Source organism: Harmonia axyridis, chromosome 5 (assembly GCF_914767665.1).
Source record: "Harmonia axyridis chromosome 5, icHarAxyr1.1, whole genome shotgun sequence".
Classification (NCBI taxonomy): Eukaryota; Metazoa; Arthropoda; class Insecta; order Coleoptera; family Coccinellidae; genus Harmonia; species Harmonia axyridis.
The window spans coordinates 9,220,218-9,342,113 of NC_059505.1; the positions used below are offsets into that span (position 1 = coordinate 9,220,218).

The following is a 121,896-nucleotide window of genomic DNA, read 5'->3' on the forward strand; positions in this document are numbered from 1 at the left end:
TAGTTATATATATTTAACCTTAGAATTTCATTATAAGATGTCTCCATTCAGAGATTTTATCTAGAACATAACTTCATAATTCTGAGGCCCTCCTATTATGAATCACTGAAATATTTCTCTGACTAAAAAATATTCCATCCAATACTGGCGATTTATACAGCTTAAATGTTTTTATCGACCATTTCAGTCATTATTTCGTAAATATTTTGTTAGGAATATCCTAATTCTTCTTGCGGCAGCTTTTGGTGTAGTTTATTACTACATATTTCAGTACTATTTATGAGTTCACTATGAAGTTTTCCGAATTTACTGGGGACATACATAGTACACTACTGAAGCTGTACAATTCAAAATCAAAGTGATCATCTTCATAAACTTAAAGTTACTGCTACTTTCATTAGCAATTTTCACGTTCAGGATCTCTTCTCTTGTTCTCGTGAAAGTGGATATCTACATTTTAAGGAAACAAGGCTTTACCTAAGAGATATTTATATAAGCACTCAACCCTTGCATTACTGTTCGCGCTTGCATAACTGCCAATGTTTTTTCACTTTAATGAGGATGTCCTCTATAGAGAAGAGCTGCTAGAGTTCCAGGATTATCTTCGGTTAGTCCTTGGGTACTAATTCATCTTGATTGCCTTCTCTGATATAAAAGCCGCTTTATAGCCAGTGGTTTACACAGGTTTTGCAGCTATACCAATGCTTTGAGTTTCCTTTTTTTCTAATCCATAAATGGTCTTACGAGAATGTAAGGTCAGAACGATACACCTCAGCAAATGCCTTCAAGCGGAGGAAGGAAGTTAGGATCGAAACCAGTGAAGACCCTTATCTAGCAATGTACTTCTCGGCTCGTTTTGGCAAAAAGGTCTCGAGGTGAACTAGAGATCTCACTTGTCTTCTTTATCCTGTGTACAATCCCTTAACCACACTCTTCAGCTGGGACAGGTGAAATTAGTCCGCGTATTTGATGGAGCCCAGTTGAGTTTTGCGCAAAACGAACTACTATTTCTGTAGAAAGAGATTAAATTGAATGAATAACACTTTTTCGAATGAATTGTATTCACATCGACATTTTCGAGAGAATCTTCAGCAAAAAGACGAAATTCAATCATTTTTTGACCAGAATTTAGCAAAAAATAAGATTATATAACGCAGTCATCTGCTGCCATGTTGACAAACGAATGTCAAGCGTTCAAAATGAATTTTTGGTGAAGAAACTCTGTTCGCTTCTTCACCGTCATGGTGTCAATGATCATTCAAAATCACTAGTATCGTCCAATTCTTCAGAAATGGAAGCCAATAATGAATTCAGCGTCAGGAAGAATCAAATCTTCGAAGAATATCTCAGATTAAAAGAAATACAGATGGCTAATACTTCGCTCGATTCTGAAGGTAGTTGTAACTGAATTAAATACAGTTGGTATATTCATTTTAACATTGTTGGTGATCATAATTGACAAAAATAATAATATACAATATTCGTGTTTAATTTTTTTCAGAACCACCTCATAGTTTCGCACCAACCAAAAAGACAACTGTTGAGGAGAAGAAGTCTTCGTCAACGGTTTACTTAGAAGCCACTTCCTCAGATAAACTAAGTTCAGACCTCGGACTCACCATGGTATTCGTCAATATTGTTATATTTTTAGTCTCGCTTCTTTTCTGTTCGATCGCCAAGTTTGTTGCAACCATCATCTGCAAGTACTTGAGGAAGTGAGTATAGGAAATCTTCCATTAGGTTACCAACAATAATAAATATCGTTTCCCTAGATCTGAAGTACAATCACCAATTCTTGAGAAATCTGCACCTGTTGAAACATGTCCCATTGGAGATGTCATCAAAGATCCAATTCCATTTGAAGAAATCCCATGTGGTGATAGAATATTGAGAACAACTACCGGTTCAAATACAGAATTAAGAGAAAGCGCAGATCAAATTTGCCAAACTATATTTCATAGTGCTGTTCCTCTCAAATATGACCAAGCGTTGAGAGCAGAATGTTCAAGATTAAGGGAGGAACTTTTGACAGTTCAATCGAATTCCATCAAAGAACACGCGTTGCTCTCTAGAAAATTGGACGCTATGGCCAAGGAGAAGAGGGACTTGAACAAACGATTGAACGTGATCTTGAAAGAAAACAACGTTGCCAAGGTAGAGATCAATGGGCTGCTAGAAGACAAGAAAATCCTGCAGAAGCGTTTGGATAGTGCTACCAAAGAGGCTAGGCTGAATACAAAAACCAAGAAGGTGGCACTTGCCAAACTGGAGGAAATATCTGCATCTGTAGAGGATCTTAAGAGGCAGCTGGAACAGGTGAGTACATTTAAAATTTTTCTCATTTGTGTCGAATGCAGTCCTCTTCACATAACTTCAGTTATTTTACAAGTGTTTTCAACATGTTGTTATCTTTTTGCTGTGAGTAAAAAGGAGATAAGTTGCGAAAATCAGTTCAGTGATTCACCGCGATAGCTTATTGGATGTATATGAAAAACTAATTATGAATTTGTGCTGAAAATTTGCATATTGGGGTTTGAGACAATGATCTTTCTCCCTATAATATTTTCAAATCTCTACAACTTTCGATTATACCAGAAACAGACTACTACTTCCCTATTTCAAATGTGCCAAAGTCACAGACTACTCCACACAGAAATTGCGGTTTTTCCTCATAACTCTTGAGTATTCATTTTAGGTATAGGGTTTGTGTAAACCACCCCCCCTCTTTTCATACGTAGAATAGAATCAGATAATAAAAATTATAGGTTCTAATTTGAAAATCTTGGGTTTTGATGAATTTGAGTTGTCCAAATTCATGATCTTCTTATAAACACCCTGTATATTTTTGGTCAAAACCGAAAACATTTTTATAATACTATGGATTTGCAGAATCTAAAATGAAAAATGTTTTTTCGAAGAAATTTTTTTCTGCAGAAATATTCAAGAAAATGAGTCTCCATCGACAACATTTTTTTCGTAAAAATCCCATTAACTCATGAACCTTTAAGTTTTATCCCCAAGGTATGAAATTGTCATAAAAAAGCTATCTAATGATCCAATTATATACTGGGTGTGTCATTTGAAATAAGGAAGTAGGAGTCTGTTTCCGGAAGTTGTAGAGATATTTTATTTTATTTATTTATTTTATTTATTTATTCATACATGTACAGTGTGTAAAAATAATTAATAACTGTCATAAATAAGTGAATGTTGTACATGATAAATAGTTGTCGTCAAATAATACACGACTTGTCAGAAAAGTAAAATACAAATATGAAGGCAAAAGCCAATATCGACAATGGACTAAAAAGGTGAGTATCACATAATAAATACATCACAGATAAAATAAACATTTAAAACTCTTCGAGTTTATAAATAGTCTTTCTCAGTAGTAGTTTTTTTACATTTTTACTGAATTTCAGGTCATTCAAACTCTTCAGATTTTCAGGCAACCTATTATATAATTTCAGTGCGATGTGATTTGCTCCCTGCTGCGCTTTCGCTATTCTGTTGAAAGGAGAGAGAAATATCATCATCTCAAACCCCAACATGCGAATTTTCAGCATAAAATTATGTTTAGTTTATCATAAACGTCTAATAGGCTATGGAGTCAAACATTTACTGCTTCGGACCGTTTTGATAGAAAGTGTTGAATCCATAAAATTTTCTCCTGGTGGGAATTTCAACTTCTAGATCTTTTTTTTTTCTTCAGAGGGGTATCAGTCATACTCAGGGGGTATAAGCCCCTGGGCACCCCTCTAGATTTAACACTGTACAAAGTACAACCTATCGAATAATGAACCAAACATTGTAAAAACAAAATGTCATTGATATAAGTTATTCCTTAAAACAATGAAAAAAATTCATCAATATAATAAAAGACTTTCCATTGTATAAATGTTTCTGTTTATCCGTTGAAAAATTACATTTTTGTACTCTATGTGCACTTTTGGTTTATCTTGAAATTAACTTCAAGAGCTTTCCAATTAAAAAAAAAATTCTCATTCAACAACAGAACCATATGAAGTGTTGCAATTTCATTTTAAATCAAGGTATCGCAATAAATAAAAAGAGGAAATGTTCAGAAAAGATAAGACAACATCTGAATATTCCTAAATAATTTCTTGTGTCAACGAATCACCCAACAGGGTGTTCTGAATAAAACTGTACTTTTATTGTTTTTGTTCATCCCTGTATATGAAAAAAAGGAAGTAAATGTAGATGACATCCAAACAGTTATATTCCTGCGAAATCAAGCTCCAATTCAAAAAAATAATTGCTTAAACCGGCCTAAGTGTTCAAGAGAAAATGTACCGTAATATTCTTTTAGATTTTGATGAATAATCATTTCAGGTCACAAGAGACAAAGAGATCCTTCAAGGTAAGCTTCATGTGCTGAGAAATGAATACGAGAAGTTACAAGAACGGTTGAGGACAATGCAGATCAGGGAAGCGAGCAGAATGAACGAAGTAAGAGCGACAAATATAGAAATAGAAAAAGCTGAAAAAGACGAAAATGTAGCTGAATCAACAAACGTAAAACTGAACGACGAACAGTTGACTGGTGATAACAGCCAATCGAGTCTCAATCGTCTGATGAGTAAAGTAAGTCGTGATCAAGTTTTTTTGGCAGAGCTTCCGTTAACTTCGTTCAACTTCGTCCCAACAGGAATCAGTTTTTCTGCCTTACGTGATCTCTCAGACTGAAATCGACATGAAGAATATCCAAATGAAGATTCTCCAATTGGAAAAGAGCATGAAGGGTTTCGATTCGAAAACGAACATGCTTGAGGAGATTTCCAGGTTCGAGAATGATACGGAACTTGACCTTGGATCGGTAAATAAATATTCTGAAATTGTATTGGGTAGGCAGGGTCTTCACTTGATGGAAATTCATATTGAAATTGAATACAGTGTTATTCTATTTCCACTTTTTATTTATATCAATAAATAGCAATTCTGTCGCTACACTGCTACACAATAGCTTCTTCAGATTTTATATTTTGAATTTCAATTAATGTTATCCAGTTATTCAAACTGTGAAATCTGAGGAACTGCCATGTAGCGCAACAATTATTATTCATGTAATTGAAGAGTGAAAATAGAATTGTAGCATTTCACGTATGCCTACTTATACGTTTCGTCCCTGGCACATACACCGGACTCATCAGTGTGACTTTGGTATATTTGTGTGTGCCGTGTCACAGACGCTTGGGAAATTTATTATTATCGGGAGCCGCCGGGACTCGAACCCGGCACCTCGTCGCATCTCGGTGAGTGAGTCTACATCCTAACCTATAGGCCACCGAGTGCTGTGTTTATTGTTGCTATGTGGAGCTTTATGAGAAGCCGCCACAGAATAAATGATATTTAATTCCATTTATGAAATTATGTCTCTTTACCGAATATGTCAATGAAATTTTGAGGATTTTCTTATTTTCCCATATCCAAATACAAGATGTACTAAGGAATAGGTATACAGAGTAACCAGTTCTAAAAGATCCACTGAAATAACTAGTCAGTAAAAGCCTGGGTCAAAAAATGTTTCAAATGAAAATTTCTTAGTCTCAGGGGAACATCGAATGCAGAAATTCAATGTCAAGTAAATTTTTTTGTAGGAGAATTACATTTTCCTTTGACGTATCTCATTCTTCGTATGAAACTAGGAACATCTTGTCTCTTTCGTTTTGTCAAAAAAAATAATCGTTGTTGAAATATGAAATGTTTTATGCTTAGAATGGATGTGATGAAAATCTTTTACACAAAAACTAGCATATTTGAAGAAGTGAGTATTCATTGAGACTCAATAAAAAATCAAAAATCTATTTCTAATGAAAAGAAACGAATAAAGTTAATAAAAATAATAGATAAATTTGACATGATTAAATTATTAAAAAATTCCTCATGATTAGCAATGCACAGTTCTATCCTCTGTTCGAAAGCTTCAGACGGTTGATAGAAGCATCAAATGAGAGGAAAAAAATAAGGAGAAATGAATGTTCCAAAAAAAAAAATAAGAAAATTTTCTCAAATTACGTGAAATCTAAAATTCACAATTATGTTTCAACGCATATTTTTGCAGTGATAACAATTTCAAAATTAGGCTTCCTTTGAGATTTTTTTATAGCAGTGTCAACTTATGTGTGCAGTTGGAAAAAAAACAGAAAATAAATTAGTTTTTATTCTTGAATATATTCATACGAAATATAAGAACAAATGATTCTATGCCTTTAAATTTGCCTTTCTCTTAAAATTCTTCTTCTTTTTCAGCCTTTGTTCATCCACTCCTGGACTTAGGTCTCCTTCAAATGTCTCAATTCCTCTCGAATATACTAAAGCAAAATTCAATTTCAGTCCCTCAACAAATCTTCCGATGAGGCCGAAAAACTAGATGATAGATTGAGTTCAGTACTCGCAAAAATGAAAGCAACAAGAGATGATCTCAGCAATAAGAAAACGTATGATGAAATAAAGGTGAAATTATTAGAAATATATTTACCCGCATATTTTCTAGAGATAGTAAAATTATACTAACAGACAAACAAACTGCAACACCCAGAAGGAGATGTTCAAATTTTACTTTTTTTTTGGTAAAATATGGATAGTATAGCAAGGAGTAAATGGAGAAAAAAAACGAAGCGTTTACAATTTTAATAATGTATTTGTCCACCACAATTATCAATAATATACACTCCCCAACACGTCTCGGCACTGATGCAATAAGATGGTCTATTTCTTCTAGAGGGATGCTATCCCAAACTACATGTAATTCATGTCTCAGAGCCGCCAAAGTCTGTTGGGGATGTGGTAAATTTCCAAACCTTCTATCCCTGATGTCCCAAACATGCTCTTTGGGCGAAAGATCGAGGGATCTGGGCGGTCATGGCAAAATATTCACATGGGTCGCTACGAAAAGTTTGAACTAATTCCGTCTACATTCTGTCGATCATTATCTTGCTGAATTATTGGATTCTCGAGCCGGTAAAGGTAAAGGAGAACATATGGCTCCACTATTTCTTGAATGTAACGCAGCGCTGTCATGTTACCTCGAATAAAGACTAAATGTGACCTACTTGCATTTGCAATAGCGCCCCTTACCATAACGCCTACTGTCCGGTGTACATGACGCTCAACATCAAACTTAGGTTCACGTCTTTCTCCCCGACATCATCTAACCCTTCTTCGGCATCATGTGCACTCAAGGAGAATCAAGATTCATCAGAAAATACGACCTGATGCCATTCCACATTCCAATATTGACATTCTCTGCATCACTGTAATCGTTGCCGGCGATGCTCAACCGTCAGAGGTAACACAAGATGGGGTCGATAATGCTGCAGTCCAAAAGACCAAAGATCGAGTTGTCACAAATCGATCTCTAATGGTCATTAGTCTCAGACGTCGATCTTGAACTTCATTTGTGCCCTTTTGACGTCTGGTGAATAATTTTAACCCATCAACATTTTACATGGGGCATTACATACAAAAACCTTCACAATTTTTTTCTCCAAATTCAATCATTTACTCCTTGTTATGCTATCTATGTTTTACCGAAAAAAAAAATCAAAATTAAAACACTTCTGACTGGGTATTGCAGTTTTTATAATCTATAAGGTCATTCAACAAAAGCTTCGTCCTGGTAGCATGCCTAACACATTTTACGTATAAATTAATTTTCAGGTTGAAACGTTGCGAAGTGCTTTGAAACAGAAAATTAAAATTCTGGAGACTATGAAAGAGAGAGGCGACGAATCTTCAAGAACGGGATGCATGTCAGAAGCTACCACTATCGGCGATGATGAGTTCGAGATGTCTTCAGAAGAAGCTTCATCGCCTAGATTTCTCAGCAACTCGCAGGCATTCCAGAAGTTCCTGAAGCATATCGGTGCTGAAACAACAATGATCAATATCGGTGATAGTAACTTGAATACAGAGTATAAAATGGAAAATTAGTGTACAAAAATAAATATATAAAGGCGATTGAAACTTAAGTTTTGAGGTAGAATAGATAATAATAATAATATTTCTCTATTTCAGTATCGTAATGAGTTCATTACAGTTCTAAAAATAGTGCTGTAATGAACTCATTACAGCATCGTTTTCAGTTATATTTTTCGTTTTGTGGTTGTCTATAGCGACTCATCCAATCCTATCAAACTTCAACTTGCTTTAGAATATACTATTACTGATCCTGTGAGACATTATATGTATAAAATAAGTCAATGTATGTAAATACATTCAATTATTCAATTTATTTCCAACCCACTAAAAATGTGTGAAGAAGATGATATTTAGATATAATCTTTTTTTAAGGGTCGCTGGACACTTGGGTCGTTGCGGCTCGGTCGCAGGTACTTTTCGTCGGTCTCGGGAACATGTGAAAATCTTTAATCTTCTCGTTGTCGGTGCAAGTGTTGCACATATGTCCTCGTAGACTGGTCTGAACTCTGAACTCAATTGAATTATTCGCCCTGAAATGCCGAGTTTTATGGGCATTCAGGCCGTTTTCCATTCGACCGTTAGCAAAACCTTTCTACTGGTACCTTAGGGGTATGGTTTCGCTATTCTAAGTTTTTACACTTAGTTCTTCCGTTCTCGGATTTAGAATATTTTCGAGGGAATCCTAGATTAGATTCCCTACAATAATATATTGCCTATTTAATATGGGGTGTTTTTTTCGAGGTATATAACTTTAAGTTGGCATTACTGTTCAAGATGGCGACCGATTTAACAGCTGTCAAGTGATTTATTCTCAGTTTGGTTTGGCAATTCATCATGAATAGACTCACGCCTGAACAACGCTTGCAAATAGTGCAATTTTATTCAGAAAATAATGGTTTTGTGCTGAATACGTATCGCGCACTACGTACATTAGTTGAATGGCTACGTCAACAAACAAAACTGCCGCATTTGGAGTGAAGCTTATCCTCAAGTGTATGTCGAAACACCGTTACATCCAGAAAAACTGACTGTTTGGTGCGCTTTATGGGCTGGTGAAATCATTGGTCCGTACTTCTTCAAAAACGATGATGGCCAGAACGTTACATTCAATGGTGATCGGTATAGAGCCATGATTACTAACTTTTTCATTCCTGAATTGAACAACCATGATGTCTAGGAGCTGTGGTTCCAACAAGACGGCTCAACATGTCACACAGCTCGTGCCACAATCGATTTATTGAAAGATACGTTTGGTGATCATCTAATTTCACGTTTTGGACCTGTGAATTGGCTTCCAACATCTTGTGATTTAACACCGCCAGACTACTTTCTGTGGGGCTATGTAAAGTCATTGGTCTATGCGGATAAGCCACAAACCCTTGACCATTTGGAAGACAACATTCGCCGTGTTATTGCCGATATACGGCCACAAATGTTGTAAAAAGTCATCGAAAATTGGGCGTCCAGATTGGACTACATCCGAGCCATCTGTGGTGGTCATATGCCAAAGATCATATTTAAACTGTAATGTCACAAGATTATCTTGCGGATAAATAAAATTCATGTCAATCGAATAATCCATCGTTGTTTTATTGCAATTTAAAGTTCTATAGCTCTAAAAAAAACACCCTTTAGTATGGCCATATTTCCATGGAAACAACAGCGACAACTTCCATTTATTTCCGTAGGTAGCGTTATATAATGAAATGGTCATTTTCACAGAAACGACACCAGAATTTGAAGTGAACGCCATAGGAAACATTGCGGAAATCATAAGCAATACCGGCAATCGCTTCAAGAAGGCTAGTCCCCTTAAAAATCAGTTTCATCCTAAACTTTTTTAAGAGTTAGTGGGCTCGCCACATTCACTCATTTTATAGCCATTCTATTTGGTGTGACACATCACAGGGTACATACTCCTATGAAGTATAAAACGTACAAAAATAATAATCATATTGTCTGAGACCCAACTCAGTTTTCGATCGACCCAGATCTGATCAAAAAGAACGGAAATCGGATGAAAGTGCAATTCAGTGCAAGTTCCAATACAGGTAGCATCGTATCGAATATCAACCCCTTGCCCCAATTACCTGTTCGTTTTTACTAGAGGGTTGTCCTACTTAAATCGAAGATATTGGCGTCATCCGAAATCCACAATGCACTAGGGCTTATCTTTCGGAGCGAATCAATAAATTCCGGCGAAAATCTCAATGTGAATGAGGACTGGTTAAATGGGCGGCCGGTTCTTTGAGTTTGGGTCACACGAGCTCTCCTATTCTTCTCAGGTGGTTGAAATCTGAATAGTCTACGTATAATCGATGATAAATAAAGGGTATTGGGGTGGAAAATGTGAAAGGTTTTAACGAATGACAAGATTTTCTGAGAGATTGAAAAGGCGAACGAATGTATAACGGTCGACGAGTAGGATCGTTGAGATATTTCGTAGGATGTAAAGAACCAATCGAATTGAGTGAAATTTTTGGTTTTTATGTTCGATATATTGAACAAAATTTCGGAAGGGTTCAAATATTTTTTCATCGAATAAAATATGATCATCATTAATATTATTATTATTATACAAAAATGCATGTGCTTTTTTATAAACTAAATTGCATAGAAAGAATCAGGTACCTTGAATGTATGAAAAATGGTTACCGGTTAATTTTAAACGTTAGTGTTAGTTATTGTAGACGTCCTTAATGAAAAATTATGATCAGAAGACTGTGGTCAACGCTGGTTCCCAAGTTATAGGGTGTTCAAAGTGGACATAGCGATTAAAGCTACAAATGATAACATATTCGTTGCTTTTAATATTAAAATAAAATATAAACATTCATAATAACATAACATAACATTCATTCATCTTTATAAATTCCCGAACGTGTACCTACACCAAGAAAATGATGATTTGAATAATAAATGAAAAGGGATAGATGGTGAAATTGCATTTTGATTTTATCTTTAAGTGAATTCAATTTTGATTCAAAATAACTATACAAAGTTGTCATTGAATAACTTCACAGTATTTTCCAAAGTTCATTTGTAGTTTTCGAACCAATAAACTTATTATTATTATAACTTCTGAAATAAATTGAATAGTTTTTTTCGCTAATTTGCAGCTGAAACGGCTATTCCTCAATGGTCGCTAAGGTGTTTTAATTATTAGGGATACTTATAGTCTTTACTCATGAGTTACATGACTAGGCCTAGGCGGAAAACGTTTCTGCTTAGTTTTTTGCTAATACAATTGTCATCAACATAAAGGTCTTTCACGGTGTTTCATGGGGTGGCATCTTGAACATTTTCCAGCAAAGCTTGCAAGGGTACCCTTGCAAGCTTTGCTGTAAATGAACTGTACTGTACAGTACAGTTCATTTACAGCAAAAATCTTCAACTGGATCTTCGATCTTCGACCTGTACCTCAAATAGTGAAATAATAAATGAATAATAAAAATAAAACATTGTATGAGCAAAACAGATAAGCAGATACCTACATTTTCCGACTAATGAATAAAGTCGATAAATACTCCTAAAAATTAATAATGATAGCTTCATTTCACTGAATATACAATGAAAAATAGCCCTATAGCTGCAAAGTAACGAAAAAACTATACAAATATGTTCCCTTGTCTAAAATATCAGGTACATTTGTAGTAATGAAAAAACTATAACTCTAAATACGAGTATGTTCCGTAGTTTAAAATATTAGGTACATTTGTAGCTTTTATTGCTATAACTTGGGATGTGTTTTGATTAGCTTTTCTCATTAAGAGCATAAAACTCTACAAAAAACAATAGTAACATATTTGAAATTAACCGGTTATCATTTTTCATACATTCAGGTGCCTGGTTTGCACATAATTAATAATCTGAATGGACTTACTTAAAACGATAGAATCAAGAAGTGACATGAAGAATAAGTATGCAATAAAAATCGTAATGAAGATTATCACCATTCTACTGCGACCTTATGCCCTCAGTCATCAGTGCTATTTATTTCCTTGAAACTTGTATTTTTAACTTGTAATTTGTAATATACCAAGTTAGAATTATGCTTCCACATTAGTATAAAGGATTTGGCAGTAAGAGGTTTCATTTTGATCTTCAAAAAAAAAACAAATATCTTTTATGATACATCAATAAATGTTTATATCATTGTAAAGAGAAAGGTATGCCATTAATGATGGAAAAAGATATCAGCTGAATGGCTGCCACGGCTACGGTTGCAACACCATGTTCTTTTCATGACTAATTGGCACATTTGCGGGTGTATGTCCTCGATAACTTCACGAAATTCATCTTTAAGGCCTTGAATCGATATGCATATCGATGGAGCCTTGGAATAGAACTTATCTTTCGCGTGACCTCGAAGAAAAAAGTCTAAAGATGTTTAATCACAGGACTTCAGTGAACAATTGTGATAACCTCTTTGGAAAATAAACGCTCAAGAAACTTTCCTTAGAAAATTGAGATTGTTTGGTTGCTTGTTTGGCACGTAGCGCTGTCAAGTTGAAAATAAACGTAGTTCACAATATCAATAATCATAGCTCGGTAGCGCAATACATTAATCGTAACAGTTACACCAGCTTCATTTTCGAATAAGTAAGATCCAATCACAACACCATCCCAAAAACCACACCAAATAGTGACACATTGAAGATGGAAGGATTTTGAACAATCATTCTAAAATCCGGATCTATTTGATGCATTTCAAGGACCCAAACAGCGAAGATACGACGTTTCTAGTGATCGACCAGATTTAGTTCTTGTGTTAATTGAACTGTAAAAGCCTTAAGACCTGAATCTTTATGCAAAATACGGTGTAATGTCGTTTCTAGAATTTCCAAGATCGATGAATCGACAAACCTGGGCTTTCGTCAACACTACGGGCTACAGCAGCAAAAATCTCAGTTGTTCTTGAGCGAAGCACATATTTTCAATTCTTCAAATGACTAATTTGTCCCAAAAGCTCAAATTTTTCCAACAGTTTCATCCCTGTCGATAGAGAAAATGCTCCAATGATCCAAAAGTGCTTTAGATTTGCGAAATGTGACTGCAAAGTTTTCACCATTTTTTTTTTAGATAATTTTAACAATTTCAATTCGTTATCGAAGCGTGTATCGTTCCATTTTCAGTAATGACATATAGTTTTTACTTGTCAAATGTCAAGAGATGACAGCTTCAAAGATGACAGCTGCCCCGAAAACGGGCTATTCAAAATGAAACTTTTCATTAGAAAACCCTTTACAAGTCCGATTCGAAGTGAACTCGTGTCAAAGCACTTTCCATTCCCAGTCCAGTAGTCTACCCTTCGAAGAAACAGAATACTACGTACGTACAGTAGGGCCACCCTTAACTACCAATATTTTTACGATCAACTCGGTGCACAAAAAATGAATGCCCTTTCGAAGGAACAATAGATCTGCAAGGTACGGCCACCTGACGTCGAAGAATGCCTGACTTCATGAATCGAATTCTATTTGTTGTAGTAATAGACCTCGTAGTAAATTGTAAGTCCATCTTGCTTTCTCAGGGTGCTTGAGGGGTGGGCCGGGGTTGGAATGGTCATGAATGGGCACTCAAAGATGAAAAGGCCAAGCGAGAGCGTAAGGAGAGTACCGATCTTTGTCTCCGATTTTCGGGGTCTTCAAACGTGATTCTGTGCCAGGCAGGAAGTGGCTTATTATTGACTGTTTGAAATACTTCAAGTTATTCTTGGTCAACAATGACATTGAGAGTACTCAGAAGATGGTCGATATCCATCATTTCGGGAAATTTGAATGGGTGTACAGAAAAAGCGTGTAGGAAGGCTTCGGGTTCGAGTGGAGGTAAAGATTCCAAGTGGTACTCGAGTTGTTTTTAGTACCGACATATTTGTTTGGAGTAAGTCGTATCGAGTACACACTTGAAGATTCTTGTGAAATTTCATTTTCGCCTTTTAATGGGGCAAACAATGCAAATCTTATACAAGTTTTGCTATTTTCTTTTATCTCACATTATATGAAAAAAAAATTTTAGATATATATCAACACTCAATTCAAAGAAGGGTCTTGTTGCACCAAACTATTTTCAACTTGCAAGTTGCAAAGCAGTTTAGTGCAACAGGCTATAGCATTGCCCACTGATATTGTTGAGCAAGAGCATTATTTTTTCTTTGATAATTGACAAATAGCAAAGTGAAAAGTTGCAAAGCATTTTAGTGAAATATGCATTGGCCAATGCATATAATTGTGCAAGAGCATTATTTTGCACTTTGAAAATTCGAAAAATACCAAAGTGATTAGTGAAAAGATGCAAAGCATTTTAATGAAATAGGCTCAAGCATTAGTCAATGCATATATTGTTGTGCAAGATCATCATTGTGCACTTTGAAAATTCGACAAATACCAAAGTGAAAAGATGCAAAGCATTTTAGAGAAATTGGCTCAAAAAATGCATATATTGTTGTATAAGAGCATTAGTTTCCACTTTGAGAATTCGACAAATAGCAAAGAGAAAAGTTGCAAAGCATTTTAGTGATATATGCATTGGCCAATGCATATAATTTGCAAGAGCATTATGTTGCATTTTGAAAATTCGACCAAAGTGATAAGTGGAAAAATGCAAAGCATTTTAGAGAAATAGGCTCAAGCATTGCCTATTGTTGTTCAAGAGCATTATATTGCGCTTCAAAAATTCGACAAATACCAAAGTGAAAAATTGTGAAGCATTTCAGTGAAATAGGCTCAAGTTTTGCATATGGTTGTGCAAGATCATTAGTTTTCACTTTGAAAATTCGACAAATACCAAAGTGAAAAGTTGCGAAGCATTTAAGTGAAATAGTCGGAAGCGTTAGTCAATGTATTTTGTTGTGCAATAGCATTATTTTGCAATTTAGTTACGTGCTAAGGTTTCTGATGTAATTTCTTCTGCATTTTCAAAAATTAAACCAGGTATTCGGGCTCAAACTTTGAAGGAAAAAATATTCTGTTCAGTACCGTCTTGTTATTACCAATTTCTTATTCCAATGTATAATTTGTAACGTATGACTCTTTTGAGTATTCGTTCCCCGAACAGAAAGCTCTATCATTTCGTGACGATGTTTCGACTCAAATAATATAATAATAACAGAAATATGTTATGAGGTAATACAATACAGTGTTGTGCCCTGTTATAGACAGTGTTTCTTAATTTGAGTTATGCCACATCCAACAGAAAAAAATAGTATTGGTCGACCTGCATTTTGACATTTCAGGCGAGGTAAGTTCGATTGAATTTCATGCTTGACTCAATCGCCACAAATAAAGCTTACTGTTCATAACTTAGAGGAAAGAAAATCTTTTCTTTCCTCTGAGGTTCATAATCACGATATCCGACTATAAGATGATCCAAGAAATGCAACTATTAGTTGGATTATTTCCCACCATGATTTATTTGAAATAATAAACCAATAGTGACCATGAACAGGAAGCTTAAGCCTGAAGGTAGTACCTTCAGGCTCATATCTTCAAATTATGAGCATTTTATGCTCTCAACTTCACTTTAGGCTCGAAAATGTCCTAGTGTGATACGGGGGTTATCATTTATTTCACAATGTTCTTCGCAAAAGTGCAATGCTCCTTTTGGTACACAACTATCAGTTGAATGGCTAATTTCCATAAATCGTCCAGTTAATCCTACTTTTAACATCATTTACCTTAAAGATGACGGAATCACGGTACAATGATCTCCTTGATAAACAAGTGCGCCAAAGAAATTACCACACCAAGTGAAGTGGAAAGAAGCACGACTGGGTGGCTTGTTGCACTTCCAAGCGCCCATCTGGAAATATATTGGATTGGACAACACGTTCATTGCTTCAATTATTCAAGCTTCGATTATACTGGGTGTTAGGTGATTCGACGTCATCCTTTGAAGGGACATACTAGAGATCACTTGCAACGAATTAAGTGCAGTCAATTTAGATTCTTGAGTGAAAGGTTTACTGAGCTATGGCGATTTTTTGAATCTTCAAAAAACTTATGAGTTTTTTTGGAAAACAATTTATTGTGTAAAAACTATTATACTATGATAAATCAATTCAAGCTTTTTTGAGAGATGAGCAATGAGGGTTTACTTGAGACTTTAGAAATGAGAATGGTCACCTAAAATACCTCCTTAGAAATAATTGGTGTCCAGTGATCACAACCCTTCTGTTATTTTGAGCATATTCTTTGAATCAATTTTGTATTACTCGAAAAAACTTCATGGAATACAAATGACGTCCATCAATTCCTCATTACATTAGCTCTCTAAAAAGGTATAAAACTCAGGGGCGGCATTTCAAGATTGCTCAACAAATATCCTGTGTGGTAATTCCAAATATCAAAAATTTTACATTAAAAACCACCAAAGGTGCTTTATTACTCATTATACTCATGAATATCTCAGATGAGGCGTCATATCCCTAATACCACATTTTTACGTGTTATTGGCGCTAAAACTTATATACTCAGCAGGCTTGTCGGCGTTTTCTTGAATAAACTTTGCCGACTTTTATTCCGTTTCTGGGTCTGCTTCTTAACGTTTCAGGTTTCAGGAAAAATTGTTATTTTCAATTCTCCTACCAGAATATTTATTCTTCAGAGAAATGCAAGATATTGGTAAAACGACTCCATTTCACCATTCCCATCTTGTCATTCTAAATAAATATAGGAAGTGTTATCATTTCATACCTCAATCGATTTTTATATTTTCTATTCGTTTAATGGGTATGGGAATTGAGTATTATTATATTCTTACTTTTTCAATTAACCTTTGGATTTTAAGTTTTCAAATCGAGTAAATTGAAGTGAGCTCTATAGTTTTTATTTTTCAACCATTTTTCCGGCACTCAGTACCTTAGAATATTCTTAAAATAGATGGCATTTAAAATCAGATTTGTGGATATACCTAAGATATACCACAAATAATTTTTCTTATCGAGTTCTTCATTCTTGAAATGGGACTCCTTATATATGAAAATGTTTAATTTGTTTTCATTCATTTGGAGACTAAATTCATTTTGTATCTATTGTATACTTGTAAGTAATATACAGGGTTAGTCAAGAATGCGTATACCGACCTTTCTGGGGGTGATAGTACATTGAAAAATAAGTATTGTTTGATGAATAAACTTATGGCCCAAAATGCTTATGAAGGAAGATATATCCTTCCAAAGTTGATAAAATAAAAAAAATTATTCCGCATAACCTCTAAACGCTGAATGCCACCAGATTGAAATTTCCTGCATACCTAAATGTATGTTGTTAAAACACATTTTTTTTTTTATTACACTTCTACATTTTTGAAATTGTTATAAAGGGTGTTATTAGCAAAATTAGTACAACGAAAGAAGTTGTCTCAAAAGAATCTTGACTCACCCTCTGAAAATACCCTTTATATCAAAATCAGAAATGTAGATGTATAATAAAAAATTTATTTCAACAAAGTACATTTATGCACGGAATTTCAATCTGGTGGCTTTCACCGTTTAGAAATCATGCGGGGAAATTTGTTAATTTTATTGACTTTGGAAGTATATATCTTCGTTAATATGCATTTTGAGCGATAAGTTTATTCATCAAGCTATATTTATTTTTCAATGTACTATCACCCTCAGAAAGCTCGGTGCACATTTTTGATCCACCCTATTTAGTGTCCAATTTCAAAAATATTAACAAAAAAAAATGAACATCTATCTATCTTTTAAATCTTTTTAAAATGGTAATTAATTTCAATGATCTGTTATGAGCATCATATAAACTATATTTGAGGCAGCCATTTTTCAGAAACGTCCTTGAATTCGAAAACGAAACAAAATATTTACGATCTAATTTCTGATATCTTATTATCTAAAAAAAATATCAAGGGTCTTTGAAGATTAGTTCTCAAAATACTCTCAGTGATCATCGAATTTGTAACACCCTGTACACCTTGGTCGGCAAAGGCTATTTGAATATTCAAGAAACCACAAAGGACCTTCCTTCATTCTCTTTCTCAAACAGGAGTCCATGTAAAAGTACCAATTTCCTGTACGTACTCATTCATTTTCTTCAAGCGGCCGCTATAAAATATCAAATGGACATCATTAGGGGCATATCATGTAACAATAATCTACCTTTTAACCATTGTCAATTTGTGTTTAAGCGCCTTTTATGCCGCCCTTCCGGTCAACGTAGTAACCTATTCTATCAGATTTCGTTGATTTCCATTCATTATTTTTACTACTACCACTTCGGAGAAAATAACGAGAAGCTAAAGAAGGACGTGACAGATCGAAAAAGTGCGATGGGACGTGACATCATCGAGTATAATGGTCACTTTACTCTTGAGGGGTTCGCTGAGGTGTTGAAACGTAGTTCCGTTATGATGAGATACGAATCTTTACGGTAGCAAGTCCTCATCTCGGTAATATTGATCGATATTGGAATTATCGTATTGAACGAACGCTGCAAAAAGGTGTCCGTGAAGATAGTACACATTTTCGAAAATGAAGATATTTTTGCATTCGTTAGTAACTCTTAACTAAAATTTGTAACACAAAAATTTTAGTTTGTACCTCAAGGATACTCGTAAAAAAATATCGCATTCCTCTGGGGGTGCTAACTTCACGACTTTTTTCGATTTATTCAATTTTTCTCGAAAAAAAAATCAGTTTTAAAGTTCATCGTTGGTAACTATTTGTAACAAAAAAAAATTCGTTTGTAAACTGAACTATAATGAAAAAATACCACTCTTAAAATATGGAGTTAGCTTAGCAACCACTTTTTCAAAAATTTCATATTTTTATGTTTCTTCCGAAAGTTCTTTGTAAGTAACTATTTTAACACAAAAATTTCCGTTTGTAACCTAAACTATTCTGCGCAAAAAAATTGACGCACATTCTGAAAATCTCAATTTCAATGAAAGTTAACTCTACATTGACTTTATAACTTATTTCTTATGTTCTCTCGGAAAGGTTTTGAACGAAACAAGACACATTAAATGGAAGAAAAATTCAGGATTCCACCGAATCTTATGTGAAAGAAGAGAAATAAACAATTTTCAAAATACTGGAATCTGGAATGCTGATAAGTGATTTAATACTTGATATTTCCACCCCTTGCGTTAATTACAGCTCGGCAACGACGGTTCATACTCAAAATGAGTGATCTTAAAATGTTCTAATCTAATCCTTCCCAGATTTCTCTGAGTTGGATTCCTAAGTCATTAAGAGTAGCTGGATGATTTTCTGAACTTCTCAGCCTTCTATTGAGGTTGTCCCTACCTGCTCAATCGGATTGAGATCTGGACTTCTTGCTGGCCATTCCATTCGAGAGACTTCAACATCTTCAAGGTACTCCTGAACGATGCGCGCACGATGGGGTCTGGCATTATCGTCCATAAAAATGAAATTTTCACCAATGTATGGGGCAAATGGCACTACATGCTCTTCAAGAATGTTTCTTATATACCTATCAGCATTCATAGCTCCATTATCAACGACCACTAGGTCTGTGCGAACAGTCAAAGATATTCCACCCCATACCATAATAATCGATCCTCCCCCGAAATCAGTAGTATTCAGGAAATTGCACTGAGCATATCTTTCATGTGGACGTCTGTATACAAGGGAACGTCGATCACAATGGTAGAGGCAGAATCTAGACTCATCTGTGAAGAGAACTCTTTCCCAATCAGCCTCTTCCCAATGTATATGCTTTCTCGCAAAATCCAAACGCGCCCTTCGATGGGCTGGGGTAAGAGCTGGGCCTCTTGCCGCGACACGAGGCCTTAAATTATATTCTCTGAGGCGATTTCTTATTGTCTGAGTGCTAATTTGCACCCCATGAGTTTGCTCAAGCTGATTTTGAAGGAGGCGAGCGATTGCAAACCGTTGTCTCAACGAAGAAACTCTCAAGTAACGTTCTTGAATGGCAGTTGTTACCCGTGGTCTACCCTGTCCTGGTCTTCAGACATTCAAACCTGTCTCCCTGAATCGCTGCAACATTCTGAACACACTTGTATGGGAAACTCCTAACCTTTCTGCAATTCTTGTGTATGTCCACCCTTCTTCTCGCAAAACTACCGCTTGGGCACATTCCTCTTGGGTCAAATTGCGTGTTTCGCGTTGCATAGCGATCGAGTGTAGAAAATAAAACGAAAGAAAACCTATTGATCACTAGAATTGATCGAGAACAACTGATTTCAGAATGGAGCCAATACATTCAAAATCTGATAATCTCATCTTTTTTTATTCCTGCTGGGAAAAAACATCTGTATTGAAGAAAAACGTTGAAAGTGTATAACATATGCATGCATAATTCTGATAAAAATAATTATCATTGAGAACACCTTCAGTTGTAGAATAAATTTGAGATTTCCATAATGTGCGTTAATTTTTTTACGCAGTGTATAAAAAAAAATAGGACCCCTATTCTGCGTAGTTAGCGCCTACTCTTTCGAAAAAGAATTTTTGTTGCATTTGTTAGTAACTATTCGTAACTTTTGAAAGAAACACACACAACTAAAAACAATTTTGAACTAATATATAATCAGGGCCGGCGCGAGCAATTTTGGCGCCCGAAGCAAAGAATTTTTTGGCGCCCCTGCTAAAAAAGTTTCAATAAACACACTCCCTCCCCCCCAACAAAAAACATCACCTGTTTCGACGATAATTCGCCAATTTTTATTTCATTAGCGATTTTGCTAATCGTTTCTTTCTAAAGTCGTTTCCACTGGGATTCTTTTTTTTTTCGGACATTTTCACCTACAATAAATTCCTGGATTTCTTCGACGCCAATGAACAATGCGCAAGTAATATATCTGATTCTCACATTCACAATCGATCATATACGATCGATGAAAGATTACCTATCACACCACAAGATACAAAGGGCGGTAAGGCATGCAAAGCTTCGAAAACTAAATAGGATTGAAACATATGTTCCGCTGAAAACATTTAGCATTTATCAGTCACTAGTTTCGAATTCAGAATCGTAGGAATTTTCCATAAATGTTGAATGTGTAAACAACTTCCACGTACTTCGAAGTGTTGTTTTTCGTCTTTGTGAAATACATTCCATACCTCATTCAATTAGGGTAATAGGCAATGTTGGGTTGCCATGTGTTATTTATTGAACAGGCGGCTTAGTAAAGACGGTTTGGAGATTTTTATTGCACGGAATGTTGATGAACGCAGCAAAGCGGACCAACCTCTTGTTGTTTTTAACAATCAAGAGTATATTTTTCAGAAATATGAAAGGCCGGCCACAAACTGGACTAAATTGCCGCCCATCGAAAACAGGCACCTGAAACAGTCGCTTCACTGTTTCACCCCTAACGCCGGCCCCGTAGATAATAATAATAAATAATGATTTTTTTGGTTGGATGTTACAAACCTGTCCTCTAATATACCTACACCGAAGGTTGTTGAATTGATAGAACATGAAATAGAACATTTTTTCACTACGAGTGAACAAATAGAATTTGTGAACTTGCTGAGGATATGTCTCCAACAAAACTTTTTCAAATACAATAATATAACCTAAGAACAACCCTTTGGACTTTTGATGAGTGGCCCTCTAGCTCTAGCTCATTTCCGAATAAGTGAGGTCCAATCACACTACCAGCCCAAAAACCCCAATAAATACTGACCCTTTGAGGATGGAAAGGCTTTTCAACAATCATTCTTGGATTTTCCGAGTCTGACAATTCTGCAAATCAAAGTAACATCCGAGATGAAAATGAGATTTGAAGATGATTTTTCATTGAAAATCCGGGATGCATTTCATGGGCCCAATCTTGTTCTCGAGCGACGGTTTCGATTCTTTACATCACTAACTTGTCTCAACAGCTCAAATTTTTCCATCAATTCTACTTGTGCCAGTAGAGATGCATCAAGCCGAGTAGCTTGTCCTTTTAAACTACTTGACTTGAAAATCAAGCTCGTGAAAAATTACATACTTCAGCTTGACTTGATTTTAGATATTTTGCTTACCTTGATATCAAGCTACTTGATATTACTTGAGCTTATATGCACGCGTCGCACGGCATATATTTCTGCAATCTCGTGTGCGCTTAGACTAAATAAGGGGATTCCTCGAGCGCCGAGAGACTGAAGCATTCGCCAGTGTGACCTTATCAGTAGTTTTCTCACATTTCTATGAAATCTATTGGTAAATTTTGGTAGTTTCAGAAATATCTTCCCAAACTTGGCCAAAATGGCCAAGGATTTTTATCAACACCAGCATCTTCAGCACCTGTTGAAAGACAATTTTTCGGAGCTGCTCTTACAGTTACAAAAACCCGCAATAGGTTAGGCGACAAATCTATGAGATGCCTCATGTGTCTTAGATCCTGGATGGAAAATTATGAAATCAAACAAAGCCTGGAGGTTTCTCAATATTAAGAAACTTTATTTTTTATTTTTTTTTGTTTTTTCATCAATATTTTGTTATGATTTATATTTATTTAATTTATGTTTCTATCTCAAAAAAGTTGATATTTTCGGTTCTTTTATACAATAAGTTTAATAAATAGAAGTGTTTGCTAGGTTCTTTCTCATTTCATCATTTTCTGATTGATGTAACACTACACAATAAAACTGCTAAAAATCAAGGAGCTTGATATAATTCAAGTACTTGATGAATAAATACTTAATTTGACTTGAAATTGAAAAACTACTACTTGACTTGAAATCAAGTCAAGCTCAAGCCAAGTAGCTTGAAAATCAAGCCAAGCCTTGAATTCCTACTATACAGCGAAGAAAAGAATTTCGACAATTATTCAAATTGTCAATTGCTTCAAGAAACGTAGTTCCGAAAAATTTTCCAAACCTCCACAGTGCAACGATGGTCACTTAGCATATTTTGACAAGTTCGACCCATTTCAATTTCCTTGGTGACCAGAAAGGTGTAAAAATCTGTCACCCTTTCACACCTTAGGGTGGAGATTATAGGGCTCCCGTTGAGAAATGATACCTCTAATCTTCCGCTGGGAAGATATCCCAAGCATTCAGAAGGGATGAACACCGGAATGTCACTACGTAGCTCTTTTTGTCGGTTGGTGTGATTTCTGTGGACGCATCGCACCTGATTTGTCGGAATTTTTTTGTGATATTTATATTCGCTTCAGTTCACCCCTGTAGGCGTGGATTAAAATTCGGTATTGCGAATTGTTAGAGGGAGATTTAACTATTTGAGGTTCGGATGGTCTCTTCGTTGCTTTTGTGAAAAAAGCTCCTTCAGAAATAATACATTTGCGCCATTCTCGAAAAACGTGTTTTTGGTATACAGGGTGTCCCGTAAAGACCACGTCAAACCGAGGGAGAATGTAGATCAAAAGATAACCCACCTGCTATGACAAAATTCCCATTATAAAAGTCTTTCCTGTACCCATCCTTGGTACAGGAAGACTCGTCGCTGCTAATGATCTTATTAAAAAAATCTGGATCTGCATGATGTTTTCGCAAAATTTGCCGGCAAAATTGAATTTCGTTGAGGTGAATAATTATGCGAGTAATATTTGCGCACGTAAACAATTGCCATTGTTCACTAAATAATGCAATATCGAAGATTTCTTAACAGAATTGACAAACTTGATTTTGTCAGGAACTTACCCATTTGGATAAAAACAGCCATATCTTTTTTCTTTGAATAACAAATGACTTGTGTGATACCTCTTTGAAATCACTATAAAATAGACAATTTATTGGTGTAATGTGCAGCAGTAGCTCGGTACATTTTTTTTCCACTACGATGGGCTAAACTTCATGAACAAAATAATCTACTACCAAAATTTCCAATAAAAATATTTCTCATAGCCCCCCTTTAAAATGTTCGGAAGATGTTTTCAATGTAAACGTTAAAATCATTCTTCAGCAATATTTTACTGAAAAAATTAACCAAAAAGTTGTAAAATTGTACCAACCGTAAGGACAAAACTATTAAAAGGGGCAAAAATTCATTAAATTTTCAAAAAAAAAAAAGACTTTTATAATAGGAATTTTGTCATAGCAGGTGGGTTATCCTTTGATCCACATTCTGCCTCGGTTTGACGTGGTCTTTACGGGACACCCTGTATATTCATGTTTATCAATGAAATGAAGATCATCCAGCTGGGAATTTCTTCATCAATTTTCAAAAAGGAAAATATAAAAAACAAGTAGGTAATCGGAATCAACAAAATAGGAAAGGAAACCGAACACTTTATAAGAGGAAAGCCTGTCAACTTGGCTGAATTTTTGATATATTATAGTCCAAGTCATTTCGAACGAAAAGTTCAATAGGCAAACGTTTTTCTTTAGGCTAGTTTTGACGCTAGAGGCCCCTTAAAACTCTCATTTGTTCTCCATTGTTGAAAAAAATAAAGCGTTATCCTGGAGAATCATCACTATTCTGAGTAATCGAGATGTGAAAAGTCATAAATATGAGATACAATTAAAAGCATTGTTCTTTTTGTGTGTTCCAGCTACTTTTCCTACAAATTTCTACAATTTTTCAAGTTAATTTGTCGAAAATGGTTACGAATCACCTTAGCGATCTATAAAATCGAAAAATGTTGAATGAATGAATTCTATTCTACACTTTTTTACATCACACTCGAAAAAATATACAGAGTGTTCCTTTCAAGAGGAAGCGAAAGTTATATTCGAAATGTATCGTACTGAAAAATCCATACATTTGCAGATTCATACCGTGAAAATCCCTGACGTTACAATAATAGATAAAAAAGAAAATCTTTTCAAGGACGTTTTATAGATACATTTTTCATCCTTTCTTATACCGAGAAATGAAGAGAAAGAATAGAATATGAACATAATAAATATGTATCATTATATGATTTGAAAAATAGGCCATAATATGAAAGAAATACGATACCTCACTAGGTTCCTGAAAAATTTGTTGAGTTTTTACCAGAAATTAGCTTTTTTTTTGATAAATAAAGTTCATTTCCACGAATGTCTGTTTTTTGAAAGGTTTTTCCAATTATTTGACTTTTTGAAACAGAATTTAATACAAACTATTTTCAGGATATTTGTAAAAATTGCAAATCAGACTTGAGATAAAGAAAAATGACGCAGTGTTAAAATAAACAGTTGATGAAAGCTCAAACTCTGCTTTAGTACAGTAAAGGAAATCGATTATTCTTCAAAAATGGTACTCTCAGTCGAAAGCTCAACAGACCATCATTCTCCAGAAAACAAGTTGAAACACAAAAGAAATCAAAAGAGAAATTTGTTGTTTTGATAATTAAAATATACGTAGTGGCATAAACGCCACTGAAAATGTGCGAAACATGAAAAAATATTAGAAAAAATTACTTATTTTCTCGAAATATCTGTAGCCATTTAGGACTCATTGCAAAAAAACCCTAACTTCAATACCCCAGTGATATGGTTAATGCCCTAAGCAGTTGATGCCGAAAATTCATTAAAAAATAGGACTGACATCTGCAGGAGATTTGTTATTATCAGTTTGTTAATTCTAATATGGGAAACCCTAAAGAGATCCGGTTAAAGATATGGCACGGGTTGTTCAGACAAAGAAAGCAATTATACATTTTATAAAAAGATTAATTCAAAGTAGATAATTTCTGATATAGGTAATAATTAAATATATCAGTCATTTAGTTTGGCAATAAGGTACATAATTATTTAGACATATGTTGAACTTGTTCCCGGAAATTTGGAGTAATATCTAACATTCCTTCCACATTGCATTATAGGGCTCCCTATTTTCTCAATATTTACACTTAACTTGGGTATAATTCTAGATAATAAGTTAAGTTGGAGGTCTCATATAGAATATCTATCAAAAAAGATCTCCAATGGTAGGAGCTGTGAAAAGATGTACTTATCAATTAGACAACTCATCAAGAGAATTACTTTATAGAAGTTTTATAGAATCTCAACTGAGATATTTAATTCCCTGTTGGGAAAATGCTCCAAGATATTTATTAGAGAAAATTCAGAGAGTACAGAACAAGTTTATCTACAATTTGGACTTCTTTACACCAACGGCTCAACTGTATTCTGGAACAGACGAAATTGGTTTACCAAATGAAGATTAATTCATTGAGAACACAAGTCACTTTATGCATAGTTGATGAAAAGCATGTACTCCTCTAACTTTTTAATATCTTTTCTGTAGAAATAGTCGTCCCTCTTTCGAAATTTGCTTCAATCTTGGTAATCACTTCTTCATTAGAGCCAAATTTAAAGTAAGCATACCGCTTTTTAAGCGTTTTTGAACACTGAGCAGTGACGTGTCATTAATTTAGATTCTAGATCAGAAGATAAATTGTTATTTCAATGGTAATTGAAAATATTGAATACAATTTATACCTAATAAATTATTTCTTCCCATTTCATAAAAAAATTATCCCATTTGTGAAAATTCCGAGAATTGACAATATAACAATACAACAAGAATATAAAGTAATTCTTTTTCACATACGTGAGAAATTCGAGCCGTAGGCAATTGATTTATGATCATTTTTTATTAGCTACCTTATATTCGAAAAAAATTTTCAGGGTTGTGTTCGAAAGTAGCCTTGAAATTCATAAAAAAAGTTTATAATCAAAAATAATAAATTATGTGAAATATGTTTCATAAACAAGTGGGGAATAGAAATAATATCCTAATCTTACATTCAAAACCCACACGCGTTTTCAATGAGTGCATAAAAAAATACCCACAGACAATATCCTTGATTCTTAGGTGAAATTCCACCCCTCACAAAAAGCAAAAAAAATCGTTATGCTCAGCCAATACCTGATGTATTAGAGCGCGTCAATCCCATACATGTCTAGTCTTCGTTTTCAGTTTGAAGAAGACCAACGAACATATCTTGAATGCACAGGAAGTAGGTGGATCCTCCTGGTAATACGAGATGAAAACAAGTGAATGTTCTACTTACATTTTTTTTCTTGGGTTTAAGTTCCCAGAGGTTTGTAGGAAGGTACTGGATGTAGGTCGATTTTTTGTTATTGAAACGAAGGGAGTGCATTTTCCCACAAGTCAGTTTTAAGCGCGCTTGTTCAAATTCGTATTCATTTAATTTTTTTACGAAATTTCGCATTGAGCGAATTCAATTGTTCAATTAAATTGCAGTAGCATGCAATGAAAACAGAGAATCAATATCATTTAACACTTCTTTCTGAGGAATGTTTTTGAGAAACAGTTTTATTTTCACAATCTCATAGAAATTTCACAATACTAGCTGGCTTTCAAAATATAAGGACTCCTGCTATATCTCTAGTTGAGGAAAAAATAGGAATGAACTTTTTTTATAAAATTATCTTGCAGTACTCAATAATAATATTTTCAGTTGTACAGGGTGTTTCCAAATTAGAAGTGAAATTTGGAAGACGTGTTAGTATGACTCATTTGCTGTCGTTTGAGACATATTTAGTGACAATCAAAAATCAACAGTTTACGAGATATTTGAGTTGTTGTGATTTTTGATTTGGCACTTTACTTCATTTATCGTCAATTTTATCTACGTTGACCAAATTTGATTTCAATTTCGAATTATTTTCGTGGCCAGCAAGAAGTCCTGATCTACCACCGTTAAAATAGACGAAGTAGCAAGAAGATTGACGGTAAATTTCAGGCGGACAGTAACAACTGAAGATATAAGAAACGGACTCGTGCTTGTATAAGGAATGGTGGAGATCATTTCGAACATAATTTATGAATACGTTTCGACTGTAATTTTGAGTTTAATTGCAATAAAAATATTTAATTTATTATTTTCCTTTCTTTGCTTCTTTCCCCTTTCAAATGAAACAAAACTAGTGCCTTTATTCTAACGATAACTTTTTTAGGAAATGAAGAAGGAGTTTGGCAAGTTTTTAAAATAATTTTGTCATACATAAATGGTGGAATTCGGAAGTTGCAGGCAAATTTATATTAGGAATTTACTATAATTTACTTCGTGAACCAACTTCCAAATTTAAAATTATAGATACTAATTGTTATTCAACCTTTAATACAGAATAGTTTTGCTTTTTTCTTAATTATCATATTCTTTTCTGATGATAATAATCCAAAATTGAAATCAAACTTAGTCAACGTAGAAAAAATTGACAAAAATTAAATAAGGTGAAAAATTATTTAAAAATCGCAAGAACTCAAATATCTCGACAACTATTGATTTTCGTTTATTAGTAAATATCTCAATCGACAGCAAAGGAGTGATACTATAACATCTCCTTCAAGGTTCACGTCTAATTTGGAGATACCCATATGTATTAGGATGAATAGTTTTTCCAGAGCCGTTTTTAACTTTGTTTTTCCAATAAAAAACCTGTTTCTTTTCACTTTTTCTCCAACATTGATCATTCAAAACATTCAAAATTTCAAAATTATGGCGAGTACTAATGGAATTTATTTTTGGAAGAAAATTAACCATGTATTACTCTCTCGAAAAGTAAATTTGAAATGTTCCAGTCAAATACAGGGAATACAAATCAAATTTTATAAATGAAAATTCATAGAATTTTCCTGTGGAGTAAATCGTTGAGGACGAGATTGTTAACGAACATTCATGCCTTATCTTTTTTCAAATATATCTTCTAGATATTTATTTATTGCGATATTTTAATTTTGAGAGAAAAAACAGCACTTCATTTGACTTTACTTGAAATAAATTGAAGTTCAAGTCAAGTAGTGGTTTTTCAATGTCAATTATTTGTTCATCGAGTACTTGACTTGAAATTGAAAAACTACTACTTGACTTGAACTTGAGGTGATCTCAAGTCAAGCCCAAGTCAAGCAGCTTGAATATGAAGTCAAGTAACTTGAATATCAAGTCAAGTCGTGAATAGGTACCATTGTTGATCGAGAAATAATGTTTAAAATCCCAAAGCAATTGATACACTTAACCAAAAGTTTATTACATAAATTACATAATAAAAACTAAAGTGTTAATTGTATTAATGATCCAGTTATCATTTATCAACCGATGAACAGAGACATTAATACAATGAGAAGGCGCTTATCATAGTGATGAATTATTTTCATTGAATCAAAGAATAACTACTATCAAATAAATGTTTATCATGAAATATTCGGTTCATTCTTCGATCCGTTTCACTTTGCATAAATGTATTACTGTTCATTAAAATTGACCGAAGTAGTTAATTTACAAATTTATACATTTAATAAACAAAGTTCTTCTATCCAATGAATATTTCATCGAAGCAATAAACACTAAACATCAATTTCAAAATCGTTGCATTGATGAACAGGTGTTCATAATATCAATGAATATGGGTATAAGTTGAAGAACAAAAATTCATTATATTGATGAAAAAGTACATTGTATCGATGAAATCAAGTTGATGCCATTCTTTGAAACAATGAACAAATTTTTTTCAGTATACAGAAACTATTCAAAATGCAATAATTTCTCCCAAAATTAAAGTAGTCAGAAAGAAAAAGAAAAGTTCAGAAAAAATGAGGCAATATCTAAGTGTTCGTACAAACATTCTCGCCTGTCAACGATTCACTCCTAAGGATGTTCTGAATAAAAAACCTAATTTTCATTATTTTTGTTCACCCCTGTATATAACAAAAATCAAAGTAGCTGAGGAGGGCATTTGAGATGTTCCCGAGCAATCAAACTACAATTAAAAAAAGGTAAAATATGCCAAAGTGTTCAAGGAAATGAACTACAAACTTTATTGAGATTTTATCCGTCCCCCTAATATTGCCGGTGTGTATATAATGAAAATATCAAAAATCATAAAGCTATCAAACTTTTTCCTTTAAATTTCCATTCCATTCCATTTCATATAAAAGTTCCATGATAGCTTGTACTGTATGGTTTCAATGGACTGAAAGCGAATTGTAAAATCCCAATATAAACCAATTTTGACTTCATCTCATACCTTCAAAGGTCCTTTATCCTCATATTTCTATTATCCGCGACAATAGAAGATCTGTCTCACGTTCAATATATATATACAAGAATCTAACTTCACCATTTTTTCCACTCCACCTCCACTTATCAAGAATGAGCGACCCTTAAAGGAGACTATTAATTTTTCTAAAGGACCATATTTTAAAGCAATTTGACCATATTAAAGGCAATTGGTTCGAAATCCGAAAGGGCCCAGTTTTGAAGGAAACATCTGGCCAAAACCATATATCACTTGGCCTAAACGACGAAAAATCTTTTACTAATTGTTCATGGCCAAACCAGACCTTTTGTCCATTCATGGGACCGTCTTTTTGAACCCATCCACCGTCTTCAATGAGCTGTGCTGCTTCCCTTTTTGTCATTTGTTCACGCAACCGTAAACTATATGACTCCGCATGCTAGAAGAAACGCGTGGTAAGGGGACAGTGTCGACTCGTGATTTTAGTTTATTATTCGCAAATGATAAACTCGCCGCAGAAAATTAGGTTTTCATTTAAAACACCTTTCGCACAGAATTTATTTTGGGAGACGCATATTTTGTACGCTGTGATATTTTTTGTGTTGTATCTAAAATCTAAGGTATCTAAAATGATGTGTCCACTAATTATATTTCATTTTAACTCGGGATTGCTGGTACTTCCATTTTCCATGGAAACGACAACGGAAAACTTTATTTCCATATGAAGCGCTATATACAGGATGTTCCACCATTGACACGACGCTGGTTGAGCCCTAAAATTTAAAAAAATTTTCAGACAAAGTATGGAATGGAACATCCTTTTTTTTTATTGCATTTTCAGATTGTATAGAATAAATTAATCCAAGTTTGTGCGAAGTGTCATATGCTCAAAACTTACTGTTTTTGAGATATTTAGATTATTCGTGAATTCCTTTGGAATATCCGAATAACTTCAAAATGAATCAATTTATTTGAAGATTTTGAAAGTCAATACTAGAAGACCGGAGATAAGAATTGACTTCTTGATAATCATTGGGAACTCACTCAACTGATGGGTGTTCAAAATGAGACAATTCATTGATTGCTTCAATTTTCCCTGATTTTTGCTGGGTTAGTTAGAAAAATATAAAAAACCTTTCTGTTACTCCGTCAAGAAACATTTTTCTTAAATTTTGTCTCAATTTTAGTGATCGATATATGGTGGTGAATTATTGACCACTAATTCTGGGACACCCATATATAAATCCTACTAATTATACAGTTATACAATTATTCTTGTTGAATGGTATTCTGGTTGATATGAATTCCAGACGTTATACATAGTAGTAGATAACTAAGTTTAAAGTTTCGGAAAAATACTACTAATATTACCTCCTGGACATATCAGAGATTACTATACATATATCATAATAATTGTTTTCACTACTTTTAATGTATGAGCAGAAATTTATATCATTTTCGATAAAAGCCACAGTTGATATTTGGTGAAATTTCTGTCAAAGTTTTCTTATTTCTAGCCCAATTTTCAAATTTTTTTCAGTAAACTGTGGATAAAATTATCGATTTCAACTTGCATATTCACTCTTTTGTTAAATGCTGGCTTATTAGTCACTATACAGGGGTAATCAGAAGTTTGTTGTTAAACCGTGGAAAATTTCGTGGTCAAATATTTTCAAATTACCAATTTTTATCAATTCCTTCTCAACATTTTGTTTTTTAGTTTATGGCTTCGAGTAAAATAGTTAATTTTCAAAGGACAAATCAACAACAATCAACAGTTCACCCAACTTAAAAAAATGAGGAAATTTTTGCAATTTTGCTCATTGTGCCATAATGTCAGTGCAAAAGCTCAGTTCATGAGTCTACAAATCAGAAGGCAACAATATGTTGTTTAATTATTATGATACCTAATCAATCAGTTCAAAATGATTAATTTGGAAGAAAGGAAAAGACAAAAAGACCCAATGAACTATCGACCCATAAGCCTATTATCGGCAATTAGTAGAGTGATGATAGAGAAATTAATTCACAGTAGATTAACAGATTTCGTAGAAGAAAAGAAAATTATTCCAGATTACCAGTCTGGGTTTCGCAAAGATCATTCAGCGATCCACCAACTGGTACGATTAACTGAAAATATTAAGGAGCAAATAAACTTCACAACAGAAATTGATGCAATATTCTTGGACATAGAGAGGGCATTTGATAAAATGTGGCATCAAGTTTCTGATATACAAATTGATGAAATAAAAAAACTAGAAAATTTAGAGTGAATATTGATAGTACCAGGTCGATGAATAGAGAAATTGAAGTCGGAGTTCCCCAAGGATCGGCGATAGGACCGCTACTGTTCAAGATAGCCCAGTTTGCAGATGACACCGCTATCTACTATCGAAGTAGAAATCGGAATTACTAGTCAGTTACAGATAGATTTGGATAAACTGATGGAATACTTCAAGAAAAGGAGATTCAAAGTGAATACGACGAAAACAGTTGCAATATACTTTGGAGGAACAACAGTAAAGAAAGAGAAAGCAGGAAACGTCAAAATAAAAAATCAGACGACAGAATAGAAAAAAGAGAAGCAAAATACCTAGTAACTCTAGAAGAAAGAATGAATTTCAGCAAACAGAAGAAATAAGGAAAGAGGCAAGGCAATTGCACGGGAGACTGTACTCGCTGCTCAACTCAAAAAGTAAACTTTCCTCAGAAAACAGGGCTAATACCAAGCATTACGTATGCAGGAGAAACCTGGTATACTACGGAAGACAATAAGAGTTGCAACAGTTGCAAAGTACACTTAATACAGTAATCAGAACAGCGGTTAGCTGTAGCACCTCATGGCATATAAACAATCAACAAATCAAAGGAGAATTGAAAATTGAAACAATTGAAGAAATTGTTAACAAACAAAGAAAGAGTACAAAAGAGACGCTGAAAGGTAATAAGAAAGACAGATAAGATAATACATCTTTGAAAGAACCATAAAGGAGAAAAAAGTAACATGCAGAGAGGAGAAAAGTCTCTCAATTAGAAAACAGTTCAAAATTGGAGAAATTATAGTAGAGGCGTAGGAAATGGAATTTCAGTGCTTATACAAAAAAAAAAACCTGTGTTAGTTCAAAATGTATTTATTCCAACAAGTAAAAAATCAAACTTCAAAATAAATTAATTCAACTGTAACGTAAGTAACCTGAAGAAACGTTCTTTTTTTAAATTCAGATTAATATTTTGTATTACCCTCTCTAGCTCTTATTACTGCCAAATACGAAGGATCATACTATCGACTAGGCATTTTGAAGAAAATTTCGTTTCTTGAAATAAACCGTTTATGACAAGTTCATTTCTCTCTTAAATATACATAAAGCCATATACCGAAAAACAAAATATTGAGAAGGAATGGTTCTTAATGAAAATTGGTCATTAGAAAAAATTTTACCACTAAATTATTCGACAGGATGGTTCAAAATTAGGGTTTAACAGCAAACTTCTGATTAACCCTGTATAGTGACTAATAAGCCAGCATATAACAAAAGAGTTCATATGCAAGTTGAAATTGATAATATTATCTACCGTTCACTGAAAAAAAAAATGAAAATTGAGCTAAAAATAACTAAGAGACATTAAAATTTACCAAAGGTCAACTTTTTGCGGGAATGAGTCCTGGTGCAAAATTTAAGCTCTTATACCCTACTCTCCTCCAGTTCCTACGTCTCTGGATAATCCGTGTCATAACAATTCAAAACCTCTTGCTGATCCACAAGAAAAGAACAACAGGTATTGACGAAGTGGTAGTAGTGGAGGGGTAGATGGTCTTAAGAGCACGTTTTATACACAAATACTGACATTTTAGTTTGTAAGCGCGACCGGATCAGTAGTCGATAAAGTCCACCGGTGTTCGATTGATTTTGGTGATATCGATAATAGTTCCCAAAAATTGGTTTTTGAAAATGAAGAGTGTGATCACGCATACTACTGCCATTATTTCGGAGAGCAGAAAGGTAGGTTAAAAAAAATTTTCATTGATCGCAATTGAATCTGAAATATCGAAAAAGAAATTTGATTTACTTTAATTTTTTTGGTGATATAAAGGAGTAGAATCAATCGAAAATCTGGCACTAAGAGTAAAATCAATTTTGAACTTCTAGGTCTGAATTATTACTTTAGAAAAAATACAAAATAATCATCTCAAGAATGAATTTTTTTAATTCACCAACGAATTTCACTATACAGGGTGTTCCTACATATAAACGAAAATCTACAGATTTCTCGAATAATTTGAAAAAAACGTCTCATGAACATGGGTCCCCAAGTGCTTTGTTTTTGCGATACTTGCAGAGAATTAAGATTTGATTTTTTCTCAAGTTTTTTTTTCTCATAGCACCTTCCCTTCACAAGATATTTGACTTAAATTTGACATAGATATTCTAATTTATATTTTTCATTATGCGATATGCTAATTTACAGGGTGATATTTTTTCAGTCCCGCTTACTTTCGCCAGAACTTATTTCGGTGGACTACTGGTCGTTTCTTCTAGTTTTATCGTTTTCTCTACTAACTTCGAGAAAAAATTCCAAACAATTCTTTCGAAATTCACAGAAAAATTGAATTATAATAGTAATTCAGTTAGCAATCTGTGATGAATAAATTAGTTATTAGTTTTGGCGCTTATTTCCCTGATTTGTAGGAATGTTTCAGAAATATTTCATAAACTCTTATTAACACAACAAAGTAGAACTACGGTATCTCTCATTTTTATTTGTATCTCCAATTTAGGAACACCATGTAAAGAGTAAACATAGCACTAGCGCAAAAAGAATACACATTGAGAATTAAAAATGTTTCACTGAAAAAATATGATCAAACAATATAAAGAACAATATTATTTATAGTTGAAAATATTATAAAATTTTATTTTTTTTCCAGATAAGAAAACCCCTAATGGAAAAAAAGAGACGGGCAAGAATCAACGATAGTCTAGAAACGCTCAAACAGATTCTCCTCGACTCAAAAACGCTGCTCAAAGAAGGATCCTGCAAAAAGGGCGCCAGCAGAACAGCAAAACTGGAAAAGGCAGACATTCTCGAAATGACAGTGAGGTATCTGCAGCACCTCCATCAGAAAGTAAACTCAATCGAGGATCAGAATCAGAACAAACCAAAACATCAGGAATTCGTAGTACGAAGATCAGCAGATAGTTCTAGTGAAAATATAAAGTTGGGTTTAACGCTAATTCCAAAACAACTGAATACAGGAGAATTAGTGCTGGTTGTACCTTCGTCGAATCTAAAAGAAATGAGAACAAACGATACAATCAGTGAGGGTTATGCAATGAAAGTTGAAGATAAAGTCTGGAGACCTTGGTGATAGTCCAAATCATGATATGATTGTGACAAACTGGCTGTGATTTTGTACAAAGTGTAAATATGTTGTTAATAAATTGAATTTTTATGTTTTATTTCTCAATGGAATATTACTTCAGATATTACTATGCTAAACCTGGGTTTTTTTATAAATTCCGAATAATATACCGTATTCCTACGAAGAGAAAATGAGAAGGACTCGACCTTTTTTTATACTAAAAAACCTTCGAAACTTCTTCAATGGTTATATCATATTTGAATATCAAATCTAAGTCTACTATTCATTTATTTATTCATCCTCCTAATAAATACCTACAAATTGCAAATAACGAACTAGGTATCGACGTTTTTCGTCTATAAAACTCTGCAAATTTTGCACTATGGTTAATTTTTGACTCTTTTAATGTAAAATGTGAAGTATCCCAATATACGCTCTATTACGGCTAAGCATATTTTTCAAATTTTCGACACAGTATCATTAGGCCTCCTTCTGCAATTGTTTGGAAGTACCAAAAAATTTTAAATGACCAAACATATGTTTTTTCGTATGGAAAACCCACCCTGTTTTTTATTGAACTTTCAAATTGAACTTTTGAGATATTTCAATTTTCCATGAATTGAAGGGTCTTTAGAAAAACCTAATAACTTCGAAATGAATGGATTCATTTGAATGAGATTTTGAAAGTTAATACTAAAGGGTGTTTTTTTTAGAGCTATAGAACTTTAAATTGCAATAAAACAACGATGGATTATTCGATTGACATGAATTTTATTCATCCGCAAAATAATCTTGTGGCATTACATTTTAAATATGATTTCTGGCATATGACCGCCACGGCTGGCTCAGATGTAGTCCAATCTGGACGTCCAAATTTCGATGACTTTTTGCAACATTTGTGGCCGTATATCGGCAATAACACGGCGAATGTTGTCTTCCAAATGGTCAAGGGTTTGTGGCTTATCCGCATAGACCAATGACTTCACATAGCCCCACAGAAAGTAGTCTAGCGGTGTTAAATCACAAGATCTTGAAGGCCAATTCACAGGTCCAAAACGTGAAATTAGGCGGTCACCAAACGTGTCTTTCAATAAATCGATTGTGGCACGAGCTGTGTGACATGTTGCGCCATCTTGTTGGAACCACAGCTGCTGGACATCATGGTTGTTCAATTCAGGAATGAAAAAGTTAGTAATCATGGCTCTATACCGATCACCATTGACTGTAACGTTCTGGCCATCATCGTTTTTGAAGAAGTACGGACCAATGATTCCACCAGTCCATAAAGCGCACCAAACAGTCAGTTTTTCTGGATGTAACAGTGTTTCGACATACACTTGAGGATTACCTTCATTCCAAATGCGGCAGTTTTGTTTGTTGACGTAGCCATTCAACCAGAAGTGCGCTTCATCGCTAATAGACGTAGTGCGCGATACGTATTCCGCACAGAACCATTGTTTTCGAAATAAATTTGCACTATTTGCGAGCTTTGTTCAGGCGTGAGTCTATTCATGATGAATTGCCAAACCAAACTGAGAATAAATCACTTGACAGCTGTTAAATCGGTCGCCATCTTGAACAGAAATGCCAACTTAAAGTTATATACCTCGAAAAAAAACACCCTATACGCTATACATAGGGTATGTTATTTATTATGAAGTCGTTGTTGTCGGTTATCTTATCTGGAGAAGAGGTTCTTTTCCGTATCCACATTCCAGAGATTATTTTACATAGTTACAGGTACAAACTATATTTCAACATAGTCAATAGTAGATACCTAGTAATTTTTTTTTCGATATTTCGCTTCAATTCTTTAAGGTTCTAGTGAAATGTTCAGCATAAAGCTTGAAATTGTTATTTTACATCTACAGGCAAATTTTGGTATGATTTTTTTTTCTCGGGAAAATTGTTCCGAAAAATAGATAGATCACATTGTCAATTTATGTTGTCAGTTATATCACAAACCAGGAAGTTCAGATTGGTTTTTGGAATAGGTACTGCGGGATTTCGTCATTTTGAATTTTACTGGTGTTAAAATTATAAACTCAAGTTTATCGAACCAGTTCCTGGAAACAGATTCAAAAGTTTACAAGGAATAATTGAAAATTCGGTACTGTAAACAAAGGGCTACCAAATTTTAATTAATTTGAACAATACTAAAACCTTCTACTTCTCATTTTTCCCATGGGAAACACACGTAGGTAAACCGCAAAAACTGCCAATAAAAAAAGCAAAGCATCTCACAATTAAAGAAGCGGGCGATTCAATCAACCCCTATTCAATCAGGGGATGATGTTAAATGTACCCTCGAATGTACCCCCATTCCTTCAAAATAAGAACCCGCTCAATGCGCAAGTGAAGAACTGATCAGATCCCACTTCGCCAATTGAGTTCTGACGTCACCGCAGCAGTATCTCCAAACGAAAGCAGCAGGAGAGTTTACCAGACAGGAAAAGCATCTACGTTTCCGATTTTCGTGCAGAAGAGCACGTGCCGTGGGTTATTGTGAGTGAGCTGGTTATTGACAAATGACGTTTTAATGACATAGAAGTACGCTAATTGACAACCGATTTAGAATTTGTGATAATTCGGAAAGTTATAGAGGTAAATAATATGAATTCGACTGTTTTTTATATTATTTTTCCTAAAATGGCCTTTTCCTGCTGTTCTCATCATTCTTTGGGAAGGAAACGTCCTTCTTAAAAGTAGCCGGTTCATAAAAATACGTTCGCGCATTATTTTCCACCACTTGTTACTGATATAGTAGGTATTGTGCACTTTTACGCAACAGGCTAGACATATGCGATTGAACGTAACTTTTTGTATATTTTATATATTCGTCAAAAGTGCAAAAATTATTATCAGTGTATGAATATCTCAGGGATCTATTTTAGGAACAATGCTTTTTTTATTTATATCAATTTATTGTTGATGTTTACACAAGACACTCACTAATCTTACACATATATGATGAAGCGATTGAGCTTTCAAGAATATTCCCTTATTTGCTTGAATCTGTGATAATTCAAAAATGGGCCAAAACTGGAAAATTTTATGAATAAATATTGTGAAATATTATTATATTTATATTATTTTTCGTATATCATCAATTTTCCTGCAGTTTTCACCATTCTTTGCTTTTTTAAAATTATCCAGTTCATGAATCTACGTTAGCGTATTATTCTCCACCACTTGTTACTGAAATAGTACAGTAATGTGCACTTTTACGCAACAGGCAAGACATATGCGATTGAACGTAACTTTTTGTTTATTTATATATTCGTCAAAAGTGCAAAAATTATTATCAGTGTATGAATATCTCAGAGATCTAATTTAGCAACAATGCTAATTTTATTTATATCAGTTAATTGTTGATGTTTACACAAGACCCCCACTAATCTTGCACATATATGATGAAGTGATTGAGCTTTCAAGAATATCTCCTTATTTCGAGTTCACAAAAGGGTCAGTATTACGCTTGAATCTGTGATAATTCAAAAATGCGCCAAAACTGAAAAATTTCAGAAATAAATATTGTGAAATTTGATTATTATATTCATATTATTTTTCGTATATCATCAATTTTCCTGCAGTTGTCACCATTCTTTGGGAAAGAAACAGCTTTTTCAAAATTAGCCAGTTCACGAAAATACGTTAGCGTATTATTCTCCGCCACTTGTTACTTTAATAGTATTGTGCACTTTTACGCAACAGGTATATGTCGCAAGACATATGCGATTGAACGTAACTTTCTGTAAATTTTTGATATTCGTCAAAAGTGAAAAAAATTGTTCTCAGTGCAAGAATATCACAGGGATCTATTTTAGGAACAATACTCTTTTATTTATATCAATTATTTGTTGATATTTAAACAAGACACTCACTAATATTACATAATTAATTAATTAATTAATGATAATTCAAAAATGCGCCAAAACTTAAAATTTCAGAGGAAAATACCTAATGTGAAATCGGAGCTTTTTATAATATGTATTTGTGGTATATCATCAATTTTCCTGTTGTTTTCTTATTTTTTTCGGGAAAGGATTACACTTCTTAAAATTCTTCATAAACCTTATGATGAAAAGATACGTTAGCGTATTATTCTCCACCAAGTGTTACTGAAATAGAATTATGTACTTTCACGCAACATTGTTGGTAGTCCTAGATAAGACATACAATCGAACGTAAATTCCTGCAACGTTTATTGATATTAGTCAAAAGTGGAAGAATTGTTATTAGTATAGGAGTATCACGGGGATCTGTTTTGGGAATAATACTATTTTTGTTTATATCAATTATTTGTTGCTGTTTTGAACAAAACACTTCCTAATCTTACACGTATGATGAAAGATGAAACGATTAAGCTTTCAAGAATATGGAATATCTACCTACTTATTTCGAGTTCCCAGCAGATTCAGTATTATGTTTGATTTTGCGATAATTCAAAAATGCGCCAAAACTAGAGGTAAATTGACAAATAGATAATATGAAATCGCCCCTTTTCATATTATTTTTCGTGAATGATCAATTTTCCTGTTGTTTTCATCAATTTTGGGGAAAAATAATACTTCTCAAAATTAGCTATTTCACAAACCTAGTGATAGTGTAAGCATATTATTTTCTACTAATTGTTACTGAAATAGTATTGTGCATTTTTACGCAACACCTGTGTTTTTGCCAACACTATGGGCTACACTCGGGGTTACATCTACAATATTCTCAATTGTTCTTGAGTGGCGCATTCTTTTCTAAACTTGTAGAAACAGATCAAATTTTTCCACCTGTTTCACAACCGCTGAGCGAGAAGGAGTTTAGCGAACTGTGACTGCAAAATTTTCACTATTTTTATTGTGAGTTTTAACAATTTCAAAGTTTTTGAAGCAGGTATCGATCCATTTTTAGTACTATTTCTTGTCAAATGTCAAAAGATGACAGCTGCCCAGAAACATCTCATTGGAAAACCCTGAATTTAAAACTTAATCAATATTGACTTTCTGAAGAGAGAGCGAGAGCTTACAGAAAAATTATTCCTGGTTTTCAGTTCCAATAATTGAATGAACTCAGTGAAATTCAATCAATCAATAATAAAAGACATAATAATTCAAAAAAATCTCTCATAAAATATTATTGCATCCTATAAACATGCAAGATGCGACTATTTTAAGACTATTTTATTCTATAACCATTACAGAAAAACCATATTTTTCCTGGAATAGTAAAAATTTCTAGAAAAAAACGTGTCTTCAAAATTATTACTTTTATCTGGGATACAAGAATCCAAGTATAGTTTAAGTATGGGTATGCAGAAGACTTGAATGAAATATTTCAATGGATCTTCATCAAAATTGCAACAGCTACTAATAAACATTTGATGGATAAAGACAGCAATTAGGTACACCAAAAACTGAATGTCAATTAGTTGATAATCAAATTCGGCAATAATTTCAACGTCTATACTTGCCTTTCTTGGTGAATTACATGAATTCTTGCATTCATTCATTAAACACTCTATATATAAACTCAATTAAATTATAGAATATTAACATACAGTCATTCTCCCGTTCAAATAATAACACACTTCATACCATTGGTGACGAGGTCAAGCTATTACTCATTCAAATCATACCTAGGTACTTGCAACTAGAGTCTAGAAGTATCCTATTCCTATTGAAAACTACCAAGTATGGCTTCTGTATAATAAGCCGGAAGCGATTACATGTTCCCGTGAAATATGGCTAAAAATAAAATTGTCATTAAATGTCATCTACAAATTTTTTAAGTGTTGAGTTTTAGTGTTTAAACGATGCTTCGTTCACCTACGAAATGTGGTTATTTTGAATTTGGTAATTATAAATGATATAAACTCTGTCATTTTTCCGAATTCTTATCGTAATCAATAATATTTCAATGAATATGAAAAAGCTCTTGATGATTCCGATTTGAAAATGTTATAAAGTAAGTATGCAATTTTCGAAAGATGAATACAGGGTGTTAGTGAATATGTGCGACGAACTTCAGGGGATGATTCTACATGAAAAAATAATGACATGTTGTCTAATTACTTCAGTTCGAAAATTCTTTGTATTCCGAGATAAGGGGTATTGAAGTTTATTTAGTGTTATTAATTTTTTGAAAGAAAAAATTTGTATTCCGAGATAAGGGGTGTTGAAATTTATTTAGTGCTATTAATTTTTTGAAAGAAAAAATGGTAAGCCACTGGAATATTTCAAAATAAAAATATTTTTTGAATTTCTCATTCAATTTGTAACAAAAAAATATCCTATGTATTTTTTCGTATGGAGCGCTGTTTTTATGCAAAAATTAAAATACCTCAATTTTATCAATAACTATCTAATAATTTGTGAAAAAATTACACGCGTTAAGATGTTTCATTTTTTTGTATAAAACGGCTTATACAAAAAAAATCATATGTAATAGATTTTTTTGTCTTGAACGAGGAATTCAAAAATGTTTTTTATTTTGAAATATTCCAGCGGAGCCGGCGTACCATTTTTTTTTTCAAAATATCTCGGAATACGATGCATTTTCGAACTAAAGTTATATGGCAACATGTCATTATTTTTTCATGTAGAATCACATTCTGAAGTTTGTCGCACATATACAGTTAAGAAATCACACTTCAAATTAATTTTTGTTGATCAGTTTATTCTTTGAGTACAAGAATGTAATGTCTGAATTTCAATAGCATGAAACACCCATTGTTGACATAAATTCTCATTTAAAGGTCAAGTTCGCCGATAACGATAATAATAGTAGTTTATTCGGGTTATTCGAACATTTTGAAGAATTCACTCGAATAATACCTCATTTTCTCTTGAACTATAGTTCAAGAGAAATAGAAAATGAGAGAATTCAACGAAGAATCGAACCCACTTCTAAACAAGTTAGCATATAACTTAATAAAAGTAGTTTTCTAGCCCCAACTCGAAAAGTAAAAAGTAGAACCTTTCAGCAAAAATTGAGTTATGGCTTCAATTCAATTTAATCGTCACTCTCGACACAAGCCATCACATTTCAGAATTACAAAAGAACAAGCTAAATTTTATTGCGGAAAACTTCAAGACAAATGTTGCCCAAAATTGAATAGCTCACTTTAAGTTGTAGGGTTGGAAGATCATAACATAAGGAAGTTGATATAGAAGATGATCGTTGAAAATTCTTTTGTTGTAATTCTTTTTGATTCACCTTTAAAAAATGTTAAAACTCAGAAATTTCAACCATCTTTGAGATTCAACAAATTTTTTATTGTCTCAATGGTCAGATCAGATCAAAATTTTTTGTGCATCAGTAAGGAACACTACTCATCGGCATTGTGATAATTAATTTTTCTCTTTTCACATCGACGAATTATGTCTTGCAGAATCTTGGAAAATGCAATAAACCTCATAACTTGAAAATTACGCAAAATTTTATATTTGCAACTAAAGAAGGTGTATGCTGTTCTATACAAAAACGTAGGTAAAGTAACCATCAGTAGCTTACTACTTATCATTTCCTATGAAAAGGAAAAAAAATGAACCGATTTTGATAATTTTTACTGTGTTGTGTACAGAACATAAATAACTTTCAAACTAACCAACACTCGATATCTTTTCCCTATTCAAAAAATGTTGGGGGTTGATGCCTTCATGGGGATGGTTTTTTTCAGATCAACTAATGATGGAAGTTCGCGCCCCTCAAAACAGAAATTCGCATGTTTTTTTTTTAATTTCGAAAATTCTTCGTTTCTGAGTTCTGAGGGGGGGAGGGTGTCAAATTTTCGTTGGGACACCCTATATGTTTTTCGTCACCTATTTTTTATTGAAAGAGAAAATAATAAACAAAAGTTCAAAGTTTACATTGTTTTCAGTTGATTATTTGCAATAAAAAAAAAGTTATTAATAAAAGCATTTGGAATCGTTCGAAGAAAAACATACCTATATTTTAACCTCGATTTCAAGCCATCCTGGAATTTTTACCATTTACGGTTTGTAATGTAAAGAATAAAAAAAAAGAAATGAAAAAAATGGTCCTTAATACAACACAATTATAAAATATGAAATATGTATATTACTAGATTGATACCAAATACAATATTTTTACCGCAAAATTCTAGCACCAATAGTTTTGGAAGCTATCAATTCTTGAAATTTCATTGGGATCTTAATTTTTCTTCCTCAATATTATCATCATGTTTTTCCTTCACAAGTCGAGATTGTTTAGAAAGAGGAAATAATAAACCATAGTAAAAATGTTGCATGTTTCCCTGGAAATTCGATTTGTTTTTTTTATCATTTCGATTTCATCAAACAAAAATTGACCCTCGAATTGACCTAAAAGTTCGCATTCTTCATGCATCAAATGAATTTATTGAGAACTTCGTTTAATCAACAAATAACAATTGAACAATAATATCTCATCAATCGAAATGGGAAAGATCAAAAATATTTTTTTCGGACCAACTAGTGCACCACTTCAAAAACCTACCGGAACTTTCACATTTCGCTCCTTCCACAACTGATTTCAAGTTCCAATTATATAGAGATCAAACGAAAGTTTAATCTTGAACACTTCGTTCTAGGTGATGTCTGATAGCAGGTTGTCCTGCGCTGGTGTAACTGTGCATCTTACGAAGGTTGACCATACCTATGTTGTTTGTTGACTTCACTGTTTTAGTGAAATAAGTGGATTAATGAATGTTCCAACGAAAGTGGCGTTTTGGATACTACTAAGGAATATATGAGAACACGGTAAGGTTATTTCTTCGAAGCACGTTAATCTATGTATGTATATAGCTATCATTATTCGGTATTATCTGAGAAGCCAAAAATATATCTCGTTGAAATTGCAATATGCGCAAATACATAACAATTATTATGAAATAATCATTCTTGTTATTTCACACAAGATGATAGAATGGCAATGTACTACTGTTCATTCAATTATTGTTCCTTATTAAGTTTTATTAGCTACAGCATAATACATATTTCAAAATATTTTTCAAATCAATAATTATTTCCAGGTAGAAACTTTAACTCTTCGTTGCATATAAAAATGCATAGGTAATGTTGTTAGGTACGCATAACCTTCAAGTTCATTATATCCAAAAATATATTATATTTTAGAATTGTTCGAAGAAAAAACATAATTGTAATTCCTAAAATTTCGAAATTAACATTATCCACTTGTTTTTCCTCAAAAGATCCTAAAAGTTCATTAATGAAATTCATTTCACTAGAACAGACTGTTTCACATGGAAATCTAAACTATTACTTTCACCAATGTGACAATAACATGCAAGCTGAATGTTATACCTTTATACGATTGGTCTAGGTAAAGATATAATAATGAACCTTTGCATGTCTGTTTTTTTTCAATTGCAAATTATACAAAACCGGTACTGTTTGAATGTAAGATATTGACATTTTCTTTCATATTATTCTGAAACGCAATATTTGGATAGAATAATAAACATTACCAATCTTCAGAACAATACAACTGTTTTCTGATCCATTAATTTACATCGACTATAATGGCAATGCCTATTATAATACATTGGTCAATATTAATGTTTATCGGAAATTCTCATTGAAATGGTTCTTGCTCACGATATCTACTTGATCTTAGAGGGTATGATTAAAATAGAAAGACATAAGAAGATATTTCATCTTAATTGAAACTAGAACTTTGATTGGAAAAATTCATTATAATTTTAGTATCGTACGTTTTTAGTTTGATCATTCAAATTTCAAAGAAATTATTTTGGTTTTTTATTGTTATAATAAATCATTGGACAATGGCGTAGCGAAAACTTTGTATAGATTTATGCCATTTATGATATGATATGATGGTTTTTAAAATTTTCAATGGTAGATAGTGAAGAAGAATTGGTTAAAAATATCTATTTAATAACAAAAATAAAAGTATTCAAACAAACTCGAAAGAATATTTAACAATCCTAATTCACTTGCCTTCTGATATTTTTTTTCGAATACGAGTGGCGCTCAATGGAAAATTTCCTACTGAATTAAAGAAATCGCCTTTAATAACACAATTCCTGAAAGTCAAAGACACCAAAAGAGTAATAATATAAAAAACTTGAAGAAACTCTCAACGTGGATCGGAATACTGTGCTTGCTCTAGATCTAGAATAGCAAATATGAATGGAAAGCTCTTATTTGATGAATTGAAAATAAACCTAATTACCTCCAACAAAGCAGTCACCAATATTATGATCACTGGTGACGTTAAAGAGAATGCTATCAGTAAGTTTTTGTAGGGAATATATTGATTCCCTCGAAAATATTCGAGTTAAGTTAAATTTCGAACCAAAATTCTAAAAACGGTTTAAAAACTTGAAATGATCAAAGCCACACCCCTAAGGGGACTGTAGAAAGGCTTTGCTAATGGTCGAATGGAAAACGGCCTGAATGTCCATAAAAATCGGCATTTCAGGGCGAATAATTCAATTGAGTTCGATCCAGTCTACAACTACAACATATGTGCAACACTTGCACCGACAACGAGAAGAGTAAAGATTTTCATAGACCGACGAAAAAGTACCTGCAATTACCCAAGTGGCCAGCAACCCTTAAAATCGATAAGATCTAAATATAATCTTCTTCACACATTTTTAGTGGGTTGGAAATAAATTGAATAAGTGTTTTTATCCTTTTCTTTCATTTTCCTAATTTGTCCTTGGCCGTGAACTACTTTAGACACAGTATAAGGACCACATTTTGATGCTTTAAATCTCTTGAAATAGGGGAGCACAGGGAATGTCATGCCGACTCGAATATTTATGGTTTTTTATAAAATTTGTCTTTTTCATCCTAAATTGTGCTTTCACTGGCTACTATTCAATTCCCTTTTTTGCTCATTATATAAAAAAAAGAAGCAATATCAGGGTGTTTCCAAATTACTTAGACGTTAACCCTGGAGGACGTGTTCGTATGATTCATTTGCTGTCGTTTGAGCCATATTTAATGATGACCAAAAATCAACAGTTTTCGAGACCTTTGTGTTGTTGTGATTTTTAAAAGATTTCTCACATTACTTAAATTTTCGTCAATTTTTTCTTCGTTGACCAAATTTGATTATGATTTTGGATTATTTTTGTGGCAAGCGAGAAGTCCGGATCTAACACCATTAGAATAGATGAAGCAGCGAGAAGATTGAGAGTAGATTTCAGGCGGAAAGTAACAAGTGAATACATTTTCTACTGAAATTTTGAGTTTAATTCCAATAAAAAAATATTAAAATCATAAATTCGTTTCTTCGCTTCTTTTCCCTTTCAAATCAAAATCTACTGAATAACTAGCGCCGGCATTCTAACAAAAACGTTTTTAAGGGAATGAAGAAGGAATTTGGAAAGATTTCCAAATAATTTTGTTATACATAAATTGTGGAAATTGGAAGTTGCAGACCAATTTATATTAGAAATTTACTATTATTTTCTTTATATACCAACTTTCAAATCATACTAATTCTTATTCAACCTACTATAGCATAGTTTTGCTTTTTTCATACATATCATATCCCTTTCTGATGAAAATAATCCAAAATTGAAATCAAGCTTCGTCAATGTAGAAATATTGACGAAAAATGAAGCAAGGTGAGAATTTTTTTCAAAAAACGCAAGAAATCAAATATCTCGGAAACTGTGATTTTCGGTTAACAATAAATATGGCTCAATCGACAGCAAATGAGTGATACTAACACCTCTTTCAAGATTCGCGTCTAATATTTGGAAACACCCTGTATAACAGAATAAAATTACCGGGAGCCCATTTTTTTCTTTTTTATTGGGCTTGGCGGTCCTTTTAGTGCTGGGGTCTCCCCGCATCACTGGATCTACGAGAGCCTATCCTACGCCTCTGACTTCAGAAAATCCGTTAAAAAAAATCCCATCTGAAATGATTACAGTTGAAGTTTTGGAATATGTAGAATTGAAGAATATCGGATCTTTTCTCGGAAGCTCTAAGAGTTATTAGCATGGAATTGGGACAATAAACGATTGCAATACCACTTTTAATAATACGATTCAAGGCAACAAATCAAGGTAACAAGAGCATGTATCGCTACGATGATTCTAAATACGATACTTTATACCGAAAAGTCCTATCTCTTATGTTTTCGATTATAGCGTACGAATTTTTGAAATTTTCATAGAATCCCGCTGTTCACTATTTGAACTTTTTCTTTTCAATTTGATATTCGATTTTTATCCTTCAAATTCATGTATTGTGTTGAGGATCAATGCTGTATAACAAACGATTTTTATATCAAATTACAGGTAAATAGTTCATATTTAAGCTCTGAAGAGGAGACGGCGAACTTACTCATTTTTTTAATCAATTAATTTCTATTACAAAGGTAAACATTCTTGATTATAAAATCTAAATTTTTGCCTGGAACGAGTCCGAATAGTCATTACTAGAAATGATAAACCAAAAGTTATTTTGTCATTCTTGAGCTCACATACTGAAGATTGCAAAAGAACGAAAATAATAATTTATTAATCAAGTGTGTTTCCATTTTCATGGTTGTAACTGATATGACGCATTTCCTGACTGGGTTTCAGCACTAAGCTGTATATCCAGTCTGACCCACTTCCTGTTTTGTCAGTGGAAATTCAAATGTAGATCAAAATATTTATCTCTGAATTTATATAGGTATTATATAGGATATGATATAGGATTTCGCCATTTCATAGGAATTGTATAGCAAAAATGTTGAGAGTAATCTTAAATTGCTCAGGTTTTTTAAATTGCTAAGATATTCTACTCGAATGAGGAAAAATGTATTAGTATAAATACATAGGCGTACAACTTTGCTTCCGCCGTTTTCTCCGAAATTCGAGGCTTTATTGTGAAAAGCTGGTTATACATTTATGATTGAAAGTATTGTCTATCGCCGGCCATTATTTTCTCCCATCTTTCGGGCAGCGTACGAATCCCGCGATGAAAAAACTGGTCATCTTTTGAAGCGACCCACGAATCGATGCAATTTTTTACTTCTTCATAAGACTGGAAGTGCTGGTCAGCCAGGCCGTGGGCCATTAATCGAAACAAGTGATAGTCAGAGGGATCAACGTCTGGAGAATACGGCGGGTGGGGTAGGACTTCCCATTTTAACGTTTCCAAGTATGTCTTTTGGCCGCTTTCGCAATATGGGGTCGAGCCATTGTCATGCTGCAAAATCACTTTATCATATCTCTCGTTGTATTGCGGCCGTTTGTCTTTCAATGTTCGCCTCAAGCGCATTATTTGAGTTCGATAACGATCGACTGTGATTGTTTTAGTCGATTTCAACAACTCATAATACACTACGCTGAGCTGGTCCCACCAAATACTGAGCATGACATTGGAACCGTGAATATTCGGTTTGGCTGTCGACGTGGAAGCATGGCCGGGATATCCTCATGATTTTCTTTGATCGGGATTATCGTAATGAAACCATTTTTCGTCTCCAGTCACAATGCGATGCAGAAAGCCCTTCCGTCTTTGCCTTGCAAGCAGCTGTTTACAAGCAAACAAACGTCGTTCAACATCTCTCGACTTCAACTCGTACGGCACCCAATTTCCTTGTTTCTGAATCATTCTAATAAATTTCAGGCGTTTCGGAAGAGCTTGTTGCGTCACTCTCAGTGATTCTGCCAATTCTTGTTGCGTTTGACACGAGTCTGGATCAAGTAATGCCTTCAATTCTGTATCTTCGAAAACCTTCTCTCTTCCACCGCCAGACCATGCTGGTCTTCGAAGTCAAAATCACCGTTTTTGAAGCGTTGAAACCATAGGTATTTGAGAGCTTTCGATGATCATCAGCCGCAGATTTCTTCATATTAAAGCCGAAGCTTGTAAGCTAACGTCTTTAATAGAGAATTACTTTATGATGCAGACACAAAAGGACTTATTTTTCAATGACGTTATGTTTACAAATACCTAAGCTTATCTAAAATCCATTCATTTCGACTACCACTTACCGTTACAGCTATCTATTGTAAAACGGCAGAAGCAAAGTTGTACACCTAATATCGAGTCATAAAGTGAGGAACCAAAGAAGCATTATTATTCATTACCTTCTATCCATCGTACACGACTCAATTCCATGCCACACAAGAACAAGAAGAAAATGAAATTTTCAACTTAGCAGATAGAGAACACCTATTATAATATTGAGGGTAATGGAAAATCCTAAATAATACAATAAAGCATTGACTGGTGATAAAGAACATGGACAGACTGCGAATAATTGTCCTTGGTGGAAGAACGACATCATCTATTGACGCAGCTAAAACAATGAGTAATCCAACGCCAGACAGCTGGGTTAGCTGAAGCTATGTGCAGAGTAGGCTGGCAGAAGACTTGGCCAAGTCCTCAGAAAATATCCAGTTAATTAACAAAGTCAAGTTGCTTAGAACGAGGCACTACAAGTCAACATTTGTATAAACATCTCATTTTGTGGAAGAATAGAAATGTTCTCAGCTAGAAGGGCCACCAGACACATTAATTGTTTATGGTTACAAGTAAATAAAATATTTTACGAATGTTATATTGTTTCATTCTTCTTCTTCTTCTTCATACGTTAGGACAAAGTCCTGTGTTTTCTACAATATTCCTCATTCCTGGGATGCAGAGGTCCAACTTTCATACCAGCGCTTTGGTGGTCTCCCTGGAAGTCTTGCGGTGTTAGGCCTTTTCGTTTTTGCTATTTTGGGCAGTCGGTTATCAGGCATTCTATCCACATGGTCTCTCCAATTTCTGCGTCTTATCCTTGCCCATCTCACTACATCTTGTATCCCGCAGATATCTCTGATCTCTTCATTTCTCTTATGGTCGAGTAATGAATAGCCTGCTATATGTCTCAACACTCTCATCTCAGTTGTTCTTAGTTGTCTCTTGGTTTCGGCATTTTCGGCTCTTGTTTCAACACCATACGTCATGATTGGCCTAACACAAGTCTTGTATATTCTGACCTTGCTAGATAGGCTCATATATTTGTTCCTCCATATTATGTCGCGCAAGTATCCCGATATCAACGAGGCTTTTGTAATTTGGCTGTTCACCTCCTCTTTCAGATTTCTTCTACTTGTTATATTGGAACCAAGGTATGTGTATGACATAACCTGCTCTATGCTTTTGTTATATACCGCTAGCTTGCATCTTCTTGGTTCCCTGGATATAGATAGGCATTGGGTTTTTTTGGTGGAAATAATCATGTTGAATGAATCAGCTGCTCTTTCGAAGGCGTAGAGGAGTCTCTGGAGGTTATCTTCATCTTCTGAAATTATGACGGCATCGTCCGCATAACACAAAATTTTGATTTCTTCATTTCCCATTCTATATCCTCGGCCTTTGATCTTAACCTGTCCTATGATTTCGTCCATAATAATATTAAATAATATTGGACTCAGGCTATCTCCTTGTCGTATCCCTGTTACGATTGGTATTTCCTTCGTCATTCCTGAGTCTGTCTTGATGAATGTTGACGCATCAGTATTGAGCTCTCTAACGACCCTAATTATGCTTCGGTCTACTTTTCGTTGTTTCAGTAGTCTTACTATGTCGATTAGACGTACTCTATCGAACGCCTGGGTAAGGTCAATAAAACACATAAATGCCGTTTTGTTGAATTCTATGGCTTTTTCAGTGATCTGCCTAATGGTAAATATCGCGTCGATTGTCGATCTGTTCTTTCTGAAGCCTTGCTGTTCCTCGGATATTCCTGTTGATGCTATCTCGTCTGATATAATTTTTGTAAAGACCTTGGATACTGAGCTAAGAAGGCTTATACCACGATAGTTTTCAGGACAGGCCTTTTCTCCTTTTTTGAATATGGGAATCGTGATGCTTTGTTTCCACTGTCCTGGTATTCTTCTTGTTGTGATTACTTTGTTGAACAACATATAGAGTTCTTGGATACAGTTGTCCCCTCCGTATTTGAGCATTTCATTAGTTATCTCGTCTAACCCAGGTGACTTTCTATTCTTTAGTGTTCCGAGTGTTTGCCGTATTTTATCTTGTGGTATGGAATAGTTTCCACTCTCATCTGCATCATAATTTTCATTTACAGCTGCGCTTGATCCGCCATACAAACGATGGAAGTGTTGTTCCCAGGCTTCTGATGAGATTTTTGTTATCTGTAGGTGTTCGTTAATTGGTTTTTTTCTGTTTCTCAGCATGTTCCAGACCTTTTTCTGAGCACCATATAGATCATGCTCCATATCCGAAGAGAATTTTTCCCAGAATCTCCGCTTTATGGCTTGAATTTGCTCATTTACTCTATTTCGTATTATCTTATATCCTTCGTATGTTAGATTACTGCTCCTGTATCGAAGGTAAGCTGTTCGTTTTTCCTCTGCAAGTATCTTGACATCCTGTGTGAACCAAGGTTTTGATTGTCCTCTTCCGTTAAGAATAGTTTTTCTTCGTCCCAGGGCTTCTTCAGCGGCTCTGATCAGATTCTTCTTCAGTTTTTCCCAAGCAATTTCGACGTCATCCACCTCCATAATTTTGTTCTTATTTATTTGTAGTGTCAATCTCCTTTGATAAAGCTCTCTTGTTGAATCATCAGACAACGATTCGATGTTTAACTTTTTAATTTGGATTGGTTTGGTTTTACTTCCCCTTTGCACTTTGTTTCTGATTTTCGCCAGGACGAGGTTGTGGCCGGTTATAGTATTAGCTGAGACTCTCACATCTAGTATTTTTGATGGATGGATATTTTTATTAGTGATAACATAATCAATTACTGATTTCTGACCTCTTGAGTTTTCAAATGTGAATTTATGCTGTGATTTGTGAGGGAAATATGTGTTGTTTACTCTCAATTCATTTTGTGCGCATGTTTGAATTAGTCGTTCGCCGTTTTCATTGATGGTCTCCTCATTGAATCGGTTTTTCAATCCTCCAATCACACCATTACCAACTCTAGCATTGAAGTCTCCCAGCAAGATGACTTCATCCATTCTTGGTATTCGGTCGAGAACCTTTTGCAGGTCTTCGTAGAAGGCTTCCTTCTCATCTGAGGGCTTGGTTATATCCGGTGCATACACGCTTATAATATGGGTAGTTACCGTGTCTTGGAGTTTGAATGATGTTTGCAATATTCTGTCGTTGAAATATATAACATTTTCTATGTTTGCTTTGAGCTTTTCATGTACCATTAAACCAACGCCCGACTTGGCTCTCTCGTGTTTCTCTTTCCCGCTATAGATAAAAATGAAGTCTTCGTATTTAGTGTTTCCTTTTCCTTTCTTTTTTGTTTCTGAGAGAGCACATATGTCAATTTTGTGTCTTTTGATCTCCATCAGGATTTCTTGGTCCTTGTTGTTTAAAGATGTTATATTCCAGCATCCTATCCGTAGAATAGTCCTTAATCGTTTTTTCCTTTTTCGCGCCGGGTCGTTATCCGATTGATCAATCATATCATCCGAGGCAATATTGTTGATTCTAGGAGCGATAATGATTTTTTACCACAAGCAGGCTGCTAACCTCACTTGTGAACCCTCCTCCTTTATCCGGGCTTGGGACCGGCAGTGCCCTGATGAGCTACTCAATCCACCCATCAGGAATCACTGGCGGAGTTTTGTTTCATTCTGAGTGAGAGAAAAAAATTGTCTCAGACGAAGCGTTATCAGGCAATTTCGAGTGTGCGTCCTTTCTGAGGATTGCGGTGTTTCATCCCGAGAACACTTATAGAATAATTAGTAAGGCATCTAGTGTTCCCTGCCTTATATACCTTCCATCTCCAAAGCGGAGCGTGGTGATCGGGTTTGGATACCTATAGGTACCTAATATTGTAGATAGAGGTACCTACATCAAAAGATAAAATAATCCACCACGTTTTTAAGATACATATATGGAGAGTTTTTGTTTCCTAATGTCTAGAGAGTCTTCATATTATATAACAATCTACGAATAGAGTTCATTCACTAAAACCCAATTTTTTATAAAAAGCGAGGAAAACTCTACCCATTCATCAATAAACAAATTATAAATTCATCTATTTAACATTTCAGATGTGTCCTTTCAACAGTCTAACACAAATCATGCTGCTCATCCTGGTCATCATTTTAATCAACGCAGCAGTGATAAACACCCTATCTGTGAAATTCCAAAATGAATCTGTTACAATACATATGGATGATAGTATCAGCGTGCCATACACTATACTAAAGGGTAACTTCAATTATTCTTGATTATTCAAAATCTAATATCAAAACTTTTATTGCAGACCAGACAGTTGAATCTGAAGATAATGCAAAATATCTGCTGCAATTGAAGTCCGATGATGACAATATAGCAAATACCAACGAGCAAATATATTTTAGTTACAATGAGCTACCTTTGCAAGCTTCGCTGAATATTTCTGGAGTTTTTCTAGGTGATACATTGAATTAAACATTTTGAATATAAATTTTTAAAACTTCTCCTCTACTTCAGGAAAAACTTCAGTTTCATGTAAAGATGTTACGAGAAATAAAACAATTGAAGGACATTTAGACGTAATTGTCATAAGGAAACAACGTTTAATCGACACAATTTTTACAGTATCAGTAGCCACATTAGTTAGTATAATATATATTAACTTTGGTTGCTTTTTGAATTGGGGTGAACTCAAAAGAAATTTGACGAGGCCTATTGGTCCAGTAATAGGATTGTGTAGTCAGTTCATTTTCATGCCAATGGTAAGTTATATCTACTGTGTACCACCATGCCAAAAAAGTACAGGGAACTTGACACTTATTACTTTTTAATATTCCAAATTCATTGTATTCATTCTGTAAATAAACAAATTATAAATGACTCTCAAACTTTGCAGTTTATCCAACTTCACAGTAAAAAAATGTGGATAATCCCTTCAGGGGAGCTTTTCAAATCATCTATTCCCTGTACTATTTTGTTGGAGTTGTATTTTTGAGCTTATATCAATTTTAATGTTGGACTCTTAATGTTGAGAAACATTTATTATAATTTAGTTCTTTTTAGTTGAGTTACGGACTAGGACAACTTTTGTTTCCGGAGAGTCCTGAAATGCAACTTGGAATGTTTTTTACTGGAGTTGCCCCCTCTGGTGGAGCCTCCAACATTTGGACAGTAGTTCTGGATGGAAATGTAGATCTTTCAATAACAGTGACCAGCTTAGGCAATTTCCTAGCCTTACTAATAATGCCGATGTGGATATTCAGTCTGGGTAAACTAATATTCAACCAGGCAAAACTAGGTGTACCATACAGACTTGTTGTATTTTCTGCTTTGGGTTTAATTATACCATTGGCTATTGGATATTTGTTGACAAGATATTGCAAAAATTTGGCCTCATTTTTGGCCAGGATTTTGAAGGGATTATCATCATTACTTCTGATATTTATAATAGTGTTCGCTACAGTCACAAATTTGTACTTATTTAAAATTTTCTCTTGGAAGGTGAGTTCATCAGAGGTTTTGAAAATTTTAAAGATATTTTTGAACATTTTATTTCAGATTATTGTGGCAGGGATGGCTTTACCATATTTAGGTTTTACATTAGCTTTCATTCTGTCAAAAATACTAAGACAAGCAGATCCAGATTGTTTAGCAATAGCTATTGAGACTGGGATACAGAATACAGGAATAGCTATATTTTTACTGAGATTTTCTCTGACACAACCAGCAGCTGATTTAACAACAGGTATGTACAATCTGGAATAATTGAAATATTATCTAAAAGAAATATAGATAATATTTCAATGCAAACTATTTATTAACTTTATAATTCATTTCAAATCGTTTTGAGACCTGTTTGATTTTTTTAAATTTCTATTTAACGGAAATTCATTTTGGATTGAATAAAATTAAAATGACTATTTCCAGAAAATTGCTGAAGTGCTAAAATTGTAATGAAGCTATTTTACTTTTAATCGATCCATTAAAAGCAAATTTTACAATATGATTCATTATTTCATTTCAATACAAAATATCTCGAAAAGTTAAGAAAAAATATGAAAAAAAAATCGGAAATCCTAATAAAATTTTCAAAAATACATAACTCCGGAACTATAAGAGCAAAATATTGGATTAAGTATCATCGTATAGTGCTCATGGAATAATAGTATATTGCAACAAGTGGGGAAAGTCCAACTTTTCTCGCGAGTGTGGAAGTTTGTGGCACGTGCCTGAAAGGCTAGCGAGAAAAGGACTTTTCCTACAACTGCTATGAAAAGTAGCGTATTCTTCATAGCTTACTCAATTTCAAAACCATGTATTGTTCATACTGTGGGAAATATTATTTCTCATGGCACTTTGCCCACACCTGGCTTGGTAGACCAATGAAATTGGTCGTTTCTCTGGAAACGCAATAAATTAGCGCATACTGTCAACTGAGGCCATTTTGATTTGAATCCAGTTCATTACTTGAATTATTGAAATTTGTGCAGTTGAAGGAAAAGTATAGTGTGCAACATGTGGAGAAAGTCCTTTTCTCACTCGCCTTTCAGGATCGTGCCTCAAACTTCCACACTCGCGAGAAAAGTTGGACTTTCCCCACTTGTTGCACCATATACTATTCTTCACATGTTGCACACTATACTTTTCCTACAACTGAACAAATTTCAATAATTCAAGTAATGGACTTGATTCAAATCAAAATGGCTTTAGTTGACAGTATGTGCTAATTTATTGCGTTTCCATAGAAACGACCAATTTCATTGGTCTACCAAGCGAGGTGTGGGCAAAGTGCCGTGAGAAATAATATTTCCCACAGTATGAGCTATACATAGTTTTGAAATTGGGTAAGCTATGAAGAATACGCTACTTTTCATAGCAGTTGTAGGAAAAATAAATATCAATATATAAATTTTTAATGAAAAAGTAGCAGAGGTATACAGAAATTCTCAATTAAAAAATGCAGGCTAAGAATTTGCGGTAAAAATATAGTATACAGAATCCAGCAAATTTATTACTTATTCTCAATTTTGAATTGAGTTCTTGAGCCACAAGGCTATTTTTCTTCACCAATTTTTATTTGATGTTGGAGTCCATAACTCAAACTGAAGTTTTCAATTTCTTTTCTTGAATAACTACGAGGATATTGGTAAATATAAACCAAAATTCTGAAGATAATAAATAGGTACAATAGTTTATGAATAAAACAATAACAGCTCATTCTATTGTTTATTGCCATATATTCGAATCCATACTAACAAAAATCACTTAAAATTATATGTATGTGCTAAATTTAAATATTCTGATTCTTAAACAAATGATTCAATGAAAATTAGACATAGGAGCACTCAGGTAAAAAAAATATGGTGAATGTATAACAACAAAATACTCAATTTTAGTATTTTCGGTGGATAATTTTGTCCTATTCGATTCACTGTCCACAATCTTTCAAAGGTTGCATGCAGAATTATCAATTTATATGAAACATAACTAAAAAATTATATTGATGTTGTTTGATATTATAAAGTGATCATAATAAGTAGATTAAATTTTTCAAACCTTTGGACCATCATTTTTTAAAACCATATAAGAGATCACAGGAATTTATAAATGTTGCGTTTACAAATATTAAATGCTTTTCAATGATGATTGACAAAGCCAATGAAATGTACGGATTATGCAAATAAGAATCCTTTATCATTATTACCCAATGAGTTCCTATAAGTCTAACCAGATTAAATGAAATGTGCCTAAGTATTATCGATGAAAATTATATTTAAATAAAAGGTCATAAATTGCAATTGTCATATGTGATGTATTTCTGTTTTTCAGATTGCTTATAATATAATGATCATTTGAATGATTTCTATTAAGTAGAGTCGATAACTATATTTTTTCGATTTCAGTGTGTCCAGTTGCTGTATCGATGATGACTCCAATTCCCTTGTTAGGAATATACATTTACAAAAAGATTCAAGCAAGGTACAATGTTCTAATGTTTCAGGGAAATTAATTGTTTTGAATAGTAATCATTTTTCAGGATACGAGGCCCTTCCAAGGACATAGAAAATAGAAATGAAGGTATTTTGAGTAATACAGAGGAACCAGATTGCTACACAATAAATAGGCAAGAATGAGAGGAGCCTTGATGATGTATATAGATGTCAGATTAAGAAGTAGTTTGTAAAAATAATATCATTGGAGTTGATTCCTGAATGTTTAAATATGAGTTGAACTTAAAGATTGAATGTTTAAAAATTTGACAAGATTTTTTTCAGAGCATATGTAATTTTTAACAAAATACAGTAGTGCCGTTTTCTAATATAAAATTAATTCTATCCTAAAAATTCATACCGTTCGGCCTGAAAACAAACATATTTTCACACTCTTGTTCATAAAAATTCGAATTAATGGTGTCCTGACTTATTATACATTTTACTGATTATTATTTTTATTACCTATCAGAGTATATAGTTATAAAACGCTCATGTTATTATAAGTATATGGTACTCGAAAACTTTTGAATTTTTTGATCAGTTATAAAATCTATAAGAACTAGCTAACCGTATCAAAAGTAATAAAGACTAAGCTCTCGAAAAATTACATCTTTATCAATTTGCTACCTATTTCTAAATAAATAAATAAATAAATCAGACGTAAGTACTTAAGGCTTTCGATTTTTTATCAACTTCAAATATGAATCTAGAATGAAATTAACTTTTATTAATATTACTCAACAGGCCCATTTTCTCCATTCTCCTTAATTCCAAAAGCATATTTCTTGGGAATACCATTATTGTAAAGCGTTTGAAGTGGAACATGAAGCAACTCAATTATTCTCAGCAGTTCTTTTTCTATAATAAAAAAATTAGAGTATAACAAAGGGATACTTTTTTTTTTTACATTTCCTTACCATTTTCGATGTTGATGATACCATGCCTAATCATGAAATCCAGGACTACAGGGACGCTAGTCATTTTGAAATTAGGGGAGCAAATCTTATCTATAACTTGTGTAGCAGGCAATAGCTCGAATTCATCGACTTCACCATCTGAATTGACTGGTTTGAAATCTAATGGCAACTCAATTTCGAAGACGAACACTGTGTTAGGAAATAGGCCTCGCTGAGATTCGTAGAAAAATCTAGAACATATCCCACAAAATTCTAATCCAAAATGAAGAATTTATGAAAGAAAATAAATCAATTTTATGATTATTTAACTAGTAACCATTGAAAGTCTGTGCCTGTTTATTAACTACACTGATACTTTGGAACTGTGGCATAGTAGAAGATATTTTATTGTACTGATATTCCATTTAATGGATATCTATCTGGCTTAAAACAATTTCTAAGGATAATGGATGTTGGTTAATTGATGTTTTTTACCATAGTTATATTTTGAATATTAATACTCACGAAACTGATCCCGCACTAACTAAATTCTTCATCAGTTCTTTAGAAACTGAAGCTTCCTCTTGGGATTCTTTAAAAGCTGTCTCCAATATTCCATGACCTACCGATAAGCCTCCTCCAACTAAATTATCCCAATGTCCTATAAATAATTCAATCGATGATTGAAATCAGGACATAAAAACACTCCTCATTATAAATTTATCGAAAATTGCCTTACAAGGTTCGTTTTCTTTTCAATATTTTTCATCCTGACTCTCCTAAGCCTTTGTGCTAAGACAGAAACACAAGGCTATCACGTCACGTGAGATCATGTGTAATGACCAAGTCACATCACGTTAAAAAGTGCTGTTCAAATAGTGCATATATTTAAAGGGTAATCAAAAACTGATTCTCAAATCTTCATTGATGAAGAAAACTATAACTTTAGTATTTATTCTTTTATAAATCCAAACCAAAACAAAGTTAGTAATAATAGGTATTGTCAATATCTTTAAAAAGAAATTAAACTGGTCATAATTTAAATTTAACGAACACAGTAGCCCTGTATTGTCTTCTAAGAATATTACTTCACTTGTTGGGATTAGTTTGAATTTACCTTACAAAAGCTCAACTGTTTAAAAGATGTAAAAGGGGACTTTCGGCTAGAATTGTATACCAAGGTATAATAGGTTCTTACCTGGCCAAGTTTGCTTGTTAGCTGCTCTTTTCTGAAACCAAATGCATATACCCAACTCTGGGTGTCTGACATAACCAGTAATGTCGACACCATAATTCATAATTCCAAATAAACAAGTGGCACATCGGTCCATTTTGAACAAACTACTAGAGCTGAAGTCTCGTTTAACTTCATAGCACTGCAATAAAAAATCAAAGAAAATGTGGCAGCATCTCAAAAACTGTTTCCAGAAGAGAATAATATCCCCAATTTTTTTGTCGGATTTAGAAGGAAAATTTAGAGTTTAATTTACTGATAAAATTGTATTTATTTTGAACCCTGATTCTAATTTTATATGTTAATATCAAGTACTTTACTTAATTTTTTAATACCGTGATGAAATTGTAAATATCAGAGATAATCTTGGAGCAAGCTTCAAGTGCAAGATTATTAACTGATATTTCCCCAATATAATTTAATTTGAAATCTGTTTCCCACTATTTTGAAAGTTATAAAATTGCATACATTGAGAATGCAGCACCACATATTTCAATTCATTTCATTTTCTACTTCCCTACTCTCAAAATTTGATTGCCTTATAAAAACAAAAAAGCAAAATTAAAATCAAAACAGTCAAGTAAGGGTGATCAAGGAATATATTATTTTATTCTTAATGAAAAAGGACAACAGCTTAGATACAAAGGCAAAGAAAGTCACACAGTCAAATAAATCAAAAAGGGACAAAATCATAAATAGAACTATTCGAAAAATACTCTCTTAAAAAAATTGAATGTACAAAACATTTTACAATAAGCACAATATATAACAAAAAACAATTTACAATCCCTTAAATATTTCCACCAATTGAGACAAACTTGTATAACGACCATTTATAGATGAGTTTTAAAAAAATTAAAAAATATTCCTTTAGTTTGGGAACAGAAAATCAATATAAAAAACTTGTTAATCTATTGTATAGTATAAATACTTTTAACACCATTCCGAGCAATAATTTCTAAATTTGGGTCTTTTGAAGGATTTTTTTTCAACAACCACAAACATTCTACATCAAAAATCAATGTTACTATAGGTTAAATATTGGATACCACTGATATTCAGTTTTTTTTTCTTTTGAATATCTGCTAAAAAAAATTTAACTCCTTTTCAATTGAGAATATTTTTTGAAAATAATTTGAACAATCACTTTTAAGATTTCAGAATCTGCATAAAATTTTTTTAAGTATAGAAAAACCAATATACTTCTTCGTACGAAGAAAAATAGCTTTAAAATACGGCAAGGTGAAATGGACAGTTTGAAATATCCTTGAATTTTAAAACGTTTTAAAAATTTGATATTTGGATATTTGTGTGTAAACAATATTCATATCGCTTTATGACATGTAAAAAATGAATTTACAAATTGCTGATGCTCCGAAAAATTCATCTCAACATCAAAAAATTTTAGATTCAATATTATTATTAGGTAAAATTATATTACACATACAGATATATTTCATTTAATACGAAATCATTAAGTAACATGTTATCCATACATCAAAGTATAACAGTATGCATAAAATTTTGTTAATGTGATGATCGACATCAAATTTGTACTTATTTATCAATAAGAAATAAAAAATATCACCAGAAATGTCGATACTTTAACCCTTAAATATACATGTTAGGAGCCACAATATAATAATCTGAAAATTTCAAGTATACAATAATATTTGTACTTCAATATGGAACAAGACTTATTAAATCTGAGTATTCATCTTGGAATCAATATTAATATTTCTGAAACATCAGCAACATTTTCATTCAGGATATTTCATAGCATAAAAGTGAAGTGTATAACTTGATGGTTACCTAACACTAACCATTTTCACTTCAATAAAACTAATGATTGAGAAAACCAATCACACCACGATTTTAGTGTCTTATCACTTTCTTATTTTGCACTTTCAAAGTCATAAAGTTTGTTGTTTCAAGATAGTTAACTGACCTTTAACAGTGTGGAAAGTCGGCCTATTTTCAGGGTTCAAATCCCAAGCTTGTCTCATTATATCATAAACTTCAGGAGGACAGCCTTCTGGAGCTTCCATCTTATATCCCTTCTCTACATGCTTCACCACATCAACCAGAGGTATTCTTGGATAAGGAACTCTACCAAAAGAATATATTTCCCATAACAAAATGCCAAAACTCCACATATCAGACTTATTCGAGAATTTGTTATATTTGAGAGCTTCCGGCGCAGTCCATTTTATCGGAAGTTTAGCAGATTCTGAAGCAGCATAGACATCTACTCTTGCTAGGCCAAAATCTGATACTTTCGCCATTCCATTTTCTGCGATCAATACATTTCTTGCTGCTAAATCCCTATGGACGACGTGCATCTTTTCAAGGTATTCCATTCCAGCACTTGTGTCTGTAGCAAAGTTGATCTGGTCTCTTCTGGTAACATGCAACCTTCCCCTTGACCTCAAATAGTCCACTAAATTCCCTTTGCTCATGAATTCGGTAACTAAATACAGGAGATCTTTCTTTCGTACAATGCCTAAAAGATTGACCAGATTTTCATGGTGTAAGGATTTCATAAGAATTGCCTCGGCTTCGCTAGAATCTTTCAGTACTTTAACTGCCACCTTGTTTTTCTTCCATTTTCCTAACATAACTTCACCAAATTCACCTTTACCAATAGACTCACAAATTTCCAGTTCTTGCTCTGGTATTATACATAAATCGTCAACTTGTAACGGTTTGACCAGTTGTGTACATAAACCATCGGCATCCATTTTATAATGTTGTATCAGTTTTTCTAAGTTATCGAAAAATTCTTCATCGTCGATGGTGTGCTTTCCATCTTGTGTTTTAATTCTATAATGTTCTACTTTATTTTGGAAACAAACGCATAATGTATAGTCTCCAGGGAAATTAGTCGACTCTCTTATGAGGAATAAGCCATCGGTTCTAGGAAGTAATACCCGTTCAGCTTCTTCTCTAGAGATTTTGCCATGGAACCAAGGCATATGACTATATTTGGGATTTAGTCTCAGGGGGGTTATGAGGCAATTAGTATTGACATCACGTCTATCGTGCAAATCTTCATTTTTGATGTTCATGTTATTTTCGGTTCTTAACAGTAAATTGGTATCATGCATGAGATTGTTATCCATTTTATTGATTGGAATCTCACCAGGAGCTATCCAGGGGGCGTCTTCACTACGTGTTAGAGGGGACGTATCGCTTTGTAAGTTTTTTTTTATTCCTCGTGCAGGGACCATGGGTGGGATGCTTTCCGGGGCCGGTTCCCATTGCTGGCCACCCTCGGGTTGTCGGTACTGGTCAAAAATGTAGGGTTTGTACCTCTGTGTAAACGACGAGTTATGACTTGTCATATCTCACGCGTTCTTTAACACGTTTATCTGCAAATACGAATGAAAAAATTGTATTGGAAACGTGTTTGGATCTCATTTCAAAATACTAAAAATTACTGAATTAACTAATTGGAGAATTGTGCCGTTCAATCCACAAAAAAGCGCCTATTTTCAGTTTTGGAATATTATGAACTTAGGAGCACTTTTTTTGAAAATAATTACAAAAGGTGTTCCACCATCGTTCCACTACTCTATTACGGTTAAGCGAAAAAGTTTTCTTTTTTTTCAACACAGTAACATTAGTCTCCATTGAAGGTGTATTCTTGGATTGTTTGGAAATACATTGGGTGTACCAAAAAGGTTAAAGGACCAAACATATGTTTTTCTTATAGAACACCCTGTTTTTTTATTGAATATTCAGATTGCATGGAATAAATGAACCCAAATTTGTTGGAGATTCATATGCCTTACCGTTTTTTAGATATTTTGAATTTTGATAAATTGAAGGGACTTTGGAAAAACCTAGTAACTTCGAAAAGGATTAATTTATTTGAATGAGATTTCGAAAGTGAATATTGGAAGAACGGAGGTAAGTACTGACTTTGATAATCATTGAGAACTCTACTGGGTGTTCAAAATGAGACGATTCATTGATGACTTTTTCAAACATTAATATGGGCTTATATGAATGGCACACCCTATATTTCCTTTTCTAATTTAGTAGAGAATTTTTATGATTATCAAAAAATCAATACTCCACTCCATTCTTCTAGTATAAACTTTCAAAATCTCATTTGAATAAATTCATTAATTTTGAAGTCAGTAAGTTATTCCAAAGACCCATCAAGTTATCAAAAATCAAAATATCTCGAAACCGGTAAATTTTAAGCATAACAAACTTGGGTTCATTTATTCCATGTAATCTGAAAATTCAATAAAAAACAGGATGATCCATAAGAAAAATCATATGTCTGGTCAATTACACTTTTTGGTGCATCCTGTGTATTTCCAAACAAAAATGAGAATGTAGCTCTAACGAAAACGAATGAAAGGTCCTGTGTCGAAAAAAATAAGTCGAGAATTTCAGCCTTAACCGTAACAGGGCGTCGCGTCTATGGTGGAACACCCTGTATAATCAACCGAAAATGATATAGCGAAATTCCAACAACTCTCTTCTATTTTAAATAATTTACTTTGATGTAAGAACTATCTCTCATCAAATTTAATACTGATAAGAAAAAAAAACAGTAAAATGAAAATTACTCTCCTACGTATTCAATCCGAAACTGAAAATTAGCGTAGTTTATGGCTTGGCCTCAATTCAGTCTAATACCACATTCAGACTAGTTAGTAGGTGAAAAATCTTCAATTTAAATCAAGAAGAACCTGTTAGAAGACACCCCCTGGATTCACACTCATATACATCTTACCTATTGTTTTTCAACAAAACTCATCTTAGTTATAATTCATAATACTGATCAATGTTATAAAAATAAATAATGTGCAGCGTCAAATTGAATTGCTGCATGTTATGCACAATTAATTGCTAATTAAACCAAATCATTCGTTCAAAATGAGAAAGCAACATCTACGAATATAAACATGACATGAACTTGATGTTAAAGGTACCTATACTGGTAGAGGTTGTATGTATTTTTTATTTCCTCAAACTTTTACTGTGAAGAAATAGACATGCTTAATATTTTCATCTAGCCTCTGAAAAACTCATTTTAATGCAAAATTATTCAGAACATTATGCAGCAGGTCATTCACTATGTCAATATAAATGTTTATATCCACTCTGAAATTTTCACAATTCGAATCTGCCACCTAGAGTTTTCCCCAGAAACTATTGAACTATTTTCATGTAATTTGTTACAAAAATAGGTTGTTTTATCCCATCGATCCTCCTCGATAAAAACTCTGATTCATAAAACTCGTAAGCTGACAATTGTTATGTCTCGAAAAGTATACAACTTAGTGAGGAAAGTGGGAAAAAAGATGTTATTAAATACAATCTGTTTGACGCAAAATATCTCTTATAGTATGTATTGGAGTTTTTAAGTTTATATTGTAGATAGTTGATCTAATTGATTTAAAAATTCAAACAGAATCGAAAGAACTTAATAAAAAGGTCAGTTATCTTTCAAAATAAAATAAATTGTTTGGTTCTTGTAAGGAGAAATCAGTTCGGTATACTGGAACCAATTAAAACCATCATCTTACTGCTAGAATCCTTATCACTGATGCCGTTAAAACCTACCTTTAACATCAGTATTCTGTCAAAAAAAAAAAAAATGGAAAAGCTGTGACAGCATTTACACATTTTTAACGACAAATCTTCGAATGTTTTAATAAAACCAAAGACAACAGCAGCTTTCTATTTTAATACCTAATAAACTGTTCATTTGTGAATATTTTATTGTAGTAAAATTTGCAACAAAATTTTGCTTGAAGTGATTTCATTGCGTGCTATCGAAAACATTACTTCATAACGAATTATATTTGTATGTTTTTCCATCTTTTGATTAAATCATGTATGAATGTGGTTTATACACGATAACGAGTTTAATCTGAATTTGACGTTAATTCTGGTGTTATTAGAGGTTGTGGAAGATATTATTAGAAATAATAGCATTATTCTTCTATCGAAAATTATCAATTGAATTAATTACATAAGTTGTAATGTTTACAATAATCTCAAAAGAATAATATTGGATTTACTCGGTCTTCACTTGATGGAAATTCATTTCAAATCGAAAATAATATTAGTTTTATTCTATTCCCACTTCAAATTATAATAATTTCAATTGTTTCGCTACACAGTATCTTCTTCGAAATTCATTAAAAATGTTAAATCCGAAGACCTAGTCATCCAATATTGAAAAACATTAAAACTGATGTTAACGATTCGTTAGAGTGAAAATTCGTCTGTCTAATGCCGTCTCTACACTTACGACGCGAGGGTATGAAGTATTGCAAAGGATTTCCTAATAAGAAGTTTCATTTTGAATAAGGTGCCGCTGTAATTTTTGAAGATGTCATCTTTTGACATTGGACTACGCCATTATTACATTACTGTTAGAAGAAATATCTCTGATTTCGTTTTGAACTGAGCAGCCACTTGATGGTGTTCCCTCTTAATGCTTTTAAAAGTTCAGTTATCTAATACAAGAACCCAAGCCAGCAATTTCGTATCTTTGCTGATTGGATCCTTGAAATGCATTAAAATTATCCGGATATTCATCGAAAAATCATCTTCAGTGATAAGGTCCATTTTCACTTCGAGTGGCTAAGTGAATACGCATTAGGAAATTGGAAAAATTCAAGAATGATTGTTGAAAAGTCTCTCCATCCTCAACGTGTCACTGTATAGTGGTGGTTTTGGGTTGGTGGTGTGATTTAACTTAATTACCAAGCTATGATTATTGATTTTATTATGGCCGGAATAGATATTGATGTGGACGACGTTTAGAAGAGTTTTCTGAACGTCTTATTTCTCGAAGCGGTGATCACAATTGGCCACCGAGATATTGTGATTTAACACCTATAGACTTTTTTCTTTGGGACCACGTGGAAGATAAGGATGGCAATTGACAATGCTCAACAATCGATTCAGGATCTTAAAGACGGAATTTGTTAAGTTATAAAGAACATACTACCGCAAATGTGCGAATTGAGCATGGAAATTTTCATGAAAAAGATATGGTGCTGCAATCGTAGCCTTGGCGGCCATTTGGCTAATATCGTTTTCCATACCTTCAATGATACTCTTCACAACGAAATAAACATATACTGTTTTCTTTTTATTATCAAAATGAATAAAAAACCCTATTAAAAGAAATCAATAGCGAAAAAAGTAGCCTTAGCAATAATTAGGAAATAAACTAAAAACGCAAGATGGTTTGAATGAGGTAGCGTTCCCCGATTATATTCAATCGATATCAGTACTTGCGCAAATATAGTTTTCGAACAGCTATATATTTCAAACTGGTCCAATGAAAAAGAGAAATAAAAAAGTTTTCGTTTGATCACACTGATCGATCTTCGAATATACAATACAGACTCACCAATTTTATGTTACTTTCGTAAACATCAGGAGAGTAAAATTTTGTGAATAAGATTGATTAGATTACTTCATTGCTCCTGAATATATCATTCATAAAAGCTTGAAGGAAGATAAAATTTGTTACAATACAATAATATACTAGGTGTGGCAAAAGGTGAATGAAAATATAAACCAGAAATGAATAAAATTCTCTTTGTTGATGAGATTATGTTTTTTTGTCAACAACAACTTAATTCAGTAAGCTTTGCAACGACAAATCGACTTTCTCGCAAGTTGCTTTTCTTCTATCACAATACCATGACAAAATCATGACAATTCATATTGAATGGAAAAACACGACAAATTTCACTATGGTTTATTAATCCCTTGTAAAATATCTCAAATCAAAAAGAGCATTCAACGAAATTTAAAAAAAGTTCAGGTAGATTTGAACCCAGGTCCTCCGCGTCAAAGTTAGATTAATATGATGGTCATACATAAATATATTATATTAAAAAATTCATAACTCCGAAACTTTAAGCGCTTCCTTCCTCATTTTATTTTGTTACAAATCTCTTGCATAATTATCGTTTGAAATTAGGCATTTTTTAAAGTAGAAGTAGAATTTTATATCGAGGTACTGCATTATATGAATCAAACGAATGAATTTTCGTAATTGCCATTTTAATGAAGAAGATTGTTCTCACCCAATAATTCGTAATAGCCAATGAAAGCTTATACGATGCAACATGGACCTTGAAAATTCATGAATAATTCAAAAATCGCTGAAGCGAACATTCAAGACAACAATAACTATTCATAATAAACAGTCGAGCAGTCGGTTATCAAAATGTGTACTGTTATTTTTTATGCGAGCTCGATCTACAGAGTGTTTACTAATTTTGGGGCAAAACTGAAGTTTTGAACGTGATTGTACTCATCAAAATGAGAAGAAAAGTTTCCATAAACATTTGTACGAAAATACTTCCTGTTCGAAATACAGCCATCCGAACACATTTTAATTATATTAGGCCAATTGAAAAGTATCCGATCTGATGTACAGATGACGGTGGTAGTATTAAATCCATATGATTTTTAGTTAGTACCAACCTTCAAACGATATGTTTCAAAATTCAACATCAGTCCTGCCATTAGTTTGTGAGATATTGCGTTGTGAGTGTGGCTACTTTTGTTATTTGAAAAAATGGAAAAAAAAAAGAATTTCGTGTGCTGATAAAATATAGCTTTTTGAAGGGAAAAATACAGTTGAATCAAAATCTTGGCTTGATGAAGAGTTTCCGGGGTCAGTAATCAACCACCATTGATTGGTATGCTAAGTTTAAACGTGGTGAAATGAGCACCGAAGACGGCGAACGCAGTGGATGCCCAAAAGAGGCTGTCACCGACGAAAAAATCAAAAAAGTTCACAAAATAATTTTGAATGACCGTAAAGTGAAGTTGATCGAGATAGCAGACATTGTGAAGATATCATCTGAGCGTGTACATCATATCATTCACCAATATTTGTACATGAGAAAGCTGTGTGCAAAATGGGTGCCGTGCGAGCTCACAATCCATCAAAAGCAACAAAGTGTTAATGATTCTGAGCAGTGTTAAAAGCTGTTTAAGTGCAATAAACCTGAATTTTTGCGTCGATATATGACAATGGATGAAACATGGCTCCATTATTTCACTCCGGGGTCCAATTGACAGACAGCTGAGTGGACTGCTCATGATGAACCGAATCCAAAGAGAGGAAAAATACAACAATCAGCTGGCAAGGTAATGTCATCAGTATTCTGGGATGCGCAAGGTATAATATTCATTGATTACCTCCAAAAGGGCTAGACCATCAACAGCGATTATTATATAGCGTTATTGGTTCGTTTAAAGGATGAAATCGTTAAAAACGGCCCCATACGAAGAAAAAAAGGTGCTGCTTCATCAAGACAATGCGCCGTGTCACAAGTCAATAGAAACAATGGCAAAATTGCATGAATTGGGCTTCGAATTGCTTCTGTATCCACCGTATTCGCTAGATCTGGCCCCCAGCGACTTTTTCCTGTTCTCAGACCTAAAAAGAATGCTCGCTGGAAAGAAATTTAGCGCCAATGAAGAAGTGATCGCCGCAACTGAGGCCTCTTTTGAAGCAAAAGACAAGTCGTGCTATAAAAATGGTATCGAAAAGGTGGAAGATCGCTATAATCGCTGTATCGCCCTCGAAGGCAACTATGTTGAATAATAAAATCGAATTTTGCCAAAAAAATGTGTTCTACTATGGTAGACCGGGGACTTTTCAATTGGCCTGTTACGATTAAAATGAAGTCTTCGGATAGCTGTAATTCGAAAAGGGGACATTTTCATACGAATGTTTATGGAAACTTTTTTTGATGAGTACTATAACCTACTGACGTTTTTCCCCACGAATGAGTATCACCTTGCATACCGACTGAACTTAATTCTTAACAAAATAGGTACGAGAAAGCATACCTGAAAACAATTTTCCGTTTGAAACTAGAAACTAACAATGGACACAATGAGGTGAAATAATGAACAAGCTTCTCAAGAATTTCAAATCAGAGAATGGCCAAAGATGGCCGCGTTTCACATAACCAACGATACGATTAGTTTCATTAGGAAAAATAATTCATTAGGAAAATATGAGAAAAATGAGTCATACCTATATGTTGTGTGCACGGTATCTTAACAATGGTGTGAGTTATTAGAAGATTAAACAGAAGGAATGCCTAGAGTTCATTAGAGGAAGCTTCTGATGCCAATAGAAGACAGTAATTATCAATTTTTTCTACTTTCCAAAATCCGAGTAATTTTCGAAAATACATATATCGGAAACTCTTGGGGTCTGTTGTGTTCAGTATAATTTTAATGATTTTGTATGACGTCAAATTCAAGAAAATTAATTTGTATGAATTTTAATTCTATGATTTTTAGTCTTGAAAATTCATGGATCGTGTTTTCAAATTATCAATTAATTTTATTAAAAGAAATTTAAGTTCTTGAACTAGGGTTTTTTGCAATGCTTTATTTTTTGAATATCAAAGGTAATTTTTTTGATTTCCAAGATATTTTTTTACTTCAGCACTGTCCTTTTTTAATCTTCTTTCATGAGAACATTTCATCTGAAAATAATGCCAGTTGTAATACTATGAAATTATACAAAAATACAATAGTTTTGTGTGTGATCATAAAGTAACGCGTAACATTCTTTATTAGTTAAATTAACAATATTATCAAAAATACTTATTGTCTAGCGGCAATTGGTTTGAATTTAACACCCTGTAGTTTGTTACATTTTTAGATTAATAAAAATGTATAAAAATAAGAAATAATTTCTTTCATATTCTGTCTGCTAGACCACAAGTACCAAACATGTTTGGAAACACCTCATTTTTATTAATCTAAAAATGTAACAAACTACAGGGTGTTATATTCAAACCAATTGCCGCTAGACAATAAGTATTTCTGATAATATTGTTAATTTAACTAATAAAGAATGTTACGCGTTTCTTTATGAGCACACACAAAACTATTGTATTTTTGTCCACCCTGTACCAATTGGAATAAACATATGATACATTTTTGGAATCAGCTCAGCTAGAGTAATCGGAAAATTGAGACAAAATGGGGGTGTTCCATTAAAAAAAAAAATGACGGTGACGTCATTACTCGAAAGTTGTTCGCCCTGTATATTAGATTATTATTTTAAAATACGGTAAATTGAATTCAAAAATCAACGTGTTTCAGGATTATTTCTCAAAATGGTCTGTTTAGCTAAAAATGAATTTGTTCCATACTTTACGGACACAGTGTATACAGGATGTAAGTATCTGTATCCTGCATATATTGTATTGCAATTATTAAATGTAGAAATTCGTCAAAATGTTTTTAAAAAAGTTAAATCTATATGAGGGGGCCGATAAATAGTACAATATTTTTTAAACTGCCGAATAGCCTATTCTGAGTGCAAATTTTCATATAATCTTCAAATGCTGTTGTTGCTCAAATAATTGTCATGAAAGTCAGAAATAAATGCATATAATTTTACCGGAAACTCTAAAAATATCAACCCAAACATAAGGAAGTGTCATAGTACGCCAAGCACAAACTGCATCAAACAGTTGGTAATTTGAATCGCAATCATACAGTCCGTTTATCTATAGTTTGACCATATATGAATTACAATAATGCTTCATCGGAAACCAAACACACGTATGATATAATTTACTCAGGTTGCGATGCGTAAAAAAAATTCAGTATCCTCACCTCCCATCATTTGTTTTCGCAAACTAGGAAGAAATTGATGGGAAAAAGAGCGTAGTTTTGCAAAACATCTTTCTCGATTCAAACTGGAAATAATTATCGATACTGCAATGGACAATTATTTATAGAACACTTATTACGTATATTATTCGAATGCCACTTATCGATGTACAAAATACGCTCTGTTGAATTTCAAATTCGGCTTCCGGTTTTTTTTTTTGACCGAGCAAAATTAATATTCTATTTACGTAAGAATATTTAATGTCGGTTCGCGAATAATATTACAAATGAGTCGATATAAACAATTTTCAGTGTTCGCTTTTGAGAAATAGATCTAAATCTCCATTAATGCAATCCAAGAGAAGTATACACTGAGAGAAGTGTTTTTTTTGATATTATGAAAAATGCATTAAAGTTAATAAATCATTTATTGGATATATGGACAAACAAATATTAGTTTCATGGAAATAAATTATTTATTTGAAATCCCACCAATAATCAGCATTTATTTTTACACTTCATTTATTTACGCATAACTTATATTAATAATGCTGAAGAAATATCCATTTGAAAGAAATAAATATAGTTGAGGTAAATATATCATTGAGTAATAATTAATAAACCTTTTTTATATGTACCATAAATTAAAAAAAAATTCATTTCAGTATTGGTTAACGTATTCCTTAGATAATTATTTTGGCTGTTTCTATTATCAGATTGTTAGGGCCTGAGAAGAACCGTTTGCCAAATTACGTAATTTTTTAGAGTTCATATTGAGGATATCCGGGTTTGAACCCTAGTCATCTTGATCGCATCTGTTCCCTCCAACCCCTGTTCTGCCAACATCACTAATAACTAAGCAGGTACAAACGATCTGAACCCAAAATTCAGAACAGATGTGCTAAGCGGCGTTCAATAAGCCCATAGTAACACAGATTTTATGTTTAAAAAGGAAATTCAAATCAAAGGAAAAGTTCAAGGACAGATCCTTCAAGGAGATGCGCTTCTCTATGAGGGATGTGTCCTCAAACTTTTTCACAGATTGGATCGCTAGAATTATGTTAGTTTGTTAATTATTAATAAATCCTATATTCCGAGTGAATAAATTATTGAATTCTTGTAAGAGTTTATTTATAAATAGCAAATGTTCGTTAACTTACCAGTTAAATTTGTTGATAATAAACAACAAGTTGATATTTAGTAAAATTCTCGTAGTTTTCTTATTTTCTGCTCCTTTTCAATTTTTTTCAGTAAACTGTAGATAAAATTATTAATTCAACTTGCATATTCAATCTTTTGTTAAGTACTGGCTTATTAATCACTATACAGGGTAAATCAAAAGTTTGTTGTTAAACAATAATTTTGAAACATCCTGTAAAATAATTTCGGGTTCAAATTTTTTCGTATTAGAAATTTTCATCAAGATACATTTCTTTTCAACATTTTGTTTTTTGGTTCATGGCTTTTAGTGCACAAGTTCATTTTTGACAGGGAAATGGACTTGTTATCATCTATTTAACTTAAGAAATGAAATTTTCCTATAGAATAATTATAATTTTGTTAATTCACTTGGCTGCAGGACTAATATTGTCGATGGTCAATTGGCCTTTGGTCAATAAATATCGTTTGTTGTTGTTTTGAAATTTTCCTCAAGATGCTATTCGAAACCTAATCAACAGTACGTATGCACGCAGTAAATAACAAAATATTAATCTGAATTAACAAAAGAACGTTTTTTTAGGTTATTTACGTTGCAGTTGAATTGATTTGTTTTGATTTTTTACTGGAATTAATAAGTTTGCATGAATGAATTTCGAACTGATTGATTATTATCATTATAACTGAACAACATATTGTTGCCTTCTCATTGGTAGTCTCATAAACTGAGCTTTCGCATTGACATTATGTCACAATGAGCCAAGCAATATCGTAAAAATGTCTTAATTTTCTTTAAATTAGGTTAAAATTGGTGATTTGAAAAAATTTAACTACGATATTATTCCATAGGATATTTCAAAATTAGGTTTCAACAAAAAAACGTCTGATTAACTCTGTACAGTGACTAATAAGCCAGCATTTAACAAAATAGTAAATATGCAAGTTGAAATGAATCATTTCATCTACAGTTTACTGAAAGAATTTTGGAAATTTTGCTAAAAATAAAAACTGAGAGAATTCAAGTATCAACTTGTTTTTTTTTTCGCACCTGAGTGTATTATAGACTCAAATGCAGTGTTTTCCAATAAAAGGTTCCATTATGAATAGCCCTCTATCTGAATGAAGGAACGAGTGCTAAAAAGCTTTCGTTAGTGTTTCCCTCATTTTTTTTCGATAATCTTCTCGTTTCTAAATATGATCAAAGAAGTATTGTAAAATTCATTGGTCAGCATGCGAGGAAAAATAACGTTATTTTCTATTCAATGATGCTCCTAAATTTGATCATTTCCCAGTTATTTGAAATTTTCTTGATTTAGGTATATTGTACGTAGAATAAATGTTTCGTTTCGAAATAGGTGAGCACACTTAAATTTCCTCCTCTCCATTATCAACTACTACTCTTGTCAATTATATTTCACAGAATATTCTCATGAAAGAGATTTGATGATACAGTTGAAATTTAAAGTGGTTCAGAATTTAATACTAAATCTATCAGAGAAGAAAAATTAAAAAAAATATATTTTTCATTCCCTGTATAGCCAGATATATATATAATTTTCTTCAACTTGAGAGAGAATATCCATTAAATCACTCGAACTTTGGACCCCTTGTATACTCACTCCGAAATTTTAACTAGAATTTCATGGGAGTTAAAAAGTGATTTCATTAAATGTAGGTTCAATATTTTCTTTCATCGCCCTCTTAGAGACCTCTCAGAAGCTTGAAGATTGTGCAAGTTGGGATAAAAGGTTGATTTCAATACGTTATTGGATACGATAATTCGAAAACAAAGACTCCTCTCATTGAACTCCAAAGAATATGTTAATATTATAGGCTTTTTCTTAATTGGAAATGTGATACTTTTTAATTATACATGAAACTATATATCATTGTTCTCGTATGTATGACTTCAATTGGAATATCGAATTATATATTTTTACGGTCTCCTGTTGTTTGTACTCATTTCTAACATTAACATTAACTAACATTACAACTCGTACATTATCGTCAAGATAAAATTATTTGTGACGTAATATGCATAAATATACAATAACTCAAAAATGTTGATCGTTAATCCCAGATGAAATTTCGATTACAAATCATGATGATATTTGGATTAAATAGAAATGAAAATTATCTTTCTGAAATTATCATTTCTGTTTGAAAATAAAAAAAAATGTCAAATTCAAAAGTGTTAGACTATCAACAAACAAATTTCTAATATGAGTATATAGTGTAATATATAATAGTTTATTATTAAGGTTCAATAGTATATTCTGAAATATCATTTATGTATAAATATCTAATCAATGTTAAAAAATAATACACAGAAGAAAATAAAATTATGCTATTTATCTACTAGGTACTCCTTATAAAAATAAAAATAAGTGTACCTAGAACGATTCCATAAATTTTACTTTGGAAATAATAAAACGATATTTCTTAAGTACTCTCAAATTATAGTATTCAAATCTGAATTTTGATGAAGATGAGATTGATAAGCGGATAAAGGGAATGAGGATATAGATAGGTACTAATCCTGTATCAAAAGGGTTCGAAGTTCAATAAATGACAAATATTAAAATATTACCATTGCCCTAAACAGTCTAAACATTACGAAAACTGTAAGTTCGCTCAATTTTGGAATTCGTATGAATGAATTCAAAATAAATTGAAATAAAAAGGAGAAATATGGAAAATTTTTGTTGGAAGAAGGCTTTACTACGCGATAGTTAACTACATCGTTGAAATGAATTCATGGACTTTAAACTTTGTATTTTACATCATAGTTATGAAAGTGAAGTTCATAAATTAATTTGATAAAAATGTAATTTTTCGACTGGAAAGACTTTTTTAACGATTTTCAATAATAGGCCTTGTTAGATAAAAAATGGCAATCAAAATAGGTTTTTTGAGAAGAAAAATAATTTTTCTCTAAGGTTTGATAGTACATATATATTTTCAAGAAGCATTTAACATACTATTTCAAATTCGAATATTTACATTTAAACAAAATTTCATTATAAGAATACCTAGGACTTTTCCTGTTCAATTCATACCTTTATATCAATTAAAATAAGGAACTTTGTTGAGGAACTACTTTTGTCCTATTTTGGTTTTGTGGTCAACTTCGTTATCACTTTTAAGAATTTATCAAATATTATTACACTGATTCATTAATTCAAAAAATATACGTTTCTTCATAATTCATTCAGATGTATTCTGTCAAAAGAGCAAGATGAATTTTTTTTGTTTTTGTTTTAAATAACCGAAATATGATTTTTTTTGGAATTTCAACATTTCACGATTATAAATACATAAATAATTCCAAATTTAAGAGAAAATGTCTAATATCTATTACGAATTTCCAAACCTGCTAAGTGATCCAGGAATAAAATAGGCAATATTAAAATTAAGATCATTTTTTCGTCATGTGAAGGTAGGGCGATTAGTTACAAGTAAATAAATCTAAAACAGAAATTTTACGCTTGAAGAAACGCAGCATTGAAGCGAATTATTTTTATTTATCTTTGTTTATTATTTTCTATAATAAACTTTTGGAATCGAAAAAAGAAGCAACCCTATAAATTTCAGTCTACAGTTTAGAATGTGTAGAATCCAGAAATGAAATAAAAAATCTTTTCGTCTGCTGTTCAGAGCTTTTCTCGAAAATCATAAGAGCTATTAGCATAAAATTTGGTACAAAAGTGGAAATAATAAACCCTTGCGTAATATTAGCAGTGTTTATAGAGCCTCCATTGACATTATTTCTTTACATGAAATCACATACATACTTCAATAAAGAACAAACATTAAGGATGATGAATACGTTCAATTTCTAAAACACTAAAAATATTACGGAATACCTCATTATGGCCTAATTCTGATTATTATGCAAATGGATTATTGTTGAAAATAACGGCTCAATTCGAATATTTATATGTACATATTAATTTTCAAGGGACTAGAAGCACGCGAGATATGGATCTCCCAGGAATTTCACGTTTGGCATGCTCAAGGCGCATCTTTCATATAAAAGAAAAGGTTGATTTTTGTATGGAACTAATTGAATACCTATCCAAATTATCGAAATTTCGTAAAAATTTTATAAACTAAGGCAGGGAAGAATGAATTAACTAAGCCTTCTGCCGAGTTAAATATAATAATAATAATATAATAATATATAGTTTATTGAAAAAGTACAATTTGTATAAAAAATCAATAACATTTGAAATATTGTTTCAATAAACCGCAAAAAACTCACTAAGGCAGATTGCCTGTGCGTGAGTTGTCTTAAATTGTGAACAATTCAACCAAAATACTGAGTGTTTCTTAATGATATACTTATAGTGAAGGAGGTGATTCTTAGAGCTATTTTTGAGAAGAAAAAAAATATATTTTGTAACCACAATGATTGCAGATATTCTTATGAAATTTGGTACATCTTTTCACCGCATTAAGATACATTTCCTGGTGCACAAACATTTTATTATTTTCATCAGTGGCTATATAAATTTTGCATTGAATATTTTTGAAGAAAAGAATAATAAAATAATAATAAAATAAAATAATAATTAACAATTATTTCTGAACAAATTACTTTGTCCAGCGCATAGTTTTCGCTTAAAGAAATTGAAAAAATCGTTTTATCACAAGGACAAATTGCTAAAAGTGTCATCGTGTGATTTTTGTATGGAAATCATATTTTTTTTAGGTATTCAGTTTTATTTTATTTTTTTAATCCAGAAATCTAACGACGAAAATGTATTTTTGAAATTCTCATTCGTTTTCGAACAAATTTGTGCTCTTAATTTAATTTTAACTGATACGCAGGTAATTTCCAAGGAATGGTCACTCTATGACATTTCATCAATTTGTCCCATAACTAAAACGATTTTTATTTTTTTAAGTGAAAACCTTGCGCCTAATAAAAGTGATATCAAGAGATCAAATTTATTCAGAAATAAATGAGAATTTCAAAAATAATAATTTTTCATTCGAGTGTCTTCTCATTTTTATCTCTAAAAATATTCAAAGCAAATCCCATACAGACGCTACTTGTAAAAATAATAAAATTGTTTGTACACCAGAAAATGTATCTTGTAAGAGTAAAAACTTGCACCAAATTTCATAAAAAATATCTGCAATACCTTTATTGTTGTTTCAAAAAAAATTTTTTTTCTGGAAACTTTACCACCCTTTATCCCAAAAGTTATCACGTTTTCGACATACGTTCATATGAACTTTTTATCTTGAAATGGCTCCAAGAATCGTCCCCCAATATATCATCAAATATCAAATCATTAAGGAACACCCTGTATAACACAATGTCATGAATATGACACACAACCATGATCGGATATTGAAGCGACATTAATGACCCCGAAATATTTCAGTTACAAACAAACCGTCCTTAATTAAGTTAAATATAACGTTCTAGTTGTGCAGTCCTCTTTACGAAAACTAATTTTGTATGCTCCGAAATAAACACAAATCAGTTGAAAAATCGAGACAATCTGAGCCAGGCGACAATCGGAGCTTTTAATCGAATTATGCATTGAAGTCAATTATCAAAGATTAGAAGCGACAGCTGGAATTATCCTCTTCAATCACAAACCTTGGGATAGTTCGAATACCTTAGCAACATTAAACGTTTTAAATTTCATGAACGTGAATTAAAGGTTCATGATATTTTTTATAATCGTCATTAAAATGTATACATATCATATTAGATTCAAAAACCAAGTATAACAAGCAATTTTATGCAAATAGTTGTTGTTATACAAGATGTCTCAGAAAAAAGTTTATATGTAAAAAAGCGATTAAAAAAAAATAAGCTATTTGGAAATTGATTTCTTAAAAATAATGTCGTCTAAATGTCTAGAATTGCGTTCACGACACTCATTCAATCCAACACCAAAACTGTTCGATCAATTGCCTGGTTTACGAATTTTAACGTCTGATTGGCATCTTGAGGTTTTAATTCTTGAATGAATTGAATTTTATAGGAGTGTAGATTTAGATCTCAGAGTAACAAACATAACTAGAGGGAGCATATGTCATTTTTAAGAAGCAAATTTTGTCCCCAACATGAACTATCAAATTTAACATGAAGCGCGCGGAAATGAAAACATATCAGTGATACGATATTTCACTCAATTCGCGAGTTTCTCCTCAAAGAACACACTCCTTATGTCCCATATTGAATCAACGTTTGATATTAACTCAAAATATATTGAAATAATTACCTAAAACATATCAGAAATTCAGAAAACAAACTTCAATAGCGCCAAACGAAGTGAAACAACCGATGACACTAGGAGAGCAAAAGTTACCAAGCCTTGGATTTCAGAAGGTAGATACAGAAAATAATGAATTTTCTGCTTATTATAAATTCGACAATGAGAAAAAATATCGGATTCCAAATATTCAAATCTGCATATTCGGGAATCATTCGAATTAATATATTTCATTCAATATAATATGCATTCATAACGATATAGTAGAATTGTGGATTTGAAAATATACCACAATCCGACAACGTAATCTAACCATGTTGGGAACATGTAAAAATTGCGTAACTCCCTCTATCTATGTTTATTACTCTATAATTCAGATACTTGAGCAAAATGCGGTGTAGTGATGATTTATGCACCTTCGAAGCACTTGCACGCTTCCGAATGGGAGAGGTCGGGATCATCACGAACGGACAGATTAAATCATTCGTTCTTTTCCGTTCTCAATAACCTTAGGCGCCCGAATTTTCGTCTATCTAGTTTTGAACCGGTCTTCTCAAACTTTTTTACCCATAGCAACTAAATTCCCTAGAGTCATCATAAGTTTTGATTCGAAAACTGACTTGACATCAGGAGCGCTCGTTCATTCGTGCGGCGTTGGGGACTAAAGAAGAGTAAATAGCTATATATGAGACCTTTTGTGTCATGAAATACATCGGTTAGTTTATCCAGATAGAGCGTTCTAAAGATACGAATCTCTTAAAATTTGGCATAAACATTCAAGCGATTAGATAATACATTCAAACTATATTTAAATCTAATCAGATCTGTTATGGCGGAAATGCAGAATTTTTTTTCGATGATTCACTTCAATTTTCTATTGTTCTAGTGAAGCAATAAACATGACATTTTGTGCGCAACTTGAAATCGTTAATGTACAAGAGCGAAATTTCAACTCGGTCATATCTGTTGTTATTGAAGATTTAAGGTTTTTTTAAATATTTTTCTGAAATTTTCTATGGGTCTGGTAATGCGATCAACACGTGATTTTTTCCCTTTTCAAAACTCAAATTGTAACATCGAGGCAACCTATTCCAGTCAATAGAAGACTAGTAAAATATGTAGTTGAAATTTGTAAATTAATGATAATGACATTTATTCAAAATAAAACTGATATACCACTTTTAGATAAACAATTTTCCATTTCAAGTACCTATAAGAGAAATGTATTTGTAATTCTGGATGAGGAAGAATTTGGACTATAAAGGCAATGAATTGTGATAATTTTGAGTAGACTATTCGATTTCATTTAATCGACAAGATTTGATTACGACTAAAAACTAAAAAAAAAATAAGGGAAACATACAAACATTGATCCAGTTGATCTGCTCACTAAGTTACTGAATTTTGCAAGTTCGAAAAGTAACCTAGGATCAGTTCGAAGTTGTCCCGTAAATGATCAGTTCTATTTAATTCCCATCTTAAATAAAATTGTAGAAGTTTGCATAATTCTCAGGTAAAATGTGAATTAAATAACTGTATGGGAAAATGAAAACATTGCAAGTGGCTTATTATATCCCCTTATCTCGAAAAATATCCAAACTCACTCAGAAAAGTCCAATAATGAGTATTCTAGAGCAGCAGCAAATGGATTAAGAAGCTTTTGAGCGCTCGTTAGTTCATGTGCGTATCATAATTTCAAAACGACGGATTCAATTAGTATTAAATTTCGCATTTATATGCAGAATAACAATTCGAAGCTACATGTAAAATTTTATATAAATAGCGCGTCCAAAACCAGTGAAAATTCTAGAAAATTATCGAAAAAACAATTTCCAATATTTCCGTGACCAAAGAACCGACAGAGTTAAAATTTCTGATGTAGATATAAAAAAAGAATTTCAAGCACGGTGCAGAATTTCAAGCCGCTATTATAATCAGAACCACATAAAATTCAGGAAGAATATGTTGAGAAAATTTCCAATATTTTCATGACAATAAACACATACGATCTGGTTAATATTTTGAGTAGAATAGAATGTTTATAATAACAGATAACAATTTCAAGCTCCATGCAACTTTTCGTGTTGATAACACATAAAAAAATTCTGTCAATTTTTTTTTATATTCTTCTTGAATTTTATCTAGTTCTGGTATAGGGATCGACATAAAATTTCGCATGAAGACTGAAATTATTATTTTACATTGATAATGCGAAATGTCATTTGGATTGAACTTTTAGTTTTGAAAATTCAAATAACATAAAATTTGAAATCAAATTCATACAAAAATAGCAACAAAACGTAAGACCAATGTGTTTAGACACATTATAACTCTAAGACTATCAAGAGTAGAACTTTTCTGTAAAAAAATAATGAATTGAGCAATATTATATTGTTCAATATGAATTCAATATTTTTGTGTTTTATGGTTTCAGACGAATAAATTCTTTCAACTATTATACTTATAGGAGGATCTATCAAGTCATGTTAATAGCTCTTATAGTTTAGGAGAAATTCTCAAAAACTGCGAAAATAGTCATATTATTTGAAATTTGTTCCCTTTTTTGGCAATTTTAAGGGTATTCTTTGAAATTAAATAAAAATTTTGTATACAGAGTGGCCACTTTATCAATGGGAGCATTATCAAGCAGTTCAAACAAATCGAGATTATCAGGGCCGGTTATTGAGATATCATAGGAAAAGTGAATTCTGGCATTTTGATTTTTCTTTGATTAAATGATAGTTACGTTTAATTAGTATGAACTGAAATATGTAAATAATTTTTCTCTATTGCAGTATCGTAATGAGTTCATTACAGTTCTAAAAACAGTGCTGTAATGAACTCATTACAGCATCGTTTTCAGTTATATTTTTTGTTTTGTGGTTGTCTATACTGACTTCCAATCCTATCAAATTTGAACAAACGTCAATAATCGTCAATATAATATAATTTGGATATAGTGAAATGATTTGCAACAATATTCGCAATTTCTTTTAATTCTGGTGGTGTTAAATCGATTTCGTCAGACATAATTCACGAATTCAATGCGTAATAGTAAATTATTTCAAAATTCAAAACGTACGATTCATATCTAAATTCCGTAATCTGTCAATTTTTGTAACAGTTACACCAACTGCCAAGATACAATACAAAAGTCACTAGGATATATAATCCGAAATTTGCATTGAATTTCGACAATATTTCACAAAACTTGACTGAAATAGAGAAAATATCGTCTAATACTCGTTGCAGAAGGCAATTCCAACACTCATGCGTTCCAAAACTCGCTCCTTCGTCGCTCGTTTTCGAATTTCACATTCGTGTTGGAATAGGAGCCCATTCTGCAACTTGTTTTAGAATATACTATTACTTGTTTCTTGCTTTGATTTTGATATGTTCCTTTTAGTTCAAGATGAGTAAGTTGATTTTCTTATCGAAATGTATTGCATGTTGTTAATTAAACTAAAGGTATCTAAATGTAATACAGATCCGACCCAAAGAAATTTGGATAAGGGTCAAAATCAACTTTGAATAACATTGTATGATATATCGGTGAATTCAGCGTTAAAAGTTATTTCGAAAAGTGTCATAAAATATGTAGGTCCGTATTGGAAAAAATGAGGTTGAGGGTGGCCCAGAGAGTACGAAACGTTGGATACGAAATCTGATAATGTCAAATTGAGGATAATTTACTGTCGAATAAAAAATTCCTGTAACATAACGATAATATTTGAATAAAGAGGGAAAAAAAATAAAAATCAAAATGACAGAATTTACTTTTACTATGATATCTCCATAACCGGCCCTGATAATCTCGATTTGTTTGAACTGCTTGACAATGCTTCTATGCATGCAACTTTTTCTCCATTTGAGCGACCTTCTAACTCTTATGGTTTAAAAGTTACCAATACAATCCCATTATAAAAAAGTGGCCACTCTGTATATGAAGTTCAATCGAGAGTTCAGTGCTTCCCTGAGTATCTTAGGAGGGTAAGTAAATCAATTTCTCATTCCTTATAATATAAGTTGACAGTTGTCCCCATGCAACTATAAATTATGTTCACTAAGTAGATCTCTTGACGCTCTCAAGCCAGTATTAATGTTTTCTTGGCGTTGGAAAAAAATTTTACGTTTAAGTATGTATATAAACAGGATGATTGATGGCACTTCAGACGTTTGTCGAAAATGAAAAGTAGGAAAAAGATTACATTAGCAGCGATATTATATCACTTGTATCGACCAAAAATTATTTCACAGATGCTGCGTTGCTTATATTTCGAAAAATCCCTCCAAGTTCAAATAATTCAACTGAAACATCCAGTGTATTTTTGCATTTTTCATTCCACCGTCGGCTTCTGATTAGTTTTATCTTATATTACTCTACACCTCACTTATATACAGGGTGTTTCCAAATTAGACGTGAACCTTTGAGAACGTGTTAGTATGATTCATTTGATGTCGTTTGAGCCATATTTAGTGATAACCAAAAATGAACAGTTTACGAGATACTTATTTGAGTTCCTGTTATTTTCAGAAGATTTTTCTCCTTACTTCATTTTCCGTCAATTTTTTCTACATTGACCAAATTTGATTATTTTGGATTATTTTCGTGGCCAGCGAGAAGTCCGGATCTAACATCATTAGAATAGACGAACCAGCGAGAAGATTGAAGAAATAAGAAAGAGGACACATGCTTGTACAAAGAACGGTGGAGGTCATTTCAAATATAATTTATGAATACATTTACTGAAATTTTGAGTTAAATTGCAATAAAAAAATATTTAATTCGTAAATACCCTTTAAATGCTTCTTTCAAATAATAATCTGCTACAACAAATCTAGTGCCTGCATTATAACAAAACCTTTCTCAAGAAATAAAGAAGGAATTTGGGAAGTTTTCAAAATAATATAAATTGTGGGATCCGAAAGTCAAATTTATTTATGTACTATTCGTTTCTTCGTATACCAACTTTCAAAGCAGACTACTAATTCTTTTTCAACATCTAATATAGCATAGTTATGTTTTTTTCATACATATCATATCCTTCTCCAATGAAAATAATCCAAAATTAAAATCAAACTTGGTCATCGTACAAAAAATTCACGAAAAATTAAGTTAGGTAAGAAATTTTTGAAACAATACAAGAACTCAAATAATTTCTAGGGTTACCGTTCGAGACTTATCGTTCACGTTTACGGCCGGCCGGACAGAATCAAATTTGAGGACGGATTCGTCATCATTGAGATTATTCCTATATTGGCTTAATTATTATCGTCTTATTATATGTTCCAAAGCAATCCAAAAAATCTCCTTCAGCGTTACCCTTAACTGAGATACATAGAAAACCCTTAACACGAATCGAGATAAATAAAACATAGAATCGCCTGTTTGAAAATAGGATTTGCCACAAATTTAATCTCATGACGCACGAGGAAGTAACTTCCCGGCATATCAGTGAATAATAATATTACATTCGCTTCCTTCCCAAAACAACAATCAGCGCTAAAAGTCAAAACCAAAGATACTCACTTTTTCAACAGGATAGAAACACCACATTAAATAGAAAATATTTCACTGGGAGTAACACAATTGGAACATTAAAATATCACGATATAGGGTTCTCTTTTTCTATACAGATATCCGTCAGTTCCGATTTTGCCTTCAATCTGCGTATGCCTACTTCCGGAGTCGACTGTGAAATATCCACCGTTCCACAAACTTGGCCATAAAACTACCGAAATGTCAATAAAATCATAATAATCCACGACTTTCTATATATACGAGCCGAACCTCATCCCAATCATTTCCTATCAGATTTGAAGTATACATATTTTACTATGCATACATCTCTATGTATAAGACATGCTTGGCTAAATTCGAGGAGGAAGAGGCTAATTGAACGAATAACAGTTAGAATCTGTTGTCTGGTGTCTAATGTACAGAGTGCGATATATTAGGCAGAAAATGTTCAACTCGTGCGTAATAGTGCGAACGCACATTTATGCAAAATAATTCAAAAGTTCCCTGTTAAGGTGTGCTTAATACATAGTGTAACAGGCAAATTGAAAAGTCTCCGGTCTACCATAGTAAAACACATTTTTCTGGCAAAATTCTATTTTATTATTCAGCATAGTTGCCTTCGAGGGCAATATAGCGATCTTCCAACTTTTCCATACCATTTTTGTAGTACGATTTGTCTTTCGCTTCAAAATAGCACTCAGTTTCGGCGATTACTTCTTCATTGGCGCTAAATTTCTTGCCAGCGAGCATTCTTTTTAGGTCTGAGAACAGGAAAAAGTCGCTGGAGGTCAGATTTGGCGAATACGGTGGATGCAGAAGCAATTTGAAGCCCAATTTATGCAATTTTGCCAATGTTTACATTGAATTGTGATACAGCGCAATGTCTTGATGAAACAACACGGGGCCAATAACGCTATATAATAATCTCTGTTGATGGTCTGGCCCTTTTGAAGGTAATCAATGAATATAATATATTATAGACTATTAGTTTGTGAGATATTGCGTTGTGAGTGTAGCTACTTTTGTTATTTGAAGAAAGATGTAAAAAAAAATTTCGTGTGCTCATAAAATATTGCTTTTTGAAGAGAAAAAATGCAATTCTAGCAAAATCTTGGCTTGTTGAAGAGTTTCCGGGGTCTGCACCAGGATAATCAACCATCATTGATCAACGGTATGCTAAGTTTAAACGTGGTGAAATGAGCACCGAAGACGGCAAACGCAGTGGACGCCCAAAAAGGCTGTGACCGACGAAAAAACAAAAATCGTTCAAAAAATAATTTTGAATGACCGTAAAGTGAAGTTGATCGAGATAGCAGACTTTGTGAAGATATCATCTGAACGTGTACATCATTCACGAATATTTGTACATGAGAAAGCTGTGTGCAAAATGGGTGCCGCGCGAGTTCACAATCGATCAAAGCAACAACGTGTTAATGAATCTGAGCTTTGTTTGAAACTGTTTAAGTGCAATTAACCTGAATTTTTGGGTCGATATGCGACAATGAATAAACATAGCTCCATAATTTCACTCCGGAGTACAATCGACAGTCAGCTGAGTGGACTCCAACCGAATCCAAAGCGAGGAAAAACACAAGTCAGCTGGCAAGGTTATGGCATCAATATCCCGGAATTCGCAAGGTATAATATTCATTAATTACCTCCAAAAGGGCCAGACCATCAACAGCGATTATTATATAGCATTATTGGATCGTTTAATTTAAAGGATAAAATCGTTAAAAATAGCCCCATTTGAAAAAAAAAGCTGGTGTTTCATCAAGACAATGCGCCGTGTCACAAATCAATGGAAACAATGGCAAAATTGCATGAATTGGGCTTTGAATTGCTTCTGCATCCACCGTATTCGCCAGAAGTAGCCCCCAGCGACTTTTTCCTGTTCTCAGACCTCAAAAGAATGCTCGCTGGAAAGAAATTTAGCGCCAATAAAGAAGTAATCACCGAAACTGAGGCCTATTTTGAAGCGAAAAACAAATCGTACTACAAAAATGGTATTGAAAAGTTGGAAGATCGCTATAATTGCTGTATCGCCCTCGAAGGCAACTATGTTGAATAATAAAACAGAATTTTGCCAAAAAAATGTGTTTTACTATGGTAGACTATGAGGACTTTTCAATTGGCCTGTTCATTTCGAAACTGCAATTTTAATCGACATGATTTACGTATGTAAAAGAACAATTCGAAGCGTCGGTCGTGCAAAACTAAAAAAATCCAAGAAAATGTCGGAAAAAATAGCCAATATTTCCGTGACAAAACCGACATAACGATTTCAAACATAACGCCCGAGAGCTTTTTTTTGAACGATCTTACGATTCACCCTCTGAAATTTCGTACCGCATAGTAGGGAGACTATGGGGAGGGTCGATACAAGGGGAGGTCTGATACAAGTTCAAATTTCCCGTCGGTTCTTCAAAGAAGGCGCAATCGCGTGCAGTGCCTCAAAGGGTATGGAAGTAGAGTCTGTTGAATTTTAGCAACGATCCCGTCACGAAAAAAGTTTTCAAGGTAAAAGTGTTTTCTGTACATATTCGAAATTTATCACTTCATTTTTGATGCGCATTCACTTCATATATTTTCTAAATACGCTCTATTAGTGTGACGTCACAAACCGCCATTTTTGGTTCTCCTGTCAGTGTTCGGAATCCAAACAAATAAATTGTCATTCAAATTAGTACGGTGTCGTTGAAGGAATTGGCTTATTGTTATAAATAAGAGTATTTGAGGAAAGATTTCAGTAATAATTGATAGACAGAAGGAACGAAATTAGTACCAGTAAGTTTGAATCCTGTATCATTCCCCAGGTTTTGTATAAAGCCGTGTTTATTAGTTGAACATCGAGTTCGAATTCACTTGCATTAATCTCGTGCCTTCTGTCTATCAATTAATAGTAAAATCGTTCCCCAAATAATCTTATTTATCAAAATAAGCCAATTTCTTCAACAACAGCGTACTAATTTGAATGACAATTTGTTTGTTTGAATTCCGAACACTGACAGCAGAACTAAAATGGCGGTGTGTGACGTCATCACTATTAGAGCGTATTGGTCTTCTAGGCAGGTTTGATACAGTCTGTCTCGGAAGAGATGATACACGTATCAAACCTCCCTATATGAAGTTAATTTATCTTGTTTTTATTTCATTTTATAATTTCTAACAATTTATGACATTTCCAAGGAAATTATGCAAGTAACATCAGTAAATTGTTTCAGATGCCGTTCAAATGGAAATGCAAAGGCCAGACCAAATATTCCCCAGATGATTTAAAGAAAGCAGTGCTTGAAATAGTGAATGATAACGCAGGACTTAGGTCCACCGCCAAAAAGTACAATGTTGACAAAATGACATTGAAAAGATACGTTTCGAAGTACCAAGAAGATAGAGGTATCACTTTTTCACCAAATTATGTCACTGCACAAATTTTTTCGACTCATGAAGAATCACTTTTAATGGAATCTTTGCTCACTTCTGAGAACCTTCAGTATGGTCTTACACCCATGCAAACAAGGAAATTCGCTTATAAATTCGGTCAAGACAACAATAAAAAGCTACCAGAAAACTGGCAAAAAAACGAGTGTGCTTCCTACGACTGGCTAAGAGGTTTTATGTCTCGTCATCCCCAATTATCCTTCAGAAGTCCTGAGGGATTTGACACTACTGGAATGTATCCCTTCAAACCACATTTACTTGAAGATCTCGATTTCGCAGGAGCAGAAGTCACGTATCAGGAAGAAGAGGAAAACCTTGAAAAAAAACCGGATATAAATGACTCAACTTCTCATCCTGGCACATCCTCAAGCACCACATCTGCTTTATTGAGAAGCCCCGAAGAAGTTCGTCCTTATCCCAAGGCATTGCCACGAAAGAAAAAAGGTGAGGCTGAATATAATATGAGGGAAGAAAAAAAAACATTGAAAATCGAAAAACAACTAGTTAAACGAGAAATAGCTGTTGATACTGAAACAAGTGATAATTTCGAACAACCCAATGCAGGTTGTAGTAAATCTAACCTCAAAAAGAAAGTTTCGAGCAGAAATGCAAAAACAAAAAAAAAGTGTGTTTAATGACTTGGATTCTGAGGACGAAAATGAAAAAGATCCAGCTTGCAGTGAATTCGTTGCCTGCAATGTCTGAAATGGTGCCATTCAGCATGTGTATGTGTAAAAATGTTTCTCTAATTCTGTGGTTATTCCGTTCATTCTTCCACATCTTATAGAACAAAATCGTGCGAGAATATATCAGAAAGGCACAGTTTTCATGGTTATATTTTATTATTATATGTTGGTACTCCAAACTTTCCGCCACGGCTTTATCTGTCAATTCATCAATTTGCCTTAAAGAAATCAGTTCTGCCAACCAACATTTTTCAATGCAAAAGTCACTAAATGATATTTATGGAAATATTTCATTAATTTCAATAAGAATGCAATGAATTAGAGAAAATAATGTATAATACTCGTACAGAAGGCTCATTCTACCACTCGTTCATTCAAAAACTCGTCACTTCGTGGCTCGTTTTTGAATTTTGAACTCGTGGAAGAATATCAATGCCTTCTGCACTTGTATTATAAATAACTATTACTTGCGAATTATGTAGGAATTAGGTAGTGTTATGATAATAAAATATTAAATTTTTTTTATTGCTTGTACCTACCTTATTTCTTATTGTGGCGGTGGCGGCCATTTGGCTGATATCGTTTATCGTTTTCCATCGTTAATGGCATACCTTCCTCTTTACAATAAAATGAACATCCATTGCTTTTTCTTAAAATATACTTTTTTATACTTTATCTCAAAATAAAAGTTCTTATTGGAAAACCCTATAGCTTTTTACTTTTAGTGCACTTATTCTAAAGTCCGAATGTCTGATGAAATTTTCCAATTTTGGGCCGGAAATTGTATGAAAAAAATACATTATTCGTTTCTTTCTCATTGGAAAGAATATATTGTATAGAAACTCATCAGTTCAAAGAAATTAATCCTCTTATTGGAAAACCCTTTACTATGAAAGCTAAATCGTTGAGTGATAAAAATTTGTTTTTTCCGCAGATAATTTATAATATGTCTAATTGACTTCTGAAATGATGATTAAAACAGTTATGCAACAGATTGATAATACCACGGCGGCATAGCGTATAAAGCTCATACATAAATTGGATTAGTCATTGATGGGAAAAACGCTTCAAATTTTGCACCAAGGCCCGTTATTTTCATATCAATTGAGGAAATATGGAAATCATATCTCTTTCTTTAGAAACAGAGCGATTTTTTCAATTCAGTCATACATAATACATGTACTTAAGAATAATTTTCATTATTTTGTATCGAATAGTTTTTTCGCAGTGACATCCTGTGAATTTGGTATTTGCATTGCTAGTTTTACAAAACATTCAAATTTCGATTTTTTTCATTCCATCTCACGAAGTAACACATTTCTTGAAAAAAACTGCAATTTTCAAACAATCTTAATGCACTACAAAACAAGTTCGCTAGGCAAACGCAAACTGCACCTGTTTTACATTCGCATGAGAATTTTAAAAAATAGATAAGAATACGATTACGTGTATTTAATATCATCATACAATTACAGAATTTCTGTGAATGATTTTTTTTTAATGAGATCATTAGAATTCATAAATCAGCTATAATAATCAATGCAGTAAAAAAAATGATTTTTCCACAAAATTGCATGCTTATATCTTTAAAATTTCTTTGAGAATTTCAAGACACGGATTAACGGAATGTTCTTATTCGATTATTGGAATTCCCACATTCAAAAACACAGGGTGTGCCACCACAGACGTGCGATGCTCTATTATGGTCAAGTGTTGAAATTTTTTTTTCGATACCGTATCATTTGGCTCCATAAGAGCTACATTCTCAAATTGTTCGGAAATAAACAGGGTGTACCAAAAAAGTGTAAATGACCAACCATATGTTTTTTCTTTAATTTTCAGATTGCATGGAATAAAGGAACCCAAGTTAGTTCAAGTTTCATATGCTCAAAACTTACAGTTTTTAAGATATTCCGATTTTTTATAAATTGAAGGATCTTTGGAAAAACCTAATAGCTTCGAAATTTATTTACTTAAATGCTACTTTGCAAGTAAATACTAGAAGACGAAGGTAAGTACTGACTTTTTGACAATTATTGAGAATTATTCGGATTCATTAGGTTTTACCAAAAATCCCTCCTATTTATGAAAAAAATCGAAATACCATAAGTTTGAAGCATATGAAACTTCGTAAAACTTGGATTCGTTTATTTGATACAATCTGAAAATTCAATAACAAACAGGGTGTTCCATAAGAAGTAAAATATGTTGTATCATTTACACCTTCTTGGTACACCCTGTGCATTTCAAAACAATTTGATAATGTAGTTCTACTGGAGCCAAATTATATTGCGTCGAAAAAAATTCGAAAATTCCAGCGGTAAACGCTAATAGAGCGTCGCGTCAATGGTGGAACACCCTGTATAACTGTTGAAATTTCATATTTATTAAAGTTAGTCCTTGAACGATTCAGAGCGTTTGTTATGAATCTGAAACTTAATTTGATCTCAACTAAAACCTATATAGAAGAGAACTCTAATTTAGCCAAGGCAAATGAAATAACGTATATAAAAACGCTAAGGCCTTGAGAGCACTTGTAACATTCGCGTAGAAATGGGAACAATTACCGGAAAAGGGAACAACCAAATCACATATAGAGTACATTTGTTGAAATTGCGCGCGGCTAATACAACAAGAGCTTATTCATTCTTTCAATTTCCATTTAATTGAGAGTGTTTTGATGTAATCCAAACTTCTTACAATTGAACTCGAAAAATTCATTAACTGATGGTTCTCTTCCCTGGCTTTTAGAGATTTTTTTCGCCCTAACAATGAGTTTTCCTTTAAGTATATCAAGATATTTTAATTAGACGGTCAAGACGTTTCTGAATTTCATTAATTCATGAAGTTTTAGATACTGTCATACAAATTGGTTTATCTTATGATTTTTCTTGATTAGTATATATTTCGAGATTTGAAATCCAATTCCAATTGGATCATTATATTCCAAATTTCATAGAATCATGTTATTTGTATAATTTGTCATTTGTCAAGAAAACCAGAACTTTAATACTACCCAAAAGGTGAACTGTGAAAATTTCAGTGGATTGGATTAGAAACAATTCTAGCAATTTGATAGTGAAAATAATAAAATTAAATAATTCGTAGGAACTTCATAAAAATCATTGATGAATTATTTCTGAACTTTTTATATTGTTGATACATCACTCCTATAAAATATACCCATGCAGCATAATTTATCGGAAAGTCTAGTAACAATACTTTCTGTTATCAAAAATTATTATCAAGAGCAACCCCTCAATATTTGTTCTCGAAACTTCTACAAGGAAAGTCTTATAGTAGTTAATAGAAAAAATAATGTAAATAAAAAGGTTCAATAGGTAACTTGAAGTCATTATAAGAAAGCTAAAATTAGTTCCAGAGTGCAGATTTGATTAATTTCGGACAGGTGAATATAACACACATAACTGCCATTTAATTGACTTTTTATAATATATATAAGATATAATTTTTAATGTTTTGTACATAATCAATCAGAGTATTGTGCATTCGCTGAGGAATGAATTATTAGAATTTTGTAATTTTTCTCTTAAGGTATAATTATATCAACTGATTATTAAGTATCTTCCCTAAAATATTAGTGACATTGAATTTGTCGAAGAAGAAATTGAAAAAAAAGGAATACTAGATATCAATTTCCAATTTTGAAGAAACAATTTTAGAAAGCAATATGAAGTTCAATAAATCATGATTAGTTCAATAAAAAGGGGTTCAACTTTCAAACATAACATCCATCAACTATTACTTTGAAGAAATATGCAGTTTCAAAATTAAACTTGTTTAAATGACATCAAGGAGAAAATACAAACAAATGAATAAGTAATTTCTCTTAAGCAATATCAAATGCAGCCATAAAAGTAGTTTTGGCCTGGTGTGATGTTTCAAATGAAAAAGTGAAACTACAAATGAAAACAATTTGCATAATACAAATAACCTCATTTAAACAAGTAGAACAAGATTTCTACTACTAGTAAAAGGCTAATGAAAATGCTTACTTCATTTCTCCATCCCTTTAAAGTAACAAATTTCTGCTCAGTACGTAGCTTCTTTAGGACTTCATCTACTTTGATTGTTCTTTCTTCATAATTTCTGAAAGCTGGATTGAGCTCCACATAACCTGAAGTTACAATGAATACCTATGGAATAACCTTCACTTAGCATATTTATAAGGAAGCATCATTGGAAATAAAAGTACCTCAGGAAATTTCAGTAATTGCTGCAAAACATCAGGGCGAATTAAACCAACTTGAATTCCTTCAACAATGAATGGCTTGCAATCCCGAGTTGCTAATCCTAAAAACAACAATTTTTGCAATAGCTTCTTCACATCTGACAAGATTTAGGGTGGGTGACTTTCAGATCAATAAGGCCACAAACAACACAAATCACAAAATAAAGGTTTGCATCAAATAAAAAGAGTATATTACAACACCTTCAATTTTAGAAAGTGAAATATTGCACCTGTTAAGTAGAAACAATTAAATTTTTGTGCCAGCAATAACAATTTGGACATATTTGATACACTCGTCTGACGAGTCCGATGACACTGACACTGACATTTTCGGTTGCGCCGTCGCTGAATTATTTAATTCCAATTGAGTTCCTGCGCAAAGGAACAATTAATCCCAGATCGCTTATTTTTTTTATATCGAGCCACTAGTTTATTTATTTAGATTTTATTTCAAATGAAAATTTGGACAGAAATTTATTTTATCCAGCTATATAGGAAAAATACACATACTCTACTTAGAAAAACAGATTTCATATATCTTAGATTTAATAATATTTTAGAATTCCTCATCAAAAAAAGAACACAATTTCTGATTTTCGGTATAATTTTAATTCATAGTAGGTTTCCAGTTACATTCAATAAGATGACATTTTATTTTTTATTTACAATTTACGTCAAATCAAAATATCATCAATTCTATGATTCCCATCAATTCGTGTTCTGTTGACGTGTAAATTTGCAGTTTAAATATTTATTATTCTTATTTCTTCTTGTTAATAAAAAATGGGATCCTTTAAAAGGGATAAAAAGGAAGAGGAAGATGGTATTATCTATATGCAATAACAGAAATACCTCATTTTATGAATAATTATATTTCTAGGTAGCGGAAACCCTTTCCAAAATGTTGAAAAAACAACAGTTTTACAAGAAGCAAGGGCTTTCAATGATACGACCCTAAATCATCGGAAATGTACCCATATTCTTACGAAATTACTCTATTTATTGAATCAGGTTAGAAATCTTTCGAAAAAACATCTGTTGTTTTGACTTGATAAAATGATCGTTTGTCTTTAAAATATACTTTTTAAGTTCAGATTTACGTCAGATCCAACTTTTAGGGGGAACAACTTGGTACAAAAGAAGCTACTGATGTTTTCTTTGCTATGACAAAACTCTTTCAATCCAAAGATGTAATTCTTAGACGTTTAGTCTATTTAGGGATAAAAGAGCTCAGTTCAATTGCTGATGATGTAATTATTGTAACTTCAAGTTTAACTAAAGACATGACAGGCAAGGAGGATCTTTATAGGGCTGCAGCCATAAGAGCCCTATGTAGTATAACTGATGGTGCAATGCTTCAAGCTATTGAAAGATATATGAAACAGGCTATTGTTGATAGAAACTCAGCAGTGAGTTCTGCTGCCTTAGTAAGTTCTTTACATTTAACAAAACTGGCTCCAGAGGTTGTCAAAAGATGGGTGAATGAAGCACAGGAAGCTGTTAATAGTGATAAGTAGGTCTAGTAAAATGCAATCTTTGAAAGCAATTAAAATGACTGAATTTTCAGTATTATGGTTCAGTATCATGCTCTTGGACTATTATATCATATTAGAAAATCAGATCGTTTAGCTGTCACTAAATTAGTTGCTAAACTTACACGTTTAAGTTTGAAATCACCTTATGCAGTTTGTATGTTGGTAAGTGATTCAAAAAAAATGAAGAAAGTTGTATTATGATGTCACCCCTATTTTCTCTAGATTCGTATTACTGCAAAATTGATTGAAGAAGAAGATGCCGGTAGTGAATCTCCTCTATTTGAGTTTCTTGAGAGTTGTTTGAGGCACAAATCAGAAATGGTGGTATATGAAGCAGCACATGCCATTGTTAATTTGAAACATACAACAAGCAGAGAATTAGCTCCTGCTATCACTGTGCTTCAAATCAATTGTGGTTCCCCGAAGCCTACAGTAAGATTTGCAGCTGTGCGTACACTGAATCAAGTAGCCATAACTCATCCAGCTGCAGTGACTGCTTGCAATATGGATTTAGAAAATCTGATCACAGATTCAAACAGATCAATTGCTACACTTGCAATAACTACTCTTCTCAAAACAGGTAAAGTCCTTATTTGATGATAGATGATTGGATATAAATTCAATGAGCAAAACTTACAACGGGTCTTAAACTTTGATTTACCTATCAACTCGTTGATTGTAGTTTTAAATCTATGGAAGTGTCAAAAAAGTACTAAAATTGAACACAGAAATAATTTGAACAAGCAAATCACCACTATAAAAGTTTTATGAAACCCACCACTATAAAAGTTTTATGAAACCCATCATTAATGTAACAAAAACTAACATTCCAAGAAATAAGACAATAAATATTATATTCTATGAAAATATCCATCTTTTAGGAGCTGAATCATCTGTTGAAAGGCTTATGAAACAAATAGCCACCTTTGTATCAGAAATAAGTGATGAATTCAAAGTTGTTGTTGTACAAGCTATTAGAGCGTTAGCATTGAAATATCCTAGAAAACATGGCTCTTTAATGAATTTCTTATCTGCAATGCTGAGAGATGAGGGAGGTCTTGAATATAAAGCATCAATTGCTGATACTATAATCACTATTATTGAAGACAATCCAGAAGCTAAAGAGACAGGATTAGCCCATCTTTGTGAGTTTATTGAGGATTGTGAACATACTTCACTAGCTGTCAGAATTCTGCATTTGTTAGGGAAGGAAGGTCCTAAAACCAAACATCCTTCAAGGTTAGTAACAATTCTAATTGTTTCAGCATATAATATATGTATTCAGAATTTACTGCTTATTTCCATAAAACTTTTGCCATTTTACTTTATCGGTCTCTTTTTATGCGCTTTCGTCATTTTATGCCATTTCTTTAGAGAAAGTTGATTTTCACTTGGTAACTCAGTTCAGCCAGGATAATGTTGTTCAATGTGGCCTAAAATGCATTCTCCAAATCTTAATTTCATAGTTGAAAGTCTCAGGTTCAAATGGGAAAAAGAATTTTTTGACTTGGTATTACCATTTTACCGTTGGGAATATATTAACAGTGCTCTAAGATATAGGAGTGGAATTAAAAAAGCTTACACAGAATGCAACATGATCCAAATGCCGTATTAAACTATTAAACATGCTTGAAATGCGCATGCCTTTGGAACTTTTTTTGTTGCTTGAACCAGTTATGAAATTCAACCAGATTTTTGCCCCTGAAATGTCAAAATGCAGATCGACTTATCACAATTTTCATCTGTTTAACGTGACATAATTCAAATTAGAAGTTATAAGTACTGCTTTTTTAATTTCATTTATTGCTTTTATGATTGTATAAATGAAAAACATTGTGATAGTAATCTTTCGAATATATATGAACAAAACAAACAGAACCCCCAAAAACACCAACAAAGTTTGCAGTCTTGTAATTAGCCCTGAAACAAAAAAGTATTGTGTGATTGTGACAGATATCGGTCAGAAATCAGCCTAGAAAATACATGAAAATAGGCGTCAAAGCAGATATAAGAAAGGCCTAGTAAAATAAAGTTAACTACTTGCACTAGCACCTAAATTGAGAGATCACACATTGGCGTAAATATTATGCCATTATATATTAAATTTATGAGAAATTTCATAAAAATTCTGCCTTATATGGTTATTTTTGTTATTTCGTGAATTTTTATGAAATTTTAACCCCTTGGAACTTCCCTCGACATTTTCACATTTTGAAAGTGTATTATTCCAAAAGTCCATTTTTTTGCTTTTGGAGTTCTGTAATTATTTTTGATAGTTAATTATAAAAAAGTTAAATGGAATCTGATGAGATTTCAGCTTCTGGATGTATCAATTAAATCATTCCTCAATATTCATTTTCAAAATCAAAGTTTCGTGTCCTGTAGATATTCGATTGGATTTTTTCTTCAATTTTTTTTGGAACTGAATAGCAAGGTGGTCCGATCCTAGAACTGGAGTCAGACTAATTTTCTGGATATATTCTCTTCAGCTAACTCCTTTCTTTCCTATATTTTCTGTAATTGTGATTTTATTCCATATGATTTATTGGAAAAAAAATCAATTTTGTTTTTTTTTTAGATATATTCGCTTCATCTATAACCGAGTTATTTTGGAAAACCCAACTGTGAGAGCTGCAGCAGTTTCCGCCATGGCACAGTTTGGAGCTATTTGTCCCGATTTGTTAGAAAATATACAAGTTTTATTAGCACGTTGTCAGATGGACTCTGATGACGAAGTTAGAGATAGAGCAACTTATTATAGTCAAATTTTAAAGCAACAAGATAAAGGCCTTTATAATAATTATGTTCTAAACACTCTTCAGGTAATTTTAATTTAAAAGATAAAATTTGAAAATTGATCATTTGAAAAATTGTATTTCAGGTTTCTGTTCCATCTCTAGAAAGATGTCTCAAAGATTATATTCAAGGAAATACCCAAGATCCCTTCGATATTAAAACAGTTCCAATTGCTTCTATTCCCACTCAAGAAGAAAAAGAAACAAAACAAAAGACAGATGGTATGCTCCACACTACCGGGCCCATCAAACCGGCTCCTGTATCTAGAGAAGAGAACTACACAGAAAAATTGGCAGCCATACCAGGAATCCAAGCAATTGGTCCTCTTTTCAAGAGTTCAGAAATGGTTGAATTAACGGAATCAGAAACCGAGTATTATGTCCGATGTATCAAGCATTGCTTTACGCACCATATAGTATTGCAGTTCGATTGTCTGAATACACTGAGTGATCAGCTTTTAGAGAATGTCAAAGTGCAGGTTGATCCAAGTGAGGGATACGATATTGTCGGGGAAATACCTTGCCCTAGATTGCCTTATAACGAAACTGGAACTTGCTATGTCGTCCTCAAGTTTCCGGAAAATGATTTGCCGAATTCGATTGGAACATTCGGAGCTGTTTTGAAGTTTGTTGTGAAAGATTGTGACCCAACTACGGGCTTACCAGACACTGATGAAGGTAATCTATTAAAACATCTATTATAACAAAAGCCTTATAATAATTTCAGCTGGCGTCTAACGTATGTCCGGTCTACCATAGTAAAACATATTTTTTTTTGGCAAAATTCGAATTTTATTATTCAACATAGTTGCCTTTGAGGGCGATACAGCGATTATAGCGATCTTCCAATTTTTCGATACCATTTTTGTAGTACCATTTGTCTTTCGCTTCAAAACAGACCTCAGTTTGGGTGATTACTCCTTCATTGGCGCTAAATTTCTTTCCAGCTAGCATTCTTTTGAGGTCTGAGAACAGGAAAAAGTCGCTGGGAGCCACTTCTGGCGAATACGGTGGATGCAAAAGCAATTCAAAGCCCAATTCATGCAATTTTGCCATTGTTTCCATTGATTTGTGACACGGCGCATTGTCTTGATGAACCAGCAACTTTTTTTTTCTTCAAATGGGGCCGTTTTTTAACGATTTCATCCTTTAAACGATCCAATAATGCTATCTAATAATTGTTGATGGTCTGGTTGGAGGTAATCAATGAATATTATACCTTGTGCATCCCAGAATACTGATGCCATAACCTTGCCAGCTGACTGTTGTGTTTTTCCTCGCTGGCTTTCATCAAGCCAAGATTTTGCTTTGAGTATATTTTTTCCCTTCAATAAGCAATATTTCATCAGCACACAAAATTTTTTCCCTTTTTTTTTCAAATGACAAAATTCAATTCAATTCAATTCAATTCAATTCTTTATTGATCCCTAAGACACAGAATAATGTATAGGACAAGTCAACATCAGGAAAAAAAAAAAAAATAGCATAGTTACAAACTTTGAGATGCAAAATTTGACATTAAGAAATAATATAGAGGATTAAATCAATGAGTCAGAAAGAAACTCCTGAGTGCTGTAAAAGCATTTATCAGCTAATATACATCTGATCTTTTTTTTGAAAGTTTTGATATCTAGCGATTTCAGCTCGTTCGGAAGATGATTGTAAAACTTGATTCCCGCAAAAGTAGGCGAGGTCTCATATTTGCTTGTGTTATGTCGTGGTATGCAGACGATGCTACTATGTCTTGTCTGATATTCGTGAAAGTCAGAACATTTCATAAGGTTATTAATGTTACATTTTACATGCAGGAGACAGTTCAAGATGTAAAGAGATGAAAATGTCAGGATTCCAAAATTCTTAAATGTCGGTCTACAGGACTCTTGAGGACGCAGATTGAAAATTAATCTAATTATTTTCTTCTGGGCAATGAAAACTCGGTCGCTACCAGAAGACCCTCCCCATAAAACTATATTATAGCAAAGGTGACAGTTTACCATACCGTAGTATATATTTATTAATGCATCCATGGGTAGTGAGTGTTTCAGACGATGAATGGCGTAAAAAGACCGGTTCAATTTTTTTGCTAGATGTTCAATATGGAAATTCCATCTCAGAAACTCGTCTACATACAACCCAAGGAATCTGATGCATTCGAGAGATCTCAGAGCTCCCCCCTGAGTACTGAGAACCAACGGCGAAACTGATGACGAATCCCGTAAGCGGAATCGGATCACTTGAGTCTTATCCACATTCATGATGAGTGAATTAGTTCTGCACCACTTATTGAAGAGATGGATCACCATCTCACATTTCGATATTAATTCGATTTGGCTATTAGCCTTGATAGCAAAAGAGGTGTCATCTGCGAAGAGAATCAGAATGCACTCTACAAGATATTCAACAAGATATTCAGGCAAGTCATTCATGAACAGAATAAAAATAAGTGGCCCAAGAATTGATCCCTGAGGGACACCTAGATTGTTCTCATACTCGGTAGAAACGTGTTCCCCTACATGGACATATATGGAACGATTAGAGAGGTAGCTCAGAATCCAATCCAGGATTATGCCTCTAAAACCTATTTGGTATAATTTATCAGTGATGAATTTATGTTGAAGACAGTCGAACGCACGTGAAAGATCAAAAAAGATCCCTGCGACATGAGCACCCCCATCCAGACTACCGTACACAAATTCCACGAATTCAGTGCATGCCGTCTGAGTGGACCTACCAACTCTAAAGCCATGTTGTCTCTCAGACAGCACTGTAAATCTGGTCAGGAATTCACTCATACGATGGTGCATTATTCTTTCAAAAACTTTCGACAATTGACTCAAGATGGATATAGGTCGATAGTTAGCAATGTTGTCCTCGGCGTTTTTCTTGTGCACAGGAATGACCTTGGCCTGCTTCAGTATAGATGGGAAAATTCCAGCCGACACAGACGAATTTATAAGATGTGCCACATGTTCTGAGATGGAATGCGCCACTGATTTGAGAACTCTCGCCGAGATATAATCTAGCCCTGGGCTTTTGCTGTTCTTGAGACTTCTTATAATTGACAGTACCTCATCCGCTGTCACCGGAAAGAAATAAAAGCTACAGTTGAGCAATTTCTGAGTGGTACAATTTTTCGAGATATCGTTCCCGTAGAAGTCAAGAATGGACTGTTTATTAACTTTTGTGAAAAATTTTCCAAATGCTTCTGCCAGAAGCTTTGGGCACGAAACTAACTAACAAACTAATGGTCGGACTGCTGTCAAATTTTGACATGTATCGTTTGAAGGTTGGTACTAACTAAAAATCATATGGGTTTAATACTAGCACTGCCACCTGTGCATCAAATAGGCGACTTTTCAATTAGCCTAATATTCTTTTTTGATGAAATATAAAAAATGAACCAACTTTCAGTTCTTACAATATTCTTATATCTTTTGGCAGGCTCATTAATTCTTTTTCTAGGTTATATTGTTAAGTTTTTCTATAAATTAGTCATTAGTTGCTTTTTCTCAACAAAAAATATAACTAATTCAAACTGAACTACAACAGGAAAACTAGTAATCATAATAATCTAACCGAACATAAAAAAACATAACCTTTTAAATCTTGTGTAGGTCTTTGATAAAACTTGGTTCTGGATAATCTCAATAAGAATCCACTTTTTTTTTATCTTGTCTAGTTCTTAAAAGTTAAGTTTTGATGAAACTTGCTGCTTTTGAAGGAATCCACAACAGCGCATTGCACCCAGCAAAAGAAACAAACTTCATTTTCAGTTGGAAGCACCAATGAAGATTTGCAATGGTGCGACTGTTAAAGTCATTGTCAAAGCGATGCCTTATTGTCGCCTGCAGAGGGCAGTGTTTTCTCCCATAGTGTCTGCATGAAATATTTAATTTAACAAATCTGTTTTCTTTTTCTCATTTGAATTCATTTAGAGGACTAGTAGTACGCTTTGAATTGAGGTCAGGGAATTTCAGGACTCCAAAAAAGTTGAAATTAGTATGAAACCATCTTGCCGTCCAAACAGTATAATCATACCAAATTCCATTAAACTCAGATAAGAATTTCAGAACAAAAGACTGTTACAAGGGTTTCTGGACAGACACGAAACCAAAGTTGTTCAGAGTAGTCTGAAATCCATTTAGCGAACGGAAATTTCAAAATGGGACATAAAATTGTTTTTACATCTTCCTTTTTGGTTTAAGGTTATGACGATGAGTATATGATAGAAGATCTTGAAATTTCCCTTGGTGATCAAATACAAAGGGTGAACAAAGTTAATTGGAACACAGCCTGGGAGGAAGCTGATCAGAACTTTGTTGAATTGGAAGACACATATTCTCTTAGCTCTATGAACACTCTCGATGAAGCAGTAAAGAATATTGTACAGTTTCTTGGATTACAACCAGCGGAGAGAACTGATAAAGTACCAGAAGGAAAAACTACTCATACTCTACTTCTAGCAGGTAATACCTAAATAATTTTTTTTTGTATCTTGAATGTTAGATCTTTTTCAAAAATTATCGATCACGTAAAAAAAATAGGCAATATAAAAAATGTTCCTATTCAGTGACATTCTCATAAATGGGATAATCATCATCTAGCTCTGAAGATGAGGTTTTGATTAAAATCGAAGCATTCAAACCAGATGGCAGTTGATTTTTATTTTATTTACATATTTTTCTTATAAAATTCATGCAAGCATGTCTTACTTATCTTTGAATATTTTTTCAAGGAGTATTCCGAGGTGGTTTTGATATACTTGTCAAGGCTAAACTAGCCTTAGCTGATGGTGTGAACATGCAATTGAAAGTGAAATCCACAAGAGAAGAAGTAGCTGATCTTATAATTTCAGCTGTTGGTTAATTATGTTTTATTATTCTTTAGTATTAAGATGATAATGAAAATTTTATTATAAATATTCTATGTTCAACTGTATATCCAAAAATAAAGTGATAATAATTTCTGTTTTGCTTCCATAAAATGGTGAATTATCATGCTGAACAACTGAGCTGCTGGTTGAAATTATAATATTTTTTTTTATTTTGGTGCGTTATAAGGTTATAAACTTCGGAGTTTGTTAAAAATTAAATTTTCACTTTCACTGAAACTTTCGGTCCACAATTCTGTTTTTAAAATGGAAATCTTGGAAACCATAAAAACTATAAGCAATTTAGTACAATTGCTGCACCATGGTAATCTTAGCTTTTAAATAAAGTCCCTAAATTGCCAAGACCAAAAATCACACCTGAGAAATTACTCTATAAAATAAAAAATGTTTTTATTCTGAGTAAAATATTTTGTACCATAAAGTCCCGTTCCTAGAGTTTTGAAGATTTAACTCAAATGACTCCAGATTTATACCCTACATACAAAACTATTTCGACTTTTCCCATAATTTTGTTCAAAATATTTTTTTCCACAACAAAAATCTCAATTTTTTTTATGTATAGTTTGGTGACAGATATTCTGTGAAGTCATGTTTTATATCTAAAATTTGATTTTATTTTAACATTTAAATGTACTTCAGTTAGAGATATAATACTTCCTTAAAATTCAAAAATGTTGATTCATTCTACACAAACTGTTGATCTTGTACCTTGGCTATCTCATCTTTGAATTGTGATATGATTTCTCTAGCAAGTTTCAATCTGTTTTTGTAAGAAGCAATTTCCAATCTAACCTTTTGCTTAGCATCTACAATGGTTTTTTGGGTTTTTTCTTTCTTTTCTTCAACTAAAAAAAAAAAAAATTAAATCATTCAATGAACAAATAAGATTAATTTTCATACAATTTGTGTTGTGCTCCCATCGTCCAAGTGTTAGTTGTTTTGTGTTTGTGAGTAAATGATGCATCAACTGTGTTGGATCTTGAAAAACTATTTCATCATAACTTTCAGACACTAATCCTTTACCTAGTTCCATTCCTATATCACTAGTTCCACCAGAATGAAATAATTTGAGTATATGATACATGGTCACCTAAAAGTAGATATTCAATATGTAATCATCTGAAAATGTATTAATGATAGTACAGGTCGTTCATTGGGATCATGAAAATGAATTTTAATAACAATTTCAAATTCCCCCCAGCCAGTCTCGCTGATTTCATATGGCGGTTTCACTACAATTCTATTTGGGTTGACATAACTTTCGTGTAGTTTGAAGTGGACTTTTTTAATATATGTTGACATATCTTCATTATTATATGGTTTCACATAAACTGTCCATTGATGTGTATGGCCATCTTCCTCTCGTTTTTTACCAAAATATCTTGCTATATTGCCATAAACTATAGGTTTTACAATACATACACCCTGTAAACAATATACACGCTTTAAGTGCTATTCATAACAGGAGATTACAAAAGCCAACCTTAATTCTTCCACCTGAATCAGGCCCGAAATCGGTTGGTAAACTCATTTCAACCAAAATACGGTATACCCAAAGTACTTTTTAACATAAGCGGACAATATAATTAATTAATATCGACTATTTTCAGTGATTTCATAAACAAACAGAATATTCATATTTGAGGTTAGACTATTTTTTAATTTTTTGTGTTCGGTTCGGAACCAAAAACCAAAGATTTTTCACTGTAGTTGTAGTGCATTTGGATCGTTGGTCTACTTGAACATTGTTATCTTAGGAACTACCGTAGAAGATTTCTTTGGTGATTTTGACTTTTGAGGCCATTGACATTTGTTATTAATAGAATTTGAGTTATTTTAATATTAAACATATTCTGTGATGATATAGGTTAATCAATTCATCCCGCCAAAACGTGGTTTTAGAAAAGATTTCGTTCGGTTTGGAAAAAATTTTCGATTTCAGCCATGGACAACGAGCTGGTAGAAATTGTTGCCTTTTTATTATCAATCGTTGCTTTACTTTCAATTGTCGCATTATCTGCGGTGAAACTATATTTTAAAATCAGGTAAGCATCTTCCTCCTACTACTGCTGGATCAAAATTAGTAGATTGCATTGGTGAAATATTCTTAAGCTTAATTGCTAAAATAGTTGCAAAATAGTCTTTTTGAAATCCTGTATATTCAACGAGTGTAGTGTATAATGTATAAATATCTAGGTACATATTTGTTGGAAGTTCGTTCACCCATTTATTTATTATTTTGTGAAGTGAATTCTTATACCATTATTATCTTGATGCTAATCATTATGTTACATTCTTGCATTGGTAAATTTCATATTTATCTGTTGTATTGAGATCGAGTTTCGATATGACTTAATAATCATGATAAACAACCAAGTTATTTTACCAATAGGTTCACAAAGACTCCCAAATTATACTTGAGGTATTATGTGGGATATCTTTATGCATTAATTAATTGAATGTGAATTCTGTTTTTAAAATTTTTACCTAATATTATACATACATATTGGTAACTATGTTTATGTGTATGTAAATTATTTTTGCAGGAGATGTTTTCCAATATCTGTTAATTGTTGGTTCTGCAATACATGGAGCAGAGTGCCTTATGACAATCAGAATTGTTTTGACTGTCCTAATTGTTTACAATACAATGGATTCACAGAGGACGGTGGTTACAATAAAGTAATTGAAGCTCAACATACATGGCAGAAAACTCCTCCAACTAAGTCAAAAAAAAACTCTAATGGGTTTTGTAATTCTTGCAATCATAATCAGCAGCTCAAAATAACACAACTAGCCAAATTCACTCCTTTGGTTGAAGAGAATTATGATGAAGAAATAGAACATTTCAAGTATGTTTAAACTCATCTTAATTATTTGAATAAATATTTATATTTGAATTGATTTTAGGAACCAATTGGAGAAAGCTTATGAATTATGTAAATATTGCAGTCAAATTTTAAAAACAACTTTATTAAGAGAAAAAACTACTTTTTTTGGAAACCATGTGTACAACATTCAAAAAAAAGGAAAAAATATGTACCAGAAGCTTTTAAAAAAGGACAACTCAAGTTCATATTTTCTTAATGGACTTAGAAATATTCAAGGTCTATTGACAATTCCTGTTATTCTTGTAATAACCACGGACATCTTGAATAGGGAGCAGCTGAAGTGGTTTCCCGTTTATTTAGTACCTTATCTTGAGTTATATCAAGACATATCATCTACCCTTTCATCAATGTTGCAGGGTCAATTAACAGCATTGAATATTTCTTCAAACACTATTGTATTTGATAATTTGCAAATTCTTAGTACCATTGGTTTCCTCATGCAGCTACCCTTATTTTTAATGGAGTCAACTTTAATGTGTATCAAGGTAAATCAAGTTTTATGCTGGAGCTTTTTGGCTCTTGCATCTTGGACCAGGACTCAAGAAATGCTCATGAATTTATTTCAAGTAAGTAAAAGTTTCCTTAATTCTCATGTTTTCAAAATACAGTTTTGATCTTTGATGACGAATTCATATTAGAATTTAAGAATGTCCATAAACAAATGCCTAAAGTTTGTTAATGGGCAAAAATCTGACCAGGTGTTTCGTGAATATGACTTTTTGAAATCTTGTTTATATTGAAATCTTATCTTAGTAAGTCAGGAGTTTATAAATTGATGTAGAGAATATCTGGATTTTTGTCTAGAAGTGTGGTAACATAAAACTAAGTTATTTTTTTTCTTTTCAGCTAGTATGTGCTTGCGTAATATTTTATAATTCATTTTATGAATTCAATACATGTTTTAACACTGTGATGATGAAAAAACTGCCACAAAGCCGTAACAATAGTTATGATATAGAAGACTATTCAGATGAAGAAGAGTCTACATCGCAATATAATGAATCTGTGTTCAACAAAACTAAGACTGAAAATCTCACTGCCAGTGTCACCGGTAGCTTGTTGAAATCTTTTGGCAATCAAGAAGATCCCACGCTCAGGTGTAACATTAAATCAAGCCTTCTAGATTTACATCAGAGTAAGTCTGCATTTGAGTTGAATAAGCCGGATCCGTTGTTCTTCCATAGATCATCTTCCCCGAAAAATAAACAGGATCTCATATCTCCAGCAAAGCTCAATCACATCGATGAAAATTCTTGGGTTGCTGGGGGATTTTGGAAGTGCGAAGATGGTACAGTAATACCCATCAATCAGAGTACAACAAAATCTTATAGTCAAAGTTCTGGATTCGGGTCACAAACTAATGAAAAGTTTAATGTTTTCAACAGTAACAAATTCACTTCTCTACCTAATTCGATTGAAACTTCACTATCTGGTGATTTCGACAGAATGTCTATAGCCTCAAAATCTCCATATTCACCTTCATGCACTCCGCCACAATCTAGAATGACATCTTTCAGTTACGTATCGCCCAATAATTCTCTAAGCCCCCACAATTCTTTCGACCACACGTGGACATCAAACCAGAGTGTTAATAAATTTGCTTTACCGTCCATGCCAATTCATATTTATAACCACAAGAAACCTTTGAATTTATTCAAATTTCCACAAGTTTCCTCAAGCTCAGGGATAAATAATTTACAATCTGCTTATAATAATGAATCCTTCGGAATGCCAGTTCCAGTTTTTAATACAAAAAAACCTTTGAATTTATTCAAGTTTCCGCAAGTTTCTCCTAACTCAGGGTTGAATAGTATGAAATCTAATTTTAATAATGAAACTTTCGGAATGCCAAGTTCGTTGTAAGAAATAGCAGTTTCTCTATTTTTGAATTGATTTTAAATGTACATAGCGAAAGTTATGTCTCATACCAATTTGAATTGAGAAATTTAAGGCATTTTATAATGTCTAATACTGGAAAAGCAATTTATTCTTCAAGTTTTAACCTGAAAAACTAATTCAAATGAGAAATTCGTATATAACAAAGTATATCAGGGCAAATGAAGTATATGAGGGCAAGGTTGAAAATTATATAAAGAAATAATTATTAACATTTCTTCGTTTTGCTGGTGGTTTGAAAATGTTTATATGTATCCAAAATGACATGACATTCTTTCTAAAATTGAGATTACCTCTATTTTTTTTTTCAAAGAATTTATATATTTCATGAAAGCCAGCAAAGTACCTGCATGTAAAAATGAGTTATTAGATGGTTGGTCTGAATTTTCTTGTTGACAATTTTTGTTAGTTTATATTCGAAAAACAGATGACTGCTAATATCATTTAAGTGGAAAAATCAATCCTCATGATAAAACTGCTAATTGTGCTTAAAAGGGTGAGGAATATTTCATTGATAATGACTTTGAAACATAAGCTATTTGTATCATGCGATAGCTAAGTAAGATGTAAAATTTTTGTCATATACATCTCTTGCATTAGTCTTAAGAAGGGGTCATAGTACTACATTTTTGATGAGGTTGAAGACTTTTTAATTTAAAAGATCTGGGATAGATTACTAATCCATTAAAACATACAAAAACTTCGTTCATGATGGCAAATTGCGAACAAAATTGATAATTATTGTTTTCAATGACTCAACTGTTCGCAATATTTTGAAGAGGAAATATGCCAATGTTATAAAGTATATAAACTCAAGGAATGTTTTCCAAAAATCATAATCTACAGATCAAATTATATGAAACCATAAGAAAAAACAAAATCTGAGTAATTCTATTTAATGGATTTGGTCCTTACTTGATAGAAATTCATTATCATATAAAATAAAATGAAGTGATTTCCGTAAATATTTTAATGTTTACAACAATTGTTTTACCAACACTGGCTTCTTTAAGTTACATTTCAACTGATCATCAGTCGAAATCTAACATGAAGAAGCCGCAGTGTTAGAGAAACAGTTATTATAAATATTAACATATTTGTGAAAATTACATTGTTTTATTTTATTTGACTAAGTAATTCTTTTTTTAGAAAAGCTTTACTGACGTTTTCTCCAAGTAGGAAACTATCCATTATACAATATCATTTAAAAAACTAGTGGATCTTAAAGCCAATTAGTTCCAACTGGAGGTTGTCAAAGTCATAATGAACAAAAAGAGACTGCTTTTCCAAACTATGATAGGTTTATTATTCGGGTTAAAATAAAAAAATGATTATTCATTAAGTCTATGTAAGTATTTAGGAATTAAGTTTTTCTTACATTAGTAAATTGTACACGCAAATTTGAAAAACTAAACTATTTGTTATTCCCGTGAAGAACTGATGAAGACTATGCTTTCAATAGGCCCAAAACCGTTTATTTTTTCCAGATACTGTGAATAATATTACATATAAAATATACTATTAACTTCAAATTCTTTTAAATCTCTTCAAAATGACGTCATCTATAAAACGAAAAGGTTTTTGGAAAAGGTGGATTGGGTTTTTTTTTTTTTAATTTATGTGCTGTATGGTGAAAATTTTGTTCCCACATTTGCCTTCAATTTACATCCATTCTATGAGCTTTGATTTTAAAAATCATTCGCTAAAGAGGTTTTTTAACTGTCCACAATTGATGACATGTTGCTACCATTCATTTGGTTATCATAAAGTTAAAAACACAAAAAAAATGTGTCCAAAAATAAAAGCATTGTACAGAAGGAAACATAATGCTAAACATACAAACCAAAATTAACTTTCTAATAGAATTATTCTTTTTGCCTTGCCTTTGTACACTTTTTGTCCTTTTTAAAATGTAATGCCATACTTTGTAGATACGAACTAATGGAAAAGTGAGTTTTAATCATAAGCCAAAACATTGATTTTATATTTATTTTATCTGAAGCAGTAGCAAGGTATTGAAGAGAACTTTTTTTATTTGATATGCTTTACTGAAAATGTTTGGCAATAAATTAAAAGCCCTGGATAATTGTTTATTAAATTAGGTTATCTATATATCTGAAATGAGATCCTTATCTAATGAGAATTGATTTGTTGTTCCACAATTTATTTGGATAATCAAAGTTTTCTCATTGTATAGTATTAAACATGGATGATAATTTATAAAAGCATTCAATGATAAACCATGATATCTAATATTGAAAAATATTCAAAGAAATTCTATTGCTATCACAATCTCTATAAAATTAGATTATCTAAAAATAAATATTTCTTTCAAAACAAATTAGTCGCAATCAGAATTTTGCAGTTCAAATTTAACCTTAAAACTTTAACTTCAACTGAAATCTCCTAAGAAGTTGTATTAATTTGAATTTGAGAACTATCCCAAATTAGATGACTTAAGGTGTCCCACCAAATTAATATAAAATTTTGACATTAAAAAAAGTACTGACAGTACAGACAGAGAGATAGATATATTGAGATAAATATTGTAAAGAGAGAAAGATATATCGAGATGAATATAGTAAAGGCCAAAGAATTTTTAATTTTTTCAATATAAAAAAAAGGAGACTTATGTCCAACAGTGGACAAATTCGGCTTTTTGATGATCATGATCAATATCAAATGAATGATTTTTACCAAAAATTTTTCAATAAAAAAATTATATTCATGAAGGAAAAATTCAAGCATCTAAAAAATTTATTTATTTGTTTTAAAATAAAAAATAATAGTTTGATTTTATATAATATAAAGTTGATTTCTAGTTGTCGGTCAACACTTTTTATATTATATCTAAGTATTCAAATTCTAAAAATTGTTTTTTTGAATTGTGTATAGTTTTTTTTAGTGGTATTTGGGGTAGACACTGCCCACATTGTTGCTTCCTTGGTTCTGGATGAATTTGTGATATAAGTTAGGCAATATGTAGATTTAAGTGTTACAATGTTGTATTTTATAATCAACATTTCCATTTTTAAGTCGAAATATTTTTTACCAAAGTATATTTCTGATACTTTTTCCATTGGAAAACTGTCTTATCTAGTCAATAAGTATAATTTATTTTTGTATTTTGTAGAAATTCATTGATTTGAGAATATTTCTCAATTACCTCTATCTCGTGAAATTATAACAAATGCTTTTTAATTTTTCAATAAAATATTTTGTAGAAATTGATTAATTTGAGAATATTTTTCTATCACCTCTTTCTCTTGAAATTATAACAAGTGGTCTTCGATAAAATATTTAATTTAGTTTTTATTTCGATATCTTTCATTCAATTGGTAATTGGTAATATGAAATTTTAAAAGAGGACTTTACACTGATCTTTTTTTAAGATTTTTCAATTAATGATTTTTTTTGACAGATACCAATTTTGTTGCTGTCTATGTTGAAATTGTTTGTGAAAATTATTGACATAGACTGCCTCGGTAGTTCAGTGGACTGAAGAGTCCACTGTGGTGCCGAAGGTACCAGGTTTGAATCCTGGCTAGGTCATGGATGTTGTACATGTCTGGTGATGGTTAATGAGTTCGAAAGAGTCTTACAAGAAATGAAATATTCGTTGTGTCGATGGCTGAAGCCAAGCACATATAAAAGGATAGAAAAAAAAGGTATTGACATTTATTCATCAAAGTAATTTTTGTTGAAAATAACAATTTTTCCATTGATGCTGAGGAATACAAATTTTCTGTTCTGGAGGACATTCCCAAGTGAATATATTGCATGTTTTTGGCCGGTTGAACAATTGAGGATTACTTGGTGTACTGACAAAGAATCCAGGATTCCAACCACGTAGCCTCAAAGCTTCAAGAGTTTCTGAAGTTTTGGTAATGAAACTTGATAGTGCTCTGAAATATAGCAAACCAAATTTAATATTATAATTATCATAAACTTAATGTATATTTTTTGAAAGTTCTATTGCATCAGCTTGAATCAATTGTTTTGTTGTATCTGGGCAGAATTTTTCCAATATACCCACTGAACCCATAAGATTGTTGAGAATGTCCAGAAATTGATTCGTCCACAACATGATTTTCAAGACTGACAAAACAAAACTCGAATATGGGAATAATAAAATTCAGAAATCAATTCATTTATCGGAGATATGACGAATCGCAAAATAATAATATTGTTTCCATAATAGGCCCATACTTCAATAGTTCAAGGGTAATGAATTTTTCAAAATTGATCTGTATTTTGGTGGGAGTGATCTGGGTTCAAACCCAGCGTAATATATGATTTTTTTTTCAAATTGATATAATATAGTCGAAAATAATAGTGTAAAATTTGTAGTTTTATAATTTGTTTGAAATCTTACCTAGGTCTACCCCAACGTGGAAATTCATAGCACTCTTTATGTGGAGGTAAAAAAGAATCTTTATATAAACTGTTCATTGCTTTTGTTTGATCTGCAATTTCTTTGCTCCATGAGTCCCTTTTATGCTCAACTAGGCCAAAATTTGTCAAATTATGCTGAAAGTAATTTTATGAATCATTGAAAGATTTATTTCAAAATCTGCCAAATGGCTCCTGAAATTACTATTGTTATTAGCAACAGGACTATATTGTGCGGAGTGGCTGGTGTTTTTGGCCAAGATATGGCGTTGTGAGCTGCGTATCATTCTAAATTGGTACTGCTGGGTACATAAACCCACCATGCTCCGCTACGAAGATGAAAGGTGTATTTGGCAAAGATGAATCCATCAATGATCTTTGGATGAAACACCAGCAGGCTGCAATATTTTATATCGATAGATCAAAAGCATAAATTTATGTTATTGCATAAGAACGGCACCCCATACGAAAAAAAGGCAGGAGAGATTTATGTCACGAATTGAACGAAGAATTCAAAAATGATTGTTAGTTTGAAATATCTCAGAGTTGAGTGCTGCTGATTACGCGAACCGCAAAAATCGTTGTGAGGAAATGATTCAGCGCATCTCCCCAAGAGCAACTTTTTTCAGTAGTGATGAGGCACATTTTCACATGTGTCAATGTTGGAAACCTTCCTAAAGCCTGAATTGGAAGAACTTGCTGAATAACACAATCTGGGAGACATCTGGTTCCAGCAGGATGGTGCTACACAGCTCGAACTTCATTAACTGTTTTGAGACAGATGTTCCCAGGAAGACTGGTCTCACTGAGAGGAAACGTGGGTTGGCCAGCGCGCTCACCAGATTTGAGCATCTGCAACTTCTTCCTTTGGGGCCACCTTATAGAAAAGGTCTTCAAACAAACGTCCACACACCCTGCCAGAACTCAAGCAGCGAATAACCGAAGAAATCCGGGCCATACCGCTCGAGATATACCGAAAAGCGGTCGAAAACTTCCAAAATCGACTATATCAGTGTATCGACGCTGCTGACGGCCGTCATCTTAGTGATATCGTTTTCAAAATTCGAGCAAAAAAACTATATTTCCTACTGCTTCGAATGAATAAATCCGTTTTTCTCTAACTTTTACCATTTTTTTTAAATAGCCCTTTGAAACTCGTCAGTCGGCTCTGCCGCACCCTGTACCATCTCTTGCCGTAGAACGGTTGGATTTATTTCCCAAGCGGTGTTGTACTTCCGAGAATTACGCAACATTTTAGACCAGTATAATATTTTGGTATGACTGTGCCACATAATGTTGAAAATCTATTACACATAAATGAAATACGATATGTGTATAAGTAAGTACACTAAAGAGGAATTCAAAACAGGACAATAATCACTATCGTGTGGATTGATAGATAATCTAGATTACTTACAAAAGGTTCCAAGTATTCTTCCATTGGATAATAATTATCATATATTCCCCTGTAATTCCTCTTGATTTGCACTTCATCCTTGCACCACTTGGGAAAGTGATTGTAAGACAAATCAGTAGTGGATGTAAAGTTTTCGAAAAAGTTGGGATGATCATCGCAACCCGTTTTTGGGTGAACTATTGCGTCTACACCTGCCTTCAAAAAGGGAAAAGTAAAAAAAGAATGCCTGATTGTATTTAGGCTCCATTTTTACATGTCCTGCAGATGCTATATCGAATAGGGTGTTTGCTCCGGATTCCACACTTTTTGGAACGTATTCCATGTGGTATATGCTATCATTTTTTTCTTTCGGAAAACAATATCGACTTCTTTCCTCAGACCAATTTCCTTGAAGTGTCCTTACAGAAAATTTATTTTCGTTTTCGTGCTGAAACCAAAGGAACTTTGAGTAGGAGCGGTTTATCCAAAATTAATTACCGAGTATTTTATTCCACGTGGCGGCGACTTATCCTCGTCCATAATCATATTCGAATACATCTTGCTATCCTAATCCGAAATCAGTAATTTCCCTAACAAAAATCGAGAGAAAGCTCGAATTCACTTCACGCTGACATGAATAAATCATAAAAGAAGAATGTGTCAAATTATCGAAGGATTTTTGATTTATTATTATGTATTATCAACAATGGGCAGGCTTTTTCAGCCAATTTTTATGATGCACCCACTTTATTCGAATGCATTGTTTCAACCCATCCAAGATCAATGATGATATCATTAAAGAATATTATTACCTAGGCGTACAACTTTGCTTCCACCGTTTTTTTTTCTGAAATTCGAGACTTTATTGTAAAAAACTGGTTAAACATGTATGATTCAAAGTATTGTCCATCGCTGGCCACTACTTTCTCCCATCTTTCGAGCAGCGTACGAATCCCGCGTTGAAAAAACTTGTCATCTTTTGAAGCTATCCAAGTATCGATCCAATTTTTTACTTCTTCATAAAACCGGAAGTGCTGATGAGCCAGGCCGTGTGCAATTGATCGAAACAAGTGATAGTCCGAGGGAGCAACGTCTGGGGAATACGGTAGGTGGGCTAGGATGTTTTTTTTCGAGGTATATAACTTTAAGTTGGCATTACTGTTCAAGATGGCGACCGATTTATCAGCTGAGAAGTTATTTATTCTCAGTTTGGTTTGGAAATTCATCATGAATAGACTCACGCCTGAACAACGCTTGCAAATATTTCAATTTAATTTCGAAAATAATGGTTCTGTGTGGAATACGTATCGCGCACTACGTCCATTTTATCGTCGACAAAATCGTCCATCAGAGCAGTTAATTCGATTAACCATGGAACGTTTTCGCACCACGTTTACTCTTATTGATAACTCGCATCCCCAGAGACGCCGTACGGTACAGAAGAAGCTATTGCTGCTGTAGAGCGTAGCATTGAGGAAGACCTGAATGAGTCTATCCGCCATCGAGCACAGGAATTGGATCTGTGTCCATCCACTTTATGGAAGATTTTGCAGAAGGATCTTGGTTTGCGTGCTTACAAAATCCAACTCGTGCAAGAATTGAATCCAAACGATCATCAAGTAAGGAGTAGATTCGTCGAATGGGCCCAAAATGAGATTGCCGTTGTTCCCGATTTTCATAAGCGAATTTTGTTTAGCGATGAAGCGCATTTCTGGTTGAATGGCTACGTCAACAAACAAAACTGCCGCATTTGGAGTGAAGCTAATCCTCAAGTGTATGTCGAAACACCGTTACATCCAGAAAAACTGACTGTTTGGTGCGCTTTATGGGCTGGTGGAATCATTGGTCCGTACTTCTTCAAAAACGATGATGGCCAGAACGTTACAGTCAATGGTAATCGGTATAGAGCCATGATTACTAACTTTTTCATTCCTGAATTGAACAACCATAATGTCCAAGAGCTGTGGTTCGAACAAGACGCCGCAACATGTCACACAGATCGTGCCACAATCGATTTATTGAAAGACACGTTTGGTGACCGCCTAATTTCACGTTTTGGACCTGTGAATTGGCCTCCAAGATATCTTGTGATTTAACACCGCTAGACTACTTTCTGTGGGGCTATGTAAAGTCATTGGTCTATGCGGATAAGCCACAAACCCTTGACCATTTGGAAGACAACATTCGCCGTGTTATAGCCGATATACGGCCACAAATGTTGGAAGAAGTCATCGAAAATTGGACGTCCAGATTGGACTACATCCGGAGCCAGCCGTGGCGGTCATATGCCAGAAATCATATTTAAAATGTAATTCCACAAGATTATCTTGCGGATAAATAAAATTCATGTCAATCGAATAATACACCGATGCTTTATTGCAATTTAAAGTTATATAGCTCTAAAAAAACACCCTTTATATATAAGTTGAAATAAGGATTCTGAAAAATACCAAATTATGTTTCAATTTGATTATTGAGATTAATATAAGTCGTCCAATAAAATAAAAGTAAAAAATAAAGCGATCAGCCATAGGTTATCTGAATCATCAATCTTAGCGAATTACGTCATTTTTAAGTATTAATATTTTATTCCATGTCTATGATTTAACCCTATCTCGTGTCGCTTTGGAGTTTTGTTGTTCTTGCTGATAGCGTTTCCATTGATATTTGCACTATTCAATTATTGTTCGTCGTTCACGCATGGTTGAATGTTAAAAATGAACCAGAATCCATTCTTTTTGTAGACTTTTCTTCGTTCAGTATGTATAGGCACACACAGTAGGTATGACATTTAATATATGACCCTTTTGCGTGTTAGATTCAAATTATATAGAGAAAAAGTGCCATTATTTGTCTCCAAACTTGATTTTATTACAGAAATAAGTTTTTTCTTCGGAAATAATAGTGGTTGTTTTTCAACACTGCAAGATCTGTCATTTAGCCTCTTATAAAATATTATTTACTTCGAGTCACAATAGCCCGTAAAGGAGGAGTGAAAGGTCAATCAGTGTAATAATATCGTATTTCAAGTTTCAAAATAGTCTTTCAATTCAAACTAGTTAACAATAAAGGAGAAAATCCATTCAAAATTTAGCGCTTAGATATCGTCCAATCAGATTAGGCCATTTGTATATGAAAAGTCGCAAGGATTTGCGCTGTTGGCAACTAGCGTGGATAAATCCTATTGGAAGAAAATGACGTTTGATATGTAATTTGGGCATTGGAAAGAGGTATTTTACTTCAATTTGATATTGGATTTCAGTAGGAAGCAACACAAATATCCAATTTCATTCAATTAGTTGTCTTTTGTTTAAGTGTGAAGTTAATTAATTCATATCCAATTGTATGTGTGGATTTTTCAAAATGAAGAATTTTCTCTTGTTAGGAGTATGTTTACTATTTTTAATTGGTAAGTTTTATCCTCTAGAACTGGAATTTTGGATATATAATTGGGAGTTTTATGCGAGAAATTTTTAATTCGAACATTTTTTTGTTTTTCTCCAGGTTTTGTAAAAGCAGATGAAAATATTGAGACATCTGCCGGTACTGTTGATGCTGATTTAGGAGCTACTAGAGAAGGTTCTAGAACAGGTGAGTAACGTCATAATTCATATCCCTTCAATCCCTAATTTTTGCATAATTCATCAAGTGTTCGATGATGAATTGATTTTTCTTCATTCGAAAATCTAAATATTTTTCCATTTGTTCTTCTTGAGTAATGTTGGAAAAATTTTGATTGTACCAGCCATACCTGAAAATTTGAGATTTTTGAGCCCTTTAAAAGCCTGACGGGGATTTAGGTAGATCATTTATCATTTCAGAATGACTAAATATTTATTAGAAATTGTTTCTTTATCAATATTCGTTAGTTATCAATAATTGTATAAAAATCATTCATCTCACTTTTGATACTGATAAAATAAATGTATTTGAATGAAGTTATTACTTACTTCTGGTTTTCTGTTAATGGTTTTTCATATTTTTCTTTTGGTGAAGCAGTTTCTAACTCTTTTCGTATTTTTTCAATTTTTTCTTCAGATATTGGATCATCTTGATAAGTACTGTAAAATTTTGATGCCACAACTGGCGCTGAAACGAAATAAATAATTGATTTTCATGGAAATATAATACAATTATTCATCTTACTGATTTTTGGTGGCAATCCAATATGTATATAGGAGTTTCCAATAAGAACTTTCGGTTTGAAACATAATTTCATTGGCAAATATTTCTTCTTTGCCACATCAGCAGTCTTTTCCAATTCCATTTTGTGTGATCAATAATTTTTGCAACTCCTAGTTACAATTCTGGATTCCATTGCTTATTGATCAAAAAAATATATAGTTTTAGATCTAATCATCATTACTTGTTTCCAGATGATGAAGTTGTTAAAAGGGAAGAGGAAGCAATCAAACTTGATGGACTTAATGTGGCTCAGCTCAGGGAACTTAGGGAGAGATCTGAAAAGTTTACCTTCCAGACAGAAGTCAACAGGATGATGAAATTAATTATCAACTCCCTGTATAGAAATAAAGAGATATTCTTGAGAGAACTTATTTCTAACGCTTCTGATGCTATAGATAAAATCCGTATGCTTTCACTCACAGACAAAAATGTGTTAGATACGAATCCAGAGCTGAATATAAAAATAAAAGCTGATAAAGAATCTCTGATGTTGCATATTACTGATACTGGAATTGGTATGACAAAGCAAGATTTGATTAACAATCTTGGAACGATAGCCAAATCTGGAACAGCTGAATTTTTGACCAAAATGCAGGATCCCAACTCTGCTCAAGATATGAATGATATGATTGGACAGTTTGGTGTCGGATTCTACTCTGCTTTCTTAGTTGCCGATAAAGTTATTGTTACTACTAAACACAATGATGACAAACAATACATTTGGGAATCTGATTCCAATAGTTTCACTATTGCAGAAGATCCTCGTGGAGATTCTTTGAAGAGAGGTAAGATTGTATTTTATTCTGATCATAGATTTGATACGAAAAGTTTAGATTTCTATATTTTTATTTTTTACTTACCAAAAAATTCAGGATTGCAGTTTTTATTGGTATTCATTATTAAAAATATAAATTTTGTAATTGAAAACTTTCTCAATGCATGAAAATAAGCGTTATAATTGATTTTAATTCATTTAATTTATTGGTAGAAAAATAACACTTTCTTCAATGTTAACGTTCTTAATAAATTCATTGGGTTCATTGACGAAATTGGTACTAATTTCTTGACTATAATATTGAGCTGCTTATATAATTTTCTGATGACACTTATTAGGTTCATTATTATATCATAATTCATACATCTGAAGAGTGAAGACAACAAACAATCTTCACATGTTATAATATTGAGAAAATAAATTCATTTCTATTTTAAATATTTCCAATATGCATAAATCCATATAAAGAGTACAGAAAAACCTCTATTAAAACATTATCGATTAATTCAGGGGTATAATTTTGATTGAACAATATCTTCTCTTCATATACAGGGTTAGAACTATTTAGAGGGGCACTACAGGGATATCGAAAACCGTTAGAGATATAGGGTGGCTTAAATTACAAAAAAGTTGCGTTATTTACGGATTAGTGTATTGGTGTAAACAGATCTGAAATATCTCCAATGGTTCCCGAGATATCTCGAAAAAACTAAAAATCGTGATTTCCTTTTTTTTCTGTATAACTCATTTGTTTCTGGAGATAACTTCACGAAATTCGGTTTGTAGTCATTATCCAATATAGGGATTCTAATGGTGTCGTAAGATTTTTTCTATGTTCCATTGTTTCAGAGATGCGATACTCAATTTTTTTTTCTTATGAGGTGATAAAGAAAGAAATTAGGAATTAAACAATGTATCACACTCTACAAAAATATCGAGTCTAGGTACGCAAATTTGAAGAGTTGAAATCATCACTTGACTATCGCGTCTCTGAAACAATGGAAAACAAAAAATCTGAAGACACCATTAGTATCTCTATATTGGATAATGGCTATAAACCAAATTTCGTGAAGTTATCCCCAAAAACAAATGAGTCATACAGAAGAAAAAAGAGAATCACGATTTTCAGTTTTTTCGAGATATCTCGAGAACCAATGGAGATACAATTTCGGATGTGTTCACACCAACACACTCATCCCTAACTAACGCAACTTTCTTGTTTTCGATATTTCTGTAGTGGCCCTTTAAATAGTTCTAACCCTGTATTATGTTTTCTTCAAAATTTGTATTTGAAAGTAAAATTGAATGATCACAGCTGTTGATCTTTTGATCAACTCATTTATGTCAAACGTCCTACTTTTTTCCAGGTACTACTGTCAGTTTGCAATTGAAACCAGAAGCCAAGGACTTCCTTGAAGAAGAAACTGTACGTAACCTGGTAAAGAAATACTCGCAGTTCATAAACTTCCCTATTTATCTATGGGCTAGCCACACTGAACAAGTAGAGGAAGCTGATGATGATGCCGAAGAAAAGGAGGTAAAAGAAGACAAGATTGATGGTGAAGATGATGCAGCTGTGGAAGAAGACAAAGAGGAAAAACCTAAATCGAAGAAAGTTGACAAAACTGTCTGGGATTGGGAACTTTTGAATGACAGTAAACCACTTTGGACTAAGAAACCTAGTGAAGTTGAAGAGAGTGAATATGAAGAATTCTACAAAGCATTAACAAAAGATACAAACCCAGCACTTGCACATGTTCACTTTGTGGCCGAAGGAGAGGTTACCTTCAAGTCCCTTCTTTATGTACCAAAAGTTCAACCGTCTGAAAGCTTCAACAGATACGGAACGAAAACAGATAACATCAAATTGTATGTGAGAAGAGTCTTCATCACAGACGAATTCAACGATATGATGCCTTCCTACCTCAACTTCATCAGGGGCGTTGTAGACTCAGATGACCTTCCTCTGAATGTTTCAAGGGAAACTTTGCAACAACACAAATTGATCAAAGTCATCAAGAAGAAATTAGTGAGGAAAGTACTAGATGCTTTGAAAAAAATTCCTGAGGCTGACTACGAAAAATTCTGGAAAGAATACTCTACAAATATCAAATTAGGTGTAATTGAAGATCCAACAAACAGAACTAGGTTGGCTAAGCTCTTACAATTCTTGTCTTCAAACAATGGAGAAAACACTTTCCTTAGTGATTATGTTAAAAGGATGAAACCAAACCAGGATAAAATCTTCTATGTAGCTGGATCTAGTAAAGCCGAGGTTGAAAAATCACCATTTGTTGAAAGGCTTCTCCGTAAAGGATACGAAGTTTTATACCTGGTTGAAGCTGTAGATGAATACGCAATTTCGGCCATTCCTGAATTTGAAGGAAAAAAATTCCAGAATGTAGCAAAAGAAGGTTTCAGTTTGGCTGAAGTTGAAGGAAATAAGGAACAATTGGAACAACTTAAAACTAAGTTTGAACCTTTAACTAAATGGTTGAGTTCTGAAGCTCTAAAAGATGATATTGCTAAGGCTACGGTATCGGAAAGACTGAGCGATTCTCCTTGTGCTTTGGTTGCCAGTATGTTCGGCTGGACTGGAAATATGGAAAGGTTAGCTGTTTCCAATGCACATCAGAAATCTGATGATCCTCAAAGGAGTTACTACTTGAACCAGAAGAAAACACTAGAAATCAATCCTAGACATCCTTTGATGAAAGAACTATTGAAGAGAGTTAATGATGATCCAGCCGATAAGGCAGCCATAGATATGGCAAAGATGATGTTCCGAACAGCAACTTTGAGGTCAGGCTTTATGCTTAAAGAAACGGCTGATTTTGCTCAAAGTATAGAAGCCATGATGAGAAAAACACTTGGAATTCCAGTAGAAGAACCAGTAGAAGAGGAGGATGATGAAGAAATACCTGAAGATGGTATTCCAGAAGAAGAGAAAGCCGAAAATGATGATGAACATGATGAATTATAAAGTGTGAATGTGTGTTTATAGACTTAATTTGAAATAACTATGAATTTATAGTTGCAACCAAGACTGTTTTTCAGTTTTCTACTGTTTATTTATATTGATTTGAAGATTGTTTACATCCAATAATTGATTTATTAAATAAATTAATTATTTAGCTAAAATCTGTGTTGTTTTGTAACGAAGTGAAATTCGTTACTAGAATCACCCGGTATAATTCACCCCAGGTATAGAATTCAGAATTATTTTATTAGAATCACCTGGTATAATTTACCCAGGTTTAGAATTCAATAATTTTTTTATTAGAATCACCCAGTATAATTTACCCCAGATTTAGAATTCCATCATTATTCTACCAGTCATATGAGTAGGTGAAAATAAAATTTTAATTGAGAGCAGTGAGGGTATTTTTCGTCCAATTCAGAAATTTTCATTTGGAATAATTTCTGATTTATTTATTTCATGAAAATATAACGATGCAATTTAAAATATCATCCTATGTATAAAAACTTCCGTGCGACACAGCTACAGGCGTTATCTCTTCAATATGTTCTTTTTTACATGTTGTCGTTTGTTTTTCATATTCGCACCGCCGATTTTGAGACTCGAAATTTTCCCCTTCCAACCGAGATTACAAGTGAAGTATTTCGGAAAAGGAGAATTATTCTTGCCGGTGTCTTCGAAGTATCAAGATATTTTCCGATTTACTCCTGTCGGCGTCTTCGAGCTATATATTTTCATAGTTATTGAGCGGATTTTCTTGAGTAACAATTTAGAGTTTAATTTTTAGTTTGCAATTTTTCTTTTGAACGTTGGACATTTTAGTGCCGTATTTTATATTCGTGAATTTGACACTTAGCCCGTACACGAAAAGAATTTGAGTTCGTGTAGTGAAGTGGGAAATTCTTAGGATTGGTAAGAACCGTTTTATTCCTGTCTGTATTATCGGTGACTTTCCTGTGTTCCATCGATACTTTCCGAGTGTGATTCATTTGTAATTTATTTTATTTCTTAGATCTTTCTTTCTCAAGTGGAGTTTGTCTGTTCGGTTCCTTATTGCGAGCAACTCTTATTTGGAACTACCAGGCAAAACTCCTTATCTTGGGGAGAGGGGTCGTTTATTTCCGATCTCCGGATCACTGTCTTTAAGGTTAATTATCCTGTCCGGTCCGACTCAGGTCGTTAATTGGTGGATGCGCCGAGGTATACCGTAAGTGAAATTTATTTCTTTGATCTTTCTTTCTCAAGTGGAGTTTGTCTGTTCGGTTCCTTATTGCGAGCAACTCTTATTTGGAACTACCAGGCAAAGCTCCTTATCTTGAGGAGAGGGGTCGCTAATTTCCGATCTCTGGATCACCGTGGTCTTTTGGGCTAATTACCCTGTCCGGTCTGACTCGAGTCGTGAATTGGTGGATGCGCCGGAGTGGACCCTGAGCGAAATTTATTTCTTAGATTTTTCTTTCTCAAGTGGAGTTTGTCTGTCCGGTTCCTTATTGCGAGCAACTCTTATTTGGAACTACCAGGCAGAACTCCTTATCTTGAGGAGAGGGGTCGCTAATTTCCGATCTCCGGATCACCGCGGTGTTTTGGGCTAATTACCCTGTCCGATCTGACTCGAGTCGTGAATTGGTGGATGCGCCAAAGTATACCCTGAACGAAATTCATTTCTCAGATCTTTCTTTCTCAAGTGGAGTTTGTCTGTCCGGTTCCTTATTGCGAGCAACTCTTATTTGGAACTACCAGGCAGAACTCCTTATCTTGAGGAGAGGGGTCGCTAATTTCCGATCTCCGGATCACGGCAGTGTTTTGGGCTAATTACCCTGTCCGGTCTGACTCGAATCTAGAATTGGTGGATGCGCCAAAGTATACCCTGAACGAAAATTCATTTCTTAGATCTTTCTTTCTCAAGTGGAGTTTGTCTGTCCGGTTCCTTATTGCGAGCAACTCTTATTTGGAACTACCAGGCAGAACTCCTTATCTTGAGGAGA

The 121,896-nt window shown here is 33.1% G+C and overlaps 10 protein-coding genes across 16 annotated transcripts in view; 6 read left to right on the forward strand and 4 right to left on the reverse strand.

The window, feature by feature from the left end:
- Positions 1-7,986, forward strand: part of LOC123680485 (intracellular protein transport protein USO1-like) — a 9,160-nt gene extending 1,174 nt beyond the window's left edge. The window contains exons 2-8 of one of the 2 annotated variants that reach the window (XM_045618409.1): positions 1,290-1,394; positions 1,502-1,715; positions 1,773-2,316; positions 4,354-4,605; positions 4,670-4,837; positions 6,355-6,474; positions 7,681-7,986. In XM_045618409.1, the coding sequence (XP_045474365.1) occupies positions 1,290-1,394; positions 1,502-1,715; positions 1,773-2,316; positions 4,354-4,605; positions 4,670-4,837; positions 6,355-6,474; positions 7,681-7,953 (1,676 nt within the window). In that variant the 3' untranslated portion in view covers positions 7,954-7,986. The remainder of the gene's footprint in view (positions 1-1,289; positions 1,395-1,501; positions 1,716-1,772; positions 2,317-4,353; positions 4,606-4,669; positions 4,838-6,354; positions 6,475-7,680) is intronic. The other variant, XM_045618410.1, reaches the window with a different exon arrangement.
- Positions 7,987-33,493: 25,507 nt separating this feature from the next.
- Positions 33,494-35,254, forward strand: LOC123680486 (transcription factor HES-2-like). Its single transcript, XM_045618411.1, has 2 exons — positions 33,494-33,810; positions 34,737-35,254. Exons 1-2 carry the CDS (start codon positions 33,760-33,762, stop codon positions 35,175-35,177), a joined length of 492 nt encoding a protein of 163 aa, XP_045474367.1. The 5' UTR covers positions 33,494-33,759; the 3' UTR covers positions 35,178-35,254.
- A 2,369-nt stretch (positions 35,255-37,623) lies between these two features.
- On the forward strand, positions 37,624-57,424 carry LOC123680491 (ileal sodium/bile acid cotransporter). Of its 3 annotated transcripts, none has more exons than XM_045618421.1 (9): positions 37,624-37,775; positions 43,756-43,924; positions 53,197-53,356; positions 53,412-53,561; positions 53,621-53,865; positions 54,167-54,604; positions 54,662-54,848; positions 57,007-57,082; positions 57,127-57,424. In XM_045618421.1, the coding sequence occupies exons 3-9, from the start codon at positions 53,197-53,199 to the stop codon at positions 57,164-57,166; spliced, it is 1,296 nt and encodes a 431-aa protein (XP_045474377.1). In that variant the 5' UTR covers positions 37,624-37,775; positions 43,756-43,924; the 3' UTR covers positions 57,167-57,424. The 3 variants fall into 3 exon arrangements, with proteins under 3 accessions (XP_045474377.1, XP_045474375.1, XP_045474376.1); XM_045618419.1 differs by having other exon boundaries at positions 57,141-57,424; XM_045618420.1 differs by lacking the exon at positions 37,624-37,775 and adding an exon at positions 40,887-41,017 and having other exon boundaries at positions 57,141-57,424.
- LOC123680490 (tyrosine-protein kinase CSK-like) lies at positions 56,317-92,549 on the reverse strand. 4 transcript variants are annotated; one of them, XM_045618418.1, is made up of 7 exons: positions 92,406-92,549; positions 92,140-92,237; positions 91,940-92,080; positions 59,191-59,368; positions 58,518-58,653; positions 58,014-58,243; positions 56,317-57,954 (listed from the first exon to the last, which is right to left on the reverse strand). In XM_045618418.1, the coding sequence occupies exons 1-7, from the start codon at positions 92,455-92,457 to the stop codon at positions 57,830-57,832; spliced, it is 960 nt and encodes a 319-aa protein (XP_045474374.1). In that variant the 5' UTR covers positions 92,458-92,549; the 3' UTR covers positions 56,317-57,829. The 4 variants fall into 4 exon arrangements, with proteins under 4 accessions (XP_045474374.1, XP_045474370.1, XP_045474371.1 ...); XM_045618414.1 differs by lacking the exons at positions 56,317-57,954; positions 58,014-58,243; positions 58,518-58,653; positions 59,191-59,368 and adding an exon at positions 59,808-62,597 and having other exon boundaries at positions 91,940-92,061; positions 92,377-92,518; XM_045618415.1 differs by lacking the exons at positions 56,317-57,954; positions 58,014-58,243; positions 58,518-58,653; positions 59,191-59,368 and adding an exon at positions 59,808-62,597 and having other exon boundaries at positions 91,940-92,061; positions 92,406-92,436.
- Positions 92,550-92,836: 287 nt separating this feature from the next.
- On the forward strand, positions 92,837-101,471 carry LOC123680487 (coatomer subunit gamma). Its single transcript, XM_045618412.1, has 10 exons — positions 92,837-92,998; positions 93,056-93,186; positions 93,294-93,688; positions 93,743-93,872; positions 93,933-94,290; positions 94,592-94,949; positions 96,289-96,532; positions 96,592-97,183; positions 100,711-100,971; positions 101,241-101,471. Exons 1-10 carry the CDS (start codon positions 92,959-92,961, stop codon positions 101,369-101,371), a joined length of 2,640 nt encoding a protein of 879 aa, XP_045474368.1. The 5' UTR covers positions 92,837-92,958; the 3' UTR covers positions 101,372-101,471.
- A 516-nt stretch (positions 101,472-101,987) lies between these two features.
- On the reverse strand, positions 101,988-103,078 carry LOC123680493 (YEATS domain-containing protein 4). The gene is made up of 4 exons (XM_045618423.1): positions 102,880-103,078; positions 102,540-102,821; positions 102,297-102,486; positions 101,988-102,241 (listed from the first exon to the last, which is right to left on the reverse strand). The coding sequence occupies exons 1-4, from the start codon at positions 102,925-102,927 to the stop codon at positions 102,081-102,083; spliced, it is 681 nt and encodes a 226-aa protein (XP_045474379.1). The 5' UTR covers positions 102,928-103,078; the 3' UTR covers positions 101,988-102,080.
- A 135-nt stretch (positions 103,079-103,213) lies between these two features.
- LOC123680489 lies at positions 103,214-106,681 on the forward strand. Its single transcript, XM_045618413.1, has 4 exons — positions 103,214-103,441; positions 103,943-104,248; positions 104,307-104,853; positions 105,134-106,681. The coding sequence occupies exons 1-4, from the start codon at positions 103,341-103,343 to the stop codon at positions 106,148-106,150; spliced, it is 1,971 nt and encodes a 656-aa protein (XP_045474369.1). The 5' UTR covers positions 103,214-103,340; the 3' UTR covers positions 106,151-106,681.
- A 3,164-nt stretch (positions 106,682-109,845) lies between these two features.
- Positions 109,846-112,630, reverse strand: LOC123680492. Its single transcript, XM_045618422.1, has 5 exons — positions 112,470-112,630; positions 112,246-112,419; positions 111,993-112,187; positions 110,559-110,713; positions 109,846-110,088 (listed from the first exon to the last, which is right to left on the reverse strand). The coding sequence occupies exons 1-5, from the start codon at positions 112,527-112,529 to the stop codon at positions 109,869-109,871; spliced, it is 804 nt and encodes a 267-aa protein (XP_045474378.1). The 5' UTR covers positions 112,530-112,630; the 3' UTR covers positions 109,846-109,868.
- A 2,529-nt stretch (positions 112,631-115,159) lies between these two features.
- LOC123680494 (endoplasmin) lies at positions 115,160-120,072 on the forward strand. The gene is made up of 4 exons (XM_045618424.1): positions 115,160-115,380; positions 115,476-115,562; positions 116,348-116,941; positions 118,299-120,072. The coding sequence occupies exons 1-4, from the start codon at positions 115,317-115,319 to the stop codon at positions 119,912-119,914; spliced, it is 2,361 nt and encodes a 786-aa protein (XP_045474380.1). The 5' UTR covers positions 115,160-115,316; the 3' UTR covers positions 119,915-120,072.
- LOC123680495 lies at positions 115,216-116,322 on the reverse strand. The gene is made up of 3 exons (XM_045618425.1): positions 116,118-116,322; positions 115,922-116,060; positions 115,216-115,722 (listed from the first exon to the last, which is right to left on the reverse strand). Exons 1-3 carry the CDS (start codon positions 116,236-116,238, stop codon positions 115,590-115,592), a joined length of 393 nt encoding a protein of 130 aa, XP_045474381.1. The 5' UTR covers positions 116,239-116,322; the 3' UTR covers positions 115,216-115,589.
- Positions 120,073-121,896: the final 1,824 nt, after the last annotated feature.

Bases quoted from the DNA above. Each gene is read 5' to 3' on its own strand.
- LOC123680495 (XM_045618425.1), bottom strand. From the start codon at position 116,238: ATGGAATTGGAAAAGACTGCTGATGTGGCAAAGAAGAAATATTTGCCA. The intron at 116,061-116,117 runs GTAAGATGAATA...ATTTCGTTTCAG, and splicing joins TGGATTGCCACCAAAAATCA to CGCCAGTTGTGGCATCAAAA. The intron at 115,723-115,921 runs GTAAGTAATAAC...TCAAATTTTCAG, and splicing joins CCATTAACAGAAAACCAGAA to GTATGGCTGGTACAATCAAA.
- LOC123680494 (XM_045618424.1), top strand. From the start codon at position 115,317: ATGTGTGGATTTTTCAAAATGAAGAATTTTCTCTTGTTAGGAGTATGT. The intron at 115,381-115,475 runs GTAAGTTTTATC...GTTTTTCTCCAG, and splicing joins ATGTTTACTATTTTTAATTG to GTTTTGTAAAAGCAGATGAA. The intron at 115,563-116,347 runs GTGAGTAACGTC...ACTTGTTTCCAG, and splicing joins TAGAGAAGGTTCTAGAACAG to ATGATGAAGTTGTTAAAAGG.
- LOC123680490 (XM_045618414.1), bottom strand. From the start codon at position 62,570: ATGACAAGTCATAACTCGTCGTTTACACAGAGGTACAAACCCTACATT.
- LOC123680487 (XM_045618412.1), top strand. From the start codon at position 92,959: ATGGGATCCTTTAAAAGGGATAAAAAGGAAGAGGAAGATG. The intron at 92,999-93,055 runs GTATTATCTATA...TTATATTTCTAG, and splicing joins TAAAAAGGAAGAGGAAGATG to GTAGCGGAAACCCTTTCCAA. The intron at 93,187-93,293 runs GTTAGAAATCTT...TCCAACTTTTAG, and splicing joins TACTCTATTTATTGAATCAG to GGGGAACAACTTGGTACAAA.
- LOC123680486 (XM_045618411.1), top strand. From the start codon at position 33,760: ATGAAGAGTGTGATCACGCATACTACTGCCATTATTTCGGAGAGCAGA. The intron at 33,811-34,736 runs GTAGGTTAAAAA...TTTTTTTTCCAG, and splicing joins TTATTTCGGAGAGCAGAAAG to ATAAGAAAACCCCTAATGGA.
- LOC123680489 (XM_045618413.1), top strand. From the start codon at position 103,341: ATGGACAACGAGCTGGTAGAAATTGTTGCCTTTTTATTATCAATCGTT. The intron at 103,442-103,942 runs GTAAGCATCTTC...TTATTTTTGCAG, and splicing joins AAACTATATTTTAAAATCAG to GAGATGTTTTCCAATATCTG. The intron at 104,854-105,133 runs GTAAGTAAAAGT...TTTTCTTTTCAG, and splicing joins TGCTCATGAATTTATTTCAA to CTAGTATGTGCTTGCGTAAT.
- LOC123680493 (XM_045618423.1), bottom strand. From the start codon at position 102,927: ATGAGTTTACCAACCGATTTCGGGCCTGATTCAGGTGGAAGAATTAAG. The intron at 102,822-102,879 runs GTTGGCTTTTGT...TATTGTTTACAG, and splicing joins ATTCAGGTGGAAGAATTAAG to GGTGTATGTATTGTAAAACC. The intron at 102,242-102,296 runs GTATGAAAATTA...TTTTTTTTTTAG, and splicing joins ATGGGAGCACAACACAAATT to TTGAAGAAAAGAAAGAAAAA.
- LOC123680491 (XM_045618419.1), top strand. From the start codon at position 53,197: ATGTGTCCTTTCAACAGTCTAACACAAATCATGCTGCTCATCCTGGTC. The intron at 54,605-54,661 runs GTGAGTTCATCA...ATTTTATTTCAG, and splicing joins TTAAAATTTTCTCTTGGAAG to ATTATTGTGGCAGGGATGGC. The intron at 57,083-57,140 runs GTACAATGTTCT...ATCATTTTTCAG, and splicing joins TACAAAAAGATTCAAGCAAG to GATACGAGGCCCTTCCAAGG.
- LOC123680492 (XM_045618422.1), bottom strand. From the start codon at position 112,529: ATGTATTCGAATATGATTATGGACGAGGATAAGTCGCCGCCACGTGGA. The intron at 112,188-112,245 runs GTAAAAATGGAG...CCCTTTTTGAAG, and splicing joins ATATAGCATCTGCAGGACAT to GCAGGTGTAGACGCAATAGT. The intron at 110,714-111,992 runs GTAAGTAATCTA...AATTACTTTCAG, and splicing joins AAGAATACTTGGAACCTTTT to CATAATTTGACAAATTTTGG.